This window comes from Rhipicephalus microplus, chromosome 7 (genome assembly GCF_043290135.1).
Source record: "Rhipicephalus microplus isolate Deutch F79 chromosome 7, USDA_Rmic, whole genome shotgun sequence".
In the NCBI taxonomy this organism is placed as follows: domain Eukaryota; kingdom Metazoa; phylum Arthropoda; class Arachnida; order Ixodida; family Ixodidae; genus Rhipicephalus; species Rhipicephalus microplus.
Window position 1 is genome coordinate 132,553,002 of NC_134706.1, and position 144,179 is coordinate 132,697,180.

The 144,179-nt window shown below is 47.2% G+C and overlaps 1 protein-coding gene across 2 annotated transcripts; it reads right to left on the reverse strand.

Moving 5' to 3' along the window:
* Positions 1-10,447: 10,447 nt before the first annotated feature.
* LOC119179755 (uncharacterized) lies at positions 10,448-87,755 on the reverse strand. 2 transcript variants are annotated; one of them, XM_075868301.1, is made up of 5 exons: positions 87,508-87,747; positions 58,690-58,841; positions 25,724-25,791; positions 14,911-14,988; positions 10,448-10,611 (listed from the first exon to the last, which is right to left on the reverse strand). In XM_075868301.1, exons 1-5 carry the CDS (start codon positions 87,628-87,630, stop codon positions 10,475-10,477), a joined length of 558 nt encoding a protein of 185 aa, XP_075724416.1. In that variant the 5' UTR covers positions 87,631-87,747; the 3' UTR covers positions 10,448-10,474. The 2 variants fall into 2 exon arrangements, with proteins under 2 accessions (XP_075724416.1, XP_037286779.2); XM_037430882.2 differs by lacking the exon at positions 14,911-14,988 and having other exon boundaries at positions 87,508-87,755.
* Positions 87,756-144,179: the final 56,424 nt, after the last annotated feature.

Below are 144,179 nucleotides of genomic sequence, written 5' to 3' on the forward strand. Positions count from 1 at the left end.
CGAAGTAAAACAGCACATTAGCAAACATAGGAGTTTGGTCTCACCTACAGCTTGCGCTGACCCGCTCGTACCAGTTGATCGATTTGTCGACGTCAACGCCATCCTGACCGTAAAATATACCAGGGTCACAAGCAGCAGGTACGTAGAAGTCACAGAAGGGGCAGCTGGTGAAGACGATGGTTGTTCAACCTGTGACATGGTTGGACCTGTGATGGTGCGGCCGTTGCGGAGCTTCGTGATGAAGACAGGGAAGAACCCAGCACGTCCACCACAAAGATGTTACGTAAAAATGAAATGACACAAGGCGTGTCTATTTAGAATCTATATTGAAACTGATGCGTATAACATAAGCTGAGATAGTGGACGGCACGCACCACCCACACACAGACCACTTCCTCGTTGTCATCTTCTGACCACTGATATGTCAGCTACGTAGCAATATATATATATATATATATATATATATATATATATATATATATATATATTGATACGTGTATGGAACTGTCGCACCGACACAGCTGAATTGGCACCCAAATGAAGAAGACGACAACGTGGTTGTAGTGGGTTGGACTCTGAAGCTTCTCCCGTTGGCCTGCTTGACTGTGCGCTCTCTAAGCCGTTAGCAAGACCAGCTCTCGGTGAATAAATCTTTCCCGTAACATCTTTTGGTGGAGGTGCTGGGTCTTCACACAACCCGGCTCTGGAACTCCGCAGTGGACGCCAGCTTTGTCCAGCCACGATGCCTGAAACTGGCACTCAGGCCTCGCCATCCACGCCGGCTCCATCGCCTGTGATTTTGAACGTATGATGGACTCTCTTCTTCGCGGTTTCAAATGGTCGACCTGCCTCTGCTATCTGGATGATGTAATAGTTTTCTCGCCCTCCTTCGAAAGCCACCTGTCTCGCCTCTCGGCAATTCTTGACGTTTTTCGTTGCGCTGGTCTCCAACTCAATTCGTCGAAATGCTCATTTGGACGTCGGCAGATTGAACTACTCGGCCACCTTGTTGACGCCACTGGTGTTCAACCCGACCCTGACAAAGTCCGTGCAGTCCGAGAATTCCCGGTTCCGCGTTCCACACAAGAAGTTCGCAGTTTTATTGGGCTCTGCTCATACTTCCGCCGCTTTGTCTTCAATTTCGCGGATATTGCTAGGCCCCTCACGGATCTCCTCAAAAAGAATGTGGCATTTTCTTGGGGAAGCGACCAAGAACATTCCTTCGCGTCGCTAATTACCGCCCTCACATCACCACCTGTGTTGGCTCATTTTGATCCAGCGGCTCGAACAGAGCTTCGCACCGATGCAAGCGGCCATGGCATTGGTGCTATACTCGCTCAGATACAGAATGGCACCAACCGTGTGATAGCCTACGCTAGCCGTCTTTTGTCGCAAGCGGAACAAAATTATTCCATCACTGAGCGGGAATGCTTAGCCCTCGTTTGGGCTATTGCGAAATTCCGTCCGTACTTATACGGACGTCCGTTCGCAGTCATCACGGACCATCATGCGCTTTGCTGGCTATCGACGCTTAAGGACCCTACAGGAAGACTCGGCCGATGGGCACTTCGATTACAGGAGTACACGTTCTCGGTTGTTTACAAATCTGGAAAGCTGCACAGCGATGCTGACTGCTTATCCCGGCACCCTGTTGATCCACCTAGTTCCACTGATTTGGAATCCGATGCCTGCGTTTTAGCCATCACTGACTTTCTGAACGTGGCTGACGAACAGCGCCAAGATCCATCGCTGCTCACCATCATTGACCGCCTTCAATCGCGTTATGCTGACCCTTCTCTTAGCAGATACCTGCTTCAAGACAACGTTTTGTACCGCCGCAACTTACACCCCGACGGCGCCGAACTTTTACTCGTCATACCGCATCACCTGCGAAAGGATGTTCTGCGACAATTCCACGACGCTCCAACTTCTGGACATCTAGGAGTCTCCAGAACTTACGACCGCATTCGACGACGAGTATTCTGGAAGGGTCTGTACCGCTCTGTTCGCCGTTACGTCACATCTTGTGACCTCTGCCAGCGCCGAAAGAAGCCTACGACTCCCCCTGCCGGTCTACTTCAACCTATTGAAGTTCCAGCCGAGCCATTTTATCGAGTGGGGTTGGACTTGCTAGGCCCTTTTCCTACTTCTACAACTGGAAATAAATGGATTGCAGTGGCCACAGACTATGCCACTCGGTATGCAATCACTCGAGCGCTACCAACCAGCTGCGCAACCGACGTTGCCGACTTCCTGCTGTACGACATTATTCTCCAGCACGGCGCTCCGACTCACCTGCTCACAGACCGTGGTCGCTACTTTCTATCTCGTGTGGTTGATGATCTACTCCGATCTTGTGCTACCCGTCACAACTTCACCACATCTTACCACCCTCAGACTAACGGCCTTACGGAGCGACTAAACCGCACATTGACGGACATGCTTTCCATGTACGTATCTACCGACCACACTGATTGGGACATAGCTCTTCCGTTCGTAACCTTCGCCTATAACTCGTCGCGTCATGAAACAGCGGGCTACTCCCCTTTTTATCTACTCTACGGACGTCATCCCTTACTGCCCTTCGACACACTGCTTTCATCAGACCACCCATCCTCCACCTCGTACGCTCAGGATGCAATCACCCGTGCCCTCACGGCACGTGCGGTAGCGCGTGCTCGGTTATCGTCGTCGCAGACAGCACAGAAGTCTCTTTATGACCGTCGACATAGAGATGCCGTTTTTTCTGCGGGTTCTCTTGTTCTCCTGTGGCTCCCATCTCGGCGTGTTGGCCTCTGCGAGAAACTCCTATCGCGATACGCTGGGCCCTACCGAGTCATTCTTCAGGTCACACCTGTGACCTACGAGATTGTCGCTACCACAAACTCATCAGCTGCTGCTCCCAGAACGGAAGTGGTCCACGTTTCTCGTCTCAAGCCCTACAACGCCGACTCGCTCATTTAACATGCACCGAGACGGTGCCTTACGGGCCGGGATGATGATACGTGTATGGAACTGTCGCACCGACACAGCTGAATTGGCACCCAAATGAAGAAGACGACAACGTGGTTGTAGTGGGTTGGACTCTTAAGCTTCTCCCGTTGGCCTGCTTGACTGTGCGCTCTCTAAGCCGTTAGCAAGACCAGCTCTCGGTGAATAAATCTTTCCCGTAACAATATATATATATATATATATATATATATATATATATATATATATATATATATATATATATATATATATATATATATATATATATATATATATATATATATATATATATATATATATATATATACCACCGCCCACTTTGCTACCAATGCGGCGAGGCCGGACACACATCCCGCCGTTGCCAGTACCGACAGATGGGACTGCGTGGCTTCGCCGTCAATGCACCGCGTCCACGGCCAGGAGAACGACCATGTGACATCGCCGACTACCTGACAGAAACTCAGTGGACACCACGAAGCCCTTCGCATTCGCGTCACCCAGCCGCCGCATGTCACCGTACCACCAGCAGTACTCTGGCCCAACGCGGGTCCGGTCTCTTAGCCCGTATCTGGGAAACTAAGAGCAGCAACCGATAGAGGTGCGGTTGCTGTGCGACGAACTACTGAAGATCCTCCTGCAACGACGACGCCACGACGGAGCTTTCCGAACACAACGCCAACCAGGCAAAGCCCTGACAGCAAAACCTCACTTACCGAAGGTGACCTGGCGACGCAACATGAAAGCAGCGCAACCAGCTGACGCAGCCGTGACCCGACGCCACTTCCTAACTGTAATGCGAGACGGCGAACTAGCAACCTGGACGTTCTTATCGACGGCCACAGTGTGACTGCTTTCGTCGATACTGGAGCCGACTACTCCGTCATTAGTGGCTCGTTCGCCGCGAAGTTAAAGGAAGGTAGGACAGCTTGGGAAGGCCCTAGAATCTGCACAGCAAGAGTCACCATTAACGGCCGTATTTATCCTACAGACTTCGTAGTCCTACAGCGTTGCTCGAGAGACGTCATCCTTGGCATGAACTTCTTATGCCTCCATGGTGCTGTCAACAACTTAAAAACAAAGTCGATAACGTTATCCACAGAAGAAGCACTATCGCCGTGCACGCCGTCAGGAAACCGTGCCTTGGATGTGCTGGAAGAACAAGTCACCATTCCGCCTCGCTCAAGCGTCATTATTTCAATCGGCGCTCCTAAATCCACTGACTTGGAAGGTGTCATTGAAGGCAGTCAGCATATGTTAGTCACCCGAAATATTTGCGTCGCAAGAGGAATCGCAGAGTTGCGGAGAGGCAAAGCAACGGTTATGCTCACAAATTTCAGCAATGAGTACAAACATGTGAACAAAGGAACAACGGTCGCATACATCGAAGAAATTGTCGAAGCCACCAGTGCTTTCGCCCTCGCCGATTCTGCGAATCCTACCAAGGGGAACCAAGCCCCTCCCATAGCTCTTGATGTCAATCCCAGACTTCTGAACTATAAGCAAGAACAGCTCAAGGCCCTGCTCCTGCAATACGTAGATTGCTTTTCATCGTCATCAAAAATTCGGCAGACCCCAATCACGAAACATCGCAACATAGACGAAGAAAATGCCAGACCACTCCGTCAGAGTCCGTACAGGGTTTTGACGCGAGAACGTGAGGCCATGAAGAGACAAGTTGATGAAATACTGCGGGATGACATCGCCCAACCGTCCAAGAGTCCATGGGCGTCCCTCGTAATGTGTTGGTGAAGAAAAGGGATGGGACCCTACGTTTCTGCGTCGATGATCGCCGCCTGAACAAAATCACAAGAAAGGACGTGTATCCTCTCCCACGAATAGACGACGCACTTGATCGGCTCCATAACGCCAAGTACTTTTCGTCAATGGACCTCAAGACTGGCTGTTGGCAAATCGAAGTTTACGAAAGAGACCGAGAGAAGACGACATTTAAAACACCGGACGGCCTCTTGGAGTTTAAGGTGATGCCCTTCGGTCTTTGCTCAGCACCTGCAACTTTTCAACGCGTTATGGATACAGTTCTGGCAGGATTGAATTGGCAGACTTGCCTTGTGTACTTGGACGACGTCGTCGTGTTTTACTCGAGTTTCGACGAGCATCTTCGGCGCCTTGAAGCTGTACTTCAAGCCATCAAGACGTCCGGACTCACACTGAAGCCAGAAAAGTGCAGACTTGCGTACGAGGAGCTCTTGTCTCTTGGGCATGTTATTAGCAAGCCTGGAGTTCGTCCCAATCCACGGAAAACAGCCGCCATCGCCGACTTCCCGCCGCCCACTGACAAGAAGGCGGTGCGCCGATTTCTGGGCCTGTGCGCCTATTATAGGCGGTTCGTGAAAAACCTATCACCGAAACCATCACCGATCCTCTTGCTAACCCTACCAAGGCCGACATGGAGTTCAAGTGGGAAACGCCGCAGGAACACTCTTTCCAGGAGCTTAAGCACCACCTCCAGATGCCTCCATTACTTGCCCATTTCGACAAATTCGCAGAGACAGAAATACACACTGATGCAAGCACCGTAGGTCTTGGCGCCGTTCTTGTGCAAAGGCCTGACGTACTTGAAAGGGTTATTAGTTACGCCAGCCGATCGCTTTTCAAAGCAGAAGCCAATTATTCCACAACAGAAAAGGAGTGCCTCGCCATAATCTGGGCTACGTTGAAAATTCGCCCCTATCTCTACGGCAGGCCCTTCAAAGTTGTGAGCGACCACCACGCCTTCTGTTGGCTAGCCACCTTGAAGGACCCTTCAGGTCGCCTCGCATGATGGAGCCTGAGACTTCAAGAATATGACATTACTGTCATTTACAAGTCCGGCAAGAAACACTCCGACGCCGACTGTCTCTTTCGTGCACCTGTCGACCAACCACCACACGACGACCCGATGACGACTACTTCTTGGGAACGATAACTACCGACGACTTCGCGGAACGACAGCGGGCTGACCCGGAATTTGAGGCCTAATAGAATACCTCGAAGGCAGGACCGCCGAAGTCCCGATGGTATTCCAGCGCACTTGCGTCGTTCTTCCTTTGAAATGGTCTTCCACAAAAGAAAAACGTTTCACCGCTTTGAGCTAAGTACCTCCTTGTGGTGCCATCACCTTTGCGACAAGAACTCCTGCAGGTCCTGCATGACGATCCGACGGCAGGGCACCTCGGTGTTTCTCGCACGCTCGCGAAAATACAAGAAAGGTACTACTGGCCACGTCTTACCACCGACGTCACTCGTTATGTGAGGACATGCCAGGATTGTCCGCGACGCAAGGCACCGCCGACAAGGCCAGCAGGACTTCTGCAGCCAATTGAACCACCTTGCCGACCTTTCCAGCAGATTGGTATGGACCTACTGGGGCCGTTCCCGACGTCGGCTTTCGGAAACAAGTGGATCGTGGTAGCTTTCGACTACCTCACCCGCTACGCCGAGACAAAAGCCCTTTACAAAGGCAGTGCATCCAAGGTAGCTAAGTTCTTTGTCGAAAATATCGTCCTACGTCACGGCGCTTTGGAGGTCCTTATCACCGACAGAGGAACGGCATTTACTGCCGACTTAACTCAAGCGATCTTGGCATACAACCAGACAAAATCACCGCCAGATGACAGCGTACCATCCATAGACCAACGGTCTACCAAGCGGCTTAACAAGACGATCGCCGACATGCTGGCAATGTACGTCGATGTCGAACACAAGACGTGGGACGCCATTCTTCCGTACGTGACCTTCGCATACAACACGGTGGTGCAGGAGACAACGCAGATATCTCCATACAAATTGGTCTACGGAAGGAGCCCGGCAACGACGCTCGATGCCATGTTACCCAACGTCACCGACGAAGAAAACCTCGATGTGAGTGAGTACCTTCAACGCGCTGAAGAAGCCCGACAAGTCGCGCGTCTCCGTATCAAGAGTCAACAGACGACCGACAGCCGCTGTTACAATCTTCGATGACGCTTCATGGAATACCAGCCCGGTGAACGTGTTTGGGTGTGGACGCTGATACGCCGACGTGGACTAAGTGAAAAGCTTCTGCGACGATACTTCTGACCGTACAGGGTGGTTCGGCGTCTTGGCCCACTTGATTACGAGGTTGTCCCCGACGGCATCACGAACTCTCAACGACGCCGATCGCGACCTGATGTCGTCCATGTCGCGTGCCTCAAGCCGTTCCATGCGCGTCGACAAGCTGAACCAGTGTTTTTTGTATTATTATTGTATCGTAATTTATTCATTGTACTTTCTTGCATCATTGTTGTACCTTCATCTTTAGTGAAAGCATCGGGACGATGCCTTTTTCAGAGGAAAAAATGCCACGTTCCATTTCCCAAGTTTTGTTATCGTCCCAAAACACTACACAATTCTCAGCGCAAACCGCGCCTGCAGTTTTCGAGAAGCTTCCGGACTGTAGTAGATCATTTCGATAAGATCACGCCTACTCTACGAACTGTACAGATTATTCTGGAACCTACGCCACCACCAGCGATAACGCTAGAATATTCGATGACAAGAGTATAAATGCCGACGCGCTTCGCCGCTTGCCAGTAGTTGATCGACGGCCGACGCTCCGTTCACTGCTATCTGTGCAAGACTGGTACTGTAATTGAGCTTTCCGTTTACCGGGCACAGGTTCGCCCAAATAAACAGTTAAATCCCAACATAAAGTCTCCTGTCTTCGGCCACGTCACGACCCCATGACAATATATAAGAAAAAGAAGAGTATACCAAAGGGCTCGTTTTTCCGAGTTTTGACACATTATTAATGAAAAGTGGCTGATAAAATAACTTGCCGTGAGCAGCGAATCGAATTGACGACCTTCGAATAAAGTCTTCAATGGTCTAGCCACTGAGCTATCACGGCGGCCATCCCTCCAGCAACGTTTTGGGTTTGTATGTCAATTTCAACGTGGGATTGTTAGTCAGTACCATCTGTAGCCGCAGCGGCGAGTGTACAAAGTCCCTCAATTTTCAGCCACTCTTTTTCTTATTATTTACATTACATTGGTTCTAATAACTTCCCCTGTGCCTTAGGCATTCCTTGGCATCATTGTCTGCTAGATCTCACCTATATATATATATATATATATACGATCAGTGACGGCAACGCCGACGTCGACGCCGGTGGCGTCGAGCCAACAGACACAGCGATAGACGGGCCAAACGGACGGATGGACTGACAGATGCTCCGCCACACTCATTATCATTCACTGCGTGGATATGCTGTGATTTTTTTGCATTTCCGGTACTTTTGTCAAGGAAATTATTAAGCCACATGTAACCGAAAAAACTTTTCGTGTCATGGCTAGCTCAGCTCACGGTGCGTTTTTGTTAAGGCAAGTGTGATGAACGCTAAATGTGATGTTTTCAGGTATAAAGCTTATGCCTTCATTCAAAAAGTCATTTGGTACCGTGATAAAACTAGAGATGTTTTAGAGATGGGAATGCAATAAAAATTTTTTTAGAGTTCGTGAACCTGTGCTCTAACGAATAATTGAATGAATAGGGGTTGGACGTGATTTGCTCGCCAATCGATTGCCACACCATACAATGAAGCCAGCGTGTCCCATGACCCCTTGTTACGAGTTAGCGCAATGATTTACCATAGTAGTGTTCCGCAAACTCTAAATGGTCGCACATTTGCTCTAACACATTTGCCGATCATTGCTAGAGATTCTACAGTCAGTCTGCATGGGATAAGTTATTGCCTTCCCGTAGCAAAGTAAATCATACTCTAAATCATCGAACTATTCTTCTAAAAACACAGCTGCAGGGGTCTTCGAAAGAATGGCACACGAGATGCAAAATACAACTCTTTTCTTGTTCCAATTCAATAGGACGAAGCTTCTGAATAGTGCCATGAGATAACATGCTTCCAATACTTCGTCACACATGCACAAAGTTTTGCATTCTACTGTGCTTACCTTCCGAAGAAGAACTTTACTAATAACGCCCAGCAAATTGGATTGTGAGCAGGCCTCAGCTCCGGCCTAGGCAATGGCCGTGAGCTTTCAGGCTCGGGTGGCGTCCTCGGCTCCCTGCAAGACCCACACATGCTGTGCAAATGCAGAGCTGAGCAGATAGATCTTCCTCATAGGCCCCTCAGCGCACCCTGCTGTTCGAGACTGACGCTTGGTGGTTTCTGTCGGTTTTGTCGTCTAAACTCGAGCACTTCCATAATATGCGGCAAGTGTTGCCCTTTCATCACAAATCCTGCATATTTCTGGTAAACAAATATGAACGTAACACAAACCTTTCAACTTTTGTGCCCAAACATTTCGGTTTCTTTTATTTCAATCTCAGGCTATTTTTTTTGCTTGGACTAATAAGTATGCCTTATACTTATCACTGAATGGTCTGAAGAGGTCCAAAAGTACATCATGTAAATCATGCAAGTACGAAAACCACAAGTTTTTTAGTTGTTACTATGAACTGAACGATCACCAGCTTCATTCATAAAGGCGTTTATGGGGCTCATAAATCATCCAATACAGTAGGTTCACAATGATATCCAGTGGGAATAAAGCTATTCTTCTAGGTATGTCGATCCGCACTCATCACCGTGATGCAGTATGCTCAACTTTCACTAACAAAATCCAGGGAAACAGCTGCATTCTCTCGAACCTCTTCAACGTGAAACCACCACCGTTACCCGACGCTTGTCTGCTTGTACTTTCTTTTTGTCCCCCAACCAGTTTGGTGTGTTTTCCCCTCCTTGTTCCTCACCTCCACTTAAGTTCTTGTATTTGTTCTTTTCTTGTTTTTTGTTCGGGTTGGATGAAAAAGTACTAGGCGCACAAAGCACACGCTATTGTAGGCAGCTGCATCCTAGAAAATTGCTATAGCGCTTTCAAATACTTTGACTTCGTGACACCCCGTCTTTTTTGGGGCATTCACGGGTGCCAATAGGTCAATCACTCACGATTATTTTTGTGGATTTGCGCAACAAAGAAGGGGCGAATAAAAGCTGTCTTCCGATAGCTTGACTAGCCTGCCACCTTGATTATCAGGGTGGTTTCGGGTGCTTTCGTTACGCCAGGGTGCTTTCGTTACGCCCTGGTAGGAAGGCGGCCGCCATGCACTGCATTGAGTTCATCTACAGACTACGTACAGACAATCGCTGTGCTCATAGCCCTCATTACCAATCGCATGTGCGCTGGCAACATCCAACTGATTATCTTTGTCGTAGTACAAATCAATTCGGCATTTTTGCAGGGTTTATTCGGATGTGTTGAAAAATAAGCTTCTTTAAGTATTATAGTTGTAGTTGAGCTCGCATTCAACAGATCATTAATTTATCAGTGATATCGCAACCATAACACAAACCCATGGGATTTATTACTATTACTTTACCAAAATGTGCAGGTGTGTAAGATCGTAATTTTCAAATTCGAGTAGCCTGAAGGCAAGGATGGTGCATTTCAGGGCGCTGCTTTGGAAAACTGCATGATTGGTTTAGAATTCCCTTTATTGCAATTTAGTAATCACCCTCGCCGTCATCGCACAAGTCTCTTCTGTGGGGGGCGATCACAACGCCGCACGTGTCGACAAATTCGTCCTTGCAGACTTGCGGTACGGTGTCCTTAAGACGTCGCCGGATCCAGAGGATGCACTCTACAAAAGAAATGCATAAGTAATGATGAAGATGTCAATCTGCATTATGTGCAGTGAAGTGAGCAAAGTAAAACGCTTTTAAAATGATCAATGCCATAGAATCTGTTTAAAAAGTATAAAAAGGAGTTCTCATGGCGTTTCAAACGAAATTGTGACAACTTTATACAATTATACATTTTTTAAAAATTTGCTTGTCTCTTTAGCGCGCTACGCTATTTACCTTAAGTGAACTCCTTTGACGAAACACTTCTCAATGCAAGATTAAGCCGACAATGCACAGAGAGACAACGAATAGCCCCCAATGCGTAATATGCAGATGCATTGGCTGTTAGTTTGGCATCATTGGAAAGTTCTTGCGTGAACAAAAAAAAAAACAAACGCCCGGCCTGCACGAAACGCGCAGCACACTCACAGCGAAATCTGGAAGAGTAGCCTTTCAGAGCCTTTTTCAAGCACTATTTAGTTAACTGCAGCAAGTACTATTGCTGGGTACCAACCACACCATAAATGATGATAATTTTTGTGTAGTAGGCCAGCATTCACTATGCTATATATCCTTCGTCGTTCTTCGGATAAGTGTGGTGTCTGCTACTCACTTGCTAGAAATGTTGTGCGATTTCGTCATGCTGTGGCTGACGACGATGAAAAATTATGCCCGAAGCGGATGTGCGCCACATTGAATAGGTAATAAGAAACAAGTTTTCTAATTGGCTGGAGCATTGGACGATTCACTCGTTACGGAAGTTGCATTGTGTGACGCCAGGTTGTTCCTTTATTGTTTTGAAACAGCTTATTACTCATATTATCGGGAGTCCTTTCCCGACATTAGGCCTGCCTAGGGCTAGTTTAGCAACGAGTTCCGCGCGGCAGAATACTGTGCTGGCACGCAGCGGAACTTGATTCAAATTCATTGCGTCCTTGGTGGTTTTTCTTCTCTTACTTTTTCTTATTTTTTGCGATACTGGTTATGAACACCAGTGCCAGCGGCGGCGGTGGCGGACAAACACGACGCCACACATGACTCATGTTCTGATCTCATAACAGCTTTCGCCATAGAATAACACAAAAATTACAAGAGTGGTCACTCGAGCCAAAAAGCGGCGGAGGTACGCAGCTTCCCTCTAGCCGTAAGGTGGCAACACACCACTCACTGCTTCAAGGAAACACTCGTACTAGTTATTTACTACAATACCTTTTCTAGTGCATTATACATCTACGTGTCTTTGCGTATGTTACAGTGGCCTGAATCCATCATTATCGTCTGTGATTGTACGGTGCGATAACGTCGGGCTAAGATCAGGCATGTATCGGATGCGAGAGAAGTGCACATGGCTTGTGAAGTGCACATTTCACGCTCCGGGTTCGCGATCACTTACGGCAATGAAGAAGTACGTGCAGCAGCAGGAAGATGCCATAAAATATGTGCGATAACTTGCGCGGCATGCGTCAAGGTCTTTACTTTCTTTGTCTGGCTCTCATGTTCGCCGCTGCTAGGAATATGAACGCCAGCAATACTTTGTTAAGTGGGTATTGTAATTGTCATTGAAGCTTTAACCTAAAATTTATGGCATTGTGCTGTTTCATTTCGCGTACTGTTTTGTGGATTGCTTCACACGAAAAAAAAAAAACTGTTTCAAATGCTTCGCAGCACGTTTGCGAGACAGTTGTTTCTTGGCTCAAGAAATTGAGTCTCCCCTCCCGTTGTTAGGTTTTATTTGTGCCGCTATATGTATTAGAATTCACTGCGTGAGTGAGATTTCGTGCAATGTGCAGCTATGCTCAATATCATTATCTATACCGTTCGGGAATTAATTGAATCTCTAACGAGCGTAATAAGCGAGAAGTGGTGAATTCAGAAAAAATGTTTGCTAGCCAATGCTATAGGACGTAATCTAAAAATAAACACTCCCGCCTTGTTAACGGCTTGCATGACACCTAAATTTGCTTTGTTTGAAAAAAAAACAGTGAGTGTTAGTTACTGTTTTTGCGAAAGAGCGATGTAAAGTGTGTATGAGAAAATTATAGCGAAAGTCCTGAAGGAAACGTAGACAACATTTTTTTTCTTTTCTCGGTTTATGCCGGCGTCAAGTGCTGAGGCAACTACTGGCGTGTCGCGTTGTGCACTGTATATATAGTTGTGTGCCTTTATTGCAGTTTTACTTTTCTGCGGATGTTGTTATATTGTTGCTTATATGTTTATATATGTGTGGAACTTATAATAATGATATGGAAGTTGTATTTCGACGTCTCGCAGTGCGATGAACCTCTCTTTGTGCCGGCGTTTATGAAGCGTTAACAAAGTTACCATGTGTTTACCTAAAATACAACTTGCTAATAACAGTTTTCGCTTCTCCAATAATTCTCACGTTTTATTTAGAATGTGTACATAGCCAGACATTGGCATCGTGTGCTTGCCGCTCTAGTGGTGCAGCTTACACGAAGCTCATAAATGCATGCAAACTACGCGTTAATAAAACTAAAGTATGGCTACACAGGCCAGCACGCACGTAAAAGTGGCCTTAGAGGCTGTATAATATTGCTGATCACTACATAAAAATGGCCTTCCAGACATACTTTTTTGTGGCCTTCAATTTCTGAGGCTGCGAAGATTCCCAACACGCGTTCTCAGCGCTGCACCCCTCTGTAACGCCTTTATGTGCCCTGAGGGTAATCGAAATAAATCGAAATAAATAAATAATCCACAGGCGCCTATCGGAGTGTCCTCTCTTAACTTTATATGTTACTATATGCTTTCGCTGTAAAAGAAGACTAGGGGAAGAATATATTGTAGACAGAAGGAAATGTTTTGTATACAAAGTTTTTGTTCTTTGCTGTGTTTATTTTCGTTCAATGGCATCACAAGAATACAATAGGCATTTGCCACCTCGCTGCAATCTAGGAGTGTTTGCCGGGTAGGTGTGGCGCATAAATATATTTCTTTTGTACAATGAGAACAGAGTTGCGACATCTGTATTACGACTTCTGCCGATCCTGTGTGTATATGCTGCACTCTTACATTGGTTACACAATCGTGTAACGAGTAAGTATCTGTGACATTATTAAACAAGAATTGGAGACTCTATCAGCAAGATTGCTGATAACCGGCGTAGTTTCTTCAATTCGAAAATATGCACATGAAATGCGGAATGGTAAAAAAGAATAGTCTCTGGGTTATTTTAATTATGATATCTGGAAAATGTGTAAAGTGTCAGTTTTTATGAAAGCGAACACGGGAGCGCACGGTTTGCGCGCTTCAGCGGCTGTTGGCAGCGCGTTCAAGCGGTAGTGATAGCAACCGCAGTCTCTTCTCGCATCATCTCGCGGCGAACTTAAAAACCATTCGCTGTTGATACGGAACCAGCGGCAAGATTGCGACCCCCTCCCCCTTCAGGGATATCATGAGAGAGCAGGTAATCACCTTGAAGGTGGAGGGGCTGCAAGTTTACTGTTCTATATCAGCAACGAATGGTTGTTTTGCTCACGGCGAGATGACGCGAAAAGAGACTGTGGTTGCTATCACTACTGCTTTAACGCATGACCAGCGGCCGCCGGAGCGCGCTGGCCACGTGTCGCAGTGTTCACTTTCATAACAATCGACACTGTACGTAGATGAAGCGGCGCACGTTCTCGTCATTGATATGCTATGTAGTCCACAAAGGTACACTAGGTAGCCAGCCGGTCTAAGAACCGTCTAACCTTCCTGTCCTTCCGCCTATTCTTTCCTCCTCCACAGAGGTACGGGCAGTCGATCCATTCTAGTTTTAGAACCCAACTACACTATAATATTCAGGGAGGCAACGCAGCATGGGACTTTTTGTTTGAAAGTGTTTACACGTTTCAAACTTTTTGGCATCATCTTGCGAGACTTATTTCAGGGCTGCCTGAGTTGCTCCTGTCATCGGTAATTTTGTAAAAAGTTACAACAACGAATTTGACGACGCAATTACAATACTTCATAAATGTTTTCTTTTAGATTGCTCGCGAAGAGGTGGCAGTCTGGGTAAAATAGCCAAGCTGTGAACAGACAAGCAACTTTTCGTCCGTTCAGGCGAAAGCCACTTGTGTTGGCTGAGTTTGTCAGGTTATCATTGGCTTTGCGATGTCAGTTTAAACTTAGCTGTGGTCGCCAGGTTCTTTGAGATGCGCTGAATGTGCGTTAAACCCGCATAACAAAGCATTTTACAGTGAGCTACCGTCTTAAGAAGACGTCATTGAACGACGCTCTCCTCATATAGAAAGAGCTCCTGTGCAGAACTCCTATGTTCATGAATGAACCTAACGCATTCGGAGAAAACTTACGGTGACCATTGTATTCCATATCCGCCACAACGCAATTTTCATCAGCGTAGTAGAGTTTGCATTCCCTTACGGACGGATCTGCAACAAGACAGAGTAACCATCTGACACTTCCCACGACTCCATAGTGACACAGTGTGCCCGAATTCCGGTCATTACAATTTGATCACGTGTCTTGGTAGTAATGTACTAGACATTTGTCGAGGCAGAGTGCTCGGCAATACGTTCTTACCAGTTGCGGCAGAGTGGCGTAAGCAACGTTGCTGGCATTTCATAATTTACTTATGAAAAAAAAAACAGGTTTATTTACAGAAAGGTGCAGTGGTCGGCCTGTGCGATATTCTGCTCCTGCCTGCTACTTTGCAAGGGCGGAGGGGAGATGAGAATATAACTTGTAAGGGACTTTCTTTCGCGAGTTGGCTCATTCATTGATTCATTAATGTAATCGAGTTTCATCTAACCATGAAACGCGATTGCATAAAAGCATCATGTGTTTGTCCAACAAACTCAGTTGAAAGTTCGCGCTTGTGATTGTCGAGTCTTTCATCCCAAGTGTTCGTCTTTTAAGCAGTGCTCAATAAGGTGACAATGGAAGATGGGAAGAACAAGAGTATCGAATGACGGTAGTAAGTTTTGGGGGGAAGAGTGTTTTTTTTTACAGTTCCGCCAGGTCGGTGCCGTGATACAATGGCGCACTCATTTCAGTGGCTTGTAGAAACGCTATCACCTCTCTTACGGCCACAGTTGCACTGTTGGCTTCAGGCAAAGGCCCCAAGGCAACCCCTTCGGTGAATGACCTATTATTCAATCCTTCAGCGAGAAAAATCAGTTGCTGTTCTTCATGCGCTTATGTTGGCAAGCGCAAAATATGCGCTCAATTGTTTTCCGGCACTTGAATGTGGTCACTATCGGGATCGGTTTCACAGCAGCTGAGGGTATGTACAAGGGAGACAAAAGTTTCCAAGTCACTACCCAATGTTTTTTTTTATGAAAGCGTGGCCTGGTAACTTTTCTCCAGGACTATACACACACAGTGTTGTGAAGGCGACACCAAGGTGAATATACCTAATGTAGTTGCGATGTCTTGGTTTAAATTAGGACGCATGCGGATGCTCGTTTGCGGGTCCCATTCGTGCAATCGCCGGTGTTGTCACTCGAGTTTGCTTCAGAGCTCAATAACTTGTACAGCTTCCCTATCAATAAACATTTCGAGAAGCCTTGAATATAGCATGTGAGGAAGCATGTTATTGGATGTAGAGTAATAAAAGCTTTCAAAAAGTGGTGAAGTGAGCGACAGCACCAAGATATCGCTTATAGCGTTCCGAACAGTTGAGCACAAAGCTGTCGCATCGAGAGTTCAAGGGCACAAACTCTGTGTGGTCGATTGTAACTTTGTGCTCCGCCCGTTGGTCTATTTACTAAAATAACAAATGCAATAATTTTTAGGTAAAAACAAATTCACTGCATACGGATGCTTCAACTAACAATGAACGACAATGCATTGAAGTGAAGATCAACGTTTCTTTTCGTGAGTCTCTTAGCTGATGTGACAATACTACTCAAACAGATAGACTTGGCAGGCGCGCTGAAATATTGATTGCCACTTTTTTGAGCATCCTTAAGCTTAACCGTTTGCGTCCCTTCTTCATACATTAGCATGCAATTTATTTTGCAACATTTTATGGTTCTGTATATCCGATGTAATCAAGCATATTGTAGAACAGATGAATGCACAAAATTAGGTACACTTCCCAGAGCGAGGGCAGTTGGAGACAGGGAGAGGGTGCAAGTCGGGTGCAATTTATTACACTACAAGGTATGCATGTCTAGTACATATACACACGTACGCTTGCACATGAGGTATGTTGTACATCATGCTTCATTATAACATGTGGTATACGCTTGTACCACTGACTGATACAAACTACTTAAATCGCTGAAAGCAAGCAACAAGCTCGTAAGAATATTGACTTTAACCAGTTGGCCAGTGTTTTATAGATAAACCATTTATGTGGGCATTACGCTCTCAAGCTAGAACGGCGACGACTTTAGTGAGTGTGAGGAATACGGTAATTAACAAAGTGAACAGTACAGCAGACACGCCGTCAAATTAGGTCGACTTGACCACAAAAAAGACGGGAAGGACTAGTAAAATGACGGACCAAATCATAAAATATTTACGGAATTTATTGTCCTGCGTAATTGGTTTACATATTCAAGCAGAAAAGAATGCATTCGCTTGTACATGGCACAAAAACAATGGTTACCGCCAAGATTCCTTGTTGTAGTAGGAAGATTCTGTTTTGTCTTGCTTTCGTAGGCTCGCTTGGTTTCTAGGCAATCGGTGCACTTCTTGGGAGTGAGATTCATCATGAGTGTGCATGTCATCTGAAGCATCTGCAGAGGTGATTGGTCATGCTCTTCTTGACATATGGGGGGGGGGCAAGTGTTCCTTAGCGTATGCCTTTCTCTTAGATGCTCAAAGACTCCAAAGACAACGACAGTTTCCTCACTCGACGAGGGCGACGGCGATGAGGAAACATTCTTGCTCTGTTGTGCGGCAACACCATCATGCAGGGGCATTGCGACCTCTTTCGAAGAAGTCGAAGACTCGGTCATGTCTCCTGTTATCGGCAGTGGAGCGTCGAATTATGTACGTCGAGCTGATGTCTCCGGGTGCAGGCTTTTGAGTCGTGGGGGGTACTTGAAGATATCGCTGCCGGAGTCTATCAAAGACTTGTCGATCATAGTGTGTCCGGTTCGCCAGATACCTCATTTGCGCCGGTTTCCTGCACGACTGCGCATGGCATATAGTCAGGAGCTTCGTGGCGTAGCGAATATGAATCCAGTGTAGGTTTCTGGTATAAAGTGCCATGTTCTTGTTTTCCGATGGAGGCGGAAATGTTGTAGGCCCGTGTACTCAGATTTGGGTGCACGTTAAAGAACCCCAGGTGGTCAAAATTTCCGGAGCCCTCCACTACGGCGTCTCTCATAATCAGAAGTGGTTTTGGGACGTTAAACCCCACAAATCAATCAATCAGCCATGTTCTTGTGGTAGTCATCGTCGTCTATGGTCATGGGATGAATGTTCATGGTTTAGTGCGATTCATAGCAGTGCTGTTGGTCACCGTACCAATCACCCACTTGCTTGAACCTTAAGAAATACGAACTGGAGACCCTACTGCCAGGATCGGACTTGAGGAGCATATAGGGCAAAAAGTAGGGCTCCATGTGCTGATGCTGCTGGGCCAAGTCCTGGTGTCACACCTGTCCCGTTAATTAGGGAGGCAATCGCCGGGCTAATTCCAAGAGCCGAAGTATCGGCCCCCCGAACCGCACCACGAAAGCGTGGACAATTTAGGAGTGGTCCTTATTGGTGCGCCAGCGGACGCCGGCTGTGGCCCAAAGAACAAGACAGAGCCGAGAGTTGATAAACAAACAAAATTATATTCTCAATAATGGCAGATCAGAAACCATACACTAAAATGCACACTCCACAATAGTTACATACAATACGTCACCAATCAATCAACGTACTACACAATACAATCAGCCACACTTGAAACAACGGACACGGACAACAATACGCACTACAATGCAGTCGCATGCATTGAACAACCAAGACACTTAAATACTAAAGAGATAGAAAACCTATTCAGTCCAAAGTCCTTGGAACAAAACTCTGAATGATACTCTTCCGAGAATCACTCACTCAAAGTCCAGCGTTGTTGTCGTTCCGCTGCTCTCGAAGTTCTCTTCCAGGAAACCTCCCGTCTTCAATTGGCCACTCTTCAAACTTCAACTTCTTCGCCGGAAATCCGTCGGCTTCACACACGCAGCTGTTGCCCGCGTCTTCGCTCGTTAGCGGTAAACCCACGCTCTTGCCTGTAGCTCGAGCCGTCCCTACGGACCAAAAACTTCGCCGACTACACGGCGGACTCTCTACGCACTCTGGCGCTCACTTCCGTCTCCTCCTGTTCCGTCACTACGGGCAGAACCTTCGCCGACTCTACGGCGGAATTCCTACGCGCTCTGGCGTTAACTTCCGTCACCTCCTGATTTCTCGTCTCGGCTGCTCGGTTAAATACCTTGCGCGCGACTTTCCAGATGTTTCTCGTCATTTCGTCGGCGCGATACGCAGCGAAGGCTGGGGAGAGGCACGAGATGGTTCGACTGCCCTCTCCCGAGGATGATTCACTCGGTCTGACCCCGCCTCCTTCGTTCGAGAAAAATCGCGGTCTTGCTGGGCCGCCGATGTGGGGTGAGGAGGATCGTCTGCGAAGCCGTGCTTCTGCGGGGAGAGCGCGCGCCCGGGAGCCCTGGATGTTTGCTTTCTTTTTTTTTCTTTTTACCTCGCGGCGTTTCTGCCGCCCGTTGTCGCAAGGATTTGGCGGCGCGCTCTTGTTTAGCGCTCGTTCTGTGACACTGCCCCCCCCTTTAAGAATATTATCTCATAATATTCAAAACCACACAAACGAGCGCGAAAAGTCACCACACACTCTCACAGACTGTAACACCATCGGTCGCTCATGACACTTCACATTCACAATAGATCACTTAATACAATCGTACAAAGTTCTGTCTATCCAACAATTATACAACACTATACATCACACCATCGCACAGAACACTGACTCACTCGACATACACTTGAGACACAGGATAACAAGAACATTAACACAACATATGTCCCTCAACACTGCCAAACACATTCTGCTTTGACCTCAGCACTTATCCTGCGTACTTCGAGCAGCGCTTGCGCCCCTTTTTGCGGTGCTCGCTCGATCTCTTCTTGTGCTTCCACGTTCTTTTTCGGCGAGCCCTTTCCAACGACGATATCTGAGGCGTCGTCTCAGCCATCGTTGTCTCTTCCGACACCGTTAACGCGTCATTACATTCGACGGGTCCTGTCTGTTTATTTACCCGCTTGATCATGCCTCTACATTTTGCCCGGCTGGTCAACTCCGTCTCCTTTACACTGTCGGTCGGTTGAGGTCGTGCCGACGTAAGTCCGGTTGCTCGGCCCGTGAACTTATTCGACACGATCGTCTTCTCCTTCGCTGTCTCTTGCGCTGCAGCTTCACCTTGGGCTCTAGTGAGATCCGTCACGGGATGCTCCTCCACTGTATCTCGCGGCCGCTGTGTTGTCGAGGGCTCTATCTTCGGGTCTTCTCCCAAACATTCTGGATCACTTGGCCCTCGCGCCCCGTCGATGTTTCCGATGACAAGGTCATACAGGGGGGTCGTCATGCATAAAGCAGTAACCTTCCCGCTGAGGTACGGGGTTTCAACTTCAATTTCTGCTTCGGGAAGCATCCGAACTGTACGGTCAATTAGGCAAACCGGTTTCGTTCTGCCTGTCAACTCACTTTCCCGTACCAAATTTCTCCGCACGATAACAGTGGAACTGCCGGTATCTCTTAACACCGTAATCTTTTTGTCCGCAACTTTTCCAGGCAGCGTTGGCATTCCTTTCGTAACACCGGTTGGCTGTTTTGACATTACAGCACCCACAATAGGAATTTTCTCCCCATTCTTCAACTCTACAATCCATCGGTGACGGCATTATTATCAGATTTCGGTGCCGCTTGCACACAAGATACCTGGTGAGTTTGGCTCACTCCGTTACGACAAGTGTCTGCTTTGTGCCCAGTCTGACCACATTTGAAACATTTGACTGCCGTAGGGCTCGTAAAGATCGTTCGACAGTTTTTCGCGCGATGACCCACTCGGTTGCACAGAAAACATCGCGGAATGCTCTCTGGTGTACGCTTCTTCTCTTCGGGAGCCAATTTCTTCGAATCGTCGGGACACTCCTTCTTTACCTTGGCCAAATTAGTTCCACCTTGCGCTTCCAAGAATTGATCAGCCAATTCAAGCATTCCTTCAAGCGACTCAGCCTTCCTCTCTTTCAAGTACAGCGACAGGCTTGGGTGGCAACTAGTAAGAAATTGTTCTCTAATTAGGAGCTCTCTAAGCTCATCGTACTCCTGCGCTGTCCCTGAAAGCTCAATCCATCTGTCGAAATAATGGCAAAGTCGGGCGGCATACTGCGTAGCCGTCTCACCATCAGCTGGCTTTCCTGTCCGAAATCTATCCCGGAATCCTTCCACAGTGAATCTAAATCGCTTCAGCAAAGCAGCTTTCACCTTTGCATAGTTGGCTGCATCGGTCGGTGTCAGCCTACCGTACACACTGAGCGCTTCACCACTCAAGCAAGTACTCAGAGCAGTTGCCCATTGCTGTTCCGGCCAATTCTGGCTCCTCGCAATCGTCTCAAATCTGTGGAGGTACGCGTCTAGGTCGTCCTTCCTTTCATCAAACGCTACGAGCAGCTTGCTTGGGTTCAAGCGGAAGCCGTGATCTTCCCGTTCGCTGCTTTCAACTCTAGCTTGGACGGGAGTTTCGCTTCGCTGTTGCAAACGGAGCCGCTCGAGTTCCATCTCGTGCTGCCGCTGCCGCTCCCTTTCCTCTCTTTCTTCTTTCAGCTGGCGCTCTTTTGCCTCTCTTTCTTCTCTCGCCCTTTCGGCTGCCAACTTTTCTCGCTCCAGCTCCAACTTCAATTGCTGCTCTCTTTCTTCTTTCGCCCTTTCAGCTGCAAGCTTTTCTCTCTCTAACTCCAACTTCAATTGTTGCTCTCTTTCTTCCTTCGCCTTTTCAGCTGCCAACCTCTCTCGTTCCAACTCAGCTGCTTTTTCTTCCTTGGCCCTCTCAGCTGCCAACCTCTCTCTCTCCAACTCAGCTTCTTTTTCCGCTTTGGCTCTTTCGACCGCCAACCTCTCTCGTTCCAACTCAGCCGCTTTTTCTTCCTTGGCTCTCTCAGCTGCCAACCTATCTCTCTCCACCGCCTCTTTCTCCTTCTGGCTTACCCACTTCCGTAGTTCGGCGCCAGAAAGACCCATCTTCTCACCAAGAGCTACTAACTTTTCGAGATCCATTGTGTCTCACAAATAAAACCTTGCTGCGTGTAAAAGTATCTGCTCAACTCAGTCTATCGGAACACTCCACTGCACTCGTCAACGAGAACACTGAACAACACACAAAATCGTTCCGATAGCACTATCAACACTCGAGGCTCTTTCTCACTACTTTGGACACACTGTGCACCAAAAGGTCCTGTATCGCGGACGCCAGATTAATTGTCACACCTGTCCCGTTAATTAGGGAGGCAATCGCCGGGCTAATTCCAAGAGCCGAAGTATCGGCCCCCCGAACCGCACCACGAAAGCGTGGACAATTTAGGAGTGGTCCTTATTGGTGCGCCAGCGGACGCCGGCTGTGGCCCAAAGAACAAGACAGAGCCTAGAGTTGATAAACAAACAAAATTATATTCTCAATAATGGCAGATCAGAAACCATACACTAAAATGCACACTCCACAATAGTTACATACAATACGTCACCAATCAATCAACGTACTACACAATACAATCAGCCACACTTGAAACAACGGACACGGACAACAATACGCACTACAATGCAGTTGCATGCATTGAACAACCAAGACACTTAAATACTAAAGAGATAGAAAACCTATTCAGTCCAAAGTCCTTGGAACAAAACTCTGAATGGTACTCTTCCGAGAATCACTCACTCAAAGTCCAGCGTTGTTGTCGTTCCGCTGCTCTCGAAGTTCTCTCCCAGGAAACCTCCCGTCTTCAATTGGCCACTCTTCAAACTTCAACTTCTTCGCCGGAAATCCGTCGGCTTCACACACGCAGCTGTTGCCCGCGTCTTCGCTCGTTAGCGGTAAACCCACGCTCTTGCCTGTAGCTCGAGCCGTCCCTACGGACCAAAAACTTCGCCGACTACACGGCGGACTCTCTACGCACTCTGGCGCTCACTTCCGTCTCCTCCTGTTCCGTCACTACGGGCAGAACCTTCGCCGACTCCACGGCGGAATTCCTACGCGCTCTGGCGTTAACTTCCGTCACCTCCTGATTTCTCGTCTCGGCTGCTCGGTTAAATACCTTGCGCGCGACTTTCCAGATGTTTCTCGTCATTTCGTCGGCGCGATACGCAGCGAAGGCTGGGGAGAGGCACGAGACGGTTCGACTGCCCTCTCCCGAGGATGATTCACTCGGTCTGACCCCGCCTCCTTCGTTCGAGAAAAATCGCGGTCTTGCTGGGCCGCCGATGTGGGGTGAGGAGGATCGTCTGCGAAGCCGTGCTTCTGCGGGGAGAGCGCGCGCCCGGGAGCCCTGGATGTTTGCTTTCTTTTTTTTTCTTTTTACCTCGCGGCGTTTCTGCCGCCCGTTGTCGCAAGGATTTGGCGGCGCGCTCTTGTTTAGCGCTCGTTCTGTGACACCTGGAGGTAGAAGCTGTCGCGTGACCTATAGTGCATGTGTTTGCCTACTTGCTCTAGAAATGATTAATATGTAGGATTAAACGTCCCAAAACCACAATATGATTATGAGAGACACCGTAGTGGAGGGCGTTGGAAAGTGCATCCAAATCTGAGCCCAGAGGCTTACAGAATTCTCGCCTTCATCGTAAATGGAGCCGCTGCAGCTGGAATTCGATCTCGCGGTCTGCGGGTCAGCAGCCGAGTACTATCAGCCTAAAATAAAACTCGAACACTGGCAAGCATTCGCGATGGTATAATGCGTGTCATCCAGCTGTCGCCACGAACAGGCACAGGAATATGCACAGAGCTGTCGAACAGTATGCGCGCGCATGTCAATATTGATAATTGGATGGCGCGCACTACACTGTCGACAAGGCTTGCCGCTGTTTGGGCTTCATTTGACGCTGACAGTGCCTTAGCCACTAGGCTACCATGGCGGGCCCTGCTCTATAAAGTAGAATTGCTTTGTCAAGCTGCAGCTCAGTTCGTAGTACACAATGGCGTAAGACACAAGGGACACAAGGACACGCTTGCATTCGGATTCCCTGGCTCGTGCCTCGTCGGTGTTGACGTCGCCCTTCGCGAACGCGATCAGCTTCGCTCACCCTCTAAACGCCGGCGACAGCCAGAAAGGTACGCGCACACTGGCGGGAAGCATGCCGTGACAGCATCTGGCGCGGCAAGCAGCGGCGCGCTGTCCACATTGTCGGAGCCGTGAGATTCTCGAGGCGCGGGCAGGGAGCACACCGCCAGCTCACGGCTCCTTCTGGCCGACAGATGGAGAGAGCCAGCACGGTTGAAATGATGCCCACGTGATGAGTGGGCTCGAGCGTTGCCAATGGTACAGAGGGTAAAGCGAGGGAGAGCTGACTCTCGGCGAGCGCGTGGCGGCGAGGGAAAGACGCAACCACACACTCCTAGGGCAAGCTTGAGCTACTTGGCACCGCTCCAACACATGCGGCGAATGGAGTGGTGCGGACGGAGCGACAGCGTTACACAGGCTAGTCAAAGAGCTGCGTTGCATATAATAAACATGGAAAACAGCGCGGTGTGATATTAACTTGATCCTATCACAAAATGATAATGTACGGCGAAGCCTACGCCGCAGTAACGGGCATTTTTCCACAGTCCAGTAAAACCACAATGTGATAACATGGGTGATTAAGTACAGCGAAGGGTGCTGTTTATTTTCTGTTTTTCGTCGCTAGATATACAGAGTGATTGAAGAAATGTGTTCAATATTCTTTAAAAATTAGCAAAAAGCGCTATGTGCTAGCTGTCTTCAGCGTTGCCTTTTCTGCAGCGGCAGACAACTTTGGAGGGTTTGAATACCTCATTGGGAGAGTAACTGGGAAAGTTAAAATAATTACGTTTTATTTAGTAAAGTTAGACAGTTAAGTCAAACGAGAGGACTGAACTACTTCATGCGACACACAAAGAGAGAACAAAATGAGGGAAAGGCAGGAAGGTTAACCAGATATTGTACCATCCGCTTTGCTACCCTGCACTGGGGGAAGATGAATATGTAAGAAAGATTGGCAAAAAAGCGCTGAGCGAAATAAACGCGCGAAAAAAAAGTGAGCTGGGGTGCTATAGCACATTCAATAGACCACGCAGGAAGTACAAAAAAGCCTTCACTGATATTCTCTGTGAAGTGAGATCATGTCTTCGCACAACCTATTGTTGCTTTGAGATTTCGGAAAAGTGGCCTCTAGTAATGACTGCGAATAATAAACTTCTTCTCTAAATTCTGCCGTAAAACCTAAACTGGACCGCTAAAGGGCACAACTGCTTTTCGCTTGAGACGTCCGAAACGAGAGCGTTGTTATAACAACCATCAACCGACTTCGTTGTGTGGGTGTGCTGCGTTTGAAATCAGAGCACGCATGACGCACATGCGTTTACGAAAAGCGCAAGAGTACACCCCTGTAACCAACTGTAACCAATATTCTGAACAGTGAGGCATTGTAGTCGTCTGCTTGTTCGCGCTTTTCTATCTTTTGGTTTCGGTTTCACCGAACAGTATAAGGGACATTCATGAATTCGCCGTTAATACTAGAGGCCACTTACCTGAAATCTAAAAGCTGCAATTTGTTCTTCGCAGGAATGCATTCAATTTTCCCATTTTACTTAACTGTCTAACCTAACTAGTTAAAAGGGTAATAGATTACATGTCCTAATTACTGTTCTCAATGATGTCGTCAACCTTCTTAAGATGCCCGCCGTTACAGAAGAAGTAAGGCTGAAGACGGCGAGCGAATAGCGCCTTTTGCTGATGTTTAGTGAATACTTGACACACTTCTTGAAACACCCTGCATATACGACTTTCTTCTAGTAGCTTTGGGAAAGTGCTTAAGAGCTATGAAGTGTCTCTTTTTGCATGCTTTATCTAAGTACCAGAATAGGCGATCAGTAGCAAATTTGGTAGCTACTGTTCACTTGTACCCACTGAAACCTAGCTCCTACTCACCGTTACCCACAATCATGTGTATGGTTCCAGGCGTAGGCCCTTGCGTCATTTTAAGCAACATTTCTGGCCTGCATGTACAGAGTGAAAAATCAGGTGCTACATCAACTGCACAAATGATTGCGCCAGAAACACATTATCGTAGTTGGAACTTAGCGAGCTGGTAGGGCAGCAAACGAAAGGTGTTACGTTTATTGCTGTCACACCAATTATTTCTGCCTTGGGTGGAATATTGGTGGAAAGACAAAAAGCATTTGCATGAACATTTAAATATGTACTACTTCAGCAGAGAGCTAACCTTGTTCAAAAGCCACTTATCCAAACGTTTCGCTCGTATATATATATATATATATATATATATATATATATTTCATTTTAAGACCACTGCTTTCAGCAGTGTGCCCATTGCTGTGGAAAAAACTCTTGACGCTTGAGGAGCTAGCAGAACAATACGATTTTATTCCACACAGGTACACAATACACTTCTGCTGTCTAAAGCTCGCCTACGCCATTTCTTGGTTGTAATCTCGTAATTCATAACAACAAGCAAGCGAAATACACTATAGATTCTAACGTACCAGCAGACAAACTTCTTAGATAGCCAGATGTGGCTGTTTGTGGACCATAGGATGACCAGACAACTCGATGTGAAGCACCCTCTCTGTACGGTCTAATAGGGTGGGTATTTTGGAATTTTTCAGCAATGCCGGTTTGCCATGAACCTGCTTGCCAAGACCTGTTGGTTATTCGAACAATAGTCAAGAGCGGTTGGTCATGGACTTTCTAAGCTCCGTGAACGGGCGGAGTCCATGTTTTTCACTAACGGGCGCAGGACCATGGTCTTCTGACCTTGACGTGCACGAGACCCGAAACTACGACTCGTTAGTACCTTAGGACCCCAGTAAAGCTTGTTGAATGACTGATTTATCGCTGGTACACGTACTTTATTGGCGACCATCTGTAGGAGACTCGCCTACCCTTGTACTTGCTTCTCTGCAAGCGTGAAAAGACTGGGCGGAACGAGCATCTCCCTAGAGAGCGGCTGTATTTTTTCAAACCAGCGTTTGAAGAGTTAGTTCATAAGATACAAATTTGACGTCTGCCAGCTTTTCTTCCTATATCGTTATTATTTGTTGCTATAGCGTTCGTTACTTCGCGCTTGTGGTAAAACTGCCCATTTAATGTGACAGTGCTAAAGCCCCTTTCGCGTAAATTCTGGCGTTGGCATCGGTGTCGTTGGTTTTGAGCGAAAAATAGTAATCTTGCGCATGACCAAAAAGTCGAGAAAGATTCAAATGAAATAAATTATCGAAGATCTTGTGTCCGGATAGGAATTGACAGGGCCATTCGCATGCTCTACCAGACCTGTGTTGCGGAGTTGCCACTCCGGAATTGGAATGAATCTGAGATCATTCCACATTTTCACGACCACGGAATGGAATGGGAATAAAATGGGGACAATGCTTAAAGGAATGGTATGAAAATGGCTTTAGGCCCCTTTGCTCGGAATTTAATGGCCATAAATTTATGACTTCTTCCGAAAAAAGAGCGCGTTTTCGTCCAAGTGCTGTTTTCAGACTTCAAATGTTTCTAAGCCAGCACCTAGAATTTAGCAATGAAGCAGCATGTAGGGGAAAAACTTCCTGAGTTGTGGGTCGTGCGTCCCCGATGTATATCGTAGTAGTAGTAGCAGCTGTCGTAGTAGCAAGTAGCCACATGTCGTTTAGTCCTTAGATTGTCCTCTGGACGACGGTACTTGTATATGATGAATATATGATGAAAATATCCGAAATGCTGGTACTTGGAGTTTTCACTAGACAGATGGATGGCCGGAAAGACAGACAATCAGGTGGACGGATGGACACATGTGCGAACGCAGGGACAGACGCAGAGATGAACGCACGGACGAATGGACAGACGCACGCATGTACGTATGAATGAACACACGGACGGACGAACGTAAGGATGGACGCACGAATGGATGAACGGACGCATGGCAGACGTGAGAACGGAAGCACGGACGAACTGACGGATGCTTCGTCCCAGTCATCAACGTTTACTTCGTGGGTATCCCGTGCTTTTTAAAGGCATGGGTGATTACAAGCCTGGTTCATTTATGAGCAACGCGCCTACTACAACTTTTAACGTAGATTGTGTTCTTCTAAAGTTTGTCTCTAATCTTCGCCTAACCATGGCCGAGTAAAACTATGGCAGCAGATTCCCCCCCCCCCCCCTTTTTTTTCGCATTGCAATATTTTTCCCCGGCGGCCACCCCAGCCTCCGGCCGTCTCCTGACCCTTCACTTCTTTGCGCTATGTCAATGCCAGCGACTCGGGCGCATATTCGCAACAATGCTTCTCGAAGTCCTGATGCGTTTTAATGCTGGATCGAAGGTTTCGTTCCTTTGAAGCTTTCGTATACAAGTCTGCGCGCTCTCTCGCCTCATACTTCCCCCCTTTCTTAATGCTGTCCCGCCTGTCTAGACACATGGGTGCTATCGCACAATACTCTGTCGCTGAAAGTCTGTATATAGATCAGCGTAGCACACAGCCATACTCGATGAACTGTATGCGCTCCCTCTTCGTGCAGACACAGAAAAAGAATAAGCTTTGAAAAGCATTGGTTCAGGAAACCACCCGAAGCAAAAAAGCCCACGTGACCACGGCCACTGAACAAGACAACGGTGGCGCCTCCCTGAGCCCTGAAGCGATGATTCACGCCGCAGAAAGCCCATGGTTGCTCTGTTTTAGGGGGAAGGAAGGCCCGCGTGGAAAGCCGCTGCTACCGCGCCTGTTGGTGGCTATAGAAGCACACTCTCACACAGGCTATTTTGTCCAGGAGTCCACGCTTGAGCAGCTCATGTTTGTGAAGTGCAACACTTAGATAGGCAGCAATTGTTATGGCTCATTTATTTTAGAACCAGCTGTTCAAAAATGGCTGCGGCGGCTGCATTTTGGATGCAGGCGAAAATGCAGTAGGTCCGTGTGCTCAAAAAGTACCCCAGGTGGTCCGAATTTCCAGAGCCCTCCACTACAGCGTTTCCCGTAATCGTTGGTGGTTTTAGGATGTTAAACCTCACATATAAATCAATCAATTACCCATTCATAAAGCTGTATTTCACAACTCTGGTTTCTGAAACTGAACTGTGAAGCGCCCATTGAACTCACAATATTTTGGTGCAAAATTTGCGTGAATCAATCCAAAATTACGCCTCTTTTTGCACCTTTTTCGGCTTGCAACTTCTATTGAAACATTTGAAAATCACAAGTATGCTTAAGACGTTTTTTTGACGTAATCTTGATGACTAAAAAACCAGTCACCAATTGCCGAACGTGTTCGGACAAGGAGTTCGGGAAATCAAGCTCAGGAGACCAGGCGTTTGTTCATGAATCTCTATAGCTGAGAGATCTCGCACTCACACTGTTCCGGGGTGAGATCATTATTATCGTTATTTTATTTTTTTGCAACTCCGCTTTGTTCCTAGAACTCAGCATATATTTGTGTTTGCATTACCGAACAAACTGCGGAGAAACGTATTTTGCAATACCCTCAATACTGTAATATTAGACTGAAATAAGTTGTGTAGGCGTGAGTACATATTTTGTCGAAGTCGAGGGCCACAGCGCACTCTCTAGGTTCACCTTCATTTAGTTAAATCCAGGAATTAGACAGGTGTAAAAATGGGGAAAATCTGCCAGTTTGTAAAAGAAAAACCTAGACATAGGTTAGTACACAACTGCATTATCACAACAGATAACCCGCAGGGCGCGGGTTCGAATCCCGGCTGCGGCGGCTGCATTTCCGATGGAGGCGGAAATGTTGTAGGCCCGTGTGCTCAGATTTGGGTGCACGTTAAAGAACCCCAGGTGGTCTAAATTTCCGGAGCCCTCCACTACGGCGTCTCTCATAATCATAGAGTGGTTTTGGGACGTTAAACCCCACATATCAATCAAATCAATCACAACAGATACTGATGGGAGGAACAAATTATTCCTAAAAGTTCGTTCACATTGATTCCCAACACGGAAGTGGCGAATGCTCTATGCCCTGCTTTATCTTTATATAACGAGCGGTTTGGTGCCAGCCAAACGTAAATAACCTTTGCAAAAAGGAAGACATTGCGTAGCTGTGTACAGGCGAACACTAAAAGTTCTCCTGCCCCTATCCTTGACTGCAAAATTCTCTTGCCAAACCTGAGTGCCGACGCGCTTTGCAGCTCAGTGTCCTGTATTCGATGCGAAGATACAAGGTGCCAGAGCGGTGGTGCATTGTTTCTACTAACTCCAGTAGATCTAGAGAGTGTCACACCCAATTAACAAAATTTTAGTAAGTATTAGTTTTCTCCATATTCACGACCACTCCATACGCGTGACGAAACACCTTAGCTATCTTGAACGCTACTTTTTCGGTATAGATATACACAATGTCGTCATCTTAGCATTACCACATTTAGGTTTACAATTTATTAAAGAATTACATTCGTTCAAACGTGCTCACCATGCAAACAATATTTTGTCATGGGGTCGTGAAGCGGGAAAGGGGAGCAGACTGGGTGTTCAGGGTAATTTGTTCATTTGGCTGAACGTGTGGCCACAAAAAAGGAAAGTCAAACTACTGCAACACTCTGGCACTGATAGCAGTGAGCAGAGTCTCGGCTGTCGATCAACTGACAAGCGGCGAAGCGTGTCGGCATTTATACAATTGCCCTAGAATATTCTCGCGTTATCGTGCGCAGCGACGTAGGTTCCAGAATAATCTGTGATGTTCACGAAGTGGGCGTAATCTTAACAAAATGACCTACAAAGCCATAAAACTTCCGGAACAATGATGCGCAGTTTGCGCTACGCATTCAACACAAGCTTTGTGGGCGAAAACCGAATAAAACTCGAGTGAAAAAAAGAAACACGCGTGTCAATAATAAGATAACTGCTCCTGTGAGAATAGGGAAGACAGGCTCAATTTTGTGGAGCGTTGTTGGCCGCCCTTGCGGGAAGAGGGCAAAGCAGCGGTTGCTCGGATGGGCCGTGATTGCATGGTTTTCTCATTGCGAGCACGCAAAACATGTTCCTTGGGACCCTTATCTCGCATTTCGCATGCTAAGGCCGCTGCTCCTTCGTAATCCAGGAAAGCTGGAACGCACCTATGTTGCATTGTTAGCTGCTACAAGAGTTGAAACAGGACGAAGACCTGATAATGCCTGTCAAATTCTACTGTTTCCAATGCAAGCAGTGCGAGAGGCAAAGGCATCAAAAGTGAATTTTGGCAGTTTGCCGATAGTCCGCGATCTCGTTACTTTGAAATATTTTAGTCATGCCCTGTACTACAAACTAATAATTGAAAGACATGCGATGTCCGGACTCGTAGTAAAAGGAGGCGCGTTTGTAAAGTGAAACTACAGCAAATACGCAACCGCTGTACATTGAGGGGATTGGGCTCGGGCTTTTCGAGACAACCATTGGTAGTGCGAAAGCAGCGGAGCTTGCTAGCTTAAAACACCAGTACTTAAATGGCGTACTGTGAGCTCTGCAAGTGTTTTATTCAGCTGGTGACCTCTCGTCGCAACTCAGTGTAAACAGCGCAGTGTATGCAGTTGCTTCGCGCTGAGCGTTTAACGTACAGGTCTTGTAAACAACACTCACCGTTAAGTTGCCATGCTGAGGTGTTGTGATGCAAGGATCGAAGTTTTGATTTCAATTACCGCATACACCAGCTGAATTTTTAAGGAAGGGGAACGCAGCAACAATGCACTGAGGTTTTGGTGCAAGAATGGAAGACAGGGCTGGTGTTGCATATTTCACGGGTACGGTAGAATGACGCTCAATGTAAATAGAAGTGACGCTCGGTGTGTGCGCACCCTCTTTCCATTGTCGTCGCGCCTCAGACTTTAAAAATATATAGTGCACGTTTTAAAAAAAAACTCAGCTGGCTGGAATCAACCTGGAGTCTCACATGACGGTGTGCCTACTAATGATATGATGATTTTGGCACGTAAAATATTATAACCTTGCATGCAATCTAGTCACGGGCAATATATATACGCTGCTATGAAAACGAGTCAAACAAAGAACCAAGGCAGATATAATATGTTGGAGGGTTTCGCAAAAGTTGCCATGCCCCGCCATGGCGGTCTGGTGGCTAAGGTACTCGGCTGCTGACCCGCAGGTCGCGGGATCAAATCGGCTGCATTTTCGATGGAGGCGGAAATGTTGTAGGCCTGTGTGGTCAGATTTGGGTGCGCGTTAAAGAACCGCAGGTGGTCGAAATTTCCGGAGCCGTCCACTATTGCGTCTCTCATAATCATAGCGTGGTTTTGAGACGTTAAACCCCACAAATCAATCATCAATCAATCAAAATTTGCCGCGGTTATCAGGAAAAATTTCGACGTAACAAAAGCATGCTTGATCCTAATGGGTATTGTACGATATGACGAAGCAAGTGAGGTGTGAAATCAACCAAATCGACATTTGGCTCACGGAACCTGCTGCGTCATCCTACGTGGATATTATCCAAAATGAAACATACGCTGCAGGAAATATTCATGGTCGAAGCGTACACGAAATACCTATTTTTCGTGCGCATCGTTATACTTTCAAAGGAGTTGTGAAAAATTGAAGGTGTCATTGAACTTACGGTACAACCTTGTTAACATCCGACAAAAACCTTGACAGAAATGAGAATCTTATGAAACTGAACATTCCTCATTAAAATGGTACCAGGCTCTCAGCCGATCAGACGTAAGTTTAGTCTCTTCACACTGACCTCCTCAAGAATTTAGAGCCACGTGAGTGAGTGAGTGAGCAAGAACAACATTATTATGGTACAATGCAGACACTGAGGTTGCCATGCGTCACCGGGCTGCTCCCACGAGGGGACCAGGAGGTCTAGCCTGGCGGCCCTGTCGAGGGCACATTGGACGGCCAGGATTTGGTCCTGAAGTTCTGGGTTGTGCAGAAGCGCATCCCACTCGGGTTTGCTATAAGTCGGTCCAAGCGACCCGCAGTCCGAGAGCGTGTGTGCTAATGTAGCAGTCTCCCGCAAGTGGCGCAAGCGGCATCGGGCAATTTGTGAGGATAAATTGCGTTTAGGTATGCTAACGACGGGTATGAATTGGTTTGAAGTGAGAGAAACGAGACGGCCTGTGCTCTATTAAGTTATGAACAAGGCATCGGGAATGGCCGCCTCGCCATGTAGTAATACTTTGTAATCTCGTTGTGAGTAGTAATTGTGTCTTTATGTCCCGCGTCGTCGGCACTGAAGCCGTCGCCCAGGTCGAGAGCAGCGTGGTCAGTGAGCGTGCGCGCTGCTGTGTGGGCCGACAAGTTCAAGTTCAGTGCAACGCTGTTTACGGAACCGGCATGCGTGGGGAACCAATATATTGTCGCGACGTGAAGACAGATGTCACATTTCAAGAAGCTGAGAAAGCAGCAGCGGCTCGGTCTTTTTTTTTACCGCGCGCCAGAGTGGTCCTCGTCTTTCTCGTTGTTTCGTTCTGCATAAAAGCATGCAAATGCACGGAGGCACTGTCGCCTTCGGCTTTCTCGCAGGATGCACGTGATATTTACTCCCTCCAAAAATGACATCGTCCCGATGCGAAGCCAAGGCGCTCTACTTATAAAAACGCTCATATGCATCGGAACTCACAGGACAAGCGAGAGTTAGTTGGACAAGTAGGGTTTCATGCGGATGACATGCACGATCTAGGGTGAGCGGTTTTGGTGACTGGAACTGCAATCGCCGTCGAGAATAACTTCGTTGTTGATGTCGTTCAATCGTCGGGTGATTCGATATGGGCCGAAGTATCGTCGTAATAGCTTCTCTGAAAGTCCGCGTCGAAGTATTGGGATCCAAACCCATACCTTGTCACCTGGTGTGTAAGTTACCAATTTATGTCGTAGGTCGTACAATTTCGCATCTTTGTGTTGCTGGTGACAAATACGCACGCGGGCTAGCTGTCGGGATTCTTCGGCGCACTGTCAAATTCTTCGGCGTCAGCATGAGTGTCGTCACACTCGTGTGGCTGAATAGCGTTCAACGTTGTAGTGACTTCACTTCCGCGTAATAAACTAAACGGCGTCATTCCGGTAGTTTCCTGCCGGGCGTTATTACGGGCGAAGGTCACATAAGGCAATATTTCATCTCAGTTCTTGTGTTTTGTGTCGACATACATGCAGAGCTTGTCTACGAGGGTCTTATTAGGTCGCTGTGTTATTCCGTTCGTTTGTGGATGGTACGCCGTTGTTCTCCGGTGGGCTGTGCCGCTGAGCCTGAGAACCGACTCCGAAAATTCTGCCATGAACGCAGTTCCTCTATCCGTGATGAGAACTGTTGGAGCACACGATTATAGGGCAGCCAGAAGGATGCAAAAGAAGATTCGGCGTCGCGTGGGTAGATTAGCGTCGGAACGATGGACAACGTTTTGCCAGTCACTAGACCATCGCAAGCCACTCTCACACATTTGGAAAACGGTGCAAGGTCTGCGTCACTCTACGAAACAGCGTTTTCTATTCAATGTGCACGCGCTATTTCAACGGAGGCAAGACATCGAAGTCGCAGAAGATTTCTGTGCGTAGATCGCCAACCAAGCTATCCATCCAGATTCTCCAGTGAGAGGTGACGTCCCCCGTTCCTGTGACTACCACATGAACCTCCTTTTCGTAGGGGAGGAGCTCGAGGCGGCACTAGCTCTGTGCAGGCGTTCAACTTCTCTCCCGGCCCAGATGGTATTCCCTACCGAGCCTTGTGCGACCTTGGGGAAGGTGCAAGGAGAGAACCGTTGAGCCTTTACAATATCTCGTGGCAGGATGGCAATGTTCCTAACGACCGGAAAGTAAGCCGCTTGCTACTCATCTCGAAGCATGGCGAATTCCCACTGGAACTCGCCTCATACCGCCCAAGAGCACTGGCCAGATGCGTAGGGAAGATAATGCAACGGATGATACTAGGCCGCCTGGAGTGGTATCTTGAATACTACAAGATTTATCCGAATTCCATGGCTGGTTTCCGACGCGACCGTCTTTCGATTGACAATGTCGTTGATCTAGTTTTGTATGTTCAGCACGAAAGATTCCGTAAGCGACCATCTACAGCTTTGTTTCTAGATGTGAAAGGTACATATGATACTGTACTGCATGAAGCCATTTTGGGTGCTCTTGTGGTGGTTGGCCTTGGTGGTAGATATTTTCAGTGGATTTTGAGTTACCTGGCTGCAAGATTATTCTTTGTGTTAACAGAAGATGGCCCAACTACGCGACGCTATAATTCCAGGGGTGTTCCTTAAGGTGGAGTTCTTAGCCCGACGCTATTCAATCTCGCACTAATTGGCCTTGCTGAATACTTTCAAAGTACCATTAAAGTCTCAGTATATTCAGACAACATCTGTATCTGGCCTTCGGCAGTCACACGTCCTCAGATACGTTCTCGGCTTCAAAGAGCAGCAACTATAATCGCCAACTACTTGTTAAAACACCGTTTCAGCCTATCCGCAGAAAAATGCGCGCTGGTGGCCTTCACTCGCAAAGCAATGACCCCTTATATTGTCACGGGCTAAGTAGATGCCTGAGGATGACGACGACGAAGTGCTGAACGGGAACGTGCTCGGACTGCAGCAGCGTCGTACGCATTAGCTCGCCAGTATATTCGCCAGTACACATTTGTTCATCAGTGTATACTTTATTCCCCGTAACATCATTGGTGGAAGGTGCGGGGTACCACTCGCTATACAGCCCAACGAGCTGGATCTTCGCAGCGGACGGCGCATTGCAGCTACCACGATGACTGACCAGGCTACTCAATGTCAACAAGATCCGTCAGCCCCGCAGCCGATCGTTGTGGTGCAACCTCGTGACCCAGGTCCATTCAACGGCACAAGTGGCATAGACGTCGATGACTGGCTTGTTCAATATGAGCGCGTCAGCAGCAGCAACCATTGGGGTCCAACGCTTATGCTGGCGAACATCATCTTCTACTTGCATGGCACGGCAAAACTATGGTACGAGACACATCAAGAAGAGTTGACTAGCTGGGACGTCTGTAAGCAGAAATTGCGCTATCTATTTGGGAAACCCATCGGACGTCAAGTGGCCGCAAAGAAAGAGCTTGCGACTCGTGCCCAGACATCCACGGAGCCGTACATCGCGTACATCCAGGACGTGTTGGCTTTGTGCCACAAGGTCGACAAGGACATGCTCGACGAGGACAAAGTCGGACACATCCTGAAAGGAATTGCGGATGACGCCTTCAATTTTCTCCTGTGCAAGGACTGCTCGACGGTGGAGTCGGTCATCGAAGCATGTCGTCGCTTCGAACAGGCAAAAAGTAGGCGCATAGTTCACCGATTTGACCGCCTTCCCAACACGGCGGCTACGTCCTCTTGCGAAGATTTGCCCACACTACACCAACCACCAGCGCCAGAAAACGTCACCAGAATAGTCCGTCGGGAACTCGAGGCCATGGCTCCCGCTATGTCTACCGTCAGCGCGCCAGGACAAGACCTCGGTGCTGTTTCAATGATACAGGCCGTGGTTCGCCAAGAGATCGCGAATATGGGCATTTTGCCACCTCATCAAAATGCCTCTGCTACTTCCAGCTCGGCTCCAGTCGTTGCGGCTGCCACTCCGAACCGCACGTTCGCGCCACGACGAAACCCAGCTGAATGGCGCACTCATGATGATCGGCCCATATGTTTTACGTGCCATCGGATAGGACATATCGCTCGCCATTGCCGCAGCCGGTGGACCTCATCACCTCGACCGAGCTTCTATGATTGGCGGCCTCGCTCTGAACGTGCACCTTACGCCCCGTCCTACCGTGCTGAGACAGGTGCAGAGTATAATCCAGAACGTCGGACCAGCCGCTCGCCATCGCCCGTGCGTCGTCAGTCCCGCTCGCCCCAACCCCGCCGTTCTCGGTCTCCTTACGACCGTCGCTCGGAAAACTAGCCGGTGCAGCCCCCGGAGGTGACGCTGCATACACGACTTGGACTGCAAATCCTCTGATTACTCCCGACCAGCGGTGCAACCTCCTAACAATTCTCGTTGATGATTTACCTATAACGGCTCTTATTGATACCGGTGCACAAATATCTGTGATGAGCTCAGACCTCCGCCGCCGCCTCAAAAAAGTTCTGACGCCTGCGATTGCACCTACCGTTCGTACCGCGGATGGGAGTACTCCTGCTGTGCTTGGAATGTGCACTGCGCGATTAACAATTTCTAAGCATCAAACTTCAGTTTTGTTCGCTGTACTGGAAAATTGCCCTCATGACCTAATCCTTGGACTCGACTTTCTGACTTCACACGCTGCGCTCATTGACTGTTCCAAAGGTCTTCTTCAGCTCGAACTACCATCCTTTTCGGAGACCGTCTCTACCAGCCCACCTCGTCTACGCTCTGTCGATTTCCTTAGACTTCCGCCGCAAGCCGCAGTCCAAGTCCAACTCTCGCCATATCCTGCAGTACCCGATGGTGATTATGTTGCTGCCCCGATTTCTGACGTCGCCATGACACGCAATGTTGCACTCCCCAACACGGTGGTTACCGTTAAGGACAACCGAACTTCGTTTCCCGTCCTCAGTTTCGGCCTCTCAGCGCAAGTTATTCCTCGCGGCATGTCACTTGCGCATCTTACACCACTGGTCGACCACACAGTTTCCGCTCTAACCACCAATTCGCCACCCGATTTTTCATCAACGTCGTTCTCGTCACGTTCCTGTTCCGACCTTTTCAAGCCAATGCTATCTGACAAGCTCACTCCTGAACAAGTCTCTGCTTTCTGCCGTGTGCTTGCTCCTTATCAGGACATCTTTGACTTCGGCGACCGTAATTTGGGCCAGACATCTGTAGTAACCCATCGCATCGACACCGGTGACGCTCGACCCATTCGCCGACGACCCTACCGTGTGTCAGCCCCGGAGCGTGCTATTATACAACGAGAAGTCGATAAAATGCTTGATAAGGGCATAATCGAACCCTCATCTAGTCCCTGGTCCTCACCCGTTGTACTTGTTAAAAAGAAGGACAATAGCTGGAGATTCTGTGTTGATTACCGCCATCTCAACCATATTACCAAGAAAGATGTCTATCCCCTACCGCGCATAGATGATGCACTCGATTGCTTGCACGGTGCCAAATATTTCTCTTCAATAGACCTTCGCACAGGCTACTGGCAGATCGCTGTGGAGGACAAAGACAGAGAGAAGACGGCCTTCGTGACTCCTGATGGTCTTTATCAGTTCAAGATGATGCCTTTTGGATTATGCAATGCCCCCGCGACATTTGAGCGCATGATGGACTCTCTCCTTCGAGGCATGAAGTGGACCATCTGCCTCTGCTATCTTGACGACGTTATTGTTTTTTCGACTACTTTCGACGACCATCTTACCCGTCTGTCCGCAGTGCTTGATGTTTTTCGACGTGCCAACTTGCAACTTAACTCGTCCAAATGCCGCTTTGGGCAACGCCAAATTTGCGTACTCGGCCATCTTGTTAACGCTGCGGGCGTTCAACCAGACCCTGCGAAAGTCCGAGCAGTTCGCGACTTCCCCACACCCCGCTCAGTCAAGGACGTCCGAAGTTTTCTGGGACTGTGCTCCTATTTCCGTCGTTTTGTCGAGAAGTTCGCTGAAGTAGCCCGTCCTCTAACCTGCCTCCTCAAAACGGATGTCGCATTCACCTGGGGCCAACAGCAAGCAAACGCCTTCTCGTCGCTCGTCGACATTCTCACCAATCCACCAGTCCTAGCACACTTCGACCCATCTGCTGCTACGGAGCTTCGTACTGACGCCAGTGGCCACGGCATAGGCGCAGTGCTCGCGCAGCGGCAACGAGGAATGCACCGCGTCGTCGCGTATGCAAGCCGTCTGTTGTCGCGCTCGGAACAAAATTATTCCATCACAGAACGCGAGTGCTTAGCTCTCGTCTGGGCCGTTGCGAAATTCCGACCGTACCTGTATGGCCGACCATTCTCAGTTATTACGGACCACCATGCGCTTTGCTGGCTCTCCTCACTCAAGGACCCTACGGGACGCCTTGGTCGCTGGGCGCTGCGCTTACAAGAGTACACTTTTTCCGTATCCTATAAATCCGGACAACTTCACAAGGATGCCGACTGCTTGTCCCGTTACCCAGTCGATCCCCCTGACACGAGGGAAGATGAGCAAAAGGCCCTCGTTCTTTCAATTACCGACTTCACCGACATAGCTGCTGAACAACGCCGCGACCCCTCTTTGCGTGCTATTATCAATGGTCTGCACTCTCCCCACCCTGACCACTCCTTACAACTGTTCGTTCTTCACAACGACATCTTGCACCGCTACAACACCCGCCCTGATGGTGCTGAGCTTTTACTCGTTGTTCCTGTGCATCTTCGCTCAGACGTTTTGGCCCAGCTGCATGATGCCCCCTCCGCTGGACACCTAGGGGTGTCACGCACGTATGACCGCATTCGCCGCCGATTCTTTTGGCCTGGCCTCTACCGTTCTGTGCGACAGTACGTTGCGGCATGCGACCTCTGCCAGCGCCGCAAGACACCTGCTCTGAGACCTGCTGGTACCCTCCAGCCCATTGAAGTACCAGATGAGCCATTTTTCCGAGTCGGCCTCGATCTTCTAGGACCCTTTCCCGTGTCGGCCACCGGTAATAAGTGGATTGCTATTGCTACCGACTACGCAACGCGGTATGCCGTTACACGCGCCCTCCCCACAAGCTGCGCTACTGATGTAGCCGATTTCCTTCTTCATGACATCATTCTGCGTCATGGTGCTCCTCGTCAGTTGATCACCGACCGCGGCAGCTGTTTTCTATCTAAAGTAGTCGACGAGCTCCTGCGATCCTGCTCTACCCACCACAAGTTCACTACCATCCGCAAACCAACGGCCTCACGGAACGCCTCAATCGTACCTTGACGAATATGTTAGCGATGTACGTTTCTAAGGATCACAAAGATTGGGACATCCACTTACCTTTCGTTACCTTCGCATACAACAGTTCACGTCATGATACAGCTGGATTTTCCCCTTTTTACCTACTGTTCGGTTATGACCCGCCTTTGCCCATGGACACCATGCTCCAATCTGACGCCGCCTCATCGACTGCTTATGCTCGTGATGCCCTGGCCCGAGCTGACATCGCCCGCCAAGTCGCCCGGGATCGTTTATGTGCCTCGCAGCTTAACCAAAAGAGTGCTTACGATCGCCGGCATCGCGACGTACAGTACTCTCCGGGGTCACTCGTCTTGCTGTGGTTACCATCACGTCGTGTTGGTCTCAGCGAAAAACTGATGTCCCGTTACGTTGGCCCCTACCGCGTCATACGCAAGGTCACCAGCGTGACCTATGAGATAGCTCCACTCCATACCACGTCAGTACCAGCTTCAGTCCCGACCGATCTAGTGCACGTCTCACGGCTCAAGCCATACTTCTCACGCCCCGAGAATTGATCGCACCGGGACGGTGCTTCTGCCGCCGGCGGGTAATGTCACGGGCTAAGTAGATGCCTGAGGATGACGACGACGAAGTGCTGAACGGGAACGTGCTCGGACTGCAGCAGCGTCGTACGCATTAGCTCGCCAGTATATTCGCCAGTACACATTTGTTCATCAGTGTATACTTTATTCCCCGTAACAATATCACCTCAATCTGCCCGTGACCAATTTCTTAAGCTAGAACCCACCGGTTTCTGGGCATCATTATTGATAGGGACTTTTGTTGGAGTCCGCATGTGGCCTATATGAAGAAGCGCCTGACCGATATTTCCCAACTGTTCCAGTTCCTGGTAGGAAAGACAGGGGGTTGTCACTAGACGCAAAGATGGAACTCTACAGAGCCCTGTTTTTCGGTTTCCTGAGATATAGCTTGCCCGTGCCTAGGAATACCCGCAAGACCAATGTTCGCGTTCTACAGGCAGTACAAGCCCAAGCACTGAGAGTGTGCCTTGGTTTGCCATGATGTACGTCAACAGAGGCAACAATTGTAATTGCTGGTGACCATTCGATACAAACTCACATTGTTGTAGAAGTCCTGAGAACGCACATCAGACACTACGCACGTGCTCCCTGTCATCACCTTGCACTGTTGCCTTCAGAGAGGCGTCAAACATCGTTTGCCAAAATGATTGTGATGTACAATGAGAAACTTCCCTCGAGCTTCACTCCTGCATATAAACCGTCGATACCTCCTTGGTGTCTTATTTGACCCACAGTGAATCTTAGTGTACAAGGGATTCGGAGGAAATCTGAGCTTTCAAGTCAAGTCAAGTCAAGATCCTTGACGATGTGGCGCATACCCACGCTGGGGGATCGGCCAAGAACCGGATAGTTTTCATAAATTTCTTGTTTAATAACAGAATAAAATTAATTCATTCACGAGTCATAAAAGAAAGATGCAACAAGACAAATTTGATGGTTGAATTGTAAATAATCTGTAGTGTAATGCAATAAAGCGTCGTATTTGATTTAATATGAATTTGGAAATTTCAAAATCTACCAAACAATGATTTCAACACATAAACCTTTTTGAACTTTGACGAACTCCTGCAATGCGTCAACCATCTTCCCGTCACAGTGGCCTAGACATGAAGCCCCAAAAGAAAGCACATTTTCATTATTTAAATCTATTCCGAGAAGGTGGCAAACGGCTCCTAAAGTGATTTTGCGTAAGACAGAGAATCTATTACAATAATTGAGATAATGTTCAGTTGACTCATTTACTCCATAAACAGGACAATGAGGGGAGACTGCCAGACCAGCTCTGTGTAAATATAAATTCAGCTGTAGAATTTGACAGCGCAGTCTAGTGATTGCGACTTCCGTTCCTCGCGTTTCACATGTGTTACTATTCCAATGGCAAGTGCTTGAATTCTAGTGTGGCTGTTAGTGAAGGTGTAGAAAATTCTTCTAACAGTAGTTTCCTTCTTAATCTAGCGCCTATCAAAAATTTCGATGGCGGTTATACGTCAATAACAGGCCCATTTAAAGATGACTTGGCCAATGCATCTGCCATTTCATTCATAAAAATGCCCTTATGTCCAGGAACCCAGACCAGTTTGATGAGATTGAGATGCGAGGGAACTAATGCTTTGAAAGCGTTCTGAGCATGCGAGTTCTCATCTGCAGTATGGGAGGCACATACTGATAGTGAATCTGTTAAAATTATTGCGGTTCTTACTGAACCTGTTATTTTATGGAGAGCTAAAATTATCGCAAAAAATTCTGCTTCAAATATGGGCACATAATCGGCAAGGCGAAGCGATAAGGACCAGTCTAGGGCAGGAGAAAAAATACCAATTTCACATTTATTTCCCCTTTGTGACGCGTCAGTTGCTATGACTGCTTGTATTGGCGTATGCTGAGCTTTCATCGTCCGTGCTGAAACAACTGTCTCTTCTTCTTTTGCACAAGAAATATTCAGACAGTGTACATATATATACCGATAGCTCCACGAAGCGCCTCTGTTCTCCAGGTGCAGTAGTTGTCCCAGCAAGAGGTGTCACCATCGTCTTTAGGACTGACCCCTCCATGGCATATACAGCAGCGGGGCTAGCTGCTTTGCGCGTTGCACTTTGTGTGGTCAATCGGGAACCACCACAACAATAGTCGATTTTCTGCGACTCAAGGGCTGCCCTACAACCGGTGCCTTCAGCACTGCGTCTCGATCCGTACGAACTGCTTGTTTTCGAAATTGGATGCCTTCTCCACCCTTCACACCAGAAAGGGCATCAAGTGACGTTTCAGTGGCTGCGAAGTCACTGCGGCGTCATAGGGAACGAATATGCCGATACTGCCGCACGGATAGCTCTTGAAGGAAGACGAGAAGAAGTCATACCACCTTCGCGGACCGATGCAGCCAGTAATCTTCGACGATTTGCACGTGAAATCACGTTTTCACTATGGTGACCACCCAGCAACGAGACGAATTGTCAACACCACCTCTTCTCTTTGATGGCTCTCCGCATGCCCACTGGGCTCGAACGAAGGAAAGCCACTCGTCTTCATCGCTTATGGCTAGGAGTGACATTTACAAAATCTTATTTCTTTGTCATAGGAATGGGCGACAACGCTCTCTGCGATGCCTGTCATTGCGAAGAGCCGCTACACCACATCCTGGGCGACTGTCCGTTGTATGACATTCAGAGACAGTCACTGGCGTCTGTTCTTGCGCACATCGACAACAGCCAAATGTCTGTGGACACTATTATCTCAAGTGCCCGAGAGATGAGATTGTAAGAGAAGGCGACAAAAGCTCTGTTGAAATTCCTACGCGACATGGACTTTAACAAGCGGCTGTAACAGCAATGTCACGTACCGCGAAAGACAAGATTGGGCTATGACTGAGTGTGCGCGCGTGTGCTGCCGAATGTGCGGTGTTTATCTCTTTTCCCTCTCTGCTCTCTATCTTTCATCTCCCCCATCCTCCTACCATGGGCAGGGTAGCATACCGGCTGCCTATAGGCTTGTAACTTCCCTGCCGTTCTTTTACTACTATTTTTCTTCCGTCCGTGCTGAAGGACGACGTTTTCTATGAATAAATGAGCCGCTTCTGCTGCTGTGACCCTCAGCATTGCTTTAGTTTCTGCGTAGCGAGACAATCGGTGACGACAATGATCCATCTGTTCCCTCTCGTAGAAGTTGTGAATGGGCCCAGTAAATCCATTCCGATTTGGGCGAATGGCTTTGCTGGTACTTGAACGGAATGTAATAAGCCTGCCGGCCTGCCGGGGGGTGGTTTGCGTCTTTGACAGTCAGCACAGGTTTGGACGTGATGTTTCACAGCAGCGGGAAGGTTTGGCCAGCACTAACTCTTTTGCAGACGGGACAATGTTGGAGTGTGGCCGAGATTACCGTAGGTGACTTTATTATGGCAGGCTTCGATAATTTCTTATCGCAGTGATGCAGGAACTACGAGCAACTATGAGCTGCTGGTGGGAGAAAAGATTTTCTTGTACAGGGCGTCGTTCCTTGAACAAAAACATGGCAGTCCTCTGGCAAAAACTCGAGGCACGTCTTCACGTCGTCATTCTAAGAAGTTGATAAGCGGAAGCAGGTTAGCGTCACAGCGTTGCTCTTGTGAAATAGTGGCTGCGTTGATGACTCCCAAGAATGCAGCGTCCATAGACTCGTCATTAATAGCGGCAGGCTCGACGGGTGACCTCGAGAGACAGTCTGCGTCAGTGTGCTTCTTCCCTGATTTATAAATTATGGTCATATTGAACTCTTGAAGCCGAAGGCTTCAGCGTGCTAAACGGCCGGATGGGTCTTTGAAGTTAGTGAGCTAGCAAAGTGAGTGGTGATCGCTGAAGACCTTGAATAAGCGACCGTACAGATACGGTCGAAATTTGAGAACCGCCCTGACCATGGCAAGGTACTCTTTCTCAGTAGTCGAATAGTTCTCTTCCCTGCGAGAGAGAGCTCCGCTGGCATGTGCTATCACTTTCTGGGAGTTATCTTGCCATCGTATTAGTACGACACCCAGGCCTACGTTGCTTGCGTTGGTGTGAAGTGCTGTTTGAGTTTCCTGGTCAAAGTGCGCAAGAAACGGAGGTGTTTGCAGGCATTGGCGTAATTCGTTGAATGCAGTTTGCTTCTTTTCGCCCCAAAGAAAAGCGACATCCTCTCGTATGAGCCGCGTCAAAGGCGCTGCAATAGACGGAAAGTTGGCGATGAATCGTCGGTAATAAGCGCAGAGGCCTAAGAAGCGTCTCACTGCTCTTTTGTCATGCGGTGCGGGAACCTTTGCGACAGCGTCGATTTGGCCGGGTCAGGTCGAACACCTTCGTGGCTGACCACGTTGCCTAAGAAGCAAAGTTCGTTGAAACCGAAATGGCACTTCTCTGGTTTTGAAGTCAGGCCGGCCGAACGTATAGCTCGTAGAACTGCGAATTATCTACTTAAGTGTTCCTCGAACGTAGCTGAGAAGACAATAACGTCATCTAGATAAACTAAGCATGTCTGACACCTCATTCTTCATAGCCCAGTGTCCAATAAACGCTTAAAGGTGGCTGGTGCTAAGCCTAAACCGAATGGAAGCACTTCAAATTCATAAAGACCGTCGGGCGTCGCGAAGGCAGTTTTATCACGGTCTCTCTCGTCGACCTCTACTTGCCAATAGCCACTTCGCAGATCCATCGATCAGAAATATCGTGCACGCCACAGCCGATCAAGAGAATCATCTATGCGTGGCAGTGGATAGACGTCTTTCTTCGTGACTTGGTTTAACTTGCGGTAATCTATACAGAAACGCAAGCTGCCGCCTTTATTTTTAACCAATGCCACGGGAGATGCCCAGGGACTTTTGGAAGGCTGTATTACGTCATGTTGAAGCATCTTCTGAACTTGCTTTCGGATCTCCTCGCATTCTTTCGGAGCCACATGGTATGAATTTTGTCGCATCAGTCTCGTATTTTCTTCAACGATGATTCTATGCCGGGTCAGTGGTGTTTGGTCGATTTTCGACGTGCTCGAAAAACAAGTTTCGGACTAGTGTATCAGCTCTAGTAGGCGCTATTTATCTGAGGGTGACAGGGTAGAGCAAATGTTGACAGACAAAGGTGTCGAGCCTGGGGCGGTCGCGTCATCCGGCTGCAACGTAAAGCAATCTCTGGCTTGGTCCACATCGTCATAGTTGGCAATTGTGGTGCCCTTCTGGATGTGACGGTGCTTATTGCTGAAGTTGGTGAGGAGCACTTCTGCCCGCCCATCAGTTAGTGCCAGAACGCCTCTCGCTATTGAAACCCCTTGCGTAAGCAATAGCGTGTCTATTCGCTCCATCACCTCGTTACGGCACGGCCGTTCCCATAACACCGACACAAGGCTGCAAGATCTTGGCAGGAGCATCACATCATCGGCTACGCGTAAACGTTGCGGTTGTTCTTCAGTGGTGGCGTCGACGTAAGGATGGGCGGAAAAGGCAAGGATATGTTCTGGAATGTTGTTGAGAGCACCGTACTCCCGCAGAAATTCCATACCCAAAATCAGCTCTTTACAACAGTCTGGTAAAATGACAAAAGTGGCGACGAAGCTCGAATTACCGATTACGAGCCGAGCAGTGCATTTACCGGTTAGCGTCATTAGCTGTCCACCAGCACTCCTTATGCTCGGCCCGCTACACGGCGTCTTGACTTTCTTAAGGTAGTCGGCGAGCTCTTGTCGCATAATAGAGAAGTCAGCACTAGTGTGAACCAGTGTTGTTACGTAGTGTCTGTATATAATAACGTTAAGGTCGGCCCGTACAAATTCCTTGGCATGAGTAATCATGGTTGTCGTCTTCGTCATAACCGTCCTCATATCCTGTTTGTGTAGAGGGGGTCTTTTTGGCGTCTTTTTGGCGTCTCGGCTATTGGCAACCTTGCCTCCGGAGGTTGCGGCAGTTAGTTTCCCTGACACGGGCTTGGGGAGCGTGTTCTGACGGCGTCAGCGTAACTTTGGCGATTCGGAGAAGTGTGACCTCATGCAGGTGAGGGAGGCCGCCAGCGACGACTTGGTGAAGAAGCTTGGTTTGTCGGCTGGTGATCAGCACCAAGGTCAGGAGGGTCTCCAAAATAAAATGAAGCTGGACGAAAAATGCTTCCAAACCGGGCTTCTCGGTGGCGGCAGTAGCGCGAGATGTGGCCTGGTTCACCGCAGTGGAAAGAAAGGGGTCGACGGTCGGCAATGCGCCACAAGTCGGTCCAGCGTACTGGTGGTTGCCGCAGAGGTTCTCACTGCCACCAATGCAAGGTAACGGGCCGTGGCTGAAAGGGTGCTTCTTCTGGGGCAGGCAGAGGACGGCGGACGGCATCAGCATAGCTCAATCGACGTGGTTCAGGTGGTGGTACCACTTTTAGAAAAGGTTGCCGTAGTTGGCGGCGCACGATTCCCGCAAAAAAGCGACTGGAGGCTCGGTAGACGGAAGGCCGAGGGTCCGCAGTTCTTCCCGCAGCTCTTCCCGCAGAATTTGCCTAATCAATTGCCGTTGAGAGCTTTCGGAAACGGCAGCGTTCTGAGCGGCGAACCAACAGGCGTTTGGTCGGGCAGGTGGTCGAAGCGGTGGCATCGTTGCCGGAGCGCTCGCATGATGACAGTCACCTCTTTGATAAATTCATCCACTGTTGTTGGCGGATTTCGTACAAGGCCGGCGAAAAGCGGTTCCTTAACTCCCAGCATTAGGTGAACTTTCCTTGCCTCGCGCATGTCAAGGTGAGCCCGGCGAAATAGACGGGCTGTATCTTCAGCAAACATGACACTTTCATTCGGCTTTTGTACGTGAGCTTCAATCGTCTGTTGCGCGAGATCCCGTCGGTCCGCACTCAGGAACTTCTCGAGAAGCTTTTGGCGGAAATTGTCCCAGGTTTCCAAAGTAGGATTCCTGTTCTCGCACCATGTGCGAACGCTATTTTCCTTTGTGAAGTAGGCACGGCTAAGTTTCTCTTGCACGCTCCACACAATTCACCATAGAATTCTGCTCGAAATGATCGAGCCAGTCCTCTACATCTTCATACGGTTCTCCACAGAAGACTTCGGGAACACGAGGAGGCTCAAAAGTTACTTGGGAAGGAAATGTCGTCTGGGCCGGAGGAAGATTCGCAGGTGTTGAAGGGGCCACCATGTTGGTAAGAGGAGATGCAGTCAAGAGTCTTGGACTTGGGCCTAGCAGGCACCGGCTGTATCGGTGTACTGGAGTCGTAACAAGATGCTGAGGCTCCGGACTGGCTGTACGGTCCCGAACAACGCTTTCCTGCATCAAGTTGCAGGCCCCAGCCCCTCCACCAGTGTCGCGACGTGAAGGCAGAGGTCGTATATTAAGAAGCTGAGAAAGCAGCAGTGGGTTGGTCTTTTTTTTTACCGCGCATCAGAGTGTGCCGTCTTTCTCGTTGTTGCTGCAGCATAAAAGCGTGCAGATCCGCGTTTGCATTGTCGCCTTCGTCTTTCTCGCAGGACGCACGTGACAATATGGTGTGAGGGACAATCGTATCGCTGGTGGAGCTGTTCAATATCCTGGCTGCCTGTGTTGATATGCGGCCCTTTTGAAAAGCTCTGACTGCGAATTTGGAGTCGCTGCACACCTCTTTGCAACGACCTTTTAGCAGAGCGAGTGCGATAGCCACTCGTTCAGCCACCTGGGGGTTTATTGTTCATACCATGGCGCTGTTCGCAGTCGAAACCATCTGGTCAACGACCACCACTGTGAACTTCTTGCCGTCTCGATATGCTGCAGCGTCAACGAAACTTGCATTCACGCCACCTTTTCTCAGTGTCTTCAGTAGAGCCGTTGCCCCTCATTGTGTACAGGGTGAGTGTTGTGGGGTATTGGGGCGACAATGACGTTTTTCTGTATATGTTTCGATATACGCTCGCTATTTGTTTCCAGCTCCATAGGGTTAAAACCTAGCTCGCCAAGTATGCACTGACAAGCCGTTGTAGTGGACAACCGAGCCAGCTGCGAGCGTTGCTGCACTTCTGGTATTTCGGCTGCAGATCTGTGCACACCGAGCGCGAGCAAGTGCTCGGTGTGTGTGTGTACGGAAAGCCCCAGTGCTTTTTTGACGGTCTTTCTGATAATCACGTCGAGCTTGTCCCACTCCTACCTAAGCCAGTTGTGCATGGCAACGGTGTAGGTAAAGTGGCAGAGCACAAACACATTGATGAGCCTTAACAGATTGTCTTCCTTAAGGCCTGTATGTTTCCCGGAGATTCTTTTGACGAGTCGAAAAGAGCTGTTAGTCTTGGCGACGATCTTCCGCAGAGTGGCGACATTGCTACCCTTCACTTTAATAAACATGCCGAGGAGCCAGATGGTGTCTACTCTTGAGAATTCCTGCCCATCACTCGTGTAAATGTGTATATCACTTTCTTCAACGGGTTTCCTTCCCTTAGGTCCTCCACCTCGTTATTTTTTCTAAAGCAGGAGCATCTAACTTGGTGGGTTAATGTGTGAGTCCCATTTGGCACAGGTACGATTCCACCTCAGCGACTGCTTCTTGAAGGGTATCTGCACAAGGCCTTCATTGCCGCCAACGCACCAGATTGTGATGTCATCGGCGTAGATGGTATGCTTGATTCCATCCACGCTAGCCAGTCCTTTCGACAGTCCGGTCGTGCAGATATTGAATGGCACCGAAAAAATTGCAGACCCCTGGGGCGTGCCTCGGTGCTTGAGTGGTATGTCTTCAGAGAGGAAGTTCCCGATGCATAGCCTCGCTTTTCCTACGGACAAGAAGGACTCGATGTAGTGGTACAGCCTGGGTCCAAGCTCGAGTTTCGCTACAATCTCCAAGATGTATTCATGCTTGATGTTGCCAAAAGCCTTCTCTAGCTCTGGGCCAAGAATATCGTTGGTATCTCTAGAGTATCCATCAAGGACTTGGTGCCTAATGAGCAGCATCGCACCCTGCGTTGAAAAGCCGGTACAAAACCCGATCATATTGTTAGTATAAATATCATTTCCCTCCAGGTAGTCGTTAAGTCTGTTGAGAATCGCGTGCTATGCCACCTTACCCACGCAAGACGTGAGGGAGATGGGGCAAACATTCTTAACGCTAGGAGACTTTCCTAGCTTGAGAATCAGTACGGTGTCGGCTAGCTTCCATTCCGCAGGAACACTACCAGTTTTCATTGCTTCATTTATGAAACCAGTCAGACGTTCTATGGATGCGTCGTCGAGGTTCCTGAGGGCTCTGTTCGTGATCCCGTCTGGCCCTGGTGCCGACTTGCGATTGAGCATTTGTATCGCTCTCCTGATTTCAGCCTCTGAAGAGTCTTCGTCTACTTCAGGTAGAGGAGGGCCGCCATACTCTGGGAACACGCCGTCTTCGTCCTCTCGTTCGACCGGCAGGTACTTGGAAACTAATCGCGTAACGAGTTCGTGAATCCCCTGTTCTTTGGTGGCTTCGTGAAGGGCACGGGCCAAAGTGTGTCTCTGGTCGTCCCTTGTGCCGTGCTCGTTCAAGAGGTGCTTCAGAAGGTGCCAGGACTTGTCATTTCTAATTTGACTGTCGACGAACTCACACAGTTCGTCCCACTGTTGTTTGCACAGTGTGTCGAATTGTTTTTCGATTTCTCTGTTCATCTTTGATATTTTTTGTCGCAGCCTATGGTTGTGCGTCTGCTTCTTCCACCGAGAAAATAGAGGTGCCTGGGATTCAAACAGGTAGGCAAAGCTACTGTCCATCTTCTCCACACTCAAATCTGTCTTTATCTTCCTGGTGGCAGTGGTTCTTTGCCGACAGCTCCGAGGAGGCATGAATGCCGCAGCAAATACGCATTTTACCGGAAACATACTTTTTTTATTTTTTAATACCCTCCGGACTAAAAGCATTAGGGAGGGGTGCGAAACACAATTTTCAATTAATGTTAACTAATCCTAAAAATTAATAAATAAAAAAGGACAAAATATCAACATTGTGTGGAAACAGAACACGTAAGTGTGGGCGTTTATACAATGCTAGTTAGCGCAAAACGAAACAAGGAATGATCGGTCAAGATGGCCTCAGATCAGGGAAGGTGGTTCCAGGCTACTGATGTTGTGAGAATAAATGAATCACTGCATGTTTTGGTTAAAGATGACAAAACACCAACTTTATTAGGATGATCAGTTCTAGATGATACATAAAAAGGTTGAAAAGTAAGTGCCTCACGAAGAGTTGGCAAATGATGATAAATTTTGTGAAGTATACAGAGGCGGAAAAGCATACGAGGCAAGAGACGGTAGTTCGAGTGAATTTTTCATGGCAAAAATGCTAGCGTGACGACTGTAGTTGTGAAGAATGAAGCGAACAGAATTGTTTGGGATTACTTCAAGAGCCTTGATTGAAATATTTGAACTCGGATCCCATACTGCAGCGGCGTATTCTATCTTGCTACGAGTAAGCGTTTTGTACATTAGTAGTTTAAGTGAGAGAGGTGCGGAAGAGATGCTGCGATGAATTTACCCAAGCATGCGGTTCGCATTAATAATAATGGAGCGGATATGAAGGGACCAGCTTAAACAAGTGGTGATGTGTACACCTAGATAACTGTAAGAGGTGACTGATTCGAATGAAATGTTGTTAAGTGAGTAACTAGCAGGATTTCATATATAGAAACATATATACAGTTCGCGCCGTAACGCCTCGCTTTTAGTGTCATAGAAAAGAAGCTGTTCACTAACGACATGCACATAGCACTCGCTAAAAGACATCGGTTTGACTTGCTTGATCCTGCAAAGGTTGTCGGAGAATAGCTCTTAAGACCCATCGTGAACTTACTTACAGCGCAACACAAGAAAAAATACAGGACAGGGAAAGAGCAAAAGAGAAAGAAAAAACGGCGCGGACTCACAACTGTTCTTTATTGAACAAAAAACGGGGTGAAAAGTATTCATATAGGTACTGGCAGCCTACAACACAACATGCGCACAATACGAGGTGCACTGAGAAAGCGTTGTCGCACTCACGGCAATAAAGAAGATTGGCCTAAATAACTTAATTCTTTTTCATGCAGTGTGACGGATGATTCACTAACGCCCAACTTACCGTCTTACTACAATCGCTGTCAGTTCTGATAAAATTCACACCGTCAAAACGTTTTTGCAATCTTTTTAAACTTTCGGAGCAAGTCACATGTGACACTGCACGTGCAGGGTGACTAGGGTACCTCGATGGGCGCGCCTCCTTTGAGGGTGCAGCCACTCTTGGAATGCGTGAGTGCTGTTTTCCGATCGGCGGCCGCCATTCGGCTTCCGCCGTCTCGTCGCTGCTGGTTGAGTGAGACAATTGCGCGGCGTTTTGTCGGGCGAATTGCCTGGGTGTTGCGTGTCACAGTGCAAATACCACTCGCGAAATGGCTACGGTGTGTTCCAATTCCCGAAAGATCCGAAAAGGCGACTTTTGTAATGATCAAGCGCGAGAAGTTGCAGTCCACAGACCGTTCATGTGTGTGTGTGCAGCCTAATTTACGTTATTTCAGCATTTCGAGATATATACCTCAAAGCGCTGTCACACGGGCACATTCAATCGCGCTCAATCTTGATGGAATTGACTCTCTTATGCCAGTTACACATGGGGCCAATCGCTGTTGAGAAATTTGATTCCGATTGGGCTTAATTGCGATGACCAGTGCACCGGGTGGTTCATTCGCAATGCGTTATTAACTCATTCATTTTGGATCGCCCAAAATGCGTTGTTCTATATCGCTTGTTGTACACAAGCTGCGATTGCGCGAAGATGTGCGCCTGCGTTGTGCGCGTGTTGCTGCCGGCGCCTTCAACTATTTCTTTTAGGGGCAAAGCCCTTTACGCCATGGGTTGTATTTCGCGTGTCGTCATAGTCGTCGTAGTTGCAGTAGTCAGTTGCATTGCATTGCATGTGAATTAAAATGGTGAAACAGCATATTCACGGAGTGAATGATGATGAGTAGGGCGAAGCGTCCATCAGCCCGTCTGTGCTTCCGTGCTCCTGTCCGTTCGTTCATCCCTGCTTAAGTTCGTGCATCCATCCATCCGTCCGCGCGTCTTTGCGTCTCTCCGTGCACCCGTTCATAACGCCTACGACATGAAATGCGCTTTAAGGCTCGCGTGTGTCAGCCAGTTTTTGCACATGCCGGCGAATTCTAGTTAAGAAAGTGATGACTCACAATACCTGGTTGACTTGATTTCCCTTCGGAAAATAGAGTGTTGTGGAGATCTTGAAGAGTAAATTGATGATGGGGAAAATCTCCTCATTGGAGCATTAACTTCAATAGATTGCAGCATTTCGCACCATATAGGTGTATTTGTTGTGTTAGGAATGTTGAAGAAAACGCATTGTGGGAAGTGCAGGGCTGCAATGAAAGAGTTGGCGAGCCATTAACACGCATATTTAACTGAAATGAAGGAGTATGTTCAGGATGGCGAAAGCTTGTGTTATGAGCTCGCTCTTATCTTGCAAATAGGACTCGAAAGGCATCACATCCTGAGCAGAGAATCTGTTCACCCTGATGTCCCCTCTCAAAGCTTTAACTGAATATTCAATCAAACGAGCGAAGTGCAGCGTGCAGACATGCCAGATATGGAAGGATTTTATGAAAAAAAAAAGCTGTTGATATCAAGTTATTCACGAGTAAATCTGCCCATTCACCTGTACTAGCTCGAAACAACGAGAACCAGTGGAAGTGAAAGCAACTCATGCGCTGTGGTTAACTTGCAGTGAGTTATAATGCTTGTTTTTGAAGTATGATAAAGTAAATGTTTAAATATATCTGTGTCATCCAAAACTGCTGTATAATAAAGGCAATTCGCTTGCGTATTCTTGTAAAGCCACCTGGTCGCTTCTTTTCAACGATATCAATTAACACTTTAAAATTTGCTAATTTACCGTATATTCCTATAGAAAGCACGCTAACCCCGGTTTGAAAGTTAATGTCTGCATGCGAGCCATGATTTAATGCCGTAAAAGCCACATGTAGCTCACCAAGTAGTAAATGTTTTCAGCAATTTTTTGCCAAAGTTCTGTTTGCAGTAAGGTGTAAGAGATTAAAACGGCGAACAATATAGTTTGGGTTGCAGGGTGTGGTCTGTTCAATAATTCAAAGACAATATATGAAAATATGCAACGCAATCGAAGTGTTAGGGGTGAAGATTCTAAAGCCTTGGGTTTGTTCATGCATGTTTATGACCAATTCGTAACCACCTAGTTGTATGACTCACTCAGCATGTGGCGCTAGTGTGAGTGTCACAAAGACGGACGGACTGACAGACAGATGCACGGGCGGACGGAAGCAAGAGCAGACGAACGGACGTACGCTTAGCCTCACTCATCCTGAATGATGATGCGTGGAACGAAGAGTTCGTGCGTCCATGCTATGCTGTGCTCCGTGGATATGCTGGATGGACGGACGCATGAATAGATGCATGGACAGAAGCATGAACGAAAGCACAGATAAATGCTTCGCGCCGCGCATCATCATTTACTCCGTAGATATGCGGTGATTTTTCTATTTCTTCTCGACAGCACGTATTTTTTATTACTTTTTTCAGCCAACTGGCAAATGGCAAACTGTTCTTACACTTTTGGGGAATGCACACAACACATTGAAACTTCATGTGACTTGGGTGCGCGTGTTTTAAACCTTTACCTTATAGTTAGCGACTCGTCCAAAAAGATGCTAATTGAAGGTGTTAACGTGGCATGCGTCGATGGTATTTTCCTGCTGCGAGAAACTTCAGCTGCTAATATCACTTTAATAATGAAGGTTAAAGACTCGATATCTAAGATCTTCACACTCCCGATAAAAATCTGATTTTGTTTGAGTGCCACACGTTTTGGCGCAAAAAAAAAAAAACCTGTATGCAGCCGCGCTACACTCGTTAGCTGGCCGTCGAGGCTATAGGCGGCTTGCGGAGAGGGCATCGTAACGGCGGACTCGGTAGCAGACAACGCGGTTGTCTCCACCATCCAAAGCGGTGGAGTGTAGCATGCCCATCGAGGAACCTTAAGGGCAACCAGACAGCAGCGCGTGAGGAGCGCGTGAACGTGCAGTGGCCGCAGAGGCAGAAAGCGGGAGCGGGGTGCTGAGCGACTAGGTTACGCTAGACAGGCGGCTGAACGTGCGCGGCGCCGCACCCCCTGGCCGAAGTTGGGAGGCCTATTGTTAGGGTAATTTTACTGCGCAATATTTGATACCAAGCTACAATCCCTCGGCCTTGAAACGTGTTTTGCGCACTTTTGCAGTTCTAATGCATGTCGTGACACCAGTTTTATGGGGGCGTTCATTAGAAGCTCAAAAAATTATTAGGACGAATTTCTTACATTGAGGAATTACAGGAACAGAATTGAACTGCTTGGCCATTTCCGGAGAGGGAAGGAGGTGTTTTTTTCATTACGAGGAATGAAAAGGAATGTAATCGCGGCAAGTCCTAATTCCCCGGAACGGAATCGGAATAGAATGGAGGTGTGCATGCCGCAACATTGTACCACACAGCGAGGCATCTGCTTGTGAATGCAGTGAAAGTAACTACCTCTGCTAGAAAATGCAGCGAATGTAACCTTGACTCCTCACAAACACACGCGTCCTGTATACATGCTTTACAATACAACAAGAAATCTAATATCGCAGTATTATCGTATTAACGCGTGGTACAAGCGTAAATTGAAACCAGGTGTAAGAACATGTGATGATCATAACGGCTTCACGGTTTAAAGCCAGCACCTATTTCCTTAAGGTCACGTAACGGGTGCATAGCAAGTTCGAAAAGATTTCATGCACTAAGGGTTGGAAGTATGTGCTGGACACATGATATCGATATCGCAATCTACTTTTAAAGACGAGGCTTAAGGGTCCCCAACGTTTTGGTTCAATAGCCGCCGAGAAGCTCGATGATCGAAGATGGCGTTGTTCCAGACAAATTCGACGACGTTAATATAGGAATCCCAATATATTTGTAGCGCCATCATCACCATCAGCATTTCTTCATCACCGCGCCGCGCCTCTCGCGCAGCTGATGCTAGCTCGAGCTGCACGAGAGGCGCGGAGCGGTGATGAAGAAATGATGATGGTGAAGATGGCGCTACAGGGCTCCCCGAGCATTTTTCTCCGAGCATCGGCCTAGATTCCGCAATCCACAAATCATATTCGCACAAACATTACTCCATTCCCTGAATGTACAAATTAGTGATGTGCGTCCTTTGACCATAGAAACTAATTTCGCAGACATTATCGACTACAATATTTTGCCGAACGACGCGAAATTATTACCTCACGAAATTTTAAATGAACTATTACAAGAACATCTAAATAATCTGCCGACGAATGTGGTTATTGCAAAAAATGCATCGCTAACTGAGGAAAAAGCTGGCATGGGAATATTCTGCCCTCAACTTGATTGGTATTTTTTGTTACGACTGCCAGATTTTATCCCAGTTTTTATAGCTGGATTTATGACCATATTATTAGCTCTCCAAAAATTACCCAGTGTAAATACAGTAGTAGCAATCATCACTGACTCATTATCTGAGTGTTCTTCGCTCTCTGCATCTGGTGAAACGCCTTCTATAAAGCTTTTCAGAATACTAGATACTGCGCACCTACAATGTCTCTACTTACTTTGGGTACGAGGACACAAGGGTTTGCTTTTAGACGAAAGCGCTGATTCTTTAGCAAAGGCGGTGCTTTTGATACCAATCATTGCGGTTTTACCACAGACGACATACATTACAATTGCACGATTCCGCGCCTTAACTTAAAAAAGATGCTTATCAGACCCCGTTTTGACCGCTTCTCCAGAATATAAGCACCTATTATTTCCCTGAAAAAGTGAGTCATCGCGGTCGAGAATAATAGAAGTGGCCACAACCAAACTTCGCTGCCAGTTTACCTCCCTCAACTTTTACCTGCATAGAGCATGTCAAGCGTTGTCTCCTCTGTGTATCTTCTGTAAGAAGGAGAGAACAATCAGTCATTACTTTCTATACTGTTGCCGCTATACGTCATTGAGAAGAAAATTCATAGCACCACATCTTCGAAACTTCTGTCTAGAAATATCCGAATCAGTTGTTCTATCTCTCGGTGCCTCTACTCTGGGCTACTTTAACAGGGATGTTTACTACGCATTAGACGAATTGATCAGTCAGACTAAAAGAATATAGAGGTAAATTCTTCATTCTTTTAAACGTTTAAATACTTCTATTTAGTAATTATTTGTCTTGAAAGCTATCCCCAGCATATACGAGTAGTGTTGCGAAGAAACAAAAAAAACAAATTCACCTAACACTCTTCCAATCCCCTGCAATTGGTAAGAGCCATGAGGTGGGAAGAAAAAGAAGAAGAATCGGTGGCAGTGGTGTCGAAGTATGTAAGATACTCAGTCGCATCTAAAAGAAACGTTTTTGGCAAGGTAAATGCAAGAAATGGGCCTGTTATGTCTGTTTACCACAGCATACAGCGACACCGTGGACGATTATACAATTATATCGACCGAAGTGTCTGGCAACACTGCAGCAGTGCTTACGCGCCGTTGGCAGAATTTAGCACAGCATCGTATGGGACCACAGAGTGATGCGTGTCATAACGCACAAACAGGGGCCGCATGCGAACGCACATAGGAGAGCTTTTTGCCCTTAGGACTTTCGGCACGTCTTAAGGTTAAAGAAGAACAGTGGAAGGTATTGAGTGACTACAGGCACCCTGTTACAAAGGCCTTCCTACGCCTACATTCTGTAGGAGTAGACAATAAAAAAAAGCAATGCTTTGGAGTACGTTCGATGGGCCGCGTCTGCAGACCGTCACATTTCCTGTTTATTGACGTAAAGCGTGAGTATTTACGCTTGTCTGTACGTCTTTTTCTTGGATTCTTTTAGGCAGATTTTTCATTTTCATTTGCACTTCTACGAAAAGCATGGCTTGTTCAAGAAGAGTTGTACTCCTATTAGCACTCCTGGCCTTTGGCTCGATGAATCAAATGTATCTTGAAATCAAGTGGCGCATGTTGTCACATATTCTTCTTGCAACAGTTCATTTAGGAAATTTAAAACTTAGTCAGCTACTTTTATGAATTGCATTTATCCGGTAAGCAGGACTAAAAAATATGCAATTGATGTCCTGTCTCGGGAATGCCATCTTTGCAATCATTTTGATGGCTTCGTTGCCAGCATTATGTTGGCAAACGGCCTCTGTCACAGATCAGGTCAGAATATTGTCTCCCGCCATTTGAAATATGTTATACTTTTTTAAATGTTTTGAGGATTTATTAAGAAGTTTTAAGCATAGTCACATCACACATGAAACATCTTGCGTTTTCAATAATGTTTTCTCTCCACCCATGCAAGCTAAATACCGGCACTGCGGCCGCAATCAGCTAAAGGGATATGAAGTCTGAATTCAATTAAAAAGTATGTACAGATAGTGCGTAAATATATTGAACATTAGGCATCCTATTCCAGCAGAACATGCCGTCGCATTCCTGTGTTGTTTCCAAAGACCAGAAACTAATTATTGCTATTGTTTCAAGACCCTTAATGCAATGTTATTGTGACAGCCGCGTCGTAGAAGACTAGTATTTTTCCACTAGTGTATTAAGGTGTACCTAAATATAAGAATGCTGGTTTTCAGTTCTTTGCCTCAATAAAAAAATGGCAGCATATCCACGGAGTGAATGATGGAGAGTGGAGCGAAGCATTCGTCCGTCCATGCGTCCGTCTGTGTGACCGTCCATGCGTCTGTTCATGCGCCCGTCCCTGCGTTCGTTCATGCATCCGCCCCTTCGTCCGTTCATGCGTCCATCCATGCATCTGTCTGTGTGTCGGTTCGTCCATTTATTCAACACCCCAAGTCCCACCATCTCGCATCTTTTTATCATATATTCCCCATATAGAAGCACCGCCATTCAGTGGACATTCCAAGGACTAAACGAGAGGTGGCACATGCACACTTTCTTACGGCTTGCGCTTCGGGTCTACTTCCCACCTTCAACCACCTTGAGTTCATGGTTTATATTAGTTCACTGTATTTATGGCGCTGCGGCCCAACGCTCGTTAAACCTTTCTAAAACCAAGGAGGTTACGCCCAGCGAGTATAACGTAGCAACCTTTTCCTGTCAGATAGGGCTCAATGTACATGCCAGTGGCTGCTAATGTGAAATAAGAGACAAGAGGATGCAGCTTTTAATTTCTTACGGCTTGCGCTTCGTATCTGCTTCCCCCTTTAACCACCTCGAATTCATTCATGGTATATACTAGTTCATGGTATATACTATTTTTTATTGTTAAACAACGCCCAGAAGAAATCTGTCACTGCTACCACCTTGGAGGTCAAATGTTATACCTATTTCGGGTATGTGCCACTGGTGGTTACGTACTACGAGGAACGCACAAGCCACGCCATAAGGAGCTTCGCCCCTTAACAGCAGCGCTGCGGCGGGGATACCATCACGTCCAAAATCTTACTTGTTCTCGGCAGAACTGCAGTGTGCTGCACTGCTTCAAAAAATGTACTCTCAAAATGATGCGTACAACAGTGGCAAAGCCAAAGAGCATTCAGCCGATGATTTTTACCTGGGTGGGCCATTAACTTCTTTGAAGTTCCAGGCGTACGTGGCTGTTCGCGCCTCATAATTAACAGCCATTCGGTGAGACGCAAGGCAGTCAAAAATGGTGTCGTTGTCAGAGTCCGAAATGGCTACGGCCTCCTCGTACTGAGTTATCACCTGCATCATCATAGACAGATTGAGGTACGACCATGAAGATGACAAAAACCACTTGCACACAGCAAGAGCACAGGCTAAGGCCACAGTTCAAAGGCAGAGTACCACCCATAACAAACTGCTAGCACACATCTTTGTTTTTCCACACACAAGTTTGCAATAGAACCGTTCGCGCGGCCTCTTTTCAAATTGCAAAGACGCCGGCAACGAATGGATATGGCAAAAAAATCATTTTCTTCACATCACTAGTAATAAATATTCTACATTAACGCGTGTTTAACAATCATACAATGCTTTGATGGAAGTATACACGATTACTTTTTAGTGGTGGACAAGCTATTTATTCATGAGGTACAACCTGTGAAATGATTGTTCAAAATATAGTAGCACAACTTTCACAATCGCTTTTCTATGCAATTTTCTTCGAAAGACCAGCATATCTACTGTCTCGGTATGGTTCAATAAGAATAACTTCTTTTTAAGGCATATGAAGAAGTGGCACCAATTCTTCAAGGGGCTGCCACGGGGACAGTTAGGCATAGTCAAAGCGCTGCATCGTAGGCTGCCAGGACAGCCCAATTTCGATGACCATACACCAAATTTTTGAGGGCAAAACTTTTTAGAAGCGGATCATTTGTTGCCAATGGGTGTGTCACACGTCCACAGTTCACACTCACAGTATGCATGAGTGAGTGAATGAGTGAGTGAGTGTGTGAGTGAGCGATCGGTTATTGATAAGAGGAAAAAGGCACCTAATTTCTGTCTGCCTCTTGGGCGACACGGCACAGTGCCTTGCCGGGGAGGGGGGGGGAAGGAGAGATAAAAAGAATAGTCGAAAGATATAATAAAAATAAAACAGGCAAGCGACAGAAAAAATTGGCCCCGTATCTACATGTTTCAGTGCAAATGTCGTCGAAATACGATAGTCTTACGTGTGGAGAGAGTGAACAAAACGTTTATTTGAGGTTATGCATGAGAAAATGGGTGAATTGTATTCTGGAAGCGCTGCGTTAGAGAGTATTGATCCGTGCTACGAAGGCGGATGAGTGCATCGAGGCACGTTAGACACGAGCGCTATCTGGCAGTCATCTTCGAAAACGAAGAGGGTGGTGGTGGTAAAAACATTTAACAAAAAAAGGAGGTATGCATTGACCGCCTCATAAAACGACGGCACCTAGAAAAAGTAAATGGGGACCCCTAGTACGGGACTCCATTGGCGTCGGCTGCTGCCTGGGCTCGTCGAAACAAGGCCTTTTGGTCCTAAAGGTTAGAGCAGCCAAGCAGGGTCGCCTCCCCCTCCTCTCGTGTAGGGATGGGTAAAGGGGGTACAGCAGGGTTGCATGGGCAGATGAACAACATGTGGTAGATGTCCGAAGACTTCTACCCACAGAGTGAGCAGTTGGCCGAAAAGGCGGGATCGAAATGTTTAAGGGCTGCCGTGCACAGTATTGTGTTCGTGAAGATTCGGAGTAAAAGCCACTCCTCCGCTTTACTTAGGCTTTGCATGGGCGTGGACAAAGACTGTGATTGAATTGGTAATAGTCTGGAATTTCCAGAGAGAATATACCGGGCTGAATTCGAGTAGAAATTCCTGGTAAGAGAACGCGCGGGCGGTGGCGTCGGCTGCCCAATCCCTTCGAGTCCCATGCATCTGAACAGGCGCTCAGACAATACAACGAGGTGCAGGGATTCCCTGATAGTGTGAACATTGCAATAAGGAAACGAAGGAAGGCGTGTGTGCCCACAAAGAAAGATGCCCGCCTTTCTTAAAGGCGATAAGGTGTAGAAGGCAAAGCGACGGGCAGGTGTCACTACTGTGTCGTCTTTGCAAAGCGTTGGAAACACTTGCCGCTTTGAGTATTACGCTGCTCTGTCAGCGCAGCATGATAAACGCTACTGTCCTTAGAATTACTTATCTGTGCCTTCTCTAGTATAAAGACACACATACAAAATATCGCCGTGTTGTTATTGTGCCTCAGATATGCGCAATAATGTTTTAATTGACAATCGCACAAGTATAAACGCTGAAACTTGAGCAATATTGGTGGGTGCTGTGGATGGGGTTGGTGGTTTGGGGTACCGTTTGTTGCCGTTTCGAGTTTTGTGACGTGGGCAAACAGACAGACAGGCCAAAATTTTGTTGTCGAACGTCCCCAAGAAAGACTACCGTCGTTAAAAGAAGGAGACAGGAAAGTTGGGAGCCGCTCGAAAAAATCTGAGGACGAGGCACCTCAAGGCGAGAGCTGCTCGGCGTCAGAAGGTCGCGGAGGGCCAACCGGTCGGCGAGGGCTACGCTGGCATCGGAGATCGCGGGCGGCACAACCGTTCAGCTTGAAGTCCATAGAGCAACTCCACATGCTCGGCTTTGTTCTTTTGCTCTCCCTAATACTTGTGCGCGGCTTTGTTCTTTTCCTCTCTTTTATAGTTGTGAGTTGCTTTTGCCTGCTCTCCTACCACCTACTTGGCCTCCCTCTCCTATCGCGCAAGGGCGTCCCCTCCCCTACCTCCTCTTCTACGCTTCCTTATCATGCATTGCAACGCCGATGCAGGGAGCGTTTGCCAACATACGTTCACATTCCCCCCCCCCCCTCCACTAGGCATTTTTCTCCGCGGCGTCTCACAAAACTGACAAAGGCAGCGTCTGCTAACAAGTTCCTTGGCTGAAAAGTGCGGCTGTTCGTTCCACACAACTGCGATGCTCCACATCACCCCATGGTCCCTTTCAAGAAGATGGTGTAATTTTTGGGGGGTCGAAGCTCCTTAAGCCATGGGTCGTGCGTCCTCGATGTATGTAGTAATAGCAGGTAGCAATCTCTGAATTAGTCTTTTGTAAGTCCACTGGATGGCAGTACAGGTAATATCTGATGAAAAGGTGCGAGATGGCGGTTCTTCAAATGTTCATAGGTGGACGGACAGATGGATGGACAGTCAAGCAGACAGACATGCAGACATACATACAAACAGATGGACGAAGGGACGGTCAGCGAAGGGACGATTCACAGTTTACCGATAAAAACCTCCGAAGTTTTGCCGCACTCATCATTATTTTCTCTTTGTATATGCTGTGATGTTTGAAATGCGAATGCGATTCTTAGGCCGCGTTCACACTGAGCGTTCCGGCCGCCGAAAGTGCTCCGAATCCGGTTCGGCGGCGGCGAGATCCGCCGGAAGGGCCCTCTCCGCGCCGATCACTCTCGGACCGATTTTTGCGGCGTCTGCCGCCGAATCAGTCACTACGGACCAATAGGAGCGCTAGCCAATGTAACATAATAGCCACCGCAACACCTGCTGATATGTGATGTGTGATATGTGATATGCATCGTGTTACGTCAGCACCAGGTTGCTATAAAAGATGAGTGCGTAGGAAATAAAGGCCAGTGTTTTTCCACGGTATCAAGTGTGCTGTTCTTCCGTCAGCTGCTCTCCGCGAGTTGGCTATGACAGTGGCGACGAGGATGAAAGTGTTATCTGCTGGTGCCGCCTGGAACTTCCCTGTAAGGCTGTGTTCTCTACCGTGTGTAGAATGCCTGGTGTCGGCAAGCTTGAGCCGTTCGACGTGGGAACAACCAGCTGGGATGAGTATCAAGGGCGGGTAGAACAATTTTTCATAGCCAACGACGTCGAAGATGAAAAAAAGCGAGCAGTACTTCTCACCTGTTTGGGACCGACCACGTATTCATTACTGTGGAACCTGCTGTCACCGTCGAAGCCGTCAGAAGCAAGCCTGTCCACGATCCTTGACGTACTGAAGAAGTATTTTTCGCCGAGACCATCGGAATTGGTTGCAACGTTCAAGTTTAATTCAAGAATACGTCATTCTGGTGAAACGGCTGGAGATTTCTTCGCTAGCCTGAACAAACTTGCTGACGATTGTGATTTCGGCTCGTTTCGAGACAGAATGCTTCGTGACCGCATCGTGGCAGGCATCAACGACGAGACAATGCAGCGACGACTGTTGGAGTCACCAGATTTGACCCTTGATACCGCAAAGAAGACAGTTATCGCGATGGAAGCGGCGAACAAAGATTCTCGCGCGCTGTCAACAGCCATGCCAATGACTGTTGCGCCGACGAATGCCGTGTCACGTGATACAGGAAAGCAGAAGCATAAACCAGTTTCTTGTTTCTGCTGCGGAGGCAAGCATCTGGTGACGCAGTGTCGACATGCAGGTAGCGTATGTCACAAGTGTCGAAGCAAGGGGCACCTGGCGCGAGTATGCAAGGGTAAGGCAGTTACAGTTACGAGCGCAAGTGGTTCAACGTTTTTGTCCCGGAAGCATCAGTCAATCCATACCGTAGACGACTAAGAAAGCCGTTCTGAGACACCGGCACCGCAAGTCTACAAAATGTGGCAAGTGCGCGCACCGGATCACGACGGTAGCCCGTACCGGGTTGAGGTGTCCGTGAATGGAACTTCACTCATTATGGAAATTGACACGGGAGCAAGTGTGCCTGTCGTGTCGGAAGAGACCTTTTGCCGCATATTTCCGTCTTGTCGTCTGGAACCGTCAAGCGTCATGCTGAAAGGTTACACCGGTGAGCTGTCCGCGGTGCAAGGCAGCCTGCCTGCGACTGTACGACTGGAAACCATGAGTGCCGGGACGTGTTGTACGTCGTCCCAGGACGCTGCCCTTCCCTTATGTTTCGTGGCTGGATAAAAGGCCTCGGAATCGAGCTGCGCAATGTGATGGACGTTAAGGCTATCACGTCGGCTGAGGGACTCGTCGCTGAGTATGCGAGTGTTTTCGACGACGCCTTGGGAACATTCAAGGGAGTGTCCGCGAAAATAACCATCGAAGACAACGCGAAGCCGCGGTTCTTCAAGGCTCGCCCTGTTCCGTTCGCAATGATCGACCGCGTCAACGAGGAACTGATGCGCATGGAACGAGTTAAAGTGCTGCGTCCAGTTAAGACTTCGGAATGGGCTGCGCCTATCGTGCCTATCTTGAAGCGAGTGGCCAGATTCGGATATGTGGCGACTTCAAGGTCACTGTTAATCCAGTGACAGTGCCTGAAAAATACCACGCGTTGAAAATACCACGCGCGATACCACGCGTTGAAGACCTGTTTTGCCGTCTTAGCGGTGGCGAGAAGTTCAGCAAATTGGACTTGAAGGATGCGTATTTGCAAGTTGAACTGGACGAGGCATCCCGCAAGCTGGTGACAATCAACACACCAAAAGGACTGTACCAATACACGCGTTTGCCTTTTGGCGTCACATCTGCTCCTTCAGTTTTCCAGCGGGAGATGGAAAACCTGCTACAAGGGTTCAGACACGTTGTGGTGTACTTCGACGATGTTCTTGTGACTGGACGCGACGACCAGGACCATCTAACAAACCTGGGCCTAGTCCTAACCCGACTGAAGCAAGCTGGGCTAAAATTGAAGCTTGACAAGCGTACCTTCCTGGAACGACAAGTTGAATACCTGGGTCACGTTGTCACGGCTGCGGGGTTTCAACCCAACCCTAAAAAGGTAGAGGCTGTGCTGAAGGTGCCTAGACCCGAAGATGTCAAGACATTACAGAGTTATCTAGGCCTAGTCAACTTCTACCGCAAGTTTCTGCCAGGGCTGTCTAGTGTGTTGCATCCCTTGAACGAGCTGCTTGTGGCCAAGGTGTCGTGGGAGTGGCGTGAGGATCATGAACGTGCTTTCCAAAGGAGCAAGGAGCTACTTGTTTCAGCAGCAGTGCTGGCGCATTATGACCCCAAGAAACCCGTGCTTCTCGTATGCGATGCGTCAAGGTACGGCGTTGGCGCCGTTCTGGCCCATAGAGAAGACTCGGGGGCTGAACGACCAATCGCATTTGCATCGCGAAGTCTCGCGCCAGCCGAGCGAAATTACAGTCACATCGACAAGGAGGCTCTTGCGCTCATGTTTGGCGTAACCAAGTTCCGACAATACCTCTGGGTACGCGAGTTCGAGGCTATTACGGACCATAAACCATTACTGGGCTTTCTTTCTCCCGAAAAGCGCGTGCCTGAGATGTGTTCACCGCGTATCATGCGTTGGGCTCTGATGCTTGGTGCGCACAACTACAAGCTCATGTACCGGCCGGGAGCAAGCATTACCAACGCGGATGGTTTGAGTCGCCTACCACTACCAGGGTACGCTCAACCTGTGGAAAGGCCAGCGGAAGTTTTCATGCTGGAGGCTGCTTATCCTCGGGTGCTACGGTCGACTGTAGTCGCGGAAGCTACTTCCAAAGACCCAACCTTAGCGAAGCTACGAGAGGCCTTATGGTCTGGAGCTGAGCTACGTGACCCCGAGTTCAGGTTCTACGCAGATCGAAAACTTCAGATGAGCGTGCAAGAAGACTGTATACTTCTGGGATCGCCAGTGGTCATCCGAAGTGCATTACAGCAAGAAGTGTTGCGACTCCTTCATGAGTGGCACCCTGGAATGACCAAGATGAAGGCTATCGCCAGGAGTCACGTCTGGTGGTCTTCGTTGGACAAGGACATTACCGCTGCAGTTCGCCAGTGTCAGATCTGCCAAGAACACCAGAGGGTTGCGCGGCCGGTAGCGATGACGCCATGGCCGTTTCCGGACAGACCATGGTCTCGCCTTCATATTGACTTTGCTGGACCTTTGAAGAACCGCTACTTGCTGATCGTTATCGATGCATTTTCAAAGTGGATAGAGGCCGTTCCTATATCTACACTATCGGCAGAGGCAACTATCCCATGCCTGAGGGTTATGTTTGCTACTCACGGATTGCCAGACGTAGTGGTGTCCGACAATAAACCAGCGTTCGTGAGCGAGGAATTCAAACTGTTCCTGCATCGAAATGGCATCAAACAAGTATTGACACCCCCATACCATCCAGCGTCAAACGGGGCTGCAGAACGGGCAGTTCAGTGCATCAAGTCAAAGCTAAAGAAATCGGCTGGAGGGAATTTTTCATGCCAACTTGCCCGTATTCTTTTCAAATACAGGATTACTCCCCACGAAACTACCGGGTGCTCACCAGCGGAGCTGATCATGGGCCGTAAGTTAAAGACTGCTCTAACGTTGTTGCATCCAGACATGAAAGCTAAGGTCTTGCTGAAGCAGCTCAAGCAGAAGATTGTCCATGATGGTGGAGCTCGAACCACACCACCCGCAAGACCCGGAGACTACATCTACGCACGGAATTTCCGTTCGGGGCCAACCTGGATGCCCGCAAGAGTGACTGACAGAGCCACCGATAACATCGCTGATGTCGTTTTGTCAGACGGTAGGTGTTGGCGGCGCCATCAAGAACACCTGCGGCTGAACTTCGCCCCATTTAGTGCGCCTCCTGGACTGCCGCCTGAGAGACAGACTTCTTCACCGACGCCAGTGTTACCGCCTGTGCAACAAGCTACGTCAACCACGGAGTGCGTGTCGGAACGAGCGGGTGTGCAACCGGCTGAGAAACTAGTTCCGCTACCCAGGAAGTGTGAGTCGGAGCAATCGAGTCCAGTTGCTGAGCCGTGTCCTGAATCATGCAGCGAAAGTGGGACCGCAACACGCGATCTGGTTGTGCCTACTAGCCATGAAAGTACGCCAATGCTGCGAAGAAGGACGAGGACAAAAAAACCAGTTGTGCGTTTCTGACCACGAAGGCCGCTAAACTATCGTTGTTTTGTTTGTTGGTGGGGAGGAGTGTAACATAATAGCCACCGCAACACGTGCTGATATGTGATGTGTGATATGTGATATGCATCGTGTTACGTCAGCACCAGGTTGCTATAAAAGATGAGTGCGTAGGAAATAAAGGCCAGTGTTTTTCCACGGTATCAAGTGTGCTGTTCTTCCGTCAGCTGCTCTCCGCGAGTTGGCTATGACAGTCAAGGAATTTTGAAAAATGGCGGCCAAGCCCTACTCACTTGTTACGCTGCAGTGCACGTAACTGAATGTTGAAACCAACAGAAGTTTAACCTACTCTGTGCCTACTTCGCCTCCGTATTTCGTGAAAGAGGTGACCGAGCTTGCTGTTGGCGAGACCGAGCTTGTTGCAGTCTTGCGAAGCAAAACGAACCCAGCAAAGCCGCTGGCGTCGGTGGTTTTTCTGCTCTTCGTGCATTGCAAGACGGCCACTTGCCAGCAAAGTAAGCAGTACTGTCTTTTCTTGCTTCTTGTGTACGAGAATCTTCGAAGTATACACCACCGTATAGCGTAGTAGTGTTTGCGAGCCGCGGCAACAACCGCGTGACAGCGCATCCATCCCACGTTCGCCCCTTAGTAGATGGCATATTCGGCGGCGCGGGGCACGTCCAGTGCGAACGACGCTGCGTTTCGGTGGCAGGGGAATTTCGGTCGCTGTAGAAAGCGGATGTTTCAGTGTGAAGTAGGCATTAGTCAGGCTATGTCAGGCATTCGGCATTGCCGTGGCGTCCACGTAGGGGGAAGGGGTGTTTAGTCGGGCTATGTCAGGCATTCGGCATTATCCGCCGCGTCCGCGTAGGGGGAAGGGGTGTTTAGAAGAAGAAGAAGGCATCTGATTCCTGCATACTGGCAGGAAGCACGGTGCACCGCCTACCGGCAGGTGTTAAGTCATCGCTCTCACCTCCCTTTTCCATGGCAGCAGCTGTGGACGTGTGCACTTACCCTTGCCGGACTCACAATTTCGGCGCCGCAAGCCAAGGCCCTCGTCGTTCACCCTCGTGCTGAGGCCCGACGATGTCTGCCGTGCCATCAGCTAGATTCTGCACCGATAGTTTGGAGCAGTGACGTCCGCTACCTCGGCTTCACAATAGACAATCGCCTCCGATGGTTTTCGCTAGTGCGGCGCGTACTCCAGACGGTGCGTCGCGTGGAATTGACTGTTCGACGTCTACTCGCCCGTGGCAACGCCTGCCCCGCTGCTTTCGCCTGCTCTATATACGAAGTGATAGCTCTATCTACCGTGAACTACACACTGCCGATCTGCAAACTCCAAGCACCACAGTGGCGACTCATAGACCAAGACTAACGCCACGCCATCCGCATGTGTCACGGAATGCCTCGTGGCTCTCGTGTGGCTGAGACACTGGCGGAAGCTCGCGCGTGGTTTGCGTCGCTCATGGCAGACCTGCGCGCACTGTGCCACTTGGAGCGTCCCCACCTGGCACCCGATGCTGGCCTCTTGGTCGCGCGGTTACGTGCTGTGCCAAGTTCTCATGTGGGCCAACTGCTGGACGTCTACAATGGTCTTGTGGCCGACGATCCCGCGCGCCCTTCGCGCTGGCCGCCGCCTCAGCGGCGAGCACCCCGTCGAGTGAATCTGCACTTGCAGGGAGTTTGATCGAAGCGCCACACTCCACTCAGTGCCACGACGCAGGAGGCTGAGGCGCGAATGTATGGGGACCTGGCAGAAAGGACGCAAGTGTTCTCTGATGGGTCCGTCTGGCGAGATGCCTCTGCTGCGGCCGCCTGGACAACAGCTGAAGTAGTCGGGCTTTTGTTGACTGCCGACCTCCTACGCGAGTCGCCAGCCGTCAGAAGCGCAGCAATATTCTGCGACACAGAACCTGCCCTGAGTCAGCTCGCGAGGGAGGAACGAGGCCCGCTTCTGGCTCAGCGTGCTGCACGCAGCTTAATGGTGCTTCATGAGCGTGGCTAAGATCTTGTGCTCCAGTGGCTCCCATCGCACGTCGGCATCGCGGGGAACGAGGCTGCAGACGAACTTGCCAAACGAGCACACTTCGCCGACACCCCGCTAATTGATTACGCAAGCTCTTTCGACTCGGCACGCAACAACCTTCGCCGGGTGCTAACGTGCGCGCATCCCGACGCTCGGGTTACCACCAAACATCCCCCTCCTTTCATGCCAGCGACTGGTTTCACCCGCTACGATCGAGGGCTCCTCCTGGCCCTGAGGACCAGCTCGGTGTGGCGATCTGAATGAAGGCATCTTCTGCGCGGCGCGAGCTGTACGAACTGCGGTGACGGCGGCGCGGTGGACACACTGTCCCACCTCTTGCGCGAGTGTCCTGCTTAAGGTGCCTAGATCAAGGGACCTTAGTCCTGCTCTCTGTGAAGCGCGCAAGCGGCTCGTGAAAAGATACTGTCTCGTCGGATTGCCATGTGCGACCCTGCTGGACCTCCTTCACCTTACCGGCTACGAGGACTATCGCCGCTCTGTTCTTGTGGCCTTACTGGACTTTCTTGAGGACACCAGCTTGACCAAGCGACTTTTATAAGCCGCTCCCCACGTTGAAACACGCCCTCCTCCCGTTACGCTAGTTTTCTTTTTTTTCTCCGCCTTGATTTCACGCCCTCCCCTATCCTTTCAGCCTACTTTCTTCACCCTAACTGTCTCTTCATTTCCCGTTCCCCCATGAGTGTACTGGTTGAGGTGTCCTCACATAGGAGAGAGTTATCATGCACTCCACACTCCATTTCCTTACCTTTCTTCCTTTCCCCCCTTGTTTTCTAAAGAATCCCTCCCCCTTATCCTCGCCCCTAGCAACTGGAGGATGTGGTGCGAGAGAGTGTAGAAGCAGAGTTATTCAATAATATTGAAGTATGATTGAATAACTCTGTGTATAAGAGGGCAGGGGCTGTGTTTATTTGCTCCTTCTCTCACCGTTCACTCTCAGTCCTCCCTGCGCCCCATTTTTCCGTCTCCTCGTGTCTCGCTCTCGACCATTGGCTGGTTGGGCGCCGCTAGCTAATAGAGCTAGAAATGCATACCGCGTTTCTCGCGACAGAAAAAATGGCAGCATATCCACGGAGTGAATGATAGATAGTGGGGCGAAGCATCCATCCGTCCATTCGTTCTTGCTTCCGTCCATCCATGCATGCGTCTGCGTGGCTGACCATGCGTTAAACCGCCCGTCCGTGCGTGCGTCTGTTCATGCGTCCGCACGTTCATCTTTGCGTCAGTCTCTGCTTTCGTCCATGCATGCTCTCCTGCGTACGTCCATGTATCTGTCTGTGAGTCTGTTCGTCCACCTACTCGACACTTCAAGTACCACCATCTCGTCTCTTTTCATCATATATTCCTCATATAGAAGCACCGCCATCCAGCGGACATTCCAAGGACTGAACGAGAGGAGGCGCACGCACACTTTCTTACGCCTAGCGCTTCGTGTTTACTTCCCAACTTTAACCACCCTGAGTTCATGATATATACTAGTTCACTGTACTCATGGCACTGTGGCCCAACGCTCGCTAAGCCTTTCTAAAACCTAGGAGGTTACGCCCAGCGAGTGTAACGTAGCAACCCTTTCTTGTCTTCTGTGCGTTTTTGAATAATAAAAAAATTCGCAGCGTGCGCGTTAGCTCAAAGCCGAATTTTCCTGTCTCTCATTCCACCTTAGCAGCAATTGGCATGTACATTGAGCACTATCTTCCATTGCTCAACAACGCACAGAAGAAATTTCTCACCAGCACCACGTTGGAAGTGAAAATGTTATACTGGGTATACACGACTTCAACGGCTGCGAGGGACGAACGGGTGCCGCTGTAACGCGCTTCGCCCATAAAACGGTACGTGCGGCGAACGGTGATCTCCGCTGCACGGTATAGGCACGTCACACTGACCAGAAGAAGCTGCGTTGCTAACACTTCCCCGTCTCAAAGTCTTCGACATTCGCCATTATGGGCACGCCGAAAAAAGACGCGAGCGTACGTTTCCCGTTTATCCCTGCCATAATCCGGCGACAGATGCAGGGCGCGAGACGTGCGCGTGCCGTTCCATTTGCACGAACGCCGTTTCAAGGTTGCTTTTAAATGCGAAGCATTTCTAGTCGAACTTCGGCGACTTTGAGCGTATCTATCTATCTATCTATCTATCTATCTATCTATCTATCTATCTATCTATCTATCTATCTATCTATCTATCTATCTATCTATCTATCTATCTATCTATCTAGCCACCTATGACTTTTAGCTCTCCTGGCTGTTTGGATAATGGTATCCATAACAAACTTGGTATTGTATACCACGACTATTTGAATAACTTATTTGACAGGTTATACCATTAAAATCCTGATATACATGTCATGAATGTCATGATTTACATTTCATGGTCCTGAAGCTCTTGCGGTGGTATCGTTCACATGACATGTTCCAAAACTGGTATGGTATGACATGATTGCATGACCAACACGAGCGACAGACGCTATCATGAAAGTCATGACATGCGTTTCATGTAACAGCAAGACTACAGCCACACTTATGATGCACTCGCGGCTGTTTCGCTAGCGTCACATATACTACAGTTGGTATTACGTTACGAGAATGGATGACGAAGGTATGTGACTGCTGAAAACATGATAATCATGAGATGCGCGTCATGTAACAATATGACTACATGCTACGCTCATGACGTGCTCGCGGCCACTTCACTGGCTTCACATGTACCAAACTCGGGATGACGTGACGTGAATGGGCGACATAGTTCAATGAGACATCCAAACATGATAATCACGACATGCGTGTCATGTAACAACAAGACTACATTCCATCCACACACATGATGCGCTCGCGGCCATTCGCTAGCTTGACATATGCCAAATTTGGTATTACGTGACGCTAAGGGATGACGAAGGTATGTGACTAGTGCAAACTTAATGATCATGAGATGCGTGTCCTGTGAGAACATAACTACCTGCCAAAGTGAAGGCGCCCATACATTTCAACATGAAGTGGTGGGCGTGCTCGCCGGCGTTCATTTTGTCGCGTCACGCCGGCGTCGCCACGTCAAACGCTGGTCCTGCCATATACTCGCAAACGTGTCCCATGCTGCGTTGCTTTGACGCTTGTGCGTTTCAGTTTGTCCAGCGTTCGTCCATCATGACGGACGGACAGACGGAAAAACTTTATTTCAAAAAAAAGAAAACCCTGCAGGGTTACCGGCCCGGGCTCAGGCCACCCCGACGTTTTGTGCGGTGAGGCGTAGCCTTTCCACCGTTGTCTGGGCCCGCTGAATTGCCCACAGTTGGTCGTGCAGATCTGAGCTAGTGAGCGCACTTAGCCAACGCTTCTCGAGAAGGTTTGGTTTTATAATGTCCTCTCGGTATACTACTGCGACCTGTGTGCATTGCCATAGAATATGTGCGATATGTGCGTGTTCGTACTTACAGTGGGCACAGCTTGTTTGCGGGTATTGTCTGGAATTTACTCTGTTAAGGTGTACTGGATTTGAAAAGGTTCTGGTTCGCAATCTTCGCCAATGTGTTCTTAAGATCTGCCTAGGTGTTTGTGGGGTGGCTGATATTCTTCCCGTTGTCGCTTATAATGTCCCAATATATCATGATACGTGACCAGTCTGTCTCTGTCGTCTTGTATCGCTTATTCATTATTGTCATCACCTTCATCGTCCCTATCGCCTCCACCGGAGTCGTCCCCCCTTCTGTGGTGGGTGTGGGGGCCGGGCCATCGCTATCCGAGTGGTGGTGGGTTAGTTCTCGCACGGTTCGGTGGGCCTTCTTTCTGAGGTTTTGAGGGATGGTTGTGTCTTCGATGTTTAATTCCCCCATGTGCGCCGGGATCTACTTGAGGTATTTGGGTACGATTTTGCCGTTCCGGAAGTTTTCTGCTCTGCGGTTCAGGATTTTGGCTGCTTCGGTGGAGACCCATTCCTTTTTGAAATTCCCAATGACCATCTTGTAGTCACTGATTATTATTCTGTCGTGTTTTCGACCATTGACTACGGCCAGTGCAATGACCATTTCTTCCGCTGCCTCCGACGATCTTGTCCATACGGAGCCCACGGTCAAGGTCTTCCCTTTTGTGTCGATGACGACCATTGCGAAGAAGGAGCCATGCAGAATCCTATTACTGATATGTTTATTTCGGGAATACTGGGCGGCGTCTACAAAAAGCGCACCCTCCCGCGTACCGTGGTGTTTAAGGATCATTTTCGTGCGGCTTTTTCGTCTTCTAACGTTGTGTGCAGGGTGCATATGTTTGGGGATGTTTTCCGTAAATATAGCGGACCAGACGTCCGGGTGAATCTGTGCCTTGGGACCTTTCATTCCGTAGTAATTATTAGAGATCTTTTCCATGATTTCTCTACCCGCCATGGTTCCAGACAATCGTTCGAGTTGCGCTATTCTTTGTGCTTCAGCGATCTCGTCCAGCGTGTCATGTACTCCGAGTTGTAGCAGCGTTTTGTTCTTTGTGTATTGCGGTAGACCCAGTGCAGCTCTGTACGCTTTTCTAATCCGCGCGTCGAATTTGTCTTTCTCCGCTTTGTTCCAGTGGACGAACGCCGCTACGTACGGGACATGGCTGATCGCGAAGGCCTGGACGAGTCGTACGACGTTTCTTTCTTTATTGCCCCTTTGTTTATTGGATACTCTTTGTATTAACCTAACGGCCGCCATGACTTTCTTTTCCAGGTGCGTTACAGTTTCCCTAATGGTTCCCCTAGCTTCGATCTATAGACCCAAGACTCTGATATTCTGAACCAAAGGTATCGATGTGCCATTTCTAGTGGTTATCCTGATTCTTTTGTGTAATTCTGCTACGTTTCTGTAATGTTTGCCTAGTCTTTTGGGGTGGTATAGTAGCATTTCTGATTTTGCCAGTGAGCATTCTAATCCGATGCCATCCACATGACTCTCAACTGCATCCACCGCCTCTTGAAGTATATTGTCCATCTCGTCTTCACTGGTGTCTTGAGTAGTCCAAATCGTAATGTTGTCTGCATAAGTTGTGTGATTGAGGCCTTTGATTCACTCTAATTTTTCTGATAATCCCATCAAGATGAGGTTAAACAGCATCGGGGACACGACGGAACCTTGCGGTGTGTCAGCACTGTCCATGTCCACTTGGATGCTCTCCTCCTCGCTCAGTCTAACCGTGGCAGTTCTTTCCGTAAGAAAATTTCTGATTTACTTGTACGTGTGCTCGCCTAGGCCGAGTTGCGCAATTCATTTTAGAATGGCTGCGTGCAAGACCATGTCGAAGGCCTTCCTTACATTTAGCCCGATTATTGCCCTCATGCCTCGTCCAATGGGGTCTATGACTTGCTCCTTTAGTTGTATCATGGCATCTTGTGTGGAGAGCCCTCTTCTGAAGTTGATCATGTGTCTGCGGTATACGTTGTTAGACTCAAGGTAGCCGTTAACATTGTTCAAGCAAGCATGCTCTATTACTTTACCGACGCAAGAAGTCAGGGAGATGGGCCGCATGTTCTGGATTTCTTGGGGTTTACCCGGCTTAGGAATGAGGATCAAGTTGAATTTCTTCCATTCGTCGGGTATCTTCCCGTTTCTCCTGCACTCGTTGACGAAGTCTATCAAACGGCTCGTTCCCTGGTCGTCCAGTTTCCGGAGCATCTTGTTGGATGCTTTGTCGGGACCTGGAGCTGACTTGCTAATGATGGTGTGCAGGACTGCCCTGATTTCTTGCTGTGAAAAGTCTGTGTCAAGATCTTCGTTTGGAGAACCGGAGTATTCCTGGTGTTCGACTGCCGGGGGTCTGCCGAGGTAGAGCTTGACAATTTCATCACCCAACTGATAAATGTTCCCTTTATACTTGTGTCTTAACTTGGTCATTTCCGCTTTCACCGCTGTTTTGGTGGCCGACGTGTCCAGCAGGTGCTTGAGGATTTTTCATGTCTTGCCTGTGTTTAGGTTGCCGTCCATGGCATCGCACAATTCGTCCCATTCCTGATGGCATAGCCAGGTACAGTGTGTTTTGATGTGCTTGTTTAGCTCGGCGAGTTTTCTTCATAAATTTCGATTGTGTTTTTGCCTATGCAGCCGTTTCTGGATAGATTTTTGGCTTCGACAAGGTGTGCAAGCCTGCTGTTCATCCGCATTGACAGGGTTCCGCAACACTCATCTTCTTCTTCTCGTCGAGCCAACCAGTCATCCCACTACATTTCGGTTGTGGCTTTTCCTACGTCTCGTAGAAGTTCCTTTCTCCATTTTTCTGTTTTCGATGGGTCTCTGTTCTTTCTCGTTTCTGCTTTTGCGGAAATTGTCCCAATATACACGCCTGATCATCCATTCGGAATTCCTGGTAGAAGGATTGCCAAGGGCGATGCTGAGCATCCTGTGATCACTTCCCAGGTCTTCAAAGGTGTATTCCCAAGTGATTCGCCTGGCGTTCTTGCAGAGGGTTAGGTCTGGCGTGGTGTCCCTGTGAGGACCTACACTGATTTTGGTGTGCGAGGCTTGCTCATTCAGAATGGTTAGTTCGGCCTTTTCAATGAGGTCAGCAAGGTTTTTTCCTTTCTTCAACGAGTGCCCATATCCTCACTGCGTGTGTGGAGCGTTAAAATCTCCTCCAATAACAAGTCGATTGTCACCTGGGATTTTCATCATTTCGTTAATTAGTTCTTAGAAATTATGCTTTAGGCCCTTTTTAGACGGGCTGCTGTATACGCTTAGGACAAAAGTGCTGCTCTCCTTCTTGCTGCGTGGCACGACTTCTATAAGAATCTGGTTGATATCCGTGACTTGCTTCGTATTGTGTGAGATAGGAATTAGCCCCTTCTTCACAAATGTGGTCACGACTATGTCTCTCCCCTTTCCTTTTGTGCGTTGTGTGTGGCACCCCCCCGGCAATTTTGGCGTGGTCGAATGTCTTCTGCAAAATGATGATCTCAGGTTTTTTTCTTTTTGTGGTGATTTTGATTAGTGGCGCCATCGATGCTTTTTTATTAGAAAATCCACGGCAGTTCCACTGCCAGATGACGAATTTTGTCATTTTGGTGCCCGCCATGTCTAAGAATTTTTTTTCTCTATCTCTTCGAGCCGCTTGTCGTATTTTAGGGCCGGCGCCTTGCTCTCCACCTCACTGTCGCTAAGTCGCACGACCAGCGTCTCGAACATTTTCTCCATTTTTTTATCATGTCCTCGAGGACGTCTGTTTTTTTTTCGTGCTAGAACGGGGCCTCTTGATCTCTTTTTCTGAGTGATTTTGCTCTTTCGTCTTCGTCAGCGGGATTTTTCGCTTGGTGCCTGGTTGCTCTGTTTCCACTGCTACCATTTCTGCCTCCTCATTCTCTCTCTCCCCTGTGGTTTTGGTCACTGGCGTGGAGAAGGCCACGATGGCGGTCGACGTAGGCGACGTCTGTATCTGCATTTTAATGAGTATTTCATAAAGTGTTTGCTGTAGTTCATCAATTTTTTAGCTAATTCACTGTTTTGCTTTTTTGCTTTTTATAGCTCCTGTCTGAGTAGCCTGTTTTCCGTTCTGTATTCCTTTACGCGCTTCTCTATGTCTCTGTAATTATCCCCAGCGTTACTATTATTGCTGGAGCTTGCCGAATCGTGATTGGCCACTACGTCTGACCAGCCCACCTTGTCTGGCGTCTTCTGTTCTCCTTGCTGCTTCGTTGTCGCTTAGGGCGTCCTTCCCCACGAGGTGGATCTCCGCCCGCTCATGGTCCTGGGTCTGTTTCTGGACCTTGACCCCAAGCGACGTAGTCCCCAGGCTCCCAGCCTAGACTTGGATCTGGATCTGGACCTTGATGTGGGTTGACGGGGTGGTTGTGTGTTGCTGCTTCCCCAGGTGTCCTGGTCTGGTGAGTCGGCTTCCCGCTGGAGTTCTTCCTCGTTTCTCCTCGCAGCCCACCTTCGTTGCTCTACGAAGTAAAGCGTCTTAAATGTAGCCCTGCAAGTCCAGTCTGCAGTGGGATGTGCGTCCCCGCAGAGCTTGCACTTGGGAGTGCATTCATGGTCTCTGGTAGAATTTTTGGCCCCACACGCTGGGCACAACTTGTCTGTAGGTCTTGAGCACACATCGGGCCAGTGCCCGAGGCTTCCGCACTCGTTACAAAAGTCCACTTGCTTCTGGTAGAGGGAAACTTTCATCATGATGCTGTTGAAGTAAGCCCACAGGGGGACCCTGTTGCCTTCGTACGGTAGTATCACGCTGGTAGTGCTCCCCAGTCTCTTGGCGTACGCCAATGAAGAGTTCCTCGCGTTCACCAGTGCATGCATGAGCTTATCGTGTGTGTATTTTAGGGGAATGTTGCGGATTATCCCCTTGGCCATGTGTTCCGGTGACCAGACGTACGCGTTGGTCTCGTACTTCTTCCCGTTGATTTTTAAATCCTTGATTTTGAAAATTTTCGTCGCCGTTTTCTGATTCGGTGTGCTGATCACCAAGATATTTTGTGTAGGGTTGGGGCAGATCGTGAAGATTTCGTCGTTGCTCAGCCCTGCTTCTTGCCGTATTGCTTCGTCAAGGCTAGCTCTGCGCGTCTCTTGGTCTGACGATTATCTTGATGTCATCTGCAGGTAGCGTTGGCATCTTGCTTGCTTGTAAAATCTTGCTCGCGATGCTCTTCCCACCTCTGCGCGTCAGGCTTCTTGAGCGGGTGCCTTTCTGTGTTGTCTGTTTGCCAGAGCTCACACGGCCCTTCCTTTTATACGTGACTTCGATCCAGCCCTCCACGTCGCCATCAGCGTCTCGTCTCGTTGGATCGCTATCGTCCTCTCCGAAATCATTGCTTGGAGTTTCCCCCAATTGTGCATAATCTACGTACGTTTCGGAGGTGCGTCCAATCCATTGGCTTACAACTCGGCACCGTTAATCACCCTTCCCGAGGCCGGCGTCGGCCTTGTCGGTGTAGGCTTACCTGGGCACCATTGTAGCTCGGGTGGTTTTTCACATCGAAAAAGCTTCAAAAATAGTCTCTCACCTATGTTTTTAGTGTCAAAGTGTTTGGATAGACCCGCTCTATCTGGTGGTGGTCGATTGCCAGGTATTTGACTTGATAAAACTGCAGAAGACATTCATATAAGGCTAAGCCGACGTCCGCAGCGTTGCATTGCCCAGCAGCGTCTCGTCCATCACGAAAAGAGGAAGGCGCAGTGTTGTCTGGGTAACTCATCAGCATAAAGTAATGTTACTCTATGTCATCGGCGCGAAATGCAGCATTTCGTATTTCGCGCCAGTTGCCGTCGGACCGCGCCGACGGACGTTGTCGTGCCTGCCGTGCGTTTCGCTAACGTAGCGTCGGTGTACCCAGCGTGCGCGCGCACCAACACTACATTGCACAATCTTGGGTCTTTCATGATGCACTCGCGGCAGTTTTGCTAGCTCCACATATACCAAGTTTGGTGTCGCGTGACGTTATGAATGATGAAATAGATGATTGGTGCAAACATAATAATGTTGATACACGTGTCATGTAAGAACATGACAGCACAGCACATTCATGGCGTGCTCGCGGCTATTTCGCTAGCTCCACATATAGTAAATTTGGTATCACGTGACGTAAATAGATGACGAAGGTAAACGACACATCCAAACATGATAATCATGACACGGAAGTCATGTATGGCATCATTTATCTCCACCTCCTAAGGTTGTGCAGATTTTAAAGTGACATATCAAGATTTCTCATTCATGCTTCGCATGTAATCGAGTACCACTGTACCTGGGATCTGCCAATGTTTAAACGCGCAGCATTTATTAGTGAGCTTCGGTGACTTTGAGCGTATCTATCTATCTATCTATCTATCTATCTATCTATCTATCTATCTATCTATCTATCTATCTATCTATCTATCTATCTATCTATCTATCTATCTATCTATCTATCTATCTATCTATCTATCTATCTATCTATCTATCTATCTATCTATCTATCTATCTATCTATCTATCTATCTATCTATCTATCTATCTATCTATCTATCTATCTATCTATCTATCTATCTATCTATCTATCTATCTAGACGCCTACGACTTTCAGCTCTCCTGGCCGTTTCGGTAATGATATCAATACAAAATTTGATATCGAATAACATCACTGTGTGACGAGCATAATTGACTAGTCCTAACATGACTATCATGATATGTATCACTGTATCATATGTATCATAACGTGACTATCATATATACGTCATTATTGTTGTGATTTATTTTTCAACGTCTTGCTGCTCTTGCGGTGGTTTCGCTCACACGGCATGCTGCAAAATCGGCATAGCATGGCATGACTGCATGGCGAACATAAGTGACAGACCATAACGTAGAAATGATGACATGCATGTCATGTAAGTTATGATTCATGACTAAGCGCCACGCTCTTGGTACCCTCGTAGTCGTTTCGCTAGCTTCACATATATCAAATGTGGTGTTACGGGACATGAATGAATGACGGAGGTATGTGACTGGTGCATACATGATAATCATGAGATGTGTGTCATGTAAAAACATGTTTACATGCCATAATGCCCTCGCGGCTGCTTCGCTAGCTTCACATGTACCAAACTCGGCATTACGCGACGTCAATGAATGACGAAAGTATGTGACTGATGCAAACATGATTATCATCAGTGGTGTGTCATGTGAAAACATGACTACATGCCACAGCAAAGGCGCGAATATGTTTTGACGTGGTGCAGTGTGCGTGCTCACCGGCGCTTGCACGCCAATCGCAGCTCCTGCCATATACTCGCAGGCGCGTGCCGCGCTGAATTGCTTTTACGCGTGCGCGTTTCAGAGAGTCCGGCGTCCCTATGTCACGAAAAGGAGACGCAGTGTTTTCTGGGTAACGCATGGGCACGAAGTGCAGCATGTCGGATTTCACGCCGGCTGCCGTCGGGCCACGCCGGCGGACGCTGGTCGCACCGGTCGTGGCTGGCGTAAGACAATAAAGTGCTCGCGTTTTGCTAACGTAGCATCGCTGTGTCCAGCGTGCGCGCGCAACAACGCTACAAATGAGTATATTGGGCTCGTCATGATGCGCTCGTGCCCGTTTTGCTAGCTTCACATATACCGAACTTCGTAGTACGTGACTTCAATGGACGACGAATTATATGACTGGTGCAAACGTGATAATCCTCACACGCGTATCATGTAAAAACATCACAATAAACCACGCTCATTGCGTGCCCGTGGCCGTTTCGATAGCTCAACATATACTAAATTTGGTTTGACCTGACGTGTATAGATGACGAAGGTAAACGACACATCCAATCATGATAATCATGACACGGAAGTCATGTACGACAAAATTTACCTCCACCTCGTAACGTTGTGCTCATTCGCCAAGAAATATCAAATTTTCTCATTCGTGCTTCGCATATCATCGATTCCAACTGTAAATGGGATCTTCTAATTTTTTTTGGCACGGCCCTTGCCCACCAGTAATCAAGGGTCACCACCTGCGAAAGCATAAGCTCTAACTTGCACTACTCTGCGCAGGGAGGAGAGCTCCTTGGGAACTGACGGTGCATTTGTTGCCTACAAAAATGCTATGCAGCTGAATGAGGATTGCAGTATGTGGTTACACACCGAATTTTCTCCACCTTTGGGACAGTGGTGCTCACGAAAATGTTCCGAACAAAGAATTTCCTATAAGTACATAGAGAGAAGTCTGGCGCTAGTGTTTATGAGAGTAGCAATGTATGACACTTAAAATAGCATGGAGTAGTGTGTAATACATGAATTTGCGTAATTATCTCAATTTCAGATCGTTTGTCTTCGGGTGGTTTGCAGCTGCTTTATGAGGAAACGACAATCAGCAGGTGTTCCGGCGTTGTACTTTATCACCTTAATCTTCTAGGCTCGACAAACCAAATGAGGTCAAGAAGTTGGAAAATGGTGTGTTCTGTCCTTCGAAAAAAAAAGCCAAAACACTGCAATAAACTAAGCCGCAAAGACGTTTGAAGCCCGCAAGCACGAAGACTAGGCGAATATAATGTACTACCCATGGTCTACCCTTTCCACGGTTGGTGAACGATCGCAGCACCTGAATGCATTCTACTTTTTAGGAAAGTCCTTCGTTCTGCTATAGCCTCCGAGATGGCAAGCACGTGGCGTGTAGCACCCGCCATTTCGGAGGCCATGGTTCTACATGCACAGAAGCCGTTACGTATGCTGGCGTTGGTACATCCCGATGTCAGTACCGTGTGATTTTGTAACTAGCACTGCTTAATTATCAGGAAGCTACGCTGCGGTGGTTTAGTGGCTTAGGAGCTCGGGTGCTGACCCGCTGGTCGCAGGGCCGATTCCTGGGTGCGGTGGATGCATTATCAATGGAGGTGAAAACGCTGTAGGCCCGTGTGCTCAGACTTGGGTGGACGTTAAATAACCCCAGGTGGTCTGAATTCCCGCGGAGCTCTCTTCCACAGCAACTCTCATAATCTTATGGTGGTTGGGGATGATTAAACACCATATATCCATCAATACATATCACGGGAACGTTACTATGACGGGGCGAATCGTTCCTGTGCTAGAGAACGATCATCAACATTCAACAAATGCTACTCGTGTTCAACAAGCTTTCAGTTGAGGAATAATTTGAGTTGAAAAGCAACCTGGTCAACTTTTTGATGTCCGCTGAGGTGAAGCAGTGGTTTTGGTGCCTTTGCTGCTGACGCGAACGTCACAGGCTCGATTCTGGCCATGGTGATTCCATTTCGATGGAAGTGAAGTGCCAGAAGACCGTATTCTGTTGAATGCTAGTGCACGTTGAGGTATACCAGATGGTCGAAAATTTGGAAGCCCACTTCACCATATTTTCATCATAATCAAAGTGTGTTTTTGGGAGGCACGTAGAACCCTACATATAGTGTTTATGCCTAAATGTTCTCCTGGGAAAAAACAAAGCGTGTTTTTAGTCTTTGTTAACTGTGACGTCCTAGCAATATACCCGTTGGCGTTTCTGGCCATGAAATAATTTGCCCCGTTTGGCAATGTGAATCAGAAAATGTGAATCAATAAACTGAAGAAATGAGAAAGGAATTTATGCGCAAAAAACAGAGCACATCACAGAGCGAGACGCGAACACCGGCGTGCGGTGTTGCGCTTTTGCGCAATACTTCCTGGCTGAAATATCACGCCAGCTAGTCTTAGTTCAAACATGTGCTATTGAACGAATGAGAGAGTCAATCGTAAAAAATCCCTGATGTCTGTGTTCTAAAGGCACATTAACTTTCTTCCTGGCATCCATTATCAGGGTACTTGTGCTAAGATCAAACTTTCACGATTTCAACTTACGAGTACAGTACCTGGAAGGCGTCAGGTTCTTGGTAAAGTAGCTTTTGTGGTCCACCAGGCGCTCCAAGTTTAGCCAGCCCGGTTTTCGCAATCCAAACTACCGAAAGTGCGAGAGTGAACGCGTGAATATGCATAATGAGCTGTACCGAAGCAAGGTTTCTAGATCGGGCGTACATTTATGCAACAAACACTTATCGTCTACAAAGGACCAACGGTTCTGAAAGTTTTCCACAAGATGGGGCTATTAAAGTTTGTTATTGCCTCCAAATAACGCGTGCTGCACTCTTTTATGCCACGTGTAACAAGCGCACTGACTTGGATTTGTTGGCCTAAATTAGACTGCCCAGTAACGCAACATTTCGAAACAATTTAAACTTCTTGTCAAAGCAAACGGCCAAATGAAAAAACAGTGCAGTTGTCAGATGAAAGAGAGGATTTAGCTGATGTCCTGATTGATGCTTCTCATGAATAATAACAAAGGTAAATTATTTGCTTTTTGTAATAGAAGTTGGCGATTTGCTTTTACACGTGGCTGTTCAAGAATGAAACACCTGTTTTGGCTCTTTTTATAGTTTTCCCCAAAGATACATCTCCTATGAAAAATTGGCCTGTAGCAAAATATTGGAATATTCTCTACTACGTTTCACTCATTTTATGAATGTAAGAGAATCATTTGACAAGTTTGATAAATATGACGCGTGACTTGGTACAGTCCTGTGAGCAACGACGAAAAAAAACCAAGAAAAAGGCTACAACAAGCGACAAAGGCGGCTTTTTACTGTGGCTTCGTAATTATCGCAAAGCTGCTTCATCGCAAATGTTTGTTTGAACCTAAAAACAGCACAGTAATTTGTACAGGGTAAATAAACTACGGAGAGTTTCAGCTTAGGTTAAAATCAAGGTTGTTATTACTGAAAGGGTGACCGATTTCGCCAAACCTGTCGTTAGAGAAAAATTGTGCTAGTCGTTTTAGCATAGGCTGTAACCTATTTTCTTAGAGGTCAGCGTACAGCGGGATGGCTAAAAGCTTAACATTTCTGCAGAAGTGCACTTTTGCAAGTGAGCATTGAGAAAAGGAATCGCCTAAGAGCTACTCGATGACAGAATGCCACTAACCGTTATCAAATGTGCCATATGTTAGAACGCGGTTGCCAGGAAGCATATTGTAGAAAATCGTTAGCTCTATAGCGAACAAGTCAAGTATCTTAACACAGTTCTCAGAATTCAGAACATTGGTCAAGTGGTCCTACAGCAATATTCCAAGGAATGAATGTAATAGCACGTGAGGTGTTTTGCTGTAAAGCTTTTTGAATTTTGTCAAATGCGTGCGCTGTTTAGAATATTTGTTGCAGCCTCCGTACGGTTGATGTCTGCTTTATAATAGTGTAGCCAACCTTTTTTGAAAAGTGTTTTACGCCAAGGTGAAAATTACCCCACTTGACTTTTCACAACTTCTTTCATAACACTACGCTTTACCCTGCACCTAGAAATACCAGCCTGTAACAATGATAGCGTTCAGATAGCGTACACTATGAATCTTTTAGGCGAAAGGGCTGCCTCCGTGGTCTGGCCACGTATATATGACCATACGATGATGACATCTCATGACGCCCTTTTCTAACATCACATTGTGATGTCACAGTAAGGTCCCAATGCCTTCAGGATGACCTCAATAATTCTGACGATATTTCAAGCCACAAATATATCATGAGGTGGCGTTATTATATCATGATTGTTTGCAACACTCAAGTACACACCAATCAACACTCTTTGTGAATTACACGATATAAAAAGATTTTACCTTAGTAACTGAAGCCGATACCATTGACGTACTTCTAGAAGTCCCTTGATGCAACCAACAGGTGGGAGACGACAAAGAAGCAAAAGACAGTCATCCAAACAAAAAAAACGAGCCTTGTACAAGTTTGCTTTATGTATTACCTTTCGTTTTTTACGATGGTGAAACTAGAATTAGGACAGTGTCTATTGCGATCTGTGAGAAAATTTACCGTTTGTATATGGTACGCGGAGATTCCACATCTTGCGCTGACAAATAATGAGCGAAGTGTTGAAATTACCCTACGAGAATGCCCTACTACCCCACGCATCCGAAAAATTCCGAAAATTACCCTACATTTAGCAACCCTGCTTGCTACCGAGGAAGTGTGCAGGAATCTGGTAATGGAGGCCTGAAAAGCGAACAAGAAGTTAGGTTTAATACTCAGGGCCATGAACATTTTTAGCGGGAAGCATTCTAAGGCACATTGAGTGTCTGTCTGTCTGTCTGTCTGCCTGCCTGTCTGTCTGTGTGTCTGCCTCTATCTATCTATCTATCTATCTATCTATCTATCTATCTATCTATCTATCTATCTATCTATCTATCTATCTATCTATCTATCTATCTACCTATCTATCTATCTATCTATCTATCTATCTGTCTATCTGTCTATCTATCTATCTATCTATCTATCTATCTATCTATCTATCTATCTATCTATCTATCTATCTATCTATCTATCTATCTATCTATCTAGACGCCTACGACTTTCAGCTCTCCTGGCCGTTTCGGTAATGATATCAATACAAAATTTGATATGGAATAACATGACTGTATGACGAGCATAATTGACTACTCATAACATGACTATCATGATATGTATCACTGTATCATATGTATCATAACGTGACTATCATGATTTGTCATTGTTGTCGTGATTTTTATTTCAACGTCTTGCTGCTCCTGCGGTGGTTTCGCTCACATGACATGTTGCAAAGTTGGCATGGCATGACAGCATGGCGAACATAAGTGACAGACCCTAACGTAGAAATGATGACATGCATGTCATGTAAGTTATGATTCATGACTAAGCGCCGCGCTCTCGGTACCCTCGCAGTCGTTTTGCTAGCTTCACATATTCCAAATGTGGTGTTACAGGACGTGAATGAATGACGGAGGTGCATAAGTGATAATCATGAGATGTGTGTAATATAAAAACATGTTTACATGCCATACTCATGATGCCCTCGCGGCTGATTCGCTAGCTTCACATGTACCAAACTCGGTATTACGCGACGCCAATGAATAACGAAGGTATGTGACTGATGCAAACATGATTATCATCAGAGGTGTGTGTCATGTGAAAACATGACTACATGCCACAGTCAAGGTGCGAATATGTTTTGACGTGGTGCAGTGTGCGTGCTCACCGGCGTTTGCACGCCAATCGCAGGTCCTGCCATATACTCGCAGGCGCGTGCCGCGCTGAATTGCTTTGACGCGTGCGCGTTTCAGAGCGTCCGGCGTCCCTATGTCACGAAAAAGAGACGCAGTGTTTTCTGAGTAACGCATGGGCACGAAATGCAGCATGTCGGATTTCACGCCGGCTGCCATCGGGCCACGGCGACGGACGCCGGTCGCACCGGTCGTGGCTGGAATAAGACTATAGAGTGCTCGCGTTTTGCTAACGTAGCGTCGCTGTGCCCAGCGTGCGCGCGCATCAACGCTACAAAGCAGTATATTGGTCTCGTGAGGATGCGCTCGTGCCCCATTCGCTAGCTCTACGTAAAACGAACTTCGTAGTACCTGACTTCAATGGACGACGAAGTATATGACCAGTGCAAACGTGATAATCCTTACACGCGCGTCGTGTAAAAACATCACAACATACCACGCTCATTGCGTGCCCGTGGCCGTTTCGACTGCTCTACATATACTAAGTTTGGTTTGGCGTGACGTGTATAGATGACGAAGGCAAAGGAACCATTCAATTATGATAATCATGACACGGAAGTCATGTACGGCATCATTTACCTCCACCTCGTAACGTTGTGCTCATTTGCCATGAAATATCAAATTTTCTCATTCGTGCTTCGGATATCATCGATTCCCACTGTAAGAGGGATCTTCCAATTTTTTCAGCAATGCCCTTGCCCACCAGTAATGAAGGGTCACCACCCGCGAATACATAAGTTCTAATTTGCACTACTCTGCGCAGGGAGGAGAGCTCCTTGGTAACTGACGGTGCATTTGTTGCCTAAAAAAATGCTATGCAGCTGAATGAGGATTGCAGTACGTGGTTACACACCAAATTTTCTCCACCTTTGGGGCAGTGGTGCTCACAAAAATGTTCCAAACATAGAATTTCTTATAAATACATAAAAAGAAGTCTGGCGCTAGTGTTTATGAGAGCAGCAATGTACGACACCTGAAGTAGCATGCAGTAGTGTGTAATAAATGAATTTGCGTAATTATCTCAATTTTGGCCCGTTTGTCTTCGGGTGGCTTGCAGCTGCTTTATGACAAAACGACAATGAGCAAGTGTTCTGCCGTTGCACTTCATCACCTTAATCTTCTGGGCTCGACAAATCAATTGAGGTCAGGAAGTGGAAAATGGTGTGTTCTGTCCTTCAAAAAAAAGCCAAAACACTGCAATAAACGAAGCGGCTAAGACGTTTGTAGCCCGCAAGCACGAAGACTAGGCGAATATAATGTGCTACCCATGGTCTACGCTTTCCACGGTTGGTGAACGATCGCAGCACCTGAGTGCATCCTAGTTTTCAGGAAAGTCCTTCGTTCCGCTATAGCTTCCGAGATGGCAAGCACGTGGCGTGTAGCACCCGCCATTTAGGAGGCCATGGTTTTACATGCACAGAAGCCATTATGTATGATGGCGTTGGTACATCCCCGATGTCAGTACCGTGTGGTTTTGTAACTAGCACTGCTTAAATATCAGGAAGCTTCGCTGCGGTGGTTTAGTGGCTTAGGAACTCGGATGCTGACCCGCTGGTCGCAGGGCCGATTCCTGGGTGCGGTGGATGCTTTATAGATGGAGGCGAAAACACTGTAGGCCCGTGTGCTCAGACTTGGGTGCAAGTTAAATAACACCAGGTGATCTAAATTCCCGGAGCTCTCTTCTAAAGCATCTCTCACAATCTTATTGTGGTTGGGGGTGATTAAACACCACATATCCATCAATCCAAATCACGGGAACTTTACTCTGACGGGGCGAAGCGTTCCTGGGCTAAAGCACGATCATCAACATTCAACAAGCGCTACTGGTGATCTACAAGCTTACAGTTGAAAATTATTTAAGTTGAAAAGCAACCTGGTCAAATTTTTAATGTTGTCCGCTGAGGTGAAGCAGTGGTTTTTGGTGCCTTTGCTGCTGACGCGAATGTCTTAGGCGCGATTATGGCCATAGTGGTTTCATTTCGATTGAAGTGAAGTGCCAGAAGCCCGCATTCTGTTGAATGCTAGTGCGCGTTGAAGTATACCAGATGGTCGGAAATTTGGCAGCCCACTTCATCATATTTTCATCATAATCAAAGTGTGTTTTTTGGGAGGCAAGTAGAACCCTACATATAGTGTTTATGCCTAAATGTTCTCCTGGGCAAAAACAAAGCGTGTTTTTGGTCTTTGTTAACTGTGACGTCATAGCAATGTAACCGTGGGCGTTTCTGGCCATGAAATGATTTGCCCGTAGGCAATGTAAACCAGAAAATGTGAATCAATAAACCGAAGAAATAAGAAAGGAATTAATGCGCAAAAAACAGAGCACATCATAGAGAGAGACGCGAACACCGGCGTGCTGTGTTGTGCTTTTGCGCAATACTTCCTGGCTGAAATACCACGCCAGCTAGTCCTAGTTCGAACATGTGCTACTGAGCAAATGAGAAAGTCAATCATAAAAAAAGCCCTGATGTCTGTGTTCTAAAGGCACATTAACTTTCTTCCTGGCATCCATCATCAGGGTACTTGTGCTAAGATCAAACTTTCACGATTTCAACTTACGAGTACAGTACCTGGAAGGCGTCAGGTTCTTGGTAAGTTAGCTTTTGTGGTCCACCAGGAGCTCCAAGTTTAGCCAGCCCGGTTTTCGCAATCCAAACTACCGAAAGTGCGAGAGTGAACGCGTGCATATGCATAATGAGCTGTACCGAAGCAAGGTTTCTATATCGGGCGTAAATTTATGCAATAAACACTTATCGTCTACAAAGGACCAAAGGTTCTGAAAGTTTTCCACAAGATGGGGCTATTAAAGTTTGTTATTGCCTCCAAATAACGCGTGCTGCACTCTTTTATGGCACGTGTAACAAGCGCACTGACTTGGATTTGTTGGCCTAAATTAGACTGCCCAGTAACGCAACATTTCGAAACAATTTAAACCTCTTGTCAAAGCAAACGGCCAAATGAGAAAACAGTGCAGTTGTCAGATGAAAGAGAGGATTTAGCTGATGTCCTGATTGATGCTTCTCATGAATAATAACAAAGGTAAATTATTTGCTTTTTGTAATAGAAGTTGGCGATTTGCTTTTACACGTGGCTGTTCAAAATTAAACACCTGTTTTGGCTCTTTTTATAGTTTTCAGCAAAGATACATCTCCTATGAAAGATTGGCCTGTAGCAAAATATTGGAATATTCTCTACTACGTTTCACTCATTTTATGAATGTAAGAGAATCATTTGACAAGTTTGATAAATATGACGCGTGACTTGGTACAGTCCTGTGAGCAACGACGAAAAAAAACCAAGAATAAGGCTACAACAAGCGACAAAGGCGGCTTTTTACTGTGGCTTCGTAATTATCGCAAAGCTGCTTCATCGCAAATGTTTGTTTGAACCTAAAAACAGCACAGTAATTTGTACAGGGTAAATAAACTGCGGAGAGTTTCAGCTTAGGTAAAAATCAAGGTTGTTATTACTGAAAGGGTGACCGATTTCGCCAAACCTGTCGTTAGAGAAAAATTGTGCTAGTCGTTTTAGCATAGGCTGTAAGCCTATTTTCTTAGAGGTCAGCGTACAGCGGGATGGCTAAAAGCTTAACATTTCTGCAGAAGTGCACTTTTGCAAGTAAGCATTGAGAAAAGGAATCGCCTAAGAGCTACTCGATGACAGAATGCCACTAACCGTTATCAAATGTGCCAAATGTTAGAACGCGGTTGCCAGGAAGCATATTGTAGGAAATAGTTAGCTCTATAGCGAACAAGTCAAGTGTCTTAACGCAGTTCTCAGAATTCAGAACATTGGTCAAGTGGTCCTACAGCAATATTCCAAGGAATGAATGTAATATGACGTGAGGTGTTTTGCTGTAAAGCTTTTTGAATATCGGCAAATGTATGCGCTGTTTACAAGATTTGTCGCAGCCTCCGTACGGTTGATCTCTGCTTTGTAACAGTGTAGCCAACCTTTTTCGAAGAGTGTTTTACGCCAAGGTGAAAAATACTCTACTTGACTTTTCACAACTTCTTTCATTACACTACGCTTTACCCTGCACCTAGAAATACCAGCCTGTAACAATGATAACGTTCAGATAACGCACACTTTGAATCAATTAGTCGAAATGGGTGCCTCCGTTATCTGGCTATGTATACATGGCCATACGATGATGACATCTCATGACGCCCTCTTCTAACATCACATTGTGATGTCACAGTAAGGTCGCAATGCCTTCAAGATGACCTTATTAATTCTGGCGATATGTCAAGCCACAATTATGTCATGAGGTGGCGTCGTTGTATCATGATGATTGTTTGCAACACTCAAGTACACAACAATCAACACTTTTTGTGTATTACAATATATAAAAAGATTTTACCTTAGTAACTGAAGCCGATATCATCGTCGTAATTGTAAAAGCCCCCTGATGCAACCAACAGGTGGGAGACGACACAGAAGAAAAGACAGTCATCCAAACAAAAAAAACGAACCTTGCACAAGTTTGCTTGATGTATTACCTTTCGTTTTTTACGACGGTGAAACTAGAATTACGACAGTGTCTATTGGGATCTGTAAGAAAATTTACCGTTTGTATATGTTACGTGGAGATTCCACATCTTGCGCTGATTAATAACGAGCGAAGTTTTGAAATTACCCTACGAAAATGCCCTACTACCCTACGCATCCAAAAAATTCCGTAAATTACCCTACATTTAGCAACCCTGCATGCTATCAGAGAAGTGTGCAGGAAGCTGGAAATGGAGGCCTGAAAAGCGAACAAGAAGTTAGGTTTAACACTCAGGGCTATCAACATTTTCAGTGGGAAGATCTCTAAGGCATATTGAGTGCCTGTCTGTCTGTCTGTCTGTCTGTCTGTCTGTCTGTCTGTCTGTCTGTCTGTCTGTCTGTCTGTCTGTCTGTCTGTCTGTCTGTCTGTCTATCTATCTATCTATCTATCTATCTATCTATCTATCTATCTATCTATCTATCTATCTATCTATCTATCTATCTATCTATCTATCTATCTATCTATCTATCTATCTATCTATCTACGTCTGTGTGATCTCCACTGAGAACGGTGTATGGGGGTAAGAGGATGCTGGTATGTGCCACAGGGAATAGAAAACTTAATCAACCAGGAACAGCAAGCGCAAACACTGGGAATTCATATGCGAGAGCGTCAGGAAAAATTGGCATTGGAAGCGTTAATCAGGTGAATATAACAAATGAGACTTAGGATCGAAGCAGGAATCTATCCCAAACCATTAGCGGGGCAAACGCTATCCAACCACACAGTCAAGAGAGGTTTGAACGCTGTTTTAGAAAGCGACCAAATGCAGGTGTCTTGTCATTGCAGCGTCACGTGTTGTTGAGGGGCTGGCTGGCTATGTAATTTTATCACAAAGCAAATAAGTCTACATATTTGCTGCAATAATACAGATGTCATGTGTATTTAACGTTACCAGGGGAGCAGCTGTTGACTCTGCTTTATTAGCAGTCTATTACACATTGCATTTTGATTACTGAGATTCAGCAAGCTGTAATAAAGCGTCAGTGGACCTCGGAGGAATGCGCTAGGGAATAATACAGTGTATATTCAATGTATCGCATCATAGAGCAGACCTCGTTTCTATATTGCTGTTGCCTGTGCTCTAGAACGAGTTCTGAAGTTACATCAAACCATATGTCACAAATAAAATAAAAGTGTAATGGAAGTTCCTGGTAAGCCCACGATCTGCAGACAGTGGCCTACACTTAAAAATTACATCGACCTACATTCTAAAGCTTTGCTCAATGCCAAAAAATGCAGCCTTCACAATAATTGGTTGGCTACTTCGCAAGGAACAAATTCTTGCACTGCCTTGGATGTAGTGATACCGTTTCATTTTCCAGCCGCGATAATGTGTTGTTGGTTCTGGTGCTCAGCTACGAACCCCAAAGGCGCTTCTAGGATACCAGTCACGTTGGTCGCATTTTGATGAATCCTGACTGCTAGAGGCCCATGGAATTTGCAATGATTGATTTGTGGGGTTTAACGAAAACCACCATATGATTATGAAAGATGCCGTAGTGGAGGGCTCCGGAAATTTCGACCACCAAGGGTCCTTCAACAGGCACTTAAATCTGAGCAGAAGGGCCTTCCTACGCCTGGGAGTCCACACTGAACGTCAGTGCCGCAGCTAAGGCAATCTGGGTCAAGGCCAGCAAACCAGCCCACCTGACCTTATCAACTCTGCGACGTTATCAAGCGGTGGTGCCGGTCTGTCTTACGCAATGCACAGCGAGCTCCTTCAGCCCACGAGCCCGATGAAGCAATCGGGGCCTTCCGGTCTGGCGAGTCTTACTTAATGCGTGGCAACATATCGTCCTTTGGTGCCACCTCGCGCAACGGCTCCAGATTTGATCATCATGACGCAGCCCAGCGGCGGTCTCCATTGGACGATTCTGACATCACGGCCAGCGGCGCTTCTAGCTAGGCTTTGGTGATGCAAAAAATCTATCCTGTAACTATAAAAAAGCTAACTGGCGCGTCGCGAACAGTTGACCTATGCTTCAGAGAGTAGCCGACATATGGGTGCGACAGAAGACATCTCGGCTGTTCGAGTCCCTAAGCTGTCGGCCCTTGTACCGAAATTGTAAAGCGTCTATTTCTATGCTGTACATAAACCTCGCAATAACTCACCGTCGTCTTGTCCACTCATCTATCAGCTGTGCGCAGAAGCATTCGCGAGCTGAGAAACACACACTACCAAATGGCTGGTGACCTTGGCGGCGAGTTTCGGAGCAGTGGCGCCTTCAGAACCGTGTTGGCGCCGCGCCTTCGGAACAGTGGATGGCAGCTGCGGGATTGCCCGGCGTCAGCGAAATCGATGCGATGAGTGCCTGATGTTTTCCCCTCAGTTCACCAGACTACTCTAGCACAGGTTATAGTAGTTTAGTGAAAGTCTGTGTGAAGCATTAGAGAGTGAGCTCTGATTGTTTCAAGCCAAGTTGGAGCATTTTGAAAACAAAATTACTGCGAAGGGTATAAACACGGCAGTGTTTAATATTGCTTGCGCGTCTTGCTAGTAGACTTGTAATGTGTTGGGCAAGTAGATTCTTGAAAATTGATTTATATGTAGAATTTAACGTCCCAAAACCACTGTATGATTATAAGAGACGCCGTGGTTCTCTGCTCCAGAAATTTGGACTACCTGGGGTTCTTTAACGTGCACCCAAGTCTGAGCACACGGGCCTACAATCTTTTCGCCTCCATAGGAAATGCAGCCGCTACATCGGCGAGTCGATCCTGATACCTGCGAGTACCAGCCGAGTACCTTAGCTACTAGACCACCGCGGCAGGGCCAAGTAGGCTCTTAACAGAGGCAAACAGCCAGAGGCTAGTGTGAACGGTGGAGAACCTCAAAGTGAAGGAACTCATCGACATTTGTTAGGAACGTGACATTACTCTGGGACACGCGAAACGATAGCAAGCGATCCTTGAAATCATGAAGGATGAAGGAGTGTCGGTTGAGGAAGCCGATGAGGCCTGGGCGGATATCATAGCACGCCGCGAGGAGGCTAAAAGGCGAGAAGTTGAAGTTCGCGAACGTGAAGAAGCTGAAAAGCGCGACCGTCGCAAGCGTAACGAGGCCGGGAGACAGGAAGGCCTCGAGATGAGGCGAACAGAATTTACAAACCTATAGTGTTCGCAGGCGCCTAGCATAGATTCTGCCGTGGTTCAGGTCAACGGTCATAGACTTCGGGGCCATCTGCCACCGTTCGTAGTCGGCATGAGCATGGCGAAGTATCTCGTCAAGTTCAAAAACGCATAGAAGCTGTTAGCTGTTCTTCTCCGTGTAGTGTCCGACGTGATAACGTGCTTGTCAAGGGAAGCGTTCGAGAGCTATGACGATGCTACGCCTGGGAGTCTACACCCAGCCCACCGAACGTCAATGCCTCTGCAAAGGCAATCTGTGTCTGGGCCAACGATTGAGCCCGCCTGATGCAATCAACTCAACGATGTTATCAAGTGGCAGCGTCGGTCTGTCTTACGCAATGCACAGCGAACTCCCTCAGCCCACGAGCCCGGTGAAGCAATCGGCGCCTTCCAGTCTAGCGAGTCTTACGCAATGCGTGGCAACATCACTCGTCCTTGGGTGCAACTCCACGAAGCGGCTCAGGATTCGACTATCCTGACGCAGCCCAGTGGTGGGACCTCATTGGAGGATTCTGACATCACGGCCTCTTGAGGCGTTATAAGTTACCACCTGAGGCTTTGCGGCAAAGGTTCCAGTACGCAAAAAATGGCAGCATATCCACGGGGGGAATGATGCAGAGTGGGGCGAAACATCCGTCGTTCATTTGTTCTTGCTTCCGTCCACCCATGCGTCCGTCTGTGTGACCTTCCATGCATACATCCGCCCGTCCGTGCGTGCATTTGTTCGTGCGTCTGCACGTCCATCCGTGCGTCCGTTCCTGCGTTCGTCAATCCCTCCACCCCTGCGCCCGTCCATGCGTTCATTCGTCCGTGCAGCTATCCCTGCGTCTGTCCATGCATCAGTCTGTGTGTCCATTCGTTCATCAAGTCAACATTCCAAGTACCACCATCTCGCATCTTTTCATCGTATCTTCCGTATATAGAAGCACCGCCATCCAGTGGACATAGCAAGGACTAAACGAGAGGTGGCACATGCACACTTTCTTACGGCTTGCACTTCGTGTCAACTTCCCACCACTAACCACCTCGAGTTCCTGGTATATACTAGTCAACTGTTCTCATGGCACTGTGGCCCAACGCTCGCTAAACCGGAACTCTCGCGAGAGCGTAAACGTAGGAAAGAATAAAAAGAATGTTTCCTTTTTTGACAAGGCCGGGCTTCCGTATCGGAGCTACACAATTGCGAGAGGTCGCAAGTGTGAGCAGGTCTTGGTGCCACAGAAATATCGTGACCAACTATTGGAACTGGCGCATGAAAACGCGTGGGTAGGGCATCTCGGCATAAAAAAGACCAAGCCTAGAGTTTTGCTTGAGTTTTATTAGCCGAAGTTCTCTAAGGATATCGAAGACTTTGTACGCTCATGTGACACTTGTGAGAAAGCGGAGAAATCCACGGATAAGTTGGAGGCACCCATGAATAGTATCACTTTCCGTTCAACTGCCCGAATGAAGCACTTGTCCTCTATTTCTTTCTGTTTATTCGTGTGCTTGAATGGACCGTTATACCATGCATATCCAACTAGCCCACCTTTCGATCCTTTGGCACCTATGAGGCTTGTGCAATTTATCACAGAACCTTTTTGGCGCCTAGTAATGGATATAATCGGGTCATTGCCAGAGTCAAGGCAAGGTTGGCGGTACATCCTGATGGCCCTCTGTGTAGCCAAAAAACTTCCAGAAGTGATACCCCTTCAGGAGCTCAATTCCCCTCATGTTGTTGATGCACTGCTATCTATATCCGCACGTGTCGGATTTCCTTCTCAAATCCAAAGCGACAATAGTAGGGTCTTCACCAACTGCCTTACCTCTACCTTTTGGCGAAAATGCGCGATACAAGTAGGGCACAGCTTCGTCCATCACCCACAATCTAATCCAATAGAGCGCATGCATTCCGTTCTGAAACGGATACTGAGAGCTCTTTGTTACGCGCACAAATGCAACTGGTAAGCATGTATTCCTCCCGCTATGTTCGCTTTGAGATCTACTGCTCATGAGAGTACTCGTTTTAGCCCTGCAGAGCTAGGTACGCCAGGAGTTTGAGAATACCATTGCGAATGCTACGCAAGTCCAGGGAGGAATTCGATGAAGACCCTAATGTAGTTGCGTATGTTCGAGACCTCTTACAGAGGCTTGGAAAAACGAAAGATTTCGTGGAAAGTCACATGAAGGCTGCACAAGTGTTCTCGAAAGAGTACTACAACAAATCGGTGAATAAACGCACCTTTGAAGTGCATAGTCAGGTAATGGTGCTGCGGCCCTCAAAAAGGAACAAGCTTGAGATTCACTGGGAAGGGCGTGTCAAAAAATATTGAAGCATTCTGATACCAATTATGAAGCCAAATTCGGAAGGTGGCCGAACAACATTTACCACAATAACTTATTGAAACTCTACGTTCACCGTCAAGTGGTCGTAAATATGCTTTTGAATGCTTGAGAGGAAGAAAGAGGAGAACTTTTAACTAGTAGCGATGTAATTGAAAGGAGATCCGATGTATTCCTAGAGCAGTTGAACCTGGAGCCTTGGTTAAGTAAAGTCCAGAAGGAGGACTTGAGAAGGGTTATTTCCGAGTTTGAAGACTTGTTTTCGGACCGTCCCAGAAATACAACGGTGATTGAAGACGATATTGAGCTAACTTGTGAGAAGCCAATCCATAGCAAGCTGTATCGATGTTCCCCTGTGCAAAAGCAGATCACGAAAGAGGCGATTGATAAAATGCTGCAGTTTTGAGTCATAGTACCGGGCGAGAGTGACTATACAACCCCTCTAATATTGGTTCAAGTGCCGAGAATATATTCGAGAATATGTATAGATTATCGGCGTCTTTACGCCATAACTTGAGACCAAACTTACCCGATACCAAATCTTGAGGAAAGGGGAGAAACTGTGTCACAACAAAACAGAACAGAACAGAAACAAGGTCTTGTTCTGTTATTCTATGCAAGTTTATTCAGGCGACTCGCCTGCGTTGAGCCCTCCACTTTTTTTCAAAGTAAAAGCACCGGCCACATCGTGGCACACAATGAAGTGCACGAAGAAAGAACCGGCATGATCCGGCATGTCTGAGCCGTCGCATCGGGTAGATGCACTACTCGTCTGGAACTGAGATCCAACTACGAGCTAACTGTGTCACAGTCTAGCTATAAATCCACGTTAGATCTCCTGCGAGGGTATTGGCAAGTCTTCCTTACGGAGCATGGTAGCCGCTATGCCACATTTGTTTCTCCATACAGAAGGTATTGTCCACTTAAGTTTAGCTTTGGATTGAAAAAAGCGACCTTTTGTTTTTCAGGCTTGATGGACCACGTTCTTAATCGCCTCTCTGAGTTCGGAATGCCGTATCTTGACGATGTCACCATCTTCTCAAACAACTGGGAAGAACATGTCGAGCATTTACGGGTCGTGCCTAACAGGTTGAAAGAAGCTGATCTCACCATGAAACCTACTAAATGTCACCTAGGGTGCGATGAAGTGTCTTACCTGCGACACGTTGTGGGTCGGGGCCGGCGTAGATCTTTAGAAATTAAGGTAGCCGCCGTCGTGAACTATCCACAACCAACCACAAAATCTGAGATAATGGCATTCTTGGACCTACCTGGATACTATTAGTTTTACGTGCAAAACTACACTAGCATTGCCAGCCCTCTAACTGATGCACTTCGAAAGTCCGAGCCGGTTAAAGTAGTATTAGACCCAGAAAAGAAGAATGCGTTTTGCAAGCTGAAACAGGCCCTAAGTGAAACGCCCGTTCTCATGGCACCCGATTTCTTTTAGAGATTTGTCCTTTATTGCTACGCCAGTGATCGTGGCATGGGAGCTATATTGTGCCAGGAAGACAGTGCAGGTAACGAAAGGTACGTTTTCTATATAAGTTGAAAACTCAGCTACAGAGAAGAGGCGTACAGTACCTCTGAAAAGGAATGCGCTTGCCTCGTGTGGGCCGTTCAAAAGCTTGCCTGTTATGTCTCCAGTTCGCGGTTTGTGCTTGAAACGGACCACTGTCCTCTGATTTGGTTGAATAACATGTTGCCTAAAAGTGGCCGGTTACTGCGGATGAGCATGATACTCTAACAGCACAACTTTGACGTTTGCAATAAAAAGGGAAAGCTAAACACTAATGCAGACACATTGAGCCATGCGTTTTAGCTAGTACCTTCTCCACCATTCAGTCTTTCGCAGGCGAGTCAAGGCAAAATTTTGTCCTTATCACGGCCTTAGCTGAGCGCTCTCGTCCGGAGTTATCTCGAAGGGCCAACTTTAAGTTGCATTCTATTTAATTACGTTGTTGTAAAAGTAAAAGTTTGAGTTCTCATTTTAAAAGTACTGTGTCTCACATGTGCCTCTTGATGCAGAGAGAACGAAATTCCGATAGACACGTAGCTAGGTATATGTTGTACTATACTTTGTCTGGTGTTCTGTTGGGTAACCAATGGCACTTGCTTGTGTCGTGTGTTGTTTGTTGTCGAACCGTTCTTGACAAGTTGCAGAATCATCGAAAAGTGCTGAGATCAACAATCATCAGAAGAGACCAGCGAAGCTGGCCGACAAGTTGTGGCGACAAGCCAGTGGAGCTGGGATGTGTCCTCAAGAACGGTATGTGTTCACGGAATTGAGCCTAGAGCTACATTCTCCCCATAGCCCTGGAGACAAGTCTGGAGTGACCTGTGTGAACGAGTGCGCCCGACATGTCTCTCGTCTTTGCGGCGCATTGTCCTGTGGTGGGGGTGCTGTTACGCCTGGTAGTCCACACCGAACGTCAATGCCTCTGTAAAGGCAATCTGTGTCAAGGCTAGCGATCGAGCCCACCTGACACGATCAACTCAACGACATCAAGCGGCGGCGCCCGTCTGTCTTACGCAACACACAGCGAGCTCTCTCAGCACACGAGCCCGATGTAGCAATCGGCGCCTTCCTGTCTGGCAAGTCTTACGCAATGCGTGGCAACATTTCTCGTCCTTGGGTGCCACCCCGCACAGCGCCTTCGGATTTGATGATCATGACGCAGCCCAGCGGTGGGTCCACATTGGAGGATTCTGATATTGCGGCCAGCGGCACTTCTGGTTGGACGTTCGTGACGCATAAGATCCACCCGGTGCCTATAAAAAAGACAATTGGCGCGTCGCCAGCAGTTGACCTATGCGTCAGAGAAAAGCCAATGTATGCGTGCGAGAGAAGACATTTCGGCTGTTCGAGTCCCTGAGCTGTCGGCCCCAGTGCCGAATATATAACGCCTCTATTTCTATATATAATGCCTCTACAGAAACCTCGCATTGACTCACCGTCGACTTGTCTGCTCGTGTATAAGCTCTGCGTAGAAGTAGTCGCAAGCTGAGATACACACGCTACCAAACGGCTGGTGATCTTGGTGGCGAGTTTCGGAGCTGTGGCGCCTTCGGGACCGTGTCATCACGCCTTCGTAACAGCCTACAACATCTACGCCTCCATCGGGAATGCAGCCACATCACCCGGGATTCGTTCCCACGACCTATGGGTCAGCAGCCGAGTACCTTAGCCACTAAACCACTGCTGCGGGGCTAAATTACAATGTAAATGCCCGTTAAGGAACCACAGTTGTCAAACTGTAAGAAGTGTCAGCGTATCTCATCAGCCTGATTCGCTGTTGCATGGTAAGCGTTATAAACAAACTATCAATATGGCTCCTTTTACGGGTGCCCACTGCCATCGCTCAAGAGCACGCATCAACATTTCGCACACTGCATGCCTGATATTCTCTTGTTTTGCTCTTTTTAGAAGTACAAGATTTGAAGGTAATAAGAAAAGTATAGTTTTTGCTCTGTACGCAGTGATCGGACCTTGTTTGAACACCATGACAATAAAAGAAAATAGTCTCTGAAATTAAACGGTGGCGAGTCAAGGCACGATGATGTAAGCGCATATTTTGTGGAAACAGGGACCCGCTATGTATACCAGCAGGAGTTTTTTAGAAGGCTGACCGAAGTATACTGATGGGGCTCGTAAACAGCCATGAATTGTTATCGCCATTCGAAAGCGGATTTGCCGAAATATTCTGCGTAAAGGAAACAGCATAGCGAACCGAGTGATCTTGTGACAATGTTTCATACGCTTTCAGCAAATGGTGTGAAAGAAACAGTCTGAAATGGCATTTCCAAACATACGCAGTGGCGGGTGAACTGAAAAATTGTGATGCTCGCATTTCCGGGAAAGCTCATGCTCCCAGTTCGAACTGATTTGGCATTCATGTCAGAAAGAGAAATCTCTAAATTGGGCAATGTGCCACCCTCTCCTCTCCTCGAATTCATCCCTCCTTACCACAACTTCACCATTCGACTATCCTTGTGTACTATTTCAGAGATGTCTCCAACCCTATTTTCCCTATCCTTCACAACCTTACCCACACGGAAACTGCATAATTTGCGACACGATTGTGTTGCACACCGAAAAGAGAAACCAGGCTACCGATGCAGAAGACGATTGAAACGGGGCCTCGTAAGCTACAGCAGTCAACTACTGAGACGAAGCTCAAGCATCCTCCAACGTTTGTCACTGGTGCTACCTCAACTATCTCTAACGAGTAAAGTAGGGTGTCGTAGCACGCCACCTAATATTGAGGCACATTTAGTTCAGCCGATATTCTTCACCTGATGCGAATTTCGGCCACGCAAAAAATGTGTAAATGTTTAAAGCAAGCTGAACATAAATAGTGTATTCAGGCAAATTGTGTGGCATATGTTCATGGCTGTACTATGAGCCTGCGGTGCAGTTCATAGTACTCCATGATCGTGAGGTTGACTAATTCGACTGTCCACTTGGTCGAGAAGAACTCTTTACTGAGGCGTACTTATGCCTGGGAAACAAAAACTCTGTCTTCTGAAATAGAAATAGTATCGCGCGAACTCGAGCTTGTTGTACATTATTGTAGTAAAAAGAAACAGTGCGAAAACACGGGGACGAGAAGGGCAAAACAGAATGAACACAACACCCACAACACTGCTTTTATTTTCTCAGTACAAATGAATACGCATTATGGTAAGTGAAAATAAAAATGGTCAACATGCAGGCATGCCATAATTTGTGGTCATGGAGTCGAACGTTGAAATGCTGTACCTTCTTGTCCATGTTCCTTCGCGCTGTTGCTTTACTACGAGTATGTACGAAAATACGCACTCTACGACGATAACATTGAAGAGAGCGTCGGTCAAATAATTTTTTAGTTTCACTTGGTGCTACCGAAGATTCTAGCGTATTGCTCGTTGTGGAAGAAGCTCTAAAATAAGCTAAACCATTTGCGTCTAACATTTATATTGATGATTGATTCACTGATTCATAAATTGATATGTGGAGTTCAACGTATTCTAATCACCATATTGCCACGCTGTGTTGGTGGCAGAAGACGAGAGCAAAGAAGTGAATGGCTGCTGTAGCTGAGTAAACAGTACTCCACTTCGAGTTCCTGCCTATCGTTTCCTCTCGCGACAGCCTGGTGGACGTGCTGCGTACTGTACTGCAACGTCTTATGCCTGCTGGTCCTGAACCAGAAGCAACCACCGCCAGTGCATCATGGTCTGCTGATATCTATCGAAGCAGCCGCCGCCTTCAAGGACTACCACCACAGTACGGCCCCTTGGCAAGTTCCGTGAGGACAATGTTTGCCACATCTGCAACCCAAACCGAGCATGACCCACTCGCTAGCGTACCCTGTGTCATCAACACGCCTCGCACACCCAACCCATTCCATGGTGATGCCGGTGAGGATGTCGAAGACTGGCTTGACCATTTCGACTGGGTCGTTGCCATCAACACCTGGGACAATCGCCGTAAGTTGAAGAACGTGTATATTTTTCTCTTAGACGCGGCAAGAGCGTGGTATGAGAACCATGAAACTTCATTCACAAGTTGGCAGGAATTTCGTCGGCAGCTTCGCGAGCCGTTCAGTAACCCCGAACGAAAATAGAGAGCGGAGCAGGCACTTTCTTCGCGATTTCAAATGCCGAACGAGAGCGTCGCCATGTTTGTCGAAGAAATGTCGCGATTGTTTCGACGGGCTCACCCCCACATGCCAGAAGACAAGAATGTGCGCCTGCTAATGCGAGGCGTAAAAGAGCAACTTTTTGCGGGCCTTGTGCGCAACCCTCCTACGACTGTGTTCGAGTTCATACGTGAGGCCACAATTATTGAGCGCATGCTTCGGCAGTGGGTGTCGCAGTATGAGCGTCAGACGGCCATGTCCGCTGCGTGCTTGCTTGTACCAGGAGGTGATAACAGGGAGGCCCTCGCAGAACTCATACGGCAAGTTGTACGCGAAGAACTTCGGAAATTTCATGCAACGTCCCCTCCCAGTAGCACTGCCCTTACGGACGTCGTTCGTAACAAAATCAGGCAGTTCGTTCACTCCTCACCACCATCGCAAGTCGAACCTCCCACGCTTTCCTACGCGGATGCCCTACGCACTTCTACGCCGTTGACGGCACATTTTGCTCATCAACCAACCGGGACCCTCGGACGCTTTCCAAGTCCAGCCTATTGCCTGCCTTCTCAGGCCGATTTTAGTCCTGGCCCGTGGAAGTCCACCGTCTGGCGTGCACCCGACAATCGTCCTTTGTGCTACCATTGTGGCGAAGTTGCACACATGTACCGCGACTGTTCCTACCGACGAATAGGCCTACGCTGATTCCACCCAGATGCACGTTGTCCACGCTATGGCGAACGCCCTCAAGAAATAGCGGATTACTTGGAAGGTCGTCATCACGCTCCTGTGCCGCCGCGACGACAGTCACGGTCACCATCAGCCCGTCCGTCCACATCAACGCACCACGCCCGACCCGCCTTTGGGTCCCCTGGTGTCAGTGGCGTAAGCCCACGCCGGGGAAACTGAAAACGACGACCTCCGGAGGTGAGGCCGCTGTCACGCGAACCGACAAATACCCTCCGCCGCTGCCTTACGACGTGCCGTTAAAGCTTGTTTGTGAAACCGCCAACAACGTCCGCTGCCACTGTTATCCGGTGACTGCGCTTGTTGACACGGGAGCTTATTACTCAGTGATGAGTGCTTCATTGGCCACCCGTCTACACAAGGTGCTGACAACGTTGGACGGCCCTCAACTAATCACCGCTAGGGGACACCTCGTATCCCCTATAGGAAGGTGCACCGCCAGGCTTGAGATTTGTGCGTCGGCTTTTGTAGCATCATTCCTTGTACTGCCAAATTGTTCCCGGCCGGTCATTTCGGGCATGAATTTTCTGCAAGAGTATGGAGCGATAATTAATCTGCGGGATTTGTTCGTCAGTTTTGTTAACTGTGTTTCTCCAGATTCCGACATCGAGAACGAACATCGTGGCGTGGCCTTACGCGTTGTCGATGATTGCGTCAAGTTGCCACCTCGCAGTAGTATCTTCGTGCTTGTTGAGTGTCCACGGGAGCAGTCGATTACGGGCATCGCCGAAAGTAACCTGACGTTATTGCTTGATCAGGAAGTGGCAATTGCTCGAAGTCTCCTTCAACTGCGAAATGGCCAGACCACGGTTTTAGTTACGAACTTCGGTAACGAACACAGGCACTTTGCGAAACGCACAACCATAACTTACCTGGAGGCATTGGATTATTTGGACGCCTTCCCTTTGATTACGACGATCTCCACTGAGCACAGCTGCGATACTGACGTGACTAGTCACCTCAACATGAATCTCCAGTTAAAAGAACCTAAGAGGGCAAGGCTCCTCCGTCTCCTCTCATCTTTTAGTGACTGTTTTGCCACTACTTTGAAAGTCCGGCAGACTCCGCTAATAAAGCACAGAATCATCAATGAGCCAAACGTGCAACCCGTGTGCCCACATGCTTACCGCGTGTCGCAGAAGGAGCAAGATGCTATCCATCATCAAGTGAAACAAATGCTCGACGACGACGTAATTCAACCATCGACTAGTCCTTGGGCATCACGGTTGTTCTGGTTAAAAAGAAAGATGGTTCATTACAATTCTGCGTCGACTACCGCAAACTGAACAAGATAACAAAAACAGACGTATATCCTCTTCCTCGTAATGATTACCCCTTGGATCGCCTGCAACACGCCCGTTACTTCTCTTCCATGGATCTCCGTAGCAGATATTGGCAGATTGAAGTAGATGAACGGGACCGAGAAAAAAAAATTCCGCCATATCCACGAAGTGAATGATGATGAGTGGACGAAGCTCCGGAGGTAAACCTGGTAAACCATGAATCCTCTGTACATTTTGCCAACTCGATTTTATTACATCGCTCCCCCTAGCGTACGTCGCCGCACTAAATCGAACGATTGCCTTCAACCAATGACACGCGTCATATGTGACATCATTCCTATTTTATAAGATCTCGCGTCTTTCATCAACTACAAGTACCGCTTTCTAGTTTATAACATCTTGCATCTTTTAATCATCAGCTACAAATACCACCATCTAGTAAACACTACAAGAACTAAACGAGAGGTGGCTACATACAGGAGACGGTACCGCCATCTAGTGAACACTGCAAGAACTAAACTAGAGGTGGCTACATACAGGGGACGGTACCGCCATCTAGTGAACACTGCAAGAACTAAACTAGAGGTGGCTACATACAGGCTACAAGGGACGCACTGCCCACGCCCTAAGGAGCTTCGCCCCTAAAACAGCGTTTATTACACCGGACGGTCTCTATGAAATTAAAGTTCTCCCTTTTGGCCTTTGCTCCGCTCCAGCCACGTTCCAACGAATGATGGACACAGTTTTATGCGGCTTGAAGTGGTACTCTTGTTTAGTGTATTTAGACAACGTAGTCGTTTTTTCTACGACTTTTGAACAGCACCTTGAGCGGCTTGAGGCGGTACTTCTGGCTATTCGCACTGCCGGCCTCTCTCTGAAACCGGAAAAGTGTCATTTTGAATATGAGTAACTGAAATTCCTTGGCCACATTGTCAGCAGCTGTGGTGTTCACTCCGATCCTGACAAGGTTATGGCAGTTGCTTTGTTCCCGATACCAAAAACAAAGCATGACATACGCGCCTTCTGGGACTTTGTGCTTATTACCACCGCTTCGTGCCGAACTTTTCGAAAATCGCCGATCCTCTACAACTCGTCAAGGACGACGTCGCCTTCGTCTGGGGCTCCAAACAATCCGGCGCTTTCCGTGACCTTCAACAACACCTACAAACGCGACCAATCCTAGGTCACTTCGACACCGAAGCAGACACAGAAGTCCGTACTGACACGAGCAACCTTGGCCTCGGAGCTATTCTCGTGCAATATCAAGATGGCGTAGAACGCGTCATCGCCTACGCTAGCCGCACGTTGTCATCTGCGGAGAAGAACTACTCGACGACTGGAAAAGAATGTCTGGCTGTTGTATGAGCTATAACGAAATTCAGGCCCTACTTGTACGGACGCCCCTTCCGAATCGTCAGTGACCACCACTCTCTCTGTTGGCTAGTGAATCTGAAAGATCCTTCGGGCCGTCTCGCAAGATGGAGCCTTCGATTACAAGAATTCAATATAACAATGGTTTACAAGTCTGGTCAGAAACACACCGACGCTGACTGTCTTTCCCGCGCACCCGTCGAGGTCACTGAAGAAGACAATGATGAAGACTTCAGCTGCCTTGCTATTCTCGCATCATTAAACGTGGCTGAGCAGCAACGCGAAGACTTAGAATTACAACCACTGATCGAATACCTTGAGGGACGTCGCCCACCACCCCCACGTCAGTTCGTGCCTGATTTGTAATCTTTCTGTCTACGCCAAGGCATCCTCTACAAGCGCAACTTCCATTCAACATAAACTGTTTACCTCCTCGTCGTTCCTGCTGCTCTCCGCGATGGTATTTTACGTTCTTGTCACGACGAGCCATCGTCAGGGCATCTTGGCTTCGCGCGTACTCTGGCGCGGATCAAAGACAAATACTACTGGTGGAAACTTACGAAAACCGTCCGGCAGTACGTCAAGACATGGACAGCCTGTCAGCGCCGCAAAACTCCAACGACGAGACCAGCCGGTCTGCTTCAGCCTTTGCGACCCCCTCACGCACCTTTCGAAAAGGTCGGAATGGATTTACTCGGCCCATTTTCGAAGTCTACGGCTGGTAACCGCTGGATTGTGGTTACCACCGACTACTTCACCAGATAATGCGAACTACAAGCTGCCTATCGAGCAACTGCTTCTGAGGTGGCTGAATTTTTCATCAAGAACATCGTTCTCCGCCATGGTGCTCCCGCTGTCGTCATCACAGATCGTGGTACTACGTTTACGGCACAGTTGCTCCGACAGATCCTGTTGCTGAGCAGCACGACGCACCGAACAGCAACTGCGTACCACCCGCAGACTAACGGGTTAACAGAACGCCTTAACAAAACGATTGCAGATATGCTTTGGATGTATGTCGCCAAGGATCAGAAGAATTGGGATGAAATCCTCCCGTATATAACATTCGCCTACAATACGGCTCTGCAGGAAACCACCGGCTTTGCTCGTTTTCGTATGGTTTACGGCCGCGACGTCACCACAATGCTTGACACCATGCTGCAACCAACTCTGCCGGACACGATTACCCCGGACGCAGATGTATTTGTTCAGCGTGCCGAAGACGCCGAGCAGCTGGCGCGCTTTCGCATTTTATCGCGGCGAAATCAAGATGCTCGCCAATTCAACACCCACCACAGAGCCGTAATATACGAACCCGGTGATCTAGTCTGGGTTTGGACTCTTATACGTCAACGGGGACGCTCAGAAAAATTGTTATGTCGATACTTCGGACCCTACCGAGTTCTTCATCGCCTCGGCGAAGTGAACTACGAAGTTGTCCCAGCAAACACGTCACACCGTTCTCGCAGACCACGCTCCTCGGATGTGGTTCACGTCTCCAGGATGAAGCCATACTATTCGCGTTGACTGCAAGTCAAGAACATTGTGATGTGGCAATAGCCTTCAAGACAATTGTGCAATACTTTCTTGCTTCTTTATTTTTCATCTCGTCCTGTTTCTTTTCAAAGGACACAGACATTTCTGACTACCCTTCGTTGTTTTTCGGAACCGTGGCATTCATGCGATGCTTCTTCTCCTTTTTTTTCTTTAAGGAGAGGGTAATGCCATGCTGTGTTGGTGGCAGAAGACGAGAGCGAAGAAGTGAATGGCAGCTGTGGCTGAGTAAATAGTCCTCCACTTCGAGTTCCTGCCTTTTGTTTCCTCTCGCGACAATATCGTTATGAGAGACGCCATAATGAAGGGCTACGGACATTTCCGCCACCTGGGGCTATTTAACATGCACCCAAGTGTGCGCACATGGGCATAAAGTACTTTTCGCTCCATTGAAAGTCCAGCCGGCGCAGCCGAGATTCGATTTCGGGACGTGCGTGTCAGCAGCTTAGTGCTTTGGCCACTAGAGAACCATGGCGGGGCTACGTGCAATATTAACGGAATGATCCTGAACGATTGCGAAGCTTCCGAAAAACACTGCCGGGTTTTCTGCACCGAGCATTCAAAAGTCGTTGCGAATACATTAAAGTAACACGAGTGGTATTCACATCATTTAAACGACGCAGCATTCTATTATTGTTTTAATATAATACTTTCAGACGGTGTTTTATGAAAAATGTTTAGTGTTTTATGGTAGTGAAAAATTCTTTTCGTCGAATGCTTGCTGGAAACAGGGTAACTCAAAGGTGTTCGAGAACGCTAATCACGTTATGTGTTTGTCTAGCAGCAACATAAAAAAACTATACACGGTTTTATTGTCTTCTTACTCTGATAAACGTGGTTGAACTAATATGAGGGTTTATAGCGTTGCATGTGCTTGTGAACCGCAGTTATTAACGTTATAAAAGCCATAGTGAAAGGCGGCATCTTGAGGTGGTTCTGACTGTTAGTCAGCTGTTTGAAATGGCAGTTATGCTAAAAAACATGACCGGGGCTTGTCTGCATATTGTCAGTTTATATGTATGGTGCTATGACAGCTTTTTCAACTTTGTGAAAGTTTGGAAATTGTCACTGTGTATGGTAATCAGTCATCGTTTACAACTAACACTATTTATAAACAGAACTTATAGATGTAACTGAACGCCAGCGACGCTATCTTTATTTTGTATTCGTCTAGCAGCTAGATGAAAAAAATACTTGTGTTTTGTCTGAATGCCTTCTTACACTGATTAGGGTGATGGAACAAGCAAGCAGTATTTGGTGTCAAGTGAGCTTGTCAACAGCAATTTAGGACTGACTAAAGCCCTTACAAAAGGCCGTATTTCCAGAACAACATAAGTACTGCTTACAAAAACAATAATTTTTTAATTTTTTCCCATGCTGAAAACTCAGAACATCTGATAAATTGATTGATATGTGGGTTTTAACGTCCCAAAACCACCACATGGTTATAAGAGACGCCGTACTGGAGAGCTCCGCAAATTTTGACCACCTTGGATATTTTGGAACCCCTTCCTACTTCTACTGCAGGGAATCGCTGGGTTGTAGTCGCACCAGACTACCTAACCAGGTATGCCGAAAAAAAAACTATCCAAAAGAGCACCGCAGAAAGTGGCGAGATTTTTCATAGAATGTATTGCACTACGCCATGGTGCCCCGACCATTGTGATAACAGACCACAGAACAGCATTTACGGCAGCTCTTTTAGAGCACGTCCTAATGCTTAGTGAAACGACTCACCGTAAAACCACTGCGTATACCACCCACAAACGAATGGACTAACAGAGCGCCTCAACAAGACGATCGAAGACATGCTGTCGATGTACGTAGATGTCCAACGTGGGCATTGGGACGAAATTTTACTCTATATCACGTTCGCATACAACACACCTAAAGAAGAAACGCCTCACATTACTCCATTCAGCTTGGTTCACAGACGAGAGGTACGGAAAATGCTAGATCCGATGTTGGCACATGAATGGGACGCTACCGACACAAGCGCTAACGTGTTCACTGAACGCGCGGAAGAAGCTAGGCAGCTCGCCCGCTTACGGATCCGCCAGCGACAAGACTACGAAGCAGGCCGCTACAATGCTCGCCATAGAACAGCAACGTACAAAATCGGTGACAGAGTGTGTGTTTGGACACCCGCACGAAAACGTGGACTGTCCGAGAAGCTGACATGGTGATATTTCGTGCCATACCGAGTATCGTGCAGCTAAGTGACATCATTTATGAGGTCGTCTCCGACAGTCCCCACTGACTGAGGCGTCGCCAGCATCAGCCTGAACTTCTGCATGTAGTGCGTATGAAACCGTATGTGAGTGACTGACTGCACGTTAAAAAATACTGTGGATCGGAATCAGCATCGGGGCGATGCTCCTATAAGGAGGGGTAAGTGACACGTGTGTATATAGAGAAGAACAGTGATAGGAATGTTTTCTAGATTCCAGCTAGTGGGTCAGGCGGTTTTCGGGATGACAACGAAGCAGGTGTCTTGCTGTACAGCTGATCGTGAACACGTTCTTATTGCTGCCGTAAGCTGCTGTCATCGTTTGTTCGTGTTGTACTGCGACAATATGAACTCCTTAAATACAGCCATCACATATGGTTAACGTAAATTGTGGTTAGGCGCCACGCATTTATGTTAAATTATGTTGTAGTGTCCAGAGATAGCATCCTCATGAGCATCAGCACTCAGAGCATACGCATGTTCCAGTTGGCATCGTTGCGCAAGTACAAAGAGCTGGTTATAGAAATTCCTCAACTCTTCGACATATGTCTCGGCGTTCAACATTTGCACATATAATTTTTGTCATTTCATGACGTATCGCTCAATAAAAAAATTGCGACACGCTCACCTTTCTTCCGCATGCTTCGCATAGCATCGATTCCCAAGGTACGTGGAATCTGCCAATTTTTTCGAGATGAGCAAATTATAACCATTCCCGTAATCGTATCACCTCTAAACAATAGGCTATTGACCCTTTAAATAGGTACAAACACAGACCCTTAAAGACAACGAGCTCTATCTACCGGTATCATAGAGAAAGAAAAAAATTAAGAGGGGACACTACGCGAAATATGGCCTCATAAAGTATGTCACAACTACGTAACGAAGCAATGCTTTCACCAAACGATCGAGGACGCAAGTGCAAAATACAGACAAGTTATATTCATTTCAACGGAATGTTTTTTTACAAAATAATAATTATATGCCTATATATAGGATGTTTATATATGAAAACGGTTTATTCATCACACCTTACGCATTTGTTTTTGTTAAGCTGCACTACCAAAAACAACATCTAAGTATACGCGCCTACTCGTGGGGACGCGCGAACAACAGCTCCGGTTCCTGTTTATGTTTTTCATAAAAAAACGTGTCATATTGAGTTTTTTCATCTATAATCGCAGCTTTTTCAGAGTACCACACCGATACCAAGTTTGTGGCAGTAGGTGGTGTTTTCGCCAATTTTGGGGATTTTTTACTCTTGCACTGAGACATGGTTAACTGGTTCGTCGAGGCCTAACTCTTGAACGCCACCGTGCGCTCGCTGCCCGCTAGTATGTCCATGCCAGTGACCGTCGAGGGGGAGGACATTGCACCTGAAGAGTTCCTAGAATCCCGTTGGGCCACGTCTTTCTTGAATTTGACCCCAACCAGCTGCGAGAAATGATCGTCCCGCCGAAGAACGCAAAAGCCCTCGAAGTGAAAGGTATCAAGGTCACTGATTGATTGATTTGTGGAGTTTAACGTCCCAAAACCACCATTTGATTATGAGAGACGCCGTAGTGGAGGGCTCCGGAAATTTTGACCACCTGGGGTTCTTTAACGTGCACCCAAATCTGAGTACACGGGCCTATAACATTTCCGCCTCCATCGGAAATGCAGCCGCCACAGCCGGGAATCGAACCCGCGACCTGCGGGTCAGCAGCCGAGTACCTTAGCCACTAGACCACCGCGGCGGGGCGATCAAGGTCACTACAGCAACCATTGTCTGCTCGATGCTCTGAAAGTGCCGAATTATGTCCTGTGCGGCACCAGCGTGCTTCTTTGCACGCTTTACAGATGCGAGATGAACATTCGCTCCCTCTGTGGCAAGCTGGGTCACCGTGCCGATGTGCGCCTGGTCCCGAAGTACATGATTTGCAAAGAATGCGGCACCAAGTATCTTGCAAAAGACCAGGAGTGCTCGACCTAATGTGCCCTCTGCGGGGGTCTTCCCCTTACAAAAATCCCATATATGAACATAGGAAACATCCCATGTATGGCTGCATCAGGAATCGGGCATATCAGGCAATGGAATCCACATGTATGGGTCCTGTATAAGCTTATTTGCAAAATTTCTCATATAACCATATATGGGCCTTATACAACCTAGTTTATCCAATCCCTTATATTCCCTTATATGGGCGTTGCTGTATATGAGCATATAAGGCTATCGTATATATATATATATATATATATATATATATATATATATATATATATATATATATATATATATATATATATATATATATATATGAGCATTCTTATAAGGTTGAAGATGGCCTTGTATGAATATCTCTAAATATAGCTATAAAATTGATCGATCTACGTGAATTAGGTTTGTATCGTCGGCATAAATTATAGTCCCACAAATCATTATACATCTACAAATATTGCTGTTTTTTTTCAAATGTCTGCACGTAGTCAGCAGCGTCATTAAAACAAAGGTTGTGTCTTTTAAATATTTTCTTTCAGGTTTAAAGTTGGCGGTAGGCGCACGTCACTGTTAGTCCACACTTACTGAAGAGATACATTGATTGTGTTCAAATTTAACGCTTATCAATCGACACTTCATTGATTTAATTCATTACCCACAGTGCCGATTGGCATTGCAGTGGGGAGGATTTCCGAAAAGTAGAATACAAAAAAGATACATAGTCCACCAAGCAAATAAACAAAGTCACCGCAATCACAATCTGCAAAAGAAATACATATATCAATAAAAATGCAAGGCACTCAAAAATAATGCAACACAATCAATATAAAATAAATTTAAACAAATAATTTGAGATGGTCGGGGCAATGCTAGAAGGCAGATGATTCCATTCTCTGATTTTTTTGGTAAAAAGTATTTGGAAACACGTCAGTTTTATTGCGATTTCTCTTATCTTCAACCTATGGTTAGCGCAGTCTGAGGCATAGTATGGAGCAAGAAAATGCGATTCAGTCTTGACAATGATAACACTGTAAAAAATTTCAACTGCGATGAAGTTTCGTAAATTAATTTTTCAGTGTTTTCATTTAAAACTTCTCTGGGTGTCAATCGAACATCTATAGTGAGTCAAAAGGAAAGATTGGCTTGCTGTTGACCGTATTGATTGCGTTTGCATTGAATAGTTTAGAAGAATTGAATATCAACCTTTATGATGATCATTCAAAAGTGATTGGTATGCATGCAAGCTTGCAAAGTACAAGTATTGTGATTAATAATCACCTATTGCGTGACTGATAAAACTGGTGTATACAAGCTTCTGTGAGCGGAAAGGTGGAGGCTATTAGCACTATTTTTGCCAAGGGGGTCACTGAAAATGTGTTTTGTACACGTAACTCACTTTTCGTTCTAACGCTAATGCATCATTAACGCAACAGTGGTAAATAGCTCGTTTCGTAAAAATTTCGGCGTATGCGTCGGTGGTTCTTGGTGAAAAGTTATCTTGTCCGTGACCGAAAACTGAGAGAAATGCATATAAAACAAATATTAAAAATTTTCAGGTCTGAGTGATTATCGAAACAATGCAGGTCATTCGCATGACAAGCAAAGGCTCTACCACACAGCTATGCGTTGGCTCGACAATAAAGTTTGAATAACTTCCCCTAGTTGGAATTTGAAGAAAAATACCTGTCGTGTTTAACAAACAGATGCATCGTGCATACAGGTTTCACAGCACCACATGTAATTTCACAGCAATATTGCATGATACAAGCGTGATTTCACATCGGGCATCACAACACGTTATTTCCAACGCCACTTGCGGTTTAATGACAGCGAACCACTGCAAAAGGTACACACGTTACTGCGCGTATTCCCTCGAGACTGCGTATTGGGTGCACAGCAAGGTATAAAACATTTTTCGCACATATTATTGAGAAGCAAGGTCTGCTGGGCGAGTTGGTAATTACTCTTAACCGAGTTGTGCGAAAAAATTGAAGTACAAAATGAAGACACCTTGACACAGTGCACACTAACAACTGAAACTTTTTAGAGAAAACACACACACACACACACACACACACACACACACACACATATATATATATATATATATATATATATATATATATATATATATATAATCATGAGAACACGTTAGGTCAAAACAAGTGTTTACATGAACAGATATCTAATCAGCTTCTTTCACCATGCGGACATCGTGCGGTGTACGGCACTCTGCTGTCATGTGGAAAGCATTGTTTTGGATTCAATATTATAACTATGCATCACAAAGTTTCTCTAAAGGAACAATCATGCTCTAACCGATCATCGCATTGTAGAAAGCATGGCTGCACGCCCTTGTTTGATGATACAGAAGTTAAAGCTATACTCAGGGACAAGGTAGCGCAGTGAATTGAAGAGACGTATCCCATAAACAAAGCTGGTCATTCATGTGTCACGCAACTCTCGGTTATGTTGCTTGCCGCTGAGGTAGCTTTTGTGGAAGCGCGTCATTAATACAATCCGTCTGCTCATATAATCATTTTCTTTCACCACACGTGTTCCAATAACCACATATATATATGTATCTTTTCTACAATAATGTTTCAGTTAGAGTGTGCTGTGTCCAGGTGTCTTCCTTTTGCACTTCAATTTTTTTTGTGCAACTCGGTTAAGATAACATAATATTGCTCGTGGTTTAAACTATTCTACACAGAATGCAGCCACAAGCGAAACCATCATTGAGACAAGACACTTCCAACTCTCTCGATTACATAGTACGATTTCACAATTGAAAGTGTTCAAATATCATCATTTAATAAATCTGCACCCTCATTGGTTGAACTGCGCACATGGGACAGGATATTACTATTGCGTTCAACTCTGAAAAACGCAGCTTATTGGTTCCCTAGTTGTTGTTTTTTTTTGACTCAGTAGCAAGCCCTAATGCATTAGACGAGTTTATTTGTCGAATTCCGTAAACAATATTTATGTACACTTTTAACAAATTAAAACGCGGGATCACATTTGTTTGTGAAACTATGTATACGAGCATGTGCAGTTCCTCAAAATAACCACGTAATAATGTTGCGACATCTGTAACGGTAATTTTGGCTCTGAAGTACGCACTCCAGTTGAAGTTACACTTACGTGGCCCGAATTGTAGATAATGGAAACAATATTTTGGGCTATTGCCTAATTTGTCGCGTTTTGATATATGAGCACTGCACCCTGCCTTGAAGAAACAAACTAGTAAACATTTTTACTGCGTGTCCTTACCAAAAGACGCGTAATTATAAAAACAAGAAGAAAGTAGGTGAAGAAAGACAAATTAAAACGCGGGCTCACGAAAACTCTTTTGGAGATGGAGATCTGTAATTGTTTTTAATTTGTGATTGCCCAAGTTGTAATTTATCCTTAGTAATTCCTCAAGCGTTGAAGCGAGAAAAATACAAAACAGATATATTTACATCAACATTTTTACGAAAAGTAAAATATCAAGAAACCCATTCTTTGTTGGTGTATATTTTTCGAATAAATTGAGCCCGGTTTGTAAGAAATAGAAAAAGAAAGTGTTGTATCGCTTAAACAAAACAGCCTAATGTTGTTACGAGGATTACTAGGAAGGTATTTATTAACGAGCATGCTGCTGTATTGGAGGCTGGCTGGTCCCGACGAAGCAGAAGAAGAAGAAGACGGCCGACGGAGACGTACGCGGCCGGCGGGGACACCGACCAGCCCGAATACGCGGGTTGGCGCGAAGCACCGAAAGAAAGCACAACAACCGCATTCCACGGTTTTTACAGTCGCCTTGAAATCCTCGATGCCAGAGTGGCGCCCCCTGGCATCCTCACATGTCAATTCAAAACCGAAACCGAAAACCCAGAACACAACAATCATCCCCTCCTCGAAAAAAGCACACCTATACACTGTTCATATATATACATGCTCAATACCAACATATTTTACAAGGTATGTACATTAGAACAAATTGAAAATTCAGAGCATGGCACACCAAACTCACACACTACAAGTCCTGAAAATGCACTGACAAAAAAATGTACACAACTGTTAGGAACAAGAGTTCTACATCACATAGTCTTCGAACCGACGGGGCTTCTCCCGCTTCCGCTTAGGGCAGACCCTTTTGGGTGTAGAATCAGGTGTCTCTGCACCTTGGTCACTTCTGCTCTGATGTGACACATCAAGAGCAGTGGAAGATTGTGAAGGCTCTGCACGAGCGTTAAAATTTGTGGTCTCATCAGAGCTCGCAGCATGAGCTTCGGAAGAATTTTGCGGACCGAAGTCCGGTTCAACGGTCTCAGCCGTATTTGAAGGTTCGAAGTGAACCGTACGACTTGGTGTACTTGAACCAGCGACACCACCTGGTAACTCCTCCCCCCTTGAAGGAGAAATGCCTGTACATGGAGGCCACATGTAATAATCTGATGGATAGTTGAAAGGCGCGGACGGAACGTGATGGGGAAGATTTTTAGGTGTAGAAGGCGAATCCGTATGAAAAATAACAAGGCGCGAAGCATTCCAGAAGTTACCATCACTTAAGCGAAAAGAAGTGGGGCTAACCTGGCCCAAGACTTTGTAAGGACCCCGATACTTGGGGCGCTTGCCTGGCACACGAACCTTGACTAGATCACCAGTGCGAACTTTGGACTGCTTTGCTCCTCGACGGGTGTCGACATACTTTTTCATTGCTTGTTGACGAGAAAAAACCCCGGTACGAATTTGATCAGGAGAAGACACTGCTATGTTACCAGGCAAAGAGACTATGTTGAGAGCAACTCGCGCTTGCCTACCGTGGAGAAGTTGAGCAGGAGACACTCCAGTGGTGCCTTGTGGTGTGAACCTGTACGAAGCTAAACATTCACTCAAGACTTGCTTGAGGAGACGGTGCTCTAATTGGGCGATCTGGATATGTTCCTTCAGAACACAATTAAAGCGCTCGATTTGGCCATTTGATTGGGGATAGAAAACTGATGACCTCAAGTGCTGAATTTTTCGTTGTGAAAGAAAATCCTCGAAATGTTGGGACTGAAACTGTGGACCATTGTCCGTAACTATGGCATCAGGAAAACCTTCCCGGCTGAAGATTGAAGACAGAAACTAAATGATGACCTCAGAAGTAACCGTATGTGTGAAACAAAGCTCTGGCCATTTGGAATAGTAGCCAATGAGAGAAACAATGAACCGGGCATTTTGTGGAACATTATGCAAAGGACCGATGATGTCCATGCCGAGTTTCTGCCAAGGCCGATCAGGCCACTGGACTGGCTGCAACGGAGAAAATGCAGGTTTGGCAGACTTGTCAGCTGCCTGACATATATGGCAGTTGTAAACTGCATGCTCGACCTGCTTATCTTAGGCTGGCCACCAGTACCTGTCTCTGAGATTCTGTTTGGTGCGGAAAATGCCAGGATGGGCCTCATGGGCAAGCTGTATTAGCTTGTTACGGAAAGAAGCAGGGGGAACCATGCGTTCATCGCGGAAAAGCAAGTCCTCGACACAAGACAGTTCCTGTCAGACTGCGAAGTAAGGCAAGAATTCAGAAGCAAGAGCACCTTTGGAAGGCCATCCTTCACGTAAATATTTGAGAACTTGAGACAAAGTGGAATCTCCAGCTGTAGCTGCCTGAAGCTCAGCTTTAGTAATGCAGGAAGTAACTAATAAAACAACTTCCTCATCCCGCTCTTCAGTAACCGGTATGTGAAGAGGAAGGCGCGACAGTGCATCAGCAACCACGTTATTAGAACCTTTACAATATTGAACACTGAAATTATAATACATGAGGTTGGCATACCAACGGGAAATGCGAATGGGGCGGCGGCTTTCGGATCCTGCAGAAAGAAGAGCAACTAGTGCTTGGTGATCTGTACGTAATGTGAAGTGCCGGCCCCACAAGTACACATGCCATTTCTCACAGGCACAAAGACAAGCGAGAGCTTCACGCTCTCCTACTGAATATCTGCGTTCAGCAGGGGTCAATGTACGAGATGCAAAAGCAATAGTGATCAGGTGATCATCTCTGAGTTGTTGAAACACTGCTCCCAGTCCGACATCGGACGCATCCGTCGTGATGACGATGGGAAGCTTCTCATTGAAAATACTAACAGCTGGCTTTGAGGCCAGTATTGATTCAACTTGAATGAAGCTCTGCTCAGCTTCAGCTGACCAGTTAAAAGGCTGTGCTTGACGAAGTAGATTACGCAGTGGTTCAACAACATCAGCATAGTGAGGAACAAACTTGGCATAATAACCAACAAGACCTAAAAAAGATTGCAAGGTTTTAACATCAGTAGGCCGTGGGGCATTGACAATGGCCTGAACTTTAGATTCAACAGGTGTCAAGCCACTGTAACTGACATTATGTTTTAGAAATTGTAACTCAAACACATAAAAAATGCACTTGTTATTAAGTTTCATACCACATTCACTGATGCGGTTGAGAACAATATGCACGTTAGCATCGTGCTCTTCGCGAGTACGTCCCCACACCAAAATATCATCCAAGTAACAAAGGGCGCCATTACAACCCTTAAGAATAATTGACATCATTTTCTGAAACACCGCAGGGGCAGATGCAAGCCCGAAACACACGCGGCGAAACCGAAACAAGCCTTCGTGCGATACAAATGTGGTCAAGTCTCTACTGCACTCAGAAAGTTCAACTTGGTGATAAGCGGACGCGAGGTCCAGCTTGGAGAAACATACCGCTCCGGAGAGCTGATGAAGCAGTTCTTCAATGTGAGGAAGTGAAAACCCGTCTACGACAATCGCCTTGTTCGGTTCTCGTAAGTCGACGCATAGTCGAAGGGATCCATCTTTTTTCTTGATGACGACCAGTGGAGAAACCAGGTCGGAAGCAGAGACAGGCTCGATGATTCCGCTGGCTTGAAGGCGAGAAAGTTCCGCAGAGACTTGCTCACGGAGAAGAAGAGGAATGCGGCGCAGCTTGGCACGCACAGGGCACACACCTGGTCGACGCATCACTTGATGCACAAAACCACGCACACAACCCCGTTCACGGGTGAACAGGTAGTGGAATTCAGAAGGTGCGTTTGTCGGAAGATCATCTTGGACGTCGACTTGAGCACACGTCATAGACGCGCCGACGATGTTGATGGAGAAAGCCCTGATGGCATCACGTCCCAAAAGTGAGCTGCCATTGGCTGTTTCATAAAAAGTAATTGAAGCAGTGCGACTGCAATAGGAGACCCGAGCTGTAAATTGACCTAAATTATCAATCGTTCCCTTGGAATATGTTAATAGAACAACGTGTGAAGGCAAAAGCCGAATGTTGGAAAAATGACTGTGAAAGTCAGCGGCACTGATTAAATAGACTGAGGCACCAGGGTCCACGAGAAATGACAAGGGCACATGGCCCACTGAAACTACGATGCTGAGCTCGGACGTAGTGTGGAGGCCAGCCACATTTAATACAGTGACCATATTGGTTTGTGCAGTGCTCGAAGGAGCGGACGAAGAAACTGGTTCCGGAAGATTTACTGGACGGGAATTGCATACGGACTGAAAATGTCCAATTTTTTCGCGCGCAAGACAAGTGCGGTTTCTCGCGGGACACTGCGCGAAATTGGCTAAAAGCCGAGCCGATCCACAACGAAAGCAATGCGCGGTGGCGCTTGGAGAAGAAAATTGCGAACGCAAATTAGGAGCTCGGTGTTGTTCCTGCAAACCAGAATTTGGCGGAATGGGGTCGCCGTATTGTCGGCTTCCTCGCCCCCGTGACGCAGAGGGGCCGCCATGTTGGCCACCACGGAAGGAATGTGCAGGTGGGCGTCCATGTTGGCCGCCACGCCGAGACGAAGGGCCGCCATGTTGACGCGTCCCGTGAAACAAAGAGCCGCCGCCTTGGCCCCCTGCAGCAGAAAGTTGCTGCACTGAATGCGGAGCGAATCGCTCCAACTGGGAGCGAATAAGCTCGTCCTCTCGCGGAATCGAGAGCGCTTCGGATAATGAAATCGAGGAGTCTTTCTGAAGCATGCGGCAGCGGACGTCTTGCGAGGCTACCCCGGTGAAAAGCTGATGGCGGATCATATCGTCCTCGAGCGCGCCGAAGCCGCACGACGCGGCGAGCGTTCGAAGAGAAGTAATGAACTCGGCGACTGGCTCGCCAGGCAATTGTCACCTTTCTTGGAGTTTTATGCGTGCGAGATAATCGCACGATACATCTTTAAAATGCTCATCGAAAAGAGCAACAACATTCTTGAAGGCATCGCCCGACGCTGGCGTCGGCGACGCGTTGGTTGCTTCCAAAGTATAGAAGAGCTTTAACCTGGCAGGGCCCAACGCGTTGAGCAGCAGGGCCTTGCGACGCTCGGGCTTGCTGGCGTCCTCCCCGACCGCGCCTGCGTAAGCCTGAAGCACCAACTTCCAGTCCGCCCACGGAAGTGGCGGGTCTCCGGGCGAATAAAGAAATAGGGGAGGTGGAATAAGAGACGCCATTTCAAACAAGAAGAATGGAGAGGTACAGACGAGACGAAATTGACGCCAGTACACTGTTTGAAGAAGACGACAGAGGTGGCGTAGCTGCATGAAGAAGAAATGAAGCGACGCAGCACGCAGTAGCCACCTTGCTGGGCACAAAGAGCGTCTAGGGTTAGCAGGGTAGGTACGTTAGAAGGAAGAAAAAGACGAACACGGAGAACGAAATGGGTTCTTACAGGTCCTCGTCGCCATTGCTGTATTGGGGGCTGGCTAGTCTCGACGAAGCAGAAGAAGAAGAAGACGGCCTACGGAGACGTACGTGGCCGGCGGGGACACCGACCAGCCCGAACACGCGGGTTGGCGCGAAGCGCCGAAAGAAAGCACAATAACCAACCGCACTGTACGGTTACCCAACGCACACTGTTTATTTTACAGTCGCCTTGAAATCCTCGATGCCAGAGCGGTGCCCTCTGGCATCCTCACATGTCAATGCGAAACCGAAACCGAAAACCCAGAACACAACACATGCAATGCGCTAAGTTTTGGAGTTATGCTAATATTTGCGAGTTATCAATAATAATATTATTATTTGCATAATATTTGTGAGTTATCATAATATTTGCAGTAATAAAGATGAGGAACTTACCTTAACATTTGACCCGAGATTTGCCTTTCATAGAACCTGTAAACCAGATAACCTATTCACACGTTAACACCACCACGTCCATTCGCACTGCTTTTGAGAGAAGTTGTGAAGGAAAGCTTGCTCAAAAGCATGACTGTTCATTTTTTTTTTGCACAAAATGGTGACGATCGCCAATCCAGTGGCCTACACCCTACCACAAAAAAAGCACTTCTACGTTCGTCCTCAATTGCACCACGTACAACGAAGTAGATTCCTGAGAGCTGCGTAATTATCTTGTGTAAAATTCAGCATTAGTTCAACACGAATTAAGAACAAGAGAAATAAAAAGTGACATGATCCGCACCGATCCCATGACTCCGGCGAACGAAGGAGGAACAACGGCGCGGATGGATACAGTGAAGGCTTGAGAATACAAACTACATGAACCTTGACATTATGATTTAAGCGCTTTTTATTAGAACTGAATTTACAAGCTCATTGGCGAACGAAGATTTATATGTTTACAAGTAATGACGCAATATTTTTACCATATGTCTGAATGTTTGCGCAAACTATTTTCTTCATCGTTACTGGAAATGGGCCGCGGCACTATCTTGTCGGCCGTGTTGACCGACTTCTGTGTTCAGAAAGCGTTCCCCGAATTGTTCACCCCTGAACTGGCTCCCTTCCTCAATCTTTACGGCGTGCATCTCTTGCAACTTGCAAATAGCTACAGTGCAGTCTGGCGAGCTTTTTAAGACAATGGAACCAGCTGCTCCCCGTGGGCCCAGAAAACTGCAGGTGTATGACCTTTGAGACAAGCATTCGGCGAAGCTGCAGTCACTGCTTCGCGTATGATGGCTACCAAGACGCGTTCCAGCCAGATTTTCATCCCATTTCTCAACCCTTTATAATATCATTATTAGTATTCAGTCAGCCAATCATCAATCAACCGTTTACTTAACGTATTCAGGAACAACCATAGGGTCATTCGTGCTGGCGCACGCAAAAGTAAACAATAATATGCAACAGTACATTACAGAATGTCTAAAACAGAAACGCAAATCAATAAAAAGAGCAAAACGCACAGACAAAAAGAAATCAACGTACAATGGGTATTCATGAAATAGGACTAAAAAAACTCAGCATTTCCCCGAGGGTGAACGTAGTTAAGCGCGAATGCACGGGGTGATGCTATGAGGGGGAGTAAAGTTAAAATCCGTTGGCATTCGCCAGTGAGTTAACGTAAACTTCCCCGTGTGATCACATTGCGACTCCCAGGAACCGTTAGATCCTCTCGAGAAGTCTTAGTGAGTTTACGCGTATGTGTGAGAGTAAATTTCGCACTATAATGATGTTGATGTCTGCGGCCCGCTTAGCCCGCTTGCTCTCGGCATCACGAATCCTTCGCCACCCTGCCTTGTCTTCAACCAGTGCGACATCTTGAACAACGCGTGCAATGCTCGCATTCGATTGTGTGGTACTAGTTCTCGGAGGTATCACAGTCGAGGTTGATGCCTGCGATGGATCTATACCTATGACAAGTTGCCGATCTCGAGCAAGTCATGGCTGCGCGGGCGCGCGAAGCCTTGGAGCGGAGTGCGGAGCGCGCGTAATCACGTGGTGTGTGACGTCGCTGCGCTGTTGCTACAGACGCCCCTCTCCGCTTCTCGCGCCGTTGCTAGGAGAGAGAAGGAGGCGCACCGCGGACGGTGGATTCAGGGTCGCTTATAAAGTGCATTTGCACTTAATAATAAGGACTCTACATAATTGTGTGAAAAGCTTCCGGAAAGACGACAAAGGGAAGAACCTGTACATGCGCAAATCTACGTTAGAACAAGGCAAACCTCACTGATAAACAAAAAGACTATTACCAGTAAAAAACAAAACGAATGAAAAAAGTTGACGTTAGAGATACTCGATATTCTGTGCAGCATAGAGTGTTGGAAAAAGCTGGCAGGTACATGCAACGGTCGATTCTCACTGAATACCTTACGCGAAATTTGAAAATTATTACAACCTAGAAGGGCGGAATATCCTAACCTAAACTAGATTGTAAAAAAATAACTGTTCCGCGCAATTTCGTCGGCCGTTGATTGATGGCAAAGACAATATTCTAGCAGTGTTGAAAAGAGTCGAGTGAGACAATAGGTGTAAGTGCTAATGAATTTTTTTGGACTCGCTTAGTGGCGTTAATGCTGGACTTAACAAGGTCCTTCCAGATCAGGTATGGATATATACTCAAGTGGAGAGTATAAACTTGAGTAAATATCGTGGTGTACAATTTGCAAAAGGCTAGCCATAGGCGAAGTGGATTCTCGTGAGATATTCTGCCAATAGAGAGAGAACGAAGGCCTCGCGTGGCAGAACACTCAATGCAAGTAAAAAAAATTTAGCATGCTATCAGAAATAACATCAAAATTACTGATCTAATAAACCTTATATAACGACACAGTGTTGACAGAGTATGGGATTGACACATTGGGGGTTTCGCGATGCACAACAGTAACAACAACAACAACAACAACAACAACAACAACAACAACAACAATAGTAATAATAATAATAATAATAATAATAATAATAATAATAATGTAATGCATTCGTATCATACTCACATGGCTGAAAATATCTGGCCATATTGAAACAAATGCTAGTGGCCGGGTATCCATCAACCTCTACGCGCGAGTGTGTAATTGCACATTTTGGTGGGTACACGTACCAGCATACATATTTTATAAGTAAATGCACCAGTTATAGTCTTGTCTTGAGAGGATATGTTCGCAAGCAGTTTTAAATATTACGCGGTTGCACCGCGGGGGGCTGTTTACACAATGTAGAGTTTGGCCTAGGCATCATGCCAGCCCACACTCACAAAATTGTATCATACAAATTGTATTAGCAAAGCAATGTTTAAGTTAATTTTGAAGAGGCACGTGCAATCTAACAGATAATGACACACCCACACAAAAAAGAAGATTTCTGAATTCAGCAGCCTACAATAAAGGTTGCAATAAAGCTTCAGCGTTTCATTACATGGTCCTTTAATGAGTATCATGTCTGAGTCAGTACCACCCTTCTTAACGTATGCCCTCTAAGTGTGTATGACGTGAAATTTATTTGACGCTTGCAAACACTACACAAAATAAATTGTTCACTTGTGCACTCATAAAATTTTTGATGAATATACTATCTGCACAGCCAGGAACATAATATGTAGCCAAAGGAAACGCAATATGCATTTTTGGAATAATCTACTACAACTTCCACCTTGAAATTAGGCATACAAATGCGTGCCAGTCGCATTCACATAAGGTCTTTTTTTTGTTTTGGAAGATACTCCCTTAAACATCGTAGTGCGCTTGATATTACGGTAAATGGCCACTGAAAGCAATCACATAAGGAGGTAAAGAAGATTAATTACCTGAATTCATGTAAATGAAGAGATATAATCTTGAACCCTTGAACTATTTACCAATTTTTGTCCACCAATATACAAGATAAGGAATGCGTTGATATTACCATTTCTTGCTGCCACTCCAAACTGTGCATAATTGTTAACAATATATGTTGCGTGCATGCCGTTTTTACATAATACTATATAATATCGCTTGATCGTAATAGCAAAGTTCGCGATACCTTCAATACGTTTTATGACCTGACCTAATTCATTCCTTGCAAAACATGTCTGCTCTCGTATACATATAATTACGTCGTACTATTTGCAACCTATTGTTTCAAACCTGAATTTTATGGAAAGCTTGTACAAGTTAAACTACACGATTGCATGCATAGTTGTAACTAACACATACAAAAAGCTGAACTAAATTTGTGTGTTTTATTGCACTGCAAAATCAATATATACGCCTAATATTCTTGTTGTCGAAATTAAGCACGTCACATTCGTGTACGTATTGTTATATATGAGAATGCACATAACAGTTTGTGATCATGGTGCTATATATTGTTACCACATATGTAATTTAGGTATGTACACCTGTGTAGCGGGGAACAGGGTGGTGGCAGAAGAAGAGGACGTTAGGTTGGTGGCAATTTATAGCTATTAGTGCCTACTTTGTTGTTGATTCTTTTTTTTCACTATCTAAATCCTTGGTTTCTTTCTTTTTTTTAACATACTGTCTTCACTGTACAACCCCCCCCCCTTTTTTTTCGTTGTAAGCAATAATGCAGTTATCGTCCATATGAGACTATATGTTCTCTCGGCCAATCCCCCAGAGTGGGTAAGGGCCATGGATTAGAGGATACAAATAAACAAACAGGCAAGAGCTCGCTGGTGCGCGTTCACTTCTGTATACCGTCCAATCGACCGTTATGTCGGCTCTGAATAAACCCCTCTCGTAGACGTAACAGAAGGGTGGAGGTGCTGGGAAAGGCACGTCGACATACCACGGAGGCACAGCTGTTCGGAGTCTGCCAGAGCCATCTTCTTGCCGGTCTGTCACCGACAACAACCGTCATGGCCGAGAGCGAAGGTCGGCAATCAGCTGCCTCGACTCCGCGCAGGTCTACGCTGGCTACACCTAGGCATCACGACATGGAACCCCGCCCGTCCGCGGGAATGGCAAGAGAAGTGGTGGATGCGTGGATAACGCACTACAAAAGGGTGAGCCGGTACAACGACACGCACTGAGCCGGTCACGGACACTGCACTGATGTGGTATGAGAACCACGAAGAGTCCTTGATAACATGGGCTTTTTTTTCTCAAGACCTGAAGAAGTGTTTTGGTGACTCCTACTCAAAGAAAAAAAGCGCAGAGTGGATTCTGGCTGGAAGAGCTCAGAATCCTGGAGAAACGTACACTGCTTATACACAGGACGTTTTTAAGCTTTGCAAGAATATAAACTCGCATATGTCTGAAAAAGACGGGGTCGGACACCTCTTGAAAGGCATAGCGAAAGATGTTTACAATTTTCTGATAGACAGGGATGACCTCACCTCTGTCTCCGACGTCCAACATCACTGCCGCACAATTGAAAAACTGAAGACTCGTCGCATTGCCCCGAAATTCGGTAGGCTGGCAAATGTGACAATGGTCGCCCGCATCGACGTGAGCCCGCCCACCAACCTTGCCGCTACTATTCGGGCAATAGTGCGTAAGGAGCTGCAGCGACAAGGTGTTGGGGTAGACGAAACCATTCCTCACCCACCTACCAATCCACCCTTCTACACGGCGGCGCCATTAGCTCCTTTGGCACCATCGGTATGTGTGACAGATGTCAGCGAAACTGGAACTCTGTGGCCACGTCGTGACTCATTTGCGGCTGACCAGTGATATGGCCAACGCCTTCGTCACTACGTGGTTCATCCATATACGTGGTTCATCCCATATAAGGGAGCCATTCCACATATAAGGATCTACTTGATATGTTGCATGTGGTGTGGCCGTGCCTTATAAGGCTGGATTTGACTCCCTATATGAACCAACCACGGCATATATGGCTGTATATAACACCGTATATGAATTGACTCCGCCACATATACATCCGTATATGATAAACGGAAGCCACATATGCTGAAATATATGCTTATATGTGCCAGATATAACTTATATAGGTGACATATATGTCATTAACGTAAGGGTCATCTCACAACGGACAAAGTTTGCAAGCAACGCTTCCAAGTGCTCTATGTCGTCTGCTGCAGAAGGAGGCAGCGGGAACGCGCTACAGAAACACCTGCAACGCCAGTGGCGCACGCTTGCCAAGGACGTGATTACCTGCATCTCTTTCTATTACGACTCACTCGAAATTACGTGATTACTTCAATTCGCACAAAAAAGCTTGAAAAAAATAGAGTATCCCTAATTAATAACCGCAAACAATAACCACGCTATTTCCTCCGAGAAAAGTGGCCAGAAATTATTAACTTTCGCAATACACAAACGTCAGTTGCACACACTAACCCGAAATTCGCACCATTGAAACCGAAACAGGAAGCGCAGGTCAGATGTTCTCACCAACCACCAGAAGCAATAAGGTCGATTGGGCCACCGGGGTCTATGAGGGTGTGCGCTCTTAACTTTCTTCTTCTCTCTATTCAGATGTGCCCTAGTAGCATCGGTGGGCAAGAAGAGCTTTAGGAAATAGCCTGCTGATTTTCTACAGTTTTTGTTTCTTATTTGACAAAACTTATTGAAAGAAATGTTTATTTGAACCACATCAAAATTATGAAACATTGTCTTGTACTGCATGCACGTTCCTTTAATTGTCACTCTTGAAAAGAACTTGAAAACGTAATTTCGGTTTGGACGTTAGAAGCTGGTAAACGAAGTGACCGGAAGGTTTTTGGGGTACAATACCTGCAACCTTTAAACCGTCTGAAGCTTGACGAGCTTTGTGAACTTTTGTTGAAATGCTAAATATTAGAGGCTGGTTAACTCCAAAACATGCAATACACCCCATTCACGTACCTTTTAGATCCGAAGCATTTCTTAGCAAACTTCGGCGACATTGAACGTATCTATCTAACTAGCCGCCTACGACTTCGATCTCTCCTGGCCGTTTAGATAATGGTATCGATACCAAACTCGGTTTGGCATAACATGAATGTATGAAGAACATATTTGACTAGTCATAACAGAAAAATCATAACATGTGTGTAATGAATCTGATGATTTACATTTCATGGTCCTGCAGCTCTTGCAGTGGGTTCGTTCACATGACATGTTGCAAAACTGCTACGGTATGGCATGATTGCATAGCGAACACAAGCGTTAGACCCAAACATGGAAATCCTGACATGCGTGTCATGTAACAACATGTCTACATGCCACGCTCATGATGCGCTCTTGGCCGTTTCGCTAACTTCACATGTACTAAACTCGGTATTACGCGACGCGAACGGACCACATAAGTAAATGACACATCTAAACATGATAATAAGGAAATGCGTGTCACGTAACAATATAGTTACGTGCCACATTGATGATGCGCTCGCGGCCGTTTTGCTAGCTTCACATATGCCAAATTTGGTATCACGTGACGCCAATTGATGACGAAGGTATGTTACTGGTGCAAACATAATATTCATGAGAAACGTGTAATGTGAGAACATGGCTACATGCCACAGTCAAGGTGCCAATACATTTCGGCGTGACGCGGTGCGCGTGCTCGCTGGCGTTCATTTAATACGTCACGCCCGCGTTGCCACGCCAGGCGCCGGTTGGTTGGTTGGTTGCGAAACTTTATTGAGGTCCTGCAAGGCGCGCGTCAGCGCGCAGCGGGCGTCTCCCACGTCGGGACCGTTCGGCGAAGCCTATCGGCCGCTCCGCGGGCCTGCTGGACGGCCCAAAGTTGGTCGGCCAGGAGGGAGCTGCGAAGGGCCACCTCCCACCTGACCGATGTAGTGTTGGGGTTAGTGTACATTGCCTTGCACTCCCAGAGCATGTGCGCCAGCGTGGATACATCCCCACATTCGGGGCAAGCGTCATTGGGGAACACGTCAGGATAAATAGCGTGAAGGGATCTCAGGTTAGGGTACGTGTCGGTCTGCAGTAGTCTGAGCGTAAGGGCTTGTGGCCTATTAAGATTTGGATGAGGGAGTGGATATAGTCTCCGCGCGAGGTAAAAATATTTTGTTATTTCGTTGTGCCGGTCCTGCCATATATACTCGCAGGCGCATGCCGCGCTGCGTTGCTTTGACGCATTCGCGTTTCAGCGCATCCGGCGGCCCTCTGTCACGAAAAGAGGGTGACGCATTGTTCTCTGGGTAAGGCATAGGCTCGAAATGCAGCATGTCGCATTTCGCACCGCTTGCCATAGGGCGGCGCCGACGGACGCTGATCGTGCCTGGCGTCAGGCTATAGAGTGTTCGCGTTTTGCTAACGTAGCGTCGCTTTGCCCAGTGTGCGCACGCGTCAACGCTACATTGGAGTATACTGAGCCCTTCATGATGCGCTCACGGCCGTTTTGCTTGCTCCACATATACCAAATTAGGCGTTACATGTTTTCAATGGATGTCAAAATATTTGACTGGTGCAAACATAATCCTGACACGCGTGTCATGTAAGATCATGACAACATACCACGCTCATAGCATGCTCGTGGTCGTTTTGCTAGCTCAACATGTACCAAATTTGGTGTCACCTGAAGTTAACAGATGACCAAGGTAAACGACACGTTCAAACATGATAACCATGACACGGAAGTCATGTATGGCATAGTTTGCCTCCACCTCGTAACGTTGTGCTGATTTGAAAGTGACATAGCAGCATTTCTTTTTCGTGCTTCTCATATTACCGATTTCCACTATAGGTGGGATCTGCCAATTTTGCAGAACCGGCCTTTGGTGTATAATTAACTTTCACTCGTCGGGAGAATGCTGGTTTAGCAAATGTTTGTCTCAGTTTTAAAAGATTCCCTAAGGACTTCAGGAGAGTTACAACCCCTAAGGCTGTTCCTCATGTCCCAATATTTGAGGTCTGTTACTGATGGCTCCACGTGTTGGCTCTTCTTCATGTCTTCATGATACAAGTAGTGCTGTTTCACACAAATAACTTGTAAAGACAGGGTCCCAATACATTTGTGGAGCTCACTTAGCCTCCATCATGAATTACTTATTTCACCAATATCACCAAAATTTTGCTGAGTCCTACTCATTCACTCAGACTTACACTCACGAAATTTTTTTTCATGTTTGAGTCACTTGGATTCAATACAACCAGGAAATTACTTACAACCAAGACTCTATCCCTCTTAAAATCATATTCAGTCTAATGGATTGATCTGACTTAATGAGTCCAAATGAGTTGACTCATGAGTCCATTAGTGTAGAATTTCTCATGCTTAATATCGTATCGCTAGAGACCAGAATATAGGCAAATACCTATTTTATTTCTTGCGTTACTATTGTGCAATTTTGATATATGAACACGAATGAGACGGTATGAGCAGCTTTTATAGTGTTTTTATGGTACCTATTTTGTCGTTTATGCTTAAATTTTGGTAAGCGCCTCTAAATGCCTATTTTCAATATCGGTCCCTATATGAACGCTTTACCAACTAATTTTGCTATCGAGCACAGTTGAAAAACAGTATTCATGCTACCAGAAAAAATGAAGCTTTCGGAACTCTATGGGGTGCAACTCCATCTCATGAATTCCTTTCAGCACTGTTAAGGCTACAAAACCTCTTAACCAATAGCAAGGCTGATTAGCCTTAGATATATAGTCATTTGTGTCGCGTTGTCTTCTCGGCATCTCGCTTGCATCTGCTCGCATGCGTAGATGACCGAAAGTTCTTCCTTGTAGAAGCGGTACGATGGAGAGCGAATGCGAAATAATGGAGTGTCGTCAAGGGAAAACAGCGTGCATATAAAAAGGTGTCCTCGTGGTGTTTGTGCTGTTTGTCATTTCTTTCTTACACGGCGTTTAATTAGGTCACGTGAGAAACAGGTCACGTGAGAACCTAGGTCACGTGGAAACTGGAAAATGTTTAATGAAAAGCTCTGCACAACTTGAGATCTCGAATTTGGTCGATTAGATGCCACGAACGTATGATGCAAAGAAGTGAGCTTGAAACGTTTGGCCCCCATCAGATGTAAACTACGCAAACGAAATTCCTTCCCTGGTGTTGTTAGTATTGGAGACCGGAAGATTACACGACGCCGAAGCTTCAACGTGCTATGCGCACGCTAGGTTGCATTCACATGACACCCCCGTGCCAGGTCGTGCGTGCAAGCGGTGTTTTGTCGTTCTGGCGTTCTCTGTATCGTACTGCCCATTTTAGGGGCGAAGCTCCTTATAGCGGCACCTGTTCGTCCCTCGTAGCCATTGTAGTAATGTGTAACAAGCATAACATTTTGACCTACAAAATGGTGCCGGTGAGAGATTTCTTCTGTGCGTTGTTGAACAATTAAAGATAGTGCTCAATGTACATGCCAATGGCTGCAATGGGGGAGTGAGAGACAGGAAAATTCGGCTTTTAGTTAACGCGAAAGCTGCAAATTTTTTATTGTTCAACAACGCACAGAAGACAAGAAAGGGTTGCTACGTTATACTCGCTGGGCGTAACCTCCTAGGTTTTAGAAAGGTTTAGTGAGCGTCGGGCCGCAGGGCGATGTATACCGAGAACTAGTTTATACCATGAACTTGAGGTGGTTAAAGGTGGAAAGTAGACACGAAGTGCAAGCCGTAAGAAAATGTGTGTATGCCTCCTCTCGTTCAGTCCTTGGAATGTCCGCTGGATGGCGGGGCTTCTATATGAGGAATATATGATGAAAAGATGCGAGATGGTGGTACTTGGAGTGTTGAATAGGTGGACGAACAGAAGCACAGACAGATGCATGGACAGACGCATGGATGGCTGCACGGACGGATGAACGCATGGACGTACGCAAGAGCGGATGCATGGACGAAAACACGGACGGGCGGATGGACGCACGGGTGGCCACACAGACGCACGCATGGATGGACGGAAGCAAGAACGAATGGACCGACGGATTCTGCGCCGCACTATCCATTATTCACTCCGTGGATATGCTGCCATTTTAAGATGCGGAGCATCTAATACTCGAGGCTTGTAGTGCGGCGCGGTCCGCAAGCTTCCTCCTTCTTCTTCCACCATCTGTGCATCCCTTCCTCCTCTACACACCGCGCGCGCTTCACTCCTCCACCATCTCTGCACCCTTCCTCCTCTACACACCGCGTGCGCTTCTCCTCTTCACGAACATTCGCTAGCTGTATAATGTAGCGCGCATGCGCCGTCACGCTTCGAGAACATCGGCAGCTGACGCGCGCGCATGCGCCATCGCGCTTCGAGAACATCGGCAGCTGACGCGCGCGCATGCGCCGTTGCGCTTCTCCCCCTTCTCGAACATTCGACAGCTGACGCGCGCATGCACCGTCACCCACCATCTGTGCCGCACGCGCTTCTCCCCTTCGAGAACATTCTACCATTTTCCTGATTCTCCAGTGGACGCGCATGCGCCATCGCGCTTCGAGAACATTCAACAGCTGACAGTGCATGCGCCGTCGCGCTGTATATATACTCAAGGTCGGCGCTCGCTCGCTCAGTTGCCGCTCGTCGGTTGGTTTGTACAACGCGTCGACGTCCAAGGTCGCGGTGAAATGAATTCCAACGAATCCACAAACACAATGATCCACGTCCCTTCGACCAGCGCCGCCCTTTCGCATACGTGTGTACGTGTTCACTCATTTAACACCCCCTCCTACAACCACGTTAACCAATTTAGCCATCGACCCAAGTAAGTCGCACTTTAACACCCCGTTAACCAATTATATGCTCCGCATCCTCCTCAGTGTTCCCCCGAGGGAAGGTGCGGGCAATTTTTTTCTGGATAAATCTCTTTATGCGCACAAGTTAGGAGGAGGTGGCAGCGTTCATGTACCCTTACCAGGATACACAGCGTCTCACGCCTGGAACTGCTATAAGAGATGATGCGCCAAAAAGATATCAAGCGTTTTGAATGCTGGCTCCAGCACTATGCGGGAACAGCGAAGAGGAGGAGGAAAAAACCTTTATTGATGCTGGCTGTGCCAGATAGCCCTTATCCTCACCGAGCTGGTTGACATCCCTTGTCCGGGACGTCATTAGTCGAGGCCGCCACCCGAGCCCGCTGGACTAGCGTTCGCTATTCCTCTAGTGTGGAGCTATTGAGTAGGGTCGTCTCCCAGTCCTCTTTGGTGTGGTTGTGAAAGGGGGTTCATTTTGGGTTCATTTGGCAGGCCCAGACAATATGGTAAGTGTTGGCCACTTCCTCACAGAACTCGCCCTGCCCCTTATTTTTGGGTCGTAATATTTGAGTATGGCTGGACAGAGCAGCGTGTTTGTCTGCAGGCGCCGCAGGATGCGCTCCTCCGTTTTCCAGAGTCCCTTCGCTGGTGCCGGATACAAGCGTCATTGCTAAATGTAGTATTCTTTGATTTCTCGAAACCGTGTTAAAGATGTGGGACGTTCAGGTCTATCAGGGAACGGGGAGTTTCCCGGGAAGTAAGCACGCGGGCCGCTGCATGTCCAGCCTCGTTACCCTTTAGACCTTGATGTGCCGGAGTCCATATAAGATGTTTTGGGGTACGATCGCGGTTCCTGATGCTGAATTTCAAAACTCTATTAGCCAATGGAGAGATTTTTTCTGAAATATCGCTCTCGCAGGCTCTTCGAGAGTCAGTTTCACTATTTTTTTTTTGAGTATGGATGGGATACTGCCAGTGCAATGGCCACCTCCTCCGCCTCACTTGAGCTTGTGGTTTTGAAAGTGAGGCCGTCCGCCTGCGTTCCTTGATGCATTACCGCCGCCGTGTAGTATCCCCTAGGTGATGGCCCGGCCACATCGACGTAATAGACCCCATTACGGGAGCCAAGCCGTTGTTCAAGTGCCTCAGCGCGCACTTGCCGTCTACCCTGGTACGCCTCCCTGGTCATATTGCAGGGAAGTGGGGACACCCACAGTTTTGTTCTCCAAAGTTCAGTGATACGCTCCGCGTTTTCGATTTTGCATTCGTGCCGTATTAAGAGGCAGTCCACTAGGGGCCACCCGGGGGGCGTCTGCGTAAGACGCGTATATTGACTTGTGAGGTGGGCTTCTTGGAGCTCTTGTATAGAGTTAAAGACTCCCAATGCAGAGAGTATCTGATTTGAAGTGCTGATGGTTAAATCAAGTGCGCGCCTAATTACTTTCTTAAGAATAGCATTGACTTTGTTCTCTTCGTGTTTAGTCATTCATAAGTACGGTATTGAATATAGAATCCTGCTAGTTACAAAAGCATTGGTGAGCCAAATCGCGTCCCTTCCTCGTAGCCCCCCGCACTTGTTTGACACTCGGCGGATCATGTGCCCTACCTGTTCTGCGATTTACCGTAGCTTGTCTAGCAAGGTGCTGTTTTTTTGTTCTGTTGTGAATCAGAAGAAAGGGGATTCGTACTTCTGAAACTTCTCGTGTAGTTGATCCTGATACCATGAAGTTTAGGGTCGTCCTATCTTTAATGTTTTCTGTGATATGCAGGAATTCAGATTTGGTTGGAGCGCACTGCAACCCACACTGCGCCACATAGTCCTCTACAGTGGAGGCGGCCTGCTGCAGGCGGTCTTCAATTTCTCCTAAACGGCCCCTATTCGTCCAGATTATTATATTGTCGGCGTATATTGTATGATATATTCCTTCCACAACTGCCAATGCTTGCGGCAGCTTCATCATGGCAATGTTGAATAGCAGCGGAGATAGGACAGCTCCTTGCGGGGTTCCCCGCGTCTCCATTTTGAATGGTACATGTTCCTTGTTATCTATGCGGATGAACGCCAGTCTCTCAGAGAGAGTCTCTTATGTAGGCAAATATTTTCTTACCACAATGGACACTACTCAAGTTCTTCAGGATGCTTTGTTGTTTAACGTTGTCAAATGCGCCTTTAAGGTCGAATGCAAGGATTGCTCTGTCGTTGTGCGTCGAGGGAATGGGTTGGATAATGTCTCGTTTTAGTTGCAAGAGGATCATTTGCGCAGACAGGTGTGGCCAAAAGCCAAACATGGAACCTGCGAAATGTCCCTTGCTCTCGAGGTACGCGGCGAGACGGTCTCTAACAATTGTTTCCATTAATTTTCCGGCACATGAAGGGAATGATATAGGTCTGTGGTTGTACGTGCTGATTTGCTTGCCAGGTTTGGGGATGAATGTGACAACTGCTAATTTCCATTCAGTTGGCAGTGGTTGGCCATCCCAGATCACGTTATTGTACTGCAATAGATGTCGATAAGGATCGTCTGACAGATTTGCTAACAGTTTTACCGTGATCAGGTCTCGGCCCGGGGCAGTGCCCCTGCGCATTTTTTAGTGCTGCTTTCAGATCGCACATTCCAAAAGGGGCATCGAGCTGACTGTTTCTCTACCTGCGTATTCATATGCATTCCTGTTGAGATCTGTGGTGCGACATAGGTATCTAGCGCACAATTCATCAGCCAGCTGGGAGTTGGTTCCCTGAAAACTGTGTAGGGCTGTACGGAGCTGCTTTTGCACTTCTTCTCTGGTTTGGGCGGGGTCCACGAGAGTTCGAAAAAGACGCCATGCTTTTCTTGTATTCATTTCTTTAGCTACAACATTGCACCATTCTATCCAATTGGATTTGTTCAGTTGTGCAGCATATTCCTCCGCTTGCTTGCTCAACTCGGCTACTCTAACTTTAAGCTTGCGGTTGAATTTGTTTTTCCGCCATCGTTTAGTTAAGCTTCTGCGGGCGTCCCAAAGGTGGAGCAGGTACTTATCGACGGCGGGGGTGTCTTCCGTTGTCTTTATAGCTTTAAGACACTTGGAATTGGCTGCAAGGAGCTGTTTTGCACATCCTGTATATCCTCCCGCCCCTGGCAAAGAGGGGATCACCTGTGAGCGGAAGGCTGTCCAATCTGTCAGCTTAGCTTGGCTCCATGTTCTACGGCCTATGTTGGCGGAGAGTGTGATTCTGAGGAGACAGTGATCACTGCCGAGCGTTTCTTCTAAGTGTTCCCATGTTGCGTAGGAAATGTTTTTAGTCAGTGATAGATCCGGGCAAGTATCTCGGTTTACAGAATTCCCAATTCTAGTGGGTTTCACTGGATCTGTGAGAAGTGATAGACGAAGAGTGGATATGAGTTCTGCCAATTTCCGTCCCTTGGGGACTTCGCGGGTATAACCCCAGTGATAGCTGGGGGCGTTAAAGTCACCCAAAATCACCAGTGGGTACTTATCTGCTTCCTTAATCGCTTTATAAAACATTTCGTTGAAGACACATTGCCTAGATTTTGGAGAACTGTATACATTTAGAATGTACAAGCTAGGATCTCGTCTTTTATTGGGAACGGCTTTGGCCATTGTGTATTCATGTGCCTCTGACAGATCAAAGTCTATCTTACAAGCGGTATACTTCTTTTGTACGAGAACACAGGTGGACGCACTTCCATGAAATGAGTTGTAACCAGGCAATTTCGCCTGTAATACCCGTGCCACACGGGCATAAAATTAGACATTTTGTAGCGAAGGCCTTCAGTTCCCGAATGTCATTTGTTTCGCCGGCGCTGCTACACGTTCAAAGAGCATGACATTTGACTTGATGATGTCGATTGCAGCACCTTCCAAGTGAGCATTGCGGGAACAGCAATAAAAAAATAAACAAGCGTTTACAAGCTTCATACACATCATATAATTATTAAAAATAGAAATAAGCATATTACGCTGCCCTAAGTTGTACTTTCTTGCTTTGTTTTACGACGTTGCAGCCGACCGTAGCAACCTAAGCCAACACTAGTCAGATCCACAGCGTAATTAGAAAATGGCGCCTGTCGCATCGCACCTGTCGCATCTCTCAGAAGATGTTCGCAGAGTTCATTTTTTCACGGCAGCACTTGTGTGTTTCCGTGCAAAGCATCGTGCTCAAGAGCAAATAATTCCGGAGCAGAGACGATATTATGCGTGAGCTTCAGGACATTGAACTTCAATTAATTTTAAACCATTCCAACCTGATCTTCGTATACGTTCAAAGCACTTTTTTAAAAGTTTAGTGCAAATAAAAGACGGGAAGTTTTATTTTTAGCGGAATATGATTTGTTTTAATTACTTTTAGGTTTATCGCCCTTCGCGAGCTCTGTCGTCGAGAGTAGGCATTTCTCAGTCAACTGAGTTCTGGCGAAGGCATTTGGTGGCGAATGGCATTCAGACGAATGCTATTTCGTTCGCCTGTGTTGCACCGCGCGAATGGCAATAAATCTGAAGGCATTCGGGGGTAAATGCCATTTTTTCTGCCCGTGTGCCACGGGTATAAGCCGGTTTTTTGTAGCGCCAAAACTGCAGGGGTAAGATGTTAATTCTGCAGGTGGCAGGGAAAAGGGTGGCCCTCTTTTCCAGTCTTTTAAACCCCTGCAGTTCCACTGGAAAATATCGAGTTGCTGTTATTTGGACCTTTTATTATTATGTTTAGAACTGCCTGCCATCATGGATATATTATTGAGGAGGTGTCATTTTCGCCACTGCAGCCAGCGTGGGAGCCTAGAGATGAATGGAAAACTCAGTTCGGTTTGTTAACGGCTGGGCTATAATGCTCTCGGATTCAGAATTTGCCAGGTTACGATAAACAAGTTTGCGTCGGGGTTGTTCTGTTGTCTTAATGCTAGTATTGAGTTGATTCAATTGGGGCGTGAGCCAATTTTGAATGGTTTGTAGTACACTAGCTGGGAGAATTGGCAAACCGCTCTGCTTGAGGTCTTGCATAGCTGCTCGGACTGATAGGTTCAGGTAGTGCGGAATAATATCTTGTACTGCAAGCTTGGTTTGTTCTAGGATCATTTTGCTCTGCTCCTGAAGTTTAGTCTCTAGTCGGCTTAGTCGACCTTCTATGTCGTTCGAAGCACGTGCTACAGTTTTAGAAACACTATTGTTACCCGATACGTCTGAGTGAGTGTCCTGCTCATCATCCGAGCAGTCGGAGGTGTACATAGCCACAGGTTCCGATGGTGGTGGAGGAGTAGCAGCGTGCGACGCCTTCAGCGCCTGATTTTCGCGTTTCAGAGTTTCAATGAGTTTTTTCATGGCTTCCAATTGTTTTAAAATTTCAGGATTGGAGGGGGAGGCAGTGGTAGTGGTGGGAGACTGAGAGGAGACTCCTACCCAATCGCTCACCTGTTTGGGCGAGTTAGCCAGTGACGGGAAATCCTCGGCGCCGAAGGTAGGTGGCCTCGACGTCTGCCCGGCTGCGGCTTTGATAGGCTTCGGCATGTTATGCATGGGCTTCGCTTTTGCGTCAGTCTTGAGAGGTGCTGAGAAATTTTTGCTTGTTTTTTAGTTCATGGTGCCACTGTGGTAGAACGGTCTTCCATGCCTCCCTGAATTTTCTGACGCACTGCGCAGAGCCAGTGAAATGGTTTTCACCACACATAAGGCACTCGGGTTGACAGTCGTGCTTCGCTGGGCCCTTCAGAGTGAGTTCCACCTTCGCACCACAGTGAATGCACCGCTGATTGTCCGGATTGGGGCACGCATCTGGTCTGTGGCCAACCGTTCCACACCGGTAACACGCCGGAACCGTTTTCTGTAGTAGCACACTGGCACGTTTTCACGGCAGTAGTGAATGAATCTTGGAACACGGTGTCTTTTGGAGGTCACCATTGCAACGTTGGATGTTCCGAGTTTCCGCACATACAATATTTCGCCGTCGATTTACTCGAGCTTGTGTCAAAGGGATTCCAAAATTTCATTGTCTGCGATGGTGACGACACCCTTGCAGGTTTCTCCGGCTGATTTCAAATGTCCTTGAACCGGTACCTGGCGGTCCCTGATCGTCAGCGTGATGTCCCCGATGAGCTTCGAGGCCAGGCATTCCGTTTCCACACCTACAACAACGATGTTTTGGTGCCACACCAGCCACACAGAGATACCAGCGTTCGTGGTGCTGCCGGCGAAGCGTTGCACTGCTGTGCCAATCCCGCCTGGGCCGAACGCAGCGTGAAGATTCATCGTTATTTTTCGTTTAAACACAATAGAGAGTTTTAGTGCTGGGTACGCATTCTCTTGGGGCGATGCGGGCTTGGGAGCGCGCGGCGTTGCGTGCCCAACCCATACCCAACCGGAATGCCTTTTAGTTGGCGCCACAGTGGCACGCACGCAAACGCAAGCCGCACGAAGGTCACACGTGCTCGCAGCGCCATAGCGTCTTGTCGCGTAAGTATTATTTAATTATTTTTATGATTCAAAATGTAAAATTGGACATACATAGTGATCAGGACACTTTTTTATTGTGTACAGTATCCTGGTATACGAAAAAAGTGAAAAATACAAGGTTACTACAATGACAGTGTCGACATCTTGTGACACTTCGTGCAACCACAGTCATGAACTTGTTAGCTTACGCGTAATGTTTTTGAGATGAAAACAAATAAAAACGTTTCTCATTTGTAATATTGTCGCTGCGCAGTTTTTGCATCAGATGTACAATGCACAACGTTTCTGCAATAACAATGTTGTGGATGTCTGTTTCAATATAGCTGAGCTAGATGGCGCCACTTATTCAGCTGGTCGGGGCTGGCATATATTTAGTTTCTATGTTCCAGGCCATTCTAGCTTTGGTAATCTGGCTGAAACCATGTAATCGCTATAAGTGCTCGCACTTTGGCTTATTTTAACTCGACGGCTAGAGTATCGGCAGTGCGGATACTATGAGTTCTTGCGAAGGTGGACCTTACAAGGCGGCCAATCCATACTGTCCGAGATTTCGCGCCTTTGTGTCATGCTATTTGTATAGTGGCTAGCCACTATAATATTTGCGCTTAAACTTAAATGTCAAAGTAGTTGATCTGGCCAGCCTCGACTTTGCTCGCCGTGAAGGTAACATGATGCGCCAGCATGTGCGCCGGGGCAGCTTATCTCCGCTAGGTGGCCAGTGGTGGGCACAGATGCATCGCCCCATCGCCCCAGCGATCTTGCAACGCATCTGTTTGGGGCTTCGCGCATGCGCAATACCGCCGCCCCATCGTCCTGCGTACGCAAGCCGCCTGCGTACCCAGCACTAAAACTCCCTAATAACCAACTCGTCCGACCGCATTCGAGGCGTGTGTGTTGGCTTCCACGTCGCCAGCTGCCGCGGGGACTCAACGCAAGCTGCGGGTGTCTATCCTGATTCGCGAGCCTGTGGCTGGGTGGCAGCCCTCGAGCCTCGGGGCTACATTTTAGCGAGCTTCTCTTGCAGTTGGCGAACCATGATCTGAAGATATTCGTCGCCACCAGGTATGGGGTATTCCCGTGTTTCTGCCACCTCGATGTCAACACACTGCATCGTGCTGGGGTCGTAGCCTGTCTTCGTGGACGCTGCCACGGCTGGGGAGCCCAGGCGTAAGCTTCGTCGGCGTTGGGCTCAGCCGGGCTAGGGTGTCACGTGATGTTCAACCAGCGTAAATTGCCGGAAAATCGGCCTACCTGGATAAAATAGATAACCAAAGGTTCCTGATGACTTCGCCAAAAGCTGAAACCAGTTTCTGGTGGATATTTGCCAAACGTCCACAACATTTGTCGATTTCCGACATGTTGTGGAGCGTAGCATGTAGTAAAGTTTTACATGACACGCGTGTCATGATTATCATGTTTACATCAGTCACATACCTTCGTCTTCCATTAACGTCCCGTAATACAAAATTTGTTATATCTGGAGCTGCCGAAACAGCCGCGAGTGCATCATGAAGGGCCCAATAAACTCCATCGTAAAGTTGACGCCGTGCACGCTGGGCGCAGTGACGCTACACTAGCAAAACGCGAGCACCGGCGCGACCAGTGTCCGTCGGCGCAACCGGGTGGCAAACGGCACGAATGTCAACATGATGGATTTCGTGGCGACTATGTTACCCAGACATCACTACGTCTGCCTCTTATCATGACGTAGGCACACCAGGTGCGTTCAAACGCGCACGCGTCAAAGCAACGCAGCGTGGCGCATGCCTGCGAAAATATGGCAGACAGCAGTGCACCAGTCGTGGCATCGCCGGCGTGACGCAATGAAACAAACGCTGATGCGAACGCGCGCCGGGTCACAGCGCAGTGTATTGGCATCTTGAGTGTGGCATGTAGTCATGCTCTTACAGGACATGCATCTCATGATTATCACGTGTGCACCAGTCACACCTTCATCATTTATTCACGTAACGTAGTATTGAATTCTGCATACGTGAAACTAGCGAAACGGCCGTGAACGCATCATGAGTATGGCATGCAGTCATGTTGATACATGACTCGGATGTCATTAGTATCATGTTTGGACACATAATTTACCTGTGTCGTCTGTTCGGGCAACGTAATACCAAATTTCGGTACGCGGGAAGCTAGCAAAACGGCCGCGAGCGCGTCATGAGCATAGCGTGTAGTCATGTTGTTACATGACAAGCATCTCATGCTTACCATGTTTGCACCAGTCACATACCTCCATCATCCATTCACTTCCCGTGATACCAGATATGGTATATGCGAAACTAGCGAAACTGCCGCGAGTGCATCATGAGTGTGGCATGTAGTCATGTTGTTACATGACAAGCATGTCAATATTTTTATGTTAGGGTCTGTCGCTTGTGCTCGCCATGCATTCATGTCATACCAAACCAGTATTGCACCATGTTATGTTAATGAAACCACCGCAAGAACAGCAAGGCCATGGAATGTAAATCATGACATTCATGACATACATCTCATGATTTTATAGTTATGACTAATCCCTTATGCTCGTCGTACGCTCATGCCATACCATACCAAGTTTGGTATCGATACCATTCATTACCTGAACAGCCAGAAGAGCTAAAAGTCGTAAGCAGCTAGATAGATAGATAGATAGATAGATAGATAGATAGATAGATAGATAGATAGATAGATAGATAGATAGATAGATAGACAGACAGACAGATAGACAGATAGATGCGTTGAAAGTCGCCGATGTTCGCTTAAAAATGCTTCGCATGTAAACTTGTGAGGAGCGAAGCCCATTCTGCGTCCATTTTCAAACTACCAGTCGTAGTTTACCATTACCGTAAAGATGAGCGTACATACCAACTCCATTTTACCTGTGCATACCAATGAAGCAAAAACAAAAAAACGCCAGGCCTGCACTGAACGCGCAGGCCCGATGCTGGAAGAGTGGCCTTTGTAAGGTCTTTTTAAAGGTGAAACTTCTAAGCCGTGGGTCTTGCCCTGCTAGCTTGCTCGTGACCACCACCTAGTTTGATGGCTTACTTAGCAAGTGCAGACGCACGGTTGAACAGATGAACAGACGTACGGAAGATTCACGGTTTGCCAAAAGAAAACCCTCCGAATCTCCACCTCACTCATAATCATTCACCCGGCGATATGGTGTGAAATAGTTGAAACATTTTTTGGATAACTACTACGAACCCACTTTAACCACGCTATAAATCATCATAATTTGTGTGTAGCGGGGAAGATTCGCCCCACTAAAGTTTTCATCATCAACATAATTTTTAAGGTCATGTCACTCGTGATCGATTTTTGAAGCGTTGTGCCAGCTTCACATGTGCAATGCATTTAGTGCATTTTTTGGATTCTGCGGCTGAAGACGATGAAGAATGAATGATGCCTATGACTTTTATTCTGAGTTGCAGAATTCGGCAACTCAGAATAAATTCTAATTCGGCGACGCACTCTTTACGCACTTCACATTCTATGACGCCTCGTAGTTCTTTTGCAGTTCTAAAACGCATCATTACTCAAATTAACGAGATGTTCTTCCTAATAAGAATCCTGCTGATGGTCAGTTTGTAACGAAGTTCGAAGCACCGGCGTGGCTAAGTGGCATGACACTGCGCAGACATGCAGGAAAAGCACCCTCGAATCAATTTGTGTCAATGGTGTTTGTCTTGATGCTTAGGTTCAATATTAACAATCACTGGTAACTTGTCTCACGAGAAAAATATATTTCGTTCGGTTCGCCTTGCAGGATTATGCCCTGAGCCTTATATACCCTAAGGTATATACGAGTGCGGTTTCTTATACACGCCATCGAGCTTATATAGAACCGCACACCTTAGTAACTAGTTATGCAGTTCAGTCGGCGCCAACGAGGACGAGGCAGTAAGGCATGTGATGACGTCGACAGGATGTTACAGATAGCTAAAGTTTGTGGTGTCGCAATGACATCATGTGAACGACGGATTATGCCAGCTCATTTCGTAACGCCACCCCATAATATTTGCGCTTCGCATAGCCATTCCGATCGGTCCACCAAACACAAGCCTGGAAATAGTACTAATAGTATTAGAAGTAGTTATAGTTGTGTGAAAACGACGCTTGATTCTGCAGCCTGATAGAGAGTGAAGCGCAGGGTCGGAGAAAGTTGGAAATAAAGAGCATAGCAGAAAAGAGCAAGAATGAAGCATGGACATCCTGGACTTGGACTGTTCATGCGGGAGGCTGATGCTGAAGGGAGCGTCTCTGTAACTTGCGGGTGTTTCACAGTAGGCGGTGATTCCGATCACCTCCACAAACAGCAAGACTCTGTCGAAAGGCTAGATGTTTGCATGCGAAGGAAACTGGGCATTCGTGGTCATAGCAGGGAGGCCCTATTGCCCGTAGTCCATAGGCGCGTGAATGGGAAAGCGGACGCAGTGTGGTGGCCACCAAGGTATTCACCCAATGAAGAGTGTCGAAGATCACGGCCATATTTTGACAAAGTAGAAAGGATGCTGTGGTGAAGCCCTACCGGAGAGAGAACTGCGTATACATTTATGTACGTAGAGATGAACGTCGATCACTCCTGCACCAACGTAAGTCATCGCAACGTAAGCAAGGGAGTGAGGATGATGCGTTCTTATGCGTATTGGCAATCCACTGTCCAAACACAGTGCAAACGCGGCTGAAGAGTAGCACGCACCTAGGTAACGACGCCATGCTTACGTAGATGATCGGCAGTTTTGTCTTTTTTCACTCTGCCAAGCGGGTGGAGGATTGTGAGAACTTTCTTCGAGTGCTGCCTCTAAAATCAGTGGCAACATGTGTTCGTGTAAGTGGCCCACCCAAGTGATGAGCGATGGGAACAGGTATCTGCTTGCTCCTTACTAGTTATAGCCACATGGCCTTAACCCGCGAAAGGAGATGGGAACTCGCGCGGTAGCTAATGTTAGAGCCACGACCTCCGCTAAAACCGTGTAATTGCAGTTCTTGGTAGTTCAGCCGTCGATGACTACTACAGGCACTGTAGGCTGTTAGTAAGGGGAGGGTGATGTTACAACAATAGCATGTTCATAAACTTTGAAAGAGCTGGAAAGTACATTCAGGATAATTGTGCAAAAAAACAAAATAAGCAAATGGAACAGCGAATAAAATTAAGGCACAGCAAATATGAAGTTTGTTCATACGTTCACAAAATCTCTTCTAATTTACTGATTTATAAAACGAGTCAGGATGATTCTGAGCCGGAATTTATTCAGTCAGGTGGAGACCCACAGTGTTGCCGCAGTGTATTTTGCCATGAAGAGAACACGGCGTGGCCTGTTCGCCAATGTAGTGGCGAAACCATTAGCCTATAGCTTCAGCCACCTGTGGACACTAGCAGCTTTCCTCCGAGCACCTCTTGGATCTTGCATGCAGGAGCCTGCTGTAGTGCTACAAATGATATCCGCCGTTCAGTAACTTAACAAAGCGGTTAGTACAAATAGACTGTGAGGTGGTGGGGTCAAGTCAACGGTAGATGTCCCAATTGGGTACGTGATCCTTTTCTCGTATTGATGGGATAGAACTGCCAGTAATGCACACAAGTGGCATTAGAGTCTAACCAGGTGGGCTTTGTCAGCCCTAGCACGAGGAAGGCTGGTAATGTGATCCAGGTTTCTTTGGAGCATCCTCAGAGATAGCGGCCTGTCTTCAGCCTATGTCAGCGTATCAACGACATCATGTTCATTCTAACAGCGCACTGGAGAACGAGGTCCAGAAGAAAAGTAAGGCACAACATGAATGCTGTATAAATTAAGATGAATCCGTACCAAATTGCTCAAGTTGCAATTATTATCCAGTTTTAACGATTCGGGAGTGCTTTAAAAGCATCCCAATATTTCTTATAGTGGTTCAGAAAATTCATCAGACAAATATTCCTTTAATAGGTTTCTTTCAAATAGTTTTCGCACTATTGTTCTAGCTGCTTCATCGTGGACAGCGTGAAAGTCAGGCGGTGAGCACACAGCAGCACGGGCATTGCTGCAGATTGGTTGAGTCACAGCATTTACTTTGGGGAACTAGCACAACCAAGCTGTTGAAGCTTGCTCGCCGATACTGGCACTCAGGGCAACTTTGCCGTTAATGCCTCGGCGTCGGGAATACACGTGAGGTGTCGGACAATGGTGAATCCGAGATAATGGGTGCCAAGGTAACACACAACCGGCAAGCTTCAGCGGCTTGGTGTAGTGGCGAGTGAAAGCCAGTGCGCAAACCAGCATGACCTCATTTTTGGTTGCAAAAACATTACAACCATTGCTTTCAAAATTTCAAGAACGTTTTCATTGCACCTAGAACCCATAACAGTGAGCATGGTTTAGAAGGTATGGACTTGCAAAGCCCATGGGACTATAAGACCACGTCGTCAGCGTGAGTATATCCACGATCTTGGAACTGAAAGTCTACCGGTAGTCGTGCAGGTAGGGTCACCAGAGCCACGTTAATCAAAGAGGTACAGCACCAAGATTTAGGGGACAACCTCCCTGGTGCTACCTGTAATCAATATATTCCTAGTCTTGCTTTGCTCCATTCAACACGCTCTTGGAAGGTTCTCCCTGCGAGAAAAGTAATAATGATTGTCCTGCAGCCGTTCAGCTCAAGCCAGTAAAGGCAGGCATTGATGACCACATTAGGAAGTTCACAAAGACATTATGGTCATTGACGCGCACCAGTGCTGCTCAAACTGTCGTGGTCTTCGTATTTCCAAGGAAAAACTTCCAACGGATTCTACTTCTCAAATGAAGACAGATGGGCAGCATTGACACCTGAAGCCAATCTGCGTCTCTTGGAAGTACTTCAGTTAGGCCGCTATCTACTATAGGCGAGCTAGGGTTACCCTTTTTATCGCTTGGCAGGCGGCACATGTGAACGACATGGTCCAGTATGATGACCAGAGTGCGGCCGGCTTCAGTGGTTTCAAGACCAGATTTACTATTGTGACCAACCAGCTATGCAAAGGACGTCTGTGTGCAGATGATCCTGAATCACTTGAAGAGTCGCTGTTTCTTTGTATCAGAGAAGTTACGCTGTATCTCTAATGTGACGGTCAGCAAGTGCAACACCTCGTGCGCTCGAGAGTTGCTTTGAGCACGTGCTATGAGAGGGTTCATTTTCAAGTACTTGAACTTGCTCAGCCACCCCGTCCACGTGATTGCACGTATAAGGAAGATGGCTTAAGAGCCGAGTTTCTTGGGTGAGTTGGAAATTCATACTTGAAAGGTGGTGCTAGTGGCATGGTGTAGCACCAAATATAGGTGACCTTCGCCTTCTGCTCGTTTTAGGCAAACACATAATACAGTGACTTTTCTCACTTTAATGCAATCGAAGTTGTCTCTTCTAACATATATGCATCTCTTGTGCTTTACACCATCCACAATTAACAATTAGTGAAAACACGCTCAGTGTAATCACTATTAAAACGCATGCATTTTTTATACGTAACGCCTTGCCTTGTTTAAAAATATGTATTCCATGACGTAGTAACTGACATTTGTATTAATCGTAAATTTGGTGGCTCAGGGGAACTTTAAGCTACTCAGGTGGTGGCCATCTTCAATTTCAAATCGAGTCTGAAAGTCATTGAAAAAACCTCAAATTTTGTGTCGCCCAACCATATTGAATCTAACTACGCCTGCAGCACGATCTCTGACATTTATTTTCGGAAGTGCATAGGCATGAAGA

Excerpts from the sequence above, each read along its gene's own strand:
- LOC119179755 (XM_075868301.1), bottom strand. The coding sequence starts at position 87,630 with ATGCATATGCACGCGTTCACTCTCGCACTTTCGGTAGTTTGGATTGCG. Across the intron at positions 58,842-87,507 it reads AAGAACCTGACGCCTTCCAG|GTGATAACTCAGTACGAGGA; the intron begins GTACTGTACTCG and ends ATGATGATGCAG. Across the intron at positions 14,989-25,723 it reads ACACATGATTGTGGGTAACG|ATCCGTCCGTAAGGGAATGC; the intron begins GTGAGTAGGAGC and ends GTCTTGTTGCAG.